The 121,666-nt window shown below is 39.9% G+C and overlaps 1 protein-coding gene across 1 annotated transcript; it reads left to right on the plus strand.

Annotated features, from left to right (window-relative positions):
* The first annotated feature begins 13,145 nt into the window (after window positions 1–13,145).
* On the plus strand, window positions 13,146–119,713 carry cachd1 (cache domain containing 1). The gene is made up of 27 exons (XM_047375153.1): window positions 13,146–15,585; window positions 57,685–57,747; window positions 65,947–66,095; window positions 74,953–75,059; window positions 81,738–81,864; window positions 86,964–87,108; window positions 87,219–87,435; window positions 87,545–87,694; window positions 90,286–90,558; window positions 93,869–94,018; window positions 95,437–95,560; window positions 95,692–95,809; window positions 97,928–98,096; window positions 98,178–98,320; window positions 99,017–99,198; window positions 101,027–101,137; window positions 101,965–102,087; window positions 102,579–102,678; window positions 104,755–104,871; window positions 106,768–106,928; window positions 107,184–107,270; window positions 109,548–109,664; window positions 109,928–110,079; window positions 110,503–110,664; window positions 113,370–113,447; window positions 113,571–113,672; window positions 116,630–119,713. Exons 1-27 carry the CDS (start codon window positions 15,346–15,348, stop codon window positions 116,878–116,880), a joined length of 3,918 nt encoding a protein of 1,305 aa, XP_047231109.1. The 5' UTR covers window positions 13,146–15,345; the 3' UTR covers window positions 116,881–119,713.
* Window positions 119,714–121,666: the final 1,953 nt, after the last annotated feature.

Below are 121,666 nucleotides of genomic sequence, written 5' to 3' on the forward strand. Positions count from 1 at the left end.
CCATAAGGCAGTCAACTGAAATGATTTTCCAACTGTCTTAAAGTAGTTCCTAGAAGTAGTAATAAAAATAAGGACAAGCCACTGAATGAGAAGGTGAGTCCAAACTCTTTACTGGTAGTTTATATTCACAGCAAACACTGACAACAGACATCTTAGACAGAAGTCTGTTATGTAGAATAAAATAAAACAGAACAACATAACACAGGTTGCACATATGTATACTGTTACATTTTATCATTATGTAAATAAATCAACAGAAAATACTGAACTCTTATTAAGCTGCAAAAGTGAAAGAAAAAATGTGCTCATGGCAGAATGGCAAAACAAAACATTGTCCTGTACTTCTTTGGCAACACCAGAGCAATGCTCTGATCTCCTGTCAATCTCGTAATATGGTTTGAAAAGTTACACAAAATCTAACTCTATGAGATCCTCAGTATGCAGTTTGAACAGTGCTTCCAGATGTTATCACACAACGTTTTTTAAGAGAGCATAAAGCTGCCAGGTCTGAAGCTTCAACACGCAGAGCGGTCCTGATCATGTTGGAAATTAGTGGATGGATGAAAGAGAGCCCGACATGAAACCTGCCACACATTATTTCAGTAGCCATTGCCAGGGTTTGCAGTAAAATACTTACACATTGTTGACACATTTCAACCTATCTGACATTCCCCACCCAGTTCCTCGCCATTCACCTTCTTGAAAGAATCAGTTTGTTGCACTGAATCAGGTGATTGCATATCAGAGCACTAGAAGCAAATAGTATTATAGTCAACTAGTTGGTGCAACCCCTAGTAGAAAACCATGCATATTTACGCTAAGAATCCAGGTCTGCACTGCTTCTTTTTTCAAAAACATGCTTTAAGCAATAATAACATTCACAGCAGAGTTTATTAATAATTTTTTTAATCTGTATGCAAACATGCTCATTCTGACTTCCATATTTAATCTAAACCTGGTCTCAGGTTAGCAGAAGCTGTGATCAAAAACAGACTGTGGCTGATTGTATTGTGTCTTAGGTTATTGTTTTGTATTGTATCCCAGAATCCTGTAATTCTGGCAGTTTCTGGTAGTTCATGGTAATTACTGAATATAAATGTGTTTGCGAAGGAAAATGTTGCCTTTAGAACAACAATGGTAAAACAAACTAAATTGCCTTGTGTGAGTGAGTGCTTGAGCACATAAAAACAACTTTAAACACGCTAATTTTAGGTTTAAAATGGTTTAACATTCCAACAAGCTTTCCTGTGCCAGTGGCAGTCCCTGACTTTGGTTGTAACTGCATTAGTGAGCTGTCATCCTCAGGAACATTTGGCTTTGAGGAACATTTGGCTTTGGCTTGATTTCCACCTCTTGGGAAAATGCAACTGAGGCATTGTTTCCTTCCCACAGTGCTCTAACACAATATTGTTTGTATATTAAGAACTTCAGAACCTCACAGAATATTGCTTTAAACTAACCTTGGTTAACCACTTCCAAAAGTAGCTTCTGATAATAAATATTGTTAGTTTTACACATCAGAAATGGAATCCATCCACCTTTGAAGCCGGATGTACAACTCTTTGTGAGTTGCAATAATTTGGTCCTCAGTGAATTTCACTGCAAATGTCATATATTCTGAGGTGTTCACTTATCAGCCTCAAACCGTCTTCTTCTCCCCTTTATCTTCCTGAACCAGGTGGCTTTGTGGGTTTGTACCATAATTAGGAAAATGCAAATAGGGGCTAATCCTGTTAAACCATTCCTTTTGTCTGTGTTAATGACAACCCACAACTGCTTGCTTATGATGTTCACACCACAGAGAATTGCAAGTCAGACAGCTTTTAATGGTGTAGCTCCTCTGAAAATGACTCAAAATGAAAAATAGTAAAGATGTTCAGTGGATCTGAAAAGGCCTTAAAACTCTAGACCGAAATAAATTATTTAAAAACTTTTCCCACCTTCTTTGTGATCCTGTTTAACTCAATGGGAAATAAATCTATTTGGGAAAAAATAAAGAGCCTGGTTGAATAAATGTGCACACCCTTTAACTAATAATTGGTCGATGTACCCTTTGAGCCTACGGTTTTCTTGAGTTCAAACCTGCCAACGGTTGAGGTGGATCTGATTCGATAGAATTGACTTTGCAAAGTGCCTTAAGACAACATGTGTTGTGAATTGGTACTATATAAATAAAATTGAATTGAATTGAATTGAATTGACCTAAACTAAAATGTTGCAACATTTGCTTCTTTAAACCTTTCAGCTGAATGTCATTGTTTGCTGACAGGTTACAAAAGACCTACATTTAATTTTGCAATAGCATTAATCTGGAGAACTGTTCAAACGACTTCCACAACATTTTAATACACGATCACACAGGGGAAAAAGTCAGTAATAATTAGAGAAAATATAGGACAAATATCGGCATAATACAACCTTGAAATTACGACAAAACTGATGAAAAAGATAAAATTAGAACTTGTCAGGGAAGACCAAGAGACCAACAGTAACACTGAGAGAGCTGCGTGACTTTCTGGTACTGGGGGTGTTCTACATGTGACAACATTCCCCTGTATTTAGAATCAGCTTTATTTAGCAAGTTTGTGCACATAATAATGAATCTGACTTCGCTTCCACTTTGCTCTCAATGAAGATGTTCTATATATAAATATATAAAAAGGGAGCTGTTCCTGTAAATATGTACAGACTGTGCAAAATGCTAAGTGAGCGAACCCAAACATACATCCAAAGTCATTAAGAACTATCTTCAGCGTAAAGAAGAACGAGAATTACTGGAAGTGATCGTATGGCCCCCACAGAGCCCTGATCTTATCGTCCAGTGTGTCTGGAATTAAATGAAGAGACAGAAGGATGTGAGAAAGCCTACATCTACAGAAGATTAGTGGTTAGTTCTCCAAGATGTTTGGAACAACCTACCAGCCGAGCTCCTTCAAAAACTGTGTGCAAGTGTACCTAGAAGAATTTATGCTGTTTTGAAGGCAAAGGGTGGTCACACCAAATATTGATTTGATTTAGATTTCTCTTTTGTTCATTCACTGCATTTTGTTGATTGATGAAAATAAATTATTAACACTTCCATTTTTGAAAGCCTTCTTTGTTTACAGCAATTTGTCACACCTGCCTAAACGTTTTGCACAGTACTGTATATATACAGTGTTTCACAAAAGAGAAAGACTTGGCTGAATTAGTGCAAGTATGCATGGTAGTGATCTGGGCACTTTAAGTCTTAAGTGATCTTCAGAGAAACAGACTGGGGGGAAAAATACTGTCACTGTGGCGGCTGCTTTTTGCAAATAGCGCTCTGTAGTGCCAACTTGAAGGTAAAAGTCTAAACAGTTTGTGTCCAGGATGTGTGGGGTCTGCACAGATATTACATGCTCTTTTCCTGGCCCTGGATATGTATGAATCAATGAGCTACTAATGAGTCACTCCTTCCCAATAAAAACCAGGGCCACACTCCTGCAAGAACTGCCACTGACTGCTGTCCATAAAATATACAAAATCGAGAATTTTCCCACATACGTTTGAGATAAAGCATTTCTTCCCAGCAGTTTTAAAATGCTTTAAATTAAAACTGATCATAGATGGAATTATATTTCCAACATTTATCATGCATTTCAGTATGTCAGGATGTACACGTTTAAGCTTGGTTTAGTGCACCTCAATAATAGTGTCTACTAGTTTACTACTAATGTCTTTAAACCTAAAGTTTTAATGTTCTCCTATACATTCCAACTCTAGGCAGTCTGAAAAATTTTCCATTTCCGTAAGTTTACTTCACTGATTTATGGAAAGAAGTAATAGAAGCAGCTAGAGATCAAACTTTTATTCTTTGTAAGTGGATAACACAAAAATACTGCCTGAACCACAGCTGGTTAAATACAGTAGACATCAGTGATGCTAATCTGTAGCTGTCCCTCCAGTATCTAAAACTATAACAGACAATCACATCACCCCACATAATCCGATTTCCACCAAATCATATATACTGACTGCAGTGTACACACAATAACACATGAGCATATGAATAAGAGGGCATCGCTTGGTGTAGAGGTAGAGTGGGTGCCCCATTTACAGAACCTATCAGTCCTCTACACAGCCATCTAGGGTTCGATTCCTGACTTTGAAACCTTTGCTGGGTGTCTTCCACCCTTCTCTCTCTGCCTATTTCCTGTCGGCCACTAGCGCCACAAAACTTTTTTTAAATGAAAAGGTATGCTTTAAAGTTAAGTGTTGTTTTAAAAAATTCCTCACTTTTCTGTCCCTGGTGCTTGTGCCTCAGACTGATCACATTTCCCTGCATTAGGCATAGCAGCTCATTCTCCAGGTTAAGTCCAAACAATGACGCTGCTCATCTCACCATCAAGTGTCCAGCATTTTCTCTCTGGTTTTCATAGAGTTAGACTTATAGCCTCAATGTTGAGCAGTGGTAACACCTTTTATTAAACAAGATTTGAAGCGTTTTTTGGTTAATGTTTGGTTTAATACGTCTTTATCTCGTGTTCTCATTTTTTACTCCTTGTGTTATGGAGGAATACAGCCTGCCCTTGTGTTAGTGTTGTGCTCTTTCATGCATATTTACCTCAACTGACAATAGATTTAATAGTCTATTACATCTTTGTGTCTGTTGCTGGATCATTTTTTAGATTTACCAACCAGAACTTTGAGTTCAGAGAAGATAAAAATCTTAATTTTAAAGAAATAATTTGGTCTGATTTTGATCAGTATCTGTAAATTTTCTGGTGTACAAACACATCAAATAATACTTTAAGATTCTATTTAAACTGTAATTCTTTCCTGAAAGAAGCCATTCACAGACTTTTTGCTGCTATTTTGGTCTTCTTTACCACAGGAAGTACTCCTGGTTCACTGCTTTCATGTTTAGCTGCCACTCTTTTCTGGACAGCATCAGAGGCAAGACTATTGCTGCTATTAACTTTGTATAGCACCTTGTGTCTGCTGTTTCATAGAAAGTACCCCAGGCACAGTGATGGTGTTTAGCTATTTTTTTCGTAGACAAAGTTAAGCCTCAATTTTGCCCCTTACAAAACCACTGATGGAGCTATTGTTGCCGTTAACTTTGTGTATGTTTTCTCATAGAAAGTAGTCCTCACTCAGTGCTTCCCTGTTTAGCGAGGTCTCTTTCCTGGAACATGGTGTCATTAACAGGGCTTTTGCTTTGTGTCTATTGCCCCTGTGTTGAATTTCTATCTTTCCTGGACAAAGCCATTAACAGAGCTATTCTTTCTGTTAATTAAGTGGAGTTAATTTAATTAGAAGTATTCTTGGAACAGTGCTTCTGCTAACCGCTTGCAGTAGATGGCTGCTCATGCTTACCCCGCTTGTGTTGGAGTCTTTTGAACATTTAAAAGGGAGTGGATCTTCACCACTGTCGCCACGTGCTTGTTCAGGAGAGAGCAAAGTCATACAATGGCAGCAGCAGCAAATGGCTGGGCTTCCTAATGCCCCCTCGATTTGGCCCTACTTGAATCCACTCGGCTCGCATTCCAAGCGTTTCCGTTACTATTTTTTCAGTACCGTTACCTACTAGAGGTCCGACCAGGGCTGAGTCAGGACCACATGTGACGTGAACAGACTGCTGTTCACTGATTGGCCATGGGACCAGTAGAAATAAGAAGGTTTTCGCTGAGGTAGTGCAGGGCAAACTTAGTAAAACTCATGAGCGATTACAACAATATTAATGATCACAATGGCCGGAACAGGTCAAACGGAAATATGATTTTTCTACTTACAAATTATAAACCATGCCTGAAGACTGAAAGAAAAGAAAAAGGACACATCAGCTTTCTGAATTATACGCCGGTGGAACACTGTATTTCATAACATCCTAAACCAGCTGATTACACATGAAATCAGCTGTTCAGACACTCAAGCATTTCCCCCTAAACACACAAAACAATACCACCACAAAACAGCGTGTTTGGTTCGGAACTTTATTGTCCTTAAGCGAACTAGGGTCTGCAAGAGGAGGGAGCAGGCAGAGAGCAGCTGCCCATAATCAGACTGCCTGCATCGGATCAAACGGGAGGAAGTCACAAATGTCCAATAACCAAAATAAACTAACTTCACTTTGGTCAAAAGTCTGTGGATTTGTGCTTTAACGTCCTTGTCCTCATTATTGCCATGGCTGAGACAAAAACTTCCTCATAAAGCCCCAAATTTTTATTTTTTTCAGGTAAACTTTGGAGCATTACCAGCCCAGACAGCAGCCTCTCCTGCCACACCCCCCTCCCATCAGAACCCCTGAGCCTTATTTTATAAATTCTGGCTGGGCTGTGGTCCAATTATCCCAGTGGATCGTTTTTTATATGAAAAAACATGTCTAAGACATTCTTGCATATACAGTAATACAAACAATTTATTTGTGTTTTTATTTTCTATTGAATTATTATTTTTATTTTTTATTATTTCACACAGATTAACACAGTGACGTTAATAGCAGCACAGGCACAGTGGGGCTTCAGACATCAGTGGATCTGTGGAAACACAACTAGTACCGTACCAAGTAGAGTGAAACCGAGAGGAGTGGAGCCGGCTAAAACGACCCAGTGGAAAAGGGACATAAGATGGATAACTTTTTTCGGTCACAATTAAATGTAGGGCTGCAACTAACCATTATTTTTCAAATCAATTAATCTGATTATTAATTGATTAATCGATTAATAATTGGAAAGCAAAAGGTGTTAATAGGAGAATCTCTTTTCACAGAATTTGAACCAGGTGAAGCTAAAACTTTGCCACTTGAAGAGTTCTAGATAGAGCATATTTACCGACTAAGGGTTTTCATCCGAAATGCAAAATTTATATATTTTTTGTACCGTTTTGCCTAATTACTGCTCTGCGTGGGTTGTTTTTTCAGCAAATGGCATGTTTTACAGTTTAACAGTCTAATCCAGTTAACGATTACTAAATTAGCTGATGGTTATTTCAATAATCGATTAATCACAATTAATCCAATTAACTGTTTTAGCTCTGATTAAATGTATTTGGCTGTATTGCATAATAATTAGGATTAAACTGGACTGTATTTATTGGATCAGAATCTGATAAATAATAAGTAGGCATATATTTGACCTTTACATGAACCTTATTTTGATTTGGTGCTGTAAATTACCTGCGCTGAATGGAATTGAAACGTTATCTACCCTACATGAAGCAGATATGTATATATTCCCTGGAAACCAGATAACACCAGATGAAAATCTCTAACCAACACCTTTGTGTTCTCAAGGGTCTTGAAGGATGTGACTCTCCAGCAAACATCTGATGGGTTCTGCAGCCAATGACACAGACAGACGAGCCATTCAGGAGCAGACTGCAGCCTGTAAAGCCGTGTGTTCACCCACCAACTCCTTCATTTACTCACAACTCCATTCAACAAGCAGAGAAACCAAAATGAAAAATTACATCACAGGGTAACTTAAAGAATATGAAAGGTTTTAAAAAATAGGATAAAGTAAATCCCAAAAACAATGTTTATGATAGCATTAACTAAACAATAAGAATAAAATGTATTATTGCAAATGATGTAAAAGATTTTTTCTTTTCCTAAATACTACAGACACTAAACTGAAGTTTTTTGTAAGCTCATCTAAAGGACTGAAAATCTTAATGACTGTAGAATGCATCAAATACAGCTTTCATTTCCAGCATATTTTTCTGCCAAATATTTTCACTGACTGGATAAACATAAATATATTTGGGGTGTCTTCATGCTCTTTGACTCTTCATCCTTCTGTCACATTTTGTCTCATTCACATACAAACATTGCACTAGTTACTTTTGTTTCCTAACTCCTGAGAGCATACTTCCATCTCTTTTGAGCTCTTGGTGACTCCACTGATGTTTCCAAGCCTTATTTAATCTAACAGACACCAACTGTCAGTTTTGTGGTGCTATTTGACATTCCCAAACTTATATTGTGCTCCAAAAGGCTAAGATTAACTGTGAAACATTTTTGTTAAAGGTCTCTTGTGAGAATGTTACCAAAGCAACACACAACTGAGACCAGAATAATAAGCAAGTTGTAAAATGACCTAAATTCAAACTGGGATTAAATTAAATAAAAGCACAGTTTCCAAAACTCATTTTATTATTAGGATATCAAACTCAACCTGCCACAGACCTTTCTGCCTTAATAAAATTTATAATAACGTTTACATGAATCATTGAAATGGCAGGGGCGAAACCAGTTGTGCAGCTGCAATTCAAATATGCTCTGCAATCCAATGAAGTGGAGATGAAGAGAAAACACTGATTAAAGGTCAGCTGTTTGATGGGTTGGAGTGCTGTTGCACTTCAAAGCCCCGCATCATCTGCCCTAAGAACACCATTATTTAATGGACTCACTCTCTTCCATACATCTTTATATTGCAGTCCTTGTTCAAAACATGAAATAAACAAATCTACAAAGTTTTTGTTCTGCGCTGGATGCAAGGAAAACAAGAACTGGATTCTGTTGGAAATGAGTGTTCGGCTGGTTTCTGCACTCAGAAATGCATTTTAGAAATTATCATTTACACAATAACCTAATAAAAATACTACCCTTCTGCCTCAATTAAAAAGAGAGAAAAAACATCTTAACATTTATTGTGAACATCTGTTTTTGTCTTGCATCTACAGGTCCTTCTCAAAAAATTAGCATATTGTGATAAAGTTCATTATTTTCCATAATGTCATGATGAAAATTTAACATTCATATATTTTAGATTCATTGCACACTAACTGAAATATTTCAGGTCTTTTATTGTCTTAATACGGATGATTTTGGCATACAGCTCATGAAAACCCAAAATTCCTATCTCACAAAAAGCATATCATTAAAAGGGTCTCTAAACGAGCTATGAACCTAATCATCTGAATCAACGAGTTAACTCTAAACACCTGCAAAAGATTCTGAGGCCTTTAAAACTCCCAGCCTGGTTCACACTCAAACCCCAATCATGGGTAAGACTGCCGACCTGACTGCTGTCCAGAAGGTCACTATTGACACCCTCAAGCAAGAGGGTAAGACACAGAAAGAAATTTCTGAACGAATAGGTGTTCCCAGAGTGCTGTATCAAGGCACCTCAGTGGGAAGTCTGGGGGAAGGAAAAAGTGTGGCAGAAAACGTGCACAACGAGAAGAGGTGACCGGACCCTGAGGAAGATTGTGGAGAAGGGCCGATTCCAGACCTTGGGGACCTGCGGAAGCAGCGTGGACTGAGTCAGGAGTAGAAACATCCAGAGCCACCGTGCACAGGCGTGTGCAGGAAATGGGCTACAGGTGCCGCATTCCCAGACCTGGGCTACAGAGAAGCAGCACTGGACTGTTGCTCAGTGGTCCAAAGTACTTTTTTCGGATGAAAGCAAATTCTGCATGTCATTTGGAAATCAAGGTGCCAGAGTCTGGAGGAAGACTGGAAGAAAGGAAATGCCAAATGCCAGAAGTCCAGTGTCAAGTACCCACAGTCAGTGATGTCTGGAGTGCCGTGTCAGCTGCTGGTGTTGGTCCACTGTGTTTTATCAAGGGCAGGTCAATGCAGCTAGCTATCAGGAGATTTTGGAGCACTTCATGCTTCCATCTGCGGAAAGCTTTATGGAGATGAAGATTTCATTTTCAGCACGACCGGCACCTGCTCACAGTGCCAAAACCACTGGTAAATGGTTTACTGACCATGGTATCACTGTGCTCAATTGGCCTGCCAACTCTCCTGACCTGAACCCCATAGAGAATCTGTGGGATATTGTGAAGAGAACGTTGAGAGACTCAAGACCAAACACTCTGGATGAGCTAAAGGCCGCTATCGAAGCATCCTGGGCCTCCATAAGACCTCAGCAGTGCCCAGGCTGATTGCCTCCATGCCACGCCGCATTGAAGCAGTCATTTCTGCCAAAGGTTCCCGACCAAGTATTGAGTGCATAACTGTACATGATTATTTGAAGGTTGAAGTTTTTGTATTAAAACAACTTTTCTTTTATTGGTCGGATGAAATATGCTAATTTTGTGAGATAGGAATTTGGGTTTTCATGAGCTGTATGCCAAAATCATCCGTATTAAGACAATAAAAGACCTGAAATATTTCAGTTAGTGTGCAATGAATCTAAAATATATGAATATTAAATTTTCATCATGACATTATAGAAATAATGAACTTTATCACAATATGCTAATTTTTTGATGGTTTTCCAACAGTCTTGAAGGAGTTCCCAGAGATGCTTAGCACTTGTTGGCCCTTTTGCCTTCACTCTGCGGTCCAGCTCACCCCAAACTATCTCGATTGGGTTCAGGTCCGGTGACTGTGGAGGCCAGGTCATCGGGCGCAGCACCCCATCAATCTCCTTCTTGGTCAAATAGCCCTTACACAGCCTGGAGGTGTGTTTGGGGTCATTGTCCTGTTGAAAAATAAATGATGGTCCAACTAAACGCAAACCGGATGGAATAGCATGCCGCTGCAAGATGCTGTGGTAGCCATGCTGGTTCAGTATGTCTTCACTTTTGAATAAATCCCCAACAGTGTCACCAGCAAAGCACCCCCACATCATCACACCTCCTCCTCCATGCTTCACGGTGGGAACCAGGCATGTAGAATCCATCCGTTCACCTCTTCTGCACCGCACAAAGACACGGTGGTTGGAACCAAAGATCTCAAACTTGGACTCATCAGACCAAAGCACAGATTTCCACTGGTCTAATGTCCTTTCCTTGTGTTCTTTAGCCCAAACAAGTCTCTTCTGCTTGTTGCCTGTCCTCAGCAGTGGTTTCCTAGCAGCTATTTTACCATGAAGGCCTGATTCACAGTCTCCTCTTAACAGTTGTTCTAGAGATGTGTCTGTTGCTAGAACTCTGTGTGGCATTGACCTGTTCTCTAATCTGAGCTGCTGTTAACCTGCAATTTCTGAGGCTGGTGACTCGGATGAACTTATCGTCCGCAGCAGAGGTGACTCTTGGTCTTCCTTTCCTGGGGCGGTCCTCATGTGAGCCAGTTTCTTTGTAGCGCTTGATGGTTTTTGCAATTGGACTGGGGGACACCTTCAAAGTTTTCCCAATTGTTCGGACTGACTGACCTTCATTTCTTTATGATTTTTCTTTACTTAGCTGCTTTTTTCTTGCCATAATACAAATTCTAACAGTCTATTCAGTAGGACTGTATTCACCTCATGCACAACACAACTGATGGTCCCAACCCCATTTATAAGGCTTGAAATCCCACTTATTAAACCTGACAGGGCACACCTGTGAAGTGAAAACCATTTCAGGTGACTACCTCTTGAAGCTCATCAACAGAATGCCAAGAGTGTGTGGAGCAGTAATCAAAGCAAAAGGTGGCTACTTTGAAGAACCTAAAATATAAGACATGTTTTCAGTTGTTTCACACTTTGTTCAGTATATAATTCCACATGTGTTCATTCATAGTTTTGATGCCTTCATTGTGAAGCTACAATATTCATAGTCATGAAAATAAAGAAAACTCTTTGAATGAGAAGGTGTGTCCAAACCTTTGGTTTGTACTGTAAATATAAAAGCATCAATGAGAGATTGCTGCAAAGCTGAAGCATTCGGCTGGGGTTCCTTAGATAATGTTTTCTTATTGCAATTGATTGCGTTTCACTGTATTGTATTATTATTGTTAATTAAAGTGTATGTAATTGGAAATGTGCATTGAGATTTGTTCAAACCTGAACTGAGTTGAATAATCCCCTGCATGACTCTAAAAAAACAAGACCATATAAAGACAATAAACGATTTAGAATGCAATCTTTAGCCCTCAAAGAAACTAAATGTCTCCAGCTTTGTGAAGAACCTTCAGGATATGCTAAAAAACATAAATATCAATGGACGTATTTAACCATTTTTAATCCCTATCTGATCTTTGTAAAGTTATTTAATAATACTGTGGACTAGGTTTGTTTGTAACACACCGAGGTTCATTTAGAATCTAATCAAAGTAATAGAATAGAATGAAGAGCCTGCAAATAAAAGCTATGAAAACATCACTCTGTTAAAAGAATATGGTGCCCTCTTTCATCCTATAGACTTTAAAAACTTAAAAATATGTTTAGTTGACTTTCTCTTCTAGATGAAACCACTAAAGGAAAAATTGTTGTTATTAACTCTTGATTTTTTCTTCATCATAGAAAGTACACCTGGATCAGTGCAATCTGCTGGGTTTCCTTAAATAGAAAATGGTTTAATCAATTGAAATAATAGACTGAACTTTAATGCGTGTAGCTGACTTGGAACCTGTCCATATGATTGGACTAAATTGACTTTTTCTTGTAAATTACCTTGAGAAGATATTTACTGTGACTTGCCTCTATATAAATACATTGAACTGAACTGAATTGATGCAAAAGTTAAGTCATGTTTGAGAAACTCCTGTTGTATGGAAATTTAACTGTACCAAGTCTGTTTATGCAAATTCAGATATTTAAGAATAAATATTATCTTTTGTGACACCGTTTTAGAGAGAGAGAATAGGTAGCATAACAGGAAAAACATCTGTGTTTTTAGATTTTTGTACAAAACTGACTTTAGGCATCAAAATGTTAGGAAACTACTGACCCCTGGGACTCAGATGGCAGAAACAGTCTCCATTTGCCTCAGTAGGGAGGAGAAATGGCCCAGACTGAAAGAGATAAAAGGAAGCACACACTGTCCAAGCTGAGTTTATAGTTAGCTCTCCAGATATGTGTTAAATAAATTATGCATTGTGTGTCATGTTGTGATCCTTTTTGTGTTATTTTTATTTAAAGTCATATAACTTGCCTTTTATAAAATCAAGTTTGTGTTGCTTTGTTACCCTCTATTGTCACATTTCTATGTCTCATTTGTAGTAACCTTGCAGTAGGTTTCAGTAATTCTCTTCCCCTCATGAACTTATGTTTAAATTAATTATTGCCAGTTAAAATGCAATGTTCCTCCGTAATAGATGTTTTTCCGCTCACTTTTTAAAGGGTACAAGAAAGAATCCAATTTGGTGGGGCATTCAGAGGAACATGAAAAAATATTTTTTTAACAGTATAAAGTCATTTTCACAATTTGAGGTTGCTGAGGTGACCCAAATGAAGGTAATCAGAGATAACACAAGGAGGACAGGACATAAAACCAGGGGAGAACAAATCAATCTAATTGTCAATCACATTTTATTTATAACGCACCTTTCATACTAAAAGCATCTCAAACTGCTGTACAGAATTTAAAACAATAAACCAGTTGTCACCCCTTCCCCACATGAAAAAAGCAGAAATTTGCATGTAAAATGTATGGACTGAGCACAGAAGAGTCAGATCAGGATAAACAGCTAAAACGATGGGTCTTGAGCCTGTTCTTGAAAACATCAATATTTTTAGCAGCCCTCAGGTGCTCCGGAAGACAGGGGCCATACTGGAAAGAAGCCCCTCAGTAAGTCTGTATTCTGACTCTTGGGACTGTTAACAATGAAGGAAACCAGCAGAGAACAATGAAAACCAGGAAGCTTAAATACATAGCAGGTGTGATTCGTTGTATGGCAACCAGGTGAGCACAACGAGAGTTCAGACCAGGTGAGGGAGAGTCCAAGAAGAGAACTGAAGGAAGGTGACAATTAGACACAGAATAAATGCAGGGAGCCGAACCAAACATAAAATGACTTACAAACCAATGGGAAAAGACCAACACTAAACATGAGTCTAAACAAACATGCACAAGGAACAGAACACAGGGAAAAACTCAACACAAAGGAATGAACTTGTATGACAAGACCTTAATACCAATAATAAACAATGCTAAATGATCACAATACAAACACGAATGAGAACCAAAAACAAAAATAGCTGTGGATCATGACAGCAAAAGATATGAGCCGCATTATTTGTTAAAAGTGTTTTTGCATTCTTCTGGTAGTTAGGAATCAGTAAGAAAAAAAAGAAGGTGGTTACTTGATTCACATTTTATACAGAACATAAAACAAATACATTTTTCAAAAACAAATCAGTAGGAAGTAAAATTTGATATGATTTTTCTTTTCATCTTTAAAATAATAGAAACGCAAATATCCTGTATCTTCTTCTATGCAGGTGCCTGCAATTGATCTATGCAGGTACCTTCTTCTTGCAACCACAGTACACTATGTCTCAGAGCTGAAGTCCCATATACTTTTACAACACAAAACAATAGTAATGATCTAATGCAATATTTACAATATTTACATTTAATGAGAAATATGAATGTATGCATTTCTATCATGTAATTTTGAAAATACCAACCCCTTTTATTGACAGTGGCATTCCACTGTGAAGAGTATTATTTCCTAAAGCAAGCTGAGGTGTAGAGGGTGTCAGAATTGGTGAGGACAGGTCGATTTTGTGTTTTTATGTTTTTCTTTTTGATGAAAATAAAACCAAAACTAATGTTTTTGCTCATTAATTTCTTTTTTATGCAATAACTAAATAAATAAAAACTGCGTGCATTTCAGTAGGGATTCTTAATGAGCAATTTCAAATGATCAAAACATGCACTGACCCAGTGACGTCACCGAGTGAATGATATACTCAATTAGTTGATGCTAAGCTGTGGTGAAAACGGGACATCTTTTTCTTTTTCTTTTGGTAGTGGGGTTATCTTTTTATTATTTTGAATATGAAAAGATGATCAATGTAATTTCAAACTGCTGCTCACCTGTTTATGCCCACTAAAAAAGAAAAATGGCTTGTAGTCTACTTAATTTTAATATTTTGTATAAACAAAAATCAAATAAGCGCTTTTGTTGGTCAGTACTGGTTTCTGACGAGAAAATCCAGCTACCAAAACACGCAAGGTAACGATTTATTAAATCATTGTTACATCAAAAAAAAAAAAAAAAAGGGATTTTAATTTGCTGAATGGTCGTTTGACTGGGACTGTTTGTTCAATCATTGTTTTTCCCAGCAGCGTTGAACGCATCACGGGCCCCTGATCCATTGATCCAGAGATCCAGGCGCCGGTGGGACTCCTCGCTGTGTCCACGCCTCCTACTTTCACTCCCATTGTGGCGAATCTCTGGCTCTCACACACTTTGCCAGACTTCCAGGAGTTGGAAGGAAGACCAGAGGAGGTTACGACGCAAAAAAAGAAAGAAAAGGGGAAAACAGCACAAACATATCCACTTTTCCGCATGGATATGCCTCCTCTTCGGGGACGTTTAGGAGGCGCGGTGGTTTGCGTTGCTGGGAGTACTTGAGGCTCCTACCGGAGAGAAAGCGCACTCGTACTCTCCGCTGCAAAGTTGTAAAAGAAGTTCCCTTGAAGTTCTTGTTTTTTTTCTCCGCCACCAGTTCAGTTCAAACACCGTGTTTCCTCCAGCGCTGCGAACCTCCTGCCATCATGGCGAGGCGGACTGCGGAGGCTCAGACGCCGAGGACTCGCGCTGCTTTCCGGGGTAAATACCTTTCCCTCCGCGGCGGCTCGGTGGCTTTTTCGTGGCGCCTCGCTTTGATTTGCTCGGCTCTTTCTTGTGGATACTGCAGAGCCGAGACGGAGTTTTCCATCCTGGAAGAAGCGCAAGTTTTGGCGGAGCAAATGAAAAAGCTGTCTTCGCAGGAGCTGGGAGTGTTTACAATGCAGGTAAAAAACAAATAGTTACATTTTACTCACATTTTAGATAATTAGTTCATTTTAAACTGGCGCTGACTTGGTGTCCTGCATCCTAAATACTGTAGAAGAAGGAACCCAGTCGGGAAAAACATTGGAGTGTTATGAAACTATAAGCTGTGGCGTTGCAGCGCTACAGCAATGCTTTGAAGTTTGGGTGCATTAATGTGGAGCATCAGTATGCGGTCCTTCGATAAGTCTTGACGAGGAATTGCATCAGGAGACATTAACTAATTATGAGCAAAAGGAAGCTATCATGAAGTTGTCTCTTTCAGCTCATGTGATTCATGTGTCTGCTTATGCATATCATTGTCTTTTAACCTGTGGCTTTTGTGCACAACCGGCAGTCCGTTTTAAATGCAGCAACCCACAGACCCGTCAGTAAAAATCCCGAGTTTTCTTGCATTTCGTTCGGATAATAATTAAATCACAAATAAGGCAAATTGTCCCACGCCCCCAGGAGAATAATTTTAACTTCCTACAAATGTGTTAATTGCTGAGATGCACCAATCAGTTTCTTAGATCGGTATAGGCCAATTATTTCAGTGATTGTCAGGCCAGATTATTCATGTAATTTTAGAAATCAGACAATGCTTATAGATATATTTTTGCAGAAACAAAATAGTTTAATTCTACATACAATTGTATTAATTAGTTAAAAATTACATTTTTGGGGACATCTTTTAGCAAAAGGCCAATCAGGCTTTTTTATAGCCTGTACCAATTTCCAGTTTTCTTTAAAGTGCAACCTGCCCATTCTAATTTTCTAAGGACTATATAAGTCGAAAGAGAAAATATGCTGCAGCCAGAGAGCTAGAAGAGCAAACAGTAAATATTTTTATGATTAAAAAGGAGGTAAATTCTTGACCTTTTTGGTTTAGAGATGCTCTGATGTAAACACATTTCCAGTGTTCTTTAAAGTGTGACTTGTAGATTTCAGAGTTTCAGAGGAAAATGTGCTGCATGTTTATTGCTAGAGTTTTAAATGAGGGAATTGCAAGATTATCCCTATTTATATATCAAACAATGTGTCCCTAACATTTATCTGATTTTTGCTAAACTCAATACAAAATATAACAGAGAACTGCTTTCTTGCTGATGTGTTTATTGACAGCAAACGGTGGGATTTCTTTGTTTTGATGGATTTAATCAATAAGGGGAAAGAAATCAGGAGTTTGTGGCATTTGACCTGCCGATCAAGGGAAAATTATTTGATTCTGGTCTCTAGCCAGTAAACTGGTGCTTTTAAATTTCTGTTTTACACTTCTCACTGATGAAAAGGATTTTATGTTGCAGCTGGAACATATTGAAAGCAGACAGTATGAACACCTTTAAATCCATACCCTGTCTTGTCCATCCGTGCAGAGTGCCATAAACACACCAAATGGCAGGGTGCAGGGGTGGTGGTTGCTGTGTGGATTTGAGGTAGTGTGATGGGGGTGTTTTGCACTTCAGAGGCAGAGCAGCTCACAGGCCTCGAACACAGAGGCAAGCAGCATGGTGGGGTGGGGGTGGGGGTGTAGGAGGGTTAGGCCCCCAAATGGTATTTCATCTTCTCTGCCTCCACACTGAGCCGCCTTCATCCCAGCACTGGGAGTCGGCTTTGAGGGCTTCCTCTGATCCCGGCAGATCCGGCATTGTCACTGCTCATCCCCTCCCCGAGACCCAGTTAGTTCTCTCTCTCTTTCTCTCTGTCGTTCTCTCTCTTTTTCTTGCATTATTTGTGTTTTTCTGCCTGTAAATAGAGAATTAATGCCTGTTTTTCTCTGAATTAAGAGGGAAGGCGTTCTGTCGACTACAAAGAAGTAATTAATTAGAAATAATTTTAGCTTTTGTCAGTCTCACTTTAGACTTTTACGACTGTTTTAAAATTCATACCGAAAGCGGCATTCAGCGTCACTCCAGAGCGTCAGGAGACAACTCCCCAGAGTTGTCGTGTGGTTGTATAAGCTGTGAGAATCTGTCTCGGTAGGGAGCTGATCCGACTGATTGCGATGGGTTTTGTGCCGCCACGAATGGAACAAACATGTATGCAGGGAAAATGCTATGTGAATGCAGAGTGCAGGAATCTGGTGGATGTTTGGGTGAAGCCTGAATTAAAACCTTTTGGGGGTTTCAATTAAACTGGATCATTCTGAGCCTGTTTTTTATTAAGTGGAGTTTTTCTTTTGCCCTCCAAATGTTTTTAACTAAACAACATCACTGCAAGTCCCTGCAGCCCTCACATGAGTTGCATGTGAGAAAGCAGCTGTCCAGATCAGGCTGGATGAGATGCTGTGTGGACTTGATCCTGTGAGCTTCCTGCTGTGGTCTGTGCAGTATCCGGAAGATTTATAGTAAATAAGAAGTGGTGTTTCTAATATACAGCTGGTGTGAAAGTAGAGCAATGGTAACACTGTTCCCTTTTTAAAGGTTATCGTGCTTGTAGAGCAAATATATCACCAAAAATATTAATTATTGGTGATATTCAAAATGATTTTTGCTAAATTCATTGTCAAAGACATTTTGCAATCACTGTTAATATCCTACTAAATTACTGACAATGTGAGCATTGTTTTTTCTTTCATTTGTTCCTGCTTCCTGTAGGTTCTGCCCAGGTACCAGCCCTTTCCTAAGATAATCTTCTAGCTTATTTTTACCCAGTTCTTTGCAAAAGTATGCATAACCCTTAAAGATTTTTCACATTTTGCCAAGCTAACTCTACAAGATTTAATATGTTTTAGTCGTACATCAATAGAATGAAGGGCATAATTTTGAAATGGAAGGAAATTTGTTTTTGAACATTTTTTACAAATAAAAATCTGAAAAACATGATGTCAGTGCTCTGACGCCCCCAAATGAAATCCACTGCAGCCAATTGCATTCAGAAGTCCCCTTATTGGGAATATAGTAAAACAATATCCTAAGCTTTTGACATCTCACAGAGCACTGTTCTGTCCATCACCTGGAAATGAAAGAGTGACAAGAAGAAGGCTGTGGGAAGTCCTGTTTAAAGTTTCTGACAAGCTCTGTGGGATACGCAGGGACCATGCAAAAGACAGTGTTCTGGATAGATGAGACCCCATGGGCCTCTTGCAAAACTCTTTGTAAAGAAAACTAACACTGCACATCCAGTGAAGGCGCCCAGTAGGACAACAACCCTAAACATATATTGTTAGAGTGGTCCAGTCAAAGTTCAGACATCAGTTGAGAATCCAATTGAGAATCTGTAGTAAGAACTGAAAATTGATATTCTCAGATGCTCTCCATCTAACCTGACTGAGCTGGAGCTTTTTACACAGAAGATTGATCAAAGTATAGACCCAAGGGCAACGAATAGAAATGCACCCTTCACTCTCTGGTAGCAATTTATTATTTTCCTGTCAATTTGCAATTGCTTGACTTTCATATAGAAGCATAATATACACTGAAATGTTTTAGTATAATGGGACAAAACATAGAATTGGTTCATGGGGTATAAACAGTTTTTAAGGGCCTTTTATATTTATCACACCTCTTCTGTAGTCTGCTTCGTGTTGAGAAGATTCTGTCTGGAAAAAATTCAAAAAGTATGTACAAAAACAGATTTAGAAGGTAGTTTTATATTTTTCCTACTGTGCTGGTTTTTAAGGTGCACGTTTGTAAAGGTTCCGTTTTGTTGCTGAATGAGTGTCCTAGAATCTGAGTTGAAAATGTAATTGTAGTTATCTCTGCTCCACCCCTCATTCTTTTAACGCTGTGTAATCTGAGACTGGCCTGCCTGTTACTGAATTTCCCACGGGACATGACGGTGTACCGATGACACTTTCCTCTCGTTAATATTCATTTTTTTGGTTTCTTGCTAAACTTATCTGGAAGGTTTTATTCATTTTCAAGTTGATTTTGTTTTTCTCCTGCTGCAGCTGGAGCACAGTTGCAGAGTTCATTAGGAAGTGTTTTCTCATTGGTTTTGTTTCTCTTTATAATCTCAAGGTTTAATGTGTTTTGGCTGGTTTTCTTTCAAAAACCCCAATATAGACGTTTCTCAAAGTTGTGAAAATATGTTCTGAACGATGTGCTTCGACTTGTCTGGGATAAATCAAATCTGTTTATTAGAAACATGATTAGTATCTGAAATATTTGTACCATTTTAGCTCAAGGTGGTTTTTAAATGTAATATTCTTGATGACTATCTCAGGGAGACTCCACTGCATTGGTCATTTGGAGTAAGACCACACTGTAGAAGTCATATGCATTCAAATTCTGGTGCTTTTGCATTATTCCCAAATTCTAGTCCTTCGCATTTAAACTCTGGTATTACTGCTGAGTGATCTATATTAGCTGTTTATCTCCAAGACTAGGTTTTGGACCTTATATATTTTTCTGCTACCGTTTGCAAATTTATCAAACTACAACATAATAGTGGTTTAATAGTGGTTTGCCACCATTCTCGGTTCTACCTTAATAAAGGCAGAACCAAGGTAAAACCTTTTTCTTTTACCAGTTGTAGTGCCTCTACCTATCCTCCTATGGGAAGAATGTACTCGCTGTATTCTGTTTATGTTCAGGTACTTCTAGGCATGACTTGATATGAGATTCCCACAGTGTAACCATGAGGAGAAATTCTAGTTTGATTGCATTTACACCAAATTTAAACACAATCTACTGGAAAAAGGTCAAATTTTTTTGTACTCCTGCTTAACCTATCTTGGGATTAGCGGGTTAATTAGTCAGGCTATCTGCTCGGGCAGCCAGCTTACCAGCCATGCCGGTCACAGCTTGTCAATTAAAATTTAAAAAGCAGCAGCAGTTTGGAAGTATTTTCAAGCAGCTTGATTTGGCTGACTTGTAAGCCAGGGTAAAAGTGCCTTCTTTCAGCCCTCTGACAGGCAGTATCCAGCAGCAGGTGGAGGAAGGGCAGCGCTGCATTAGCCAGTGCTTCACCCAACCAGTAAAACAAAAAGAGCATTTCAATGTGTACGCCATATTGCATTTGACCACACTTTCAAACAATCATGAACCCCAAGTTGTGATTAGACTGGTTTATTGCTTTTCCCTGGATTGTGCCAGGCAGACCTGAATTGTAACATTGGGATCACACATTTCTATTAATGAGGAGTGAATTGGTTGATGTTCAGTCTTGTGTGAAATCTACCAGTCGTGGGCATCAGATTCTTTGCCAACCTATAAAAATGCAGCAGTTGTTGAGGTTTTCTTGCCCTGCCATTGACAGGTTTAGGTTTGAATAATTTATTGAGTTTTGTTGTTGTTAGGTGCTGGTTATGTTATCACCTTTGCCATTTTGAATTTGTGCAATTAAGGTTGTACCGTGCTTTTGGCATGGGTTAAGAAAGTGGTTATTTAAGACCTGATCAAATGTTTTTGTTTCGACTGTGCTGACATGAACACACCCCTAGTCAGCCTGTCTTTAGCTCAGTTGAACCACTGAGTTACTCAGTAAATTTTTCACTACAGCCTCATATGGGGCAATTTTAGGGTAGTTTTTAGTATCTAATTAAAAGAGAAGAAGAAAGTAATTTCTCAGCAACAATTCAACACAGTGTTCCATCATTGTGGGCCCTGGGAGATAAGTTATCCAAATGGAGAAAAACAGAATTCAGAAGGGGGGCGTGCAGATGTTAATGAGGCAGGTTGGTCCACGGAGTAATCGCCACTAACTGAATATTGATTATGATTTCAGATCAATAGAAGAAAAGGGGAAAGAGGAAATGGTGTTGCACTGGTGCTATGTTTAGTCTGTATTTTTTCTGGTTTGGGTTGGATCTGAAAGCAGCAATAGCCCAGACCGATTCCTTGTGGTTCTCTTTATCTTGGACTCAGTGCTTCCAATAAGTTTGTTTTATCGGACACATACTCCTCAGTTCTTTTTTTTCCTCCACCTCCAGCCTTTTTGTAACCTTCCATTTCTCATTTTACTACTTTCCCTTTTATTGTCCCTCAGCTGGTTAAACACAGGCCCTGCTCTTTATCCTCCCTTTATATCTTTATATTGAACCAGTTGGAGAGTTTGGGGAGGGGGGGGGGGGGGGGGGGGGGGGGTTGAGGAGATGTAGCAGGGGCATCAGAATTCCTGCTATGCTCTCTGCAGTAAAAGCTTCAAAGCTTTCTTGCGCCTTGCTGCTCTCCTTGCACAGCTCTGAGTTCTGTCAAGGTTACTTTCACACTCTCAGACCCATTGCTTCATCTGGGAATATACCTGCGTCTAATCTATTTTCTTTTTAGACTTGGAGTGTCTTTCATTTTTTATGTATGTCCAGCCACATTCCTTTAGGTAACAGCAACCTTAAATGAATCGAACAACATGGCATTTTATATAAAAAGATTAATGCCATCCGGTGTTTGAGTTTTTGTCTCACCTGCTTTCACATGTCTTCAGGTCGACGGAGCTACAGGTGCTTCCTATAAGAGCAGAAATCTTCTTACACCTCCCATAAATCGTGATGAGTCTTAGTGATTTATAGGCCCTCAGGGGATTTGCTGAAATCTATGTGCTTGTGTTCTCTTCCATAACTGTTATTGCTGGGAGTATTTCTATTTTAAACTTCCTTGTTTTTAAGCAGGCCCTTTGGATTTTAATTCCCAAGTTGCAGTTAATACCAGAATAACTCCAAGCTACACTTTGTTTTTTATTTTCTTGATAAAATTTAAACGATGTTACACACAATTTTGTGTGTTTGGCTTTTAAGTTGCCTGGTTATGGTTATGTTTTTTTCTTTTCTTCAATAGAGTCCCACTGGGATGTCTGCGATCTTTAAAAACTTACAGAATCCTCTTTGTATGAGACCCTAAAGTTCTTGGCTTGTCAGAAAAACAACCTGGGGGAAATGGCCCAGTTCTGTTCACTCTACCTTTGTCGGCCCATCTCCGTGAAGATTAGAACAGAGCAAAAAGCCACAATTTTTCAAAGTGTGGGATTGTTTGAATGTGTTGGCTTGTATCCAGATATGGGAGAGGCACACAGGATCCATACGTCAAGCTGCCTCAAAGCAGACTGTCTCCAATCTTCAAACTGAACACACACCAGCCACTGTCTTCAGGATTAAGAGCCATAAACCTCCTAATTTAAGTGTAAGACAGTGTAAACCTTTGTAAGATTTGAAAAATAGCATTTACATGAACCTCAATGACAAAAAGCCATGGAATTGGCTCTGATTAGCTGTGAGCTCGACTCTCTGCATGATGTAGGCTAGAAGTTCTTAAAGCAGCACAGCAGAAACACAGGAATAATTCAATTCAGTTTTATTTATACAGCGCCAATTCACAACACATGTCGTCTCAAGGGACTAAACAAAAGGTTTGGAATGGTGCGGGGTCATCAACCAGTCTGGATGGGGTTACAAATCTATTTTTAAGGATTTGGGATTATGTCATCCACAAATGGAGGAAACATTGAACAGTGGTGAACCCTGCGTTAAATGACTGGCTGACCAAAAGAACTCCAAGAACGTGTCCAAAACGTATCCAAGAAGTCACCAAAGAATCCAGAACAACACCTAAAGCACTCCAGGTCTCAGTAGTCTGAGTTCAGCTCAGTGTTTATGATTCAACACTAAGAAAGAGACCAGACAAAAAAATACACCAACTTAAGTTCATAAAAACAGTTAACTTATTTGTCATTAGTCTGATCTTTAATTAAATCATAAGTATCTTACATATCTTTCAGAGGTCCTAAAGTAAATGTACTGACTCTTCCAGAAAAAAAAGGCATTCATTTGATACATCCTTCGTCATCCTTATGTCACTCGAGCCTCTTCCATAATTCTATACCAGTGTAAGTACAGCTTAATGCCCTCTGTTTAGTTTTAGTTTCTGCTGGTCGGAGGTTAAAATTGAGAAACCGATGTTCCTCCCTATGTGCACCAGCTGTTGTGGTTTAAATCTTTGTCCTGACGTGGCCAGATCATTTATGCATCTGCTTTTTGATCCTTTTCCCACATTTCTCAGCAGAAAGAGGGCCCCTCTGTGTTTGGCCTTGACTGATAGTGGGCTTGAAGTGTTTTTGCAGCCCCAGCCATCCTTCACATTTCTCTGTCTGTTTATGTTTTTCTTTTGTCCTCTATCTCTTTTACTCATATCTTGAACTGATTTGCCTTGAAATTCAGAATGCCTGCTAGGAGTCTAGTCTGAATGGTTTTGGGGATAAATTCAGAGTGCGGTTGATTAGACGAAATAACATTCTCTCTCTCTGCAAAGCAGGCTGCCTTGATGAGTTTGACCCGATATTAAAATGCCACTTTCAGTTATCGGAAATCTATGTTTATGATAATCATAAATGTAATCCAAGCTTTCTTTTCAGTTAATGTTTGGGCTTCATCTTCATTATCAAACAAGATGATCTGATATCACTGTCCTCGTGCCACATTCTGTTTAAAAATGCCCTCCTTTCTGTTTTATTTTCAAAATGCATAACTATTGTTGTTGTTCTGATTGGTCACAGTGAAGCCACCATCAGCTCCAGACAGAGGTAGACCTTTGCTCTGAGTATGCAGAGATTTTCAGCCATTTTTAGAAGAGAGGCTGCTTGGTGGCGGTCTAAACAGGACTGATTTCAAGTTTGGGCACAGATACCAAATCAGCACTAGAGGCGCTTCGGTGCAGAAGTCTCTGAAGCAACTTTAATCAAACCAGATGCCCGGCTCTTCCTTGATTGATATGAGTCTTTGCTTTTCCACCCAGCTGAAAAATGGCTCTTCTTGTAGCTGCTGTGAGGATGATCTCCTTGTACAATGAGCTTTTGCACCTAACAGGCTTGGATTCTCCCCCACATGAGCTAAAAGCCCTCTGATTTATTTACTTTTTTAAACTGCCAATGGGGAGGTTACTTGAGATATATGGTGTCCTGTGTAAAAATGGGATTTAAGACCAACATAGCCTCGACTTCTGTTAACAGTTTGTCTTTGATTTGTATAAAAATTTAGGGTACTATTTATTAATGTTTAGAAATGTACATATAGCTCTGACGCACAGGTTTCCTACGAACTTGTGTTTTCCAGGCCCAGATAATTATGGAAAAGGTTTTTGTGTTTCCAGACCTGTTACCTTTCAAAAAAAAAAAAAAAGAAATCTGGAAAAAGCCTTTACTTTATTGTTCTTCCACATAGGGCTGGGCGATGGGGACATAAAATTTGATCACAATATTTTGGTGTATTTATTGGTATAACGATTAAAGTGACGATAAAAAAACTATTTACAACTTCTATTCAGTCCTTTTTTTAGTTAAATGTATGTGTGGCTGTGACTGCATCATAGCAACACAAACATTGCTCCCAATAAACAAACTCATTTTTAAATAGGCTTCTTCAGGTCACCAGATACATAAAGAAGTGTGATATATTATCACTAATCTGCACACAATTTCTGCATTTAATCATATTTTGCAATTAAATATTTATTGATGCCAGTGTTTCCATGGAAGCAGCAGTGGAGAAAATAGTAAAAAATTTTCACAGTAGAGTCAGTTTTAGGGGTTTCAAATCAATTTTAATTGAAATTTATCGTTGTCTAGATAAATCTAAATTCTTATCATAAGAAATTTTTCATGATAACTATAAACAATATGATAAATTCCCTGCCTTAGTTCCACGTTTAAAACCAGGGTAGAACTGCCTTAAAATTCATTAATAAAATGAGACACAAAACAACTAAGAACTGAAAATATAATGTTCAAAAGTGTGAAATTGTTTCATGGAAAATATTTTGGAACCCCAAAAAGAACTAATTTAATTACAGGTCCTTCTCAAAATATTTGCATATTGTGATAAAGTTCATTATTTTCCATAATGTCATGATAAAAATTTAACATTCATATATTTTAGATTCATTGCACACTAACTGAAATATTTCAGGTCTTTTATTGTCTTAATACGGATGATTTTGGCATACAGCTCATGAAAACCCAAAATTCCTATCTCACAAAATTAGCATATCATTAAAAGGGTCTCTAAACGAGCTATGAACCTAATCATCTGAATCAACGAGTTAACTCTAAACACCTGCAAAAGATTCCTGAGGCCTTTAAAACTCCCAGCCTGGTTCATCACTCAAAACCCCAATCATGGGTAAGACCGCCGACCTGACTGCTGTCCAGAAGGCCACTATTGACACCCTCAAGCAAGAGGGTAAGACACAGAAAGAAATTTCTGAACGAATAGGCTGTTCCCAGAGTGCTGTATCAAGGCACCTCAGTGGGAAGTCTGTGGGAAGGAAAAAGTGTGGCAGAAAACGCTGCACAACGAGAAGAGGTGACCGGACCCTGAGGAAGATTGTGGATAAGGGCTGATTCCAGACCTTGGGGGACCTGCGGAAGCAGTGGACTGAGTCTGGAGTAGAAACATCCAGAGCCACCGTGCACAGGCGTGTGCAGGAAATGGGCTACAGGTGCCGCATTCCCCAGGTCAAGCCACTTTTGAACCAGAAACAGCGGCAGAAGCGCCTGACCTGGGCTACAGAGAAGCAGCACTGGACTATTTGCTCAGTGGTCCAAAGTACTTTTTTCGGATGAAAGCAAATTCTGCATGTCATTCGGAAATCAAGGTGCCAGAGTCTGGAGGAAGACTGGGGAGAAGGAAATGCCAAAATACCAGAAGTCCAGTGTCAAGTACCCACAGTCAGTGATGGTCTGGGGTGCCATGTCAGCTGCTGGTGTTGGTCCACTGTGTTTTATCAAGGGCAGGGTCAATGCAGCTAGCTATCAGGAGATTTTGGAGCACTTCATGCTTCCATCTGCCGAAAAGCTTTATGGAGATGAAGATTTCGTTTTTCAGCACGACCTGGCACCTGCTCACAGTGCCAAAGCCACTGGTAAATGGTTTACTAACCATGGTATCACTGTGCTCAATTGGCCTGCCAACTCTCCTGACCTGAACCACATAGAGAATCTGTGGGATATTGTGAAGAGAATGTTGAGAGACTCAAGACCCAACATTCTGGATGAGCTAAAGGCCGCTATCGAAGCATCCTGGGCCTCCATAAGACCTCAGCACTGCCACAGGCTGATTGCCTCCATGCCACGCCGCATTGAAGCAGTCATTTCTGCCAAAGGATTCCCGACCAAGTATTGAGTGCATAACTGTACATGATTATTTGAAGGTTGACGTTTTTTGTATTAAAAACACTTTTCTTTTATTGGTCGGATGAAATATGCTAATTTTGTGAGATAGGAATTTTGGGTTTTCATGAGCTGTATGCCAAAATCATCCGTATTAAGACAATAAAAGACCTGAAATATTTCAGTTAGTGTGCAATGAATCTAAAATATATGAATGTTAAATTTTCATCATTAAATTATGGAAAATAATTAACTTTATCACAATATGCTAATATTTTGAGAAGGACCTGTATACTCACTTGTTCCAGATGCAAAGCATAAATATTTTAACATTTTACTGAGAGTTATTTACTGAGAACCAATTGTCTGTTTTTAGCTAACTTTTTCTGTAATACATTTCCCGGTTCCGATCCACCTCTTACCTCCGTTTCATGGAAAACGAATGTTTGCTATTCCTTGGTTTGTTTGATTTCAGTTTTTTCCTCAGACTCCTGCAGGCCTTATTTAGTTCACTGCAAGAGAAATGATAAAACCAAAGACCATCCTCCTTTGGTTAGTCAATCTGTTGACTGACCATGTGGCCCCAGACTTAAAATAAAGGAGTGGGGGCCTGGTGGTACAATACGCATTTGGGGGGACAAGCAGCAGAATTTAGAGACCTGCTCCCTCCCCCAGATGAGTTTGATTTTTAGCTCTCCCATCCCCCACAGCATGCACACACACATTCACACACTACTGCAGAAGAGGCTTTGCATTCTCGGTGAGAGTTGGAACTCCTACTGTGCAGAAGGGACTAGACTTCTTTTTATTAGATTTTTTAACCTCTTTTTTTTCTCTTCATGCTTATGCCTGCTCTTTCTCACGTTTTCAGTTCTAAGTTGCATACAGAAACTTTGTGTTTGGTGAGGTGCCTTTCTGAGGTTCAAAGATCCATCCATGCTTTTCACCTCTTTGGATTGTGACTTTGCATATGTAACAGCAGCCTTCAGGGTTGTTCCCCCGAGGCAGAGAGCAGGAGGAAAAAATGCTAAACGAGGTGCATGGGTTGGGAGAGAAAGAAGATTCAGAGAGATTTTGTGCAGCTGATCCAGCCTTGGCATAGCAGGCTGTCACATAGTGGAGTCTGGGACACATACATAAAAACAGTCAGTGCAGTCTCTTGAGTTTGTGTGGAGTTAAAACACTTCTCAAAGTTCAGGGTCACAGAGTGATGGAGGTCACCTCTGTTGGTTTAACTTCTTTCTGCACAGCCATTTATATGTCTGCTGCCACTTAGAAATTTGGCATAATGAAAAATTCAAACCAGACCTGCAGAAAGTGTTGGAAGTTCATTTGAAAAATTCAAGACATGAAAATTCCCAATAAAACCAAGCTTGTACACCCTGTTCTTGGTTTTGAAATGTACTGAAATTTTATTTTGTATCATCAGTCCAGCTGGAAAAACAAAAATGATTCAAATTCACCATTAAACCTAAAATTAGTTTAAATTCATGCTCATGAGCGTATGTAAAGTTCTGACTGGTGCTACATATTATTAATAAAGAGACACCAAACAATATTCGTCTTTGATTTTAGGATCAAAGTTTTATTGGAGTCCATTATTTATTTTTCCTTTTCCCCTCCCCTAAGTCTGATTCAACCGGAGATCAGCCATAGAAACAGAACAAGTATGAACAAACATTGCAAGTTACCTCCCCAACAGTCTTCCGAAACCAAATTGAAATATTTATAAAATTCTTAAAAGGTGCATTAAATACAGAAGAAGCTGTTGCTCTTAATTTCAAGTTTTTCTAACATGAGCAGCTGCTGTTTTCAGGCTGAGTGGAGCTGTACGCTTCTGTAAAAGACATCCAGAGTTATTTTCTTAAAGCCTCATCAAAGTCTAAGAAGGAGACATAGGCCTCAGTGTCCCTAGTTTTGTCTTTTGTCCGTCTCCTGCACCATTCTGGTGTTATTGTGTCTTTTGGTGGTGGTATATGAAAATGCGTCCTCTGCTGTTTCGTGTTTGCTGCTGTTTTTTTTTTTTTTGTTGTTGTTTTTTCTCCACCTTTGAAGATGAATCAGGAAGTGACCTGGGTTGATCAGTTGAACTTTGCTGCCTCTGCCTGAGCCTCAGTAAGACACGGCTGGTCTGAAGATGAAAAGATGTGCAGTGTTTGTATTTTGCTGGAGGAAAATGGCAAAGTTGGGTAGGGCTGGGGGAGTTGATGCAGCTTGCTAATTAGGAAGCAATGAGAAACTTTTGGGACTTTGAGTGTCGGATAAAACATTGCCAGGCTGAGATGATGAGTGTTCAAAATAAATGTAAATTCAAATTCAAAAATACTTTATTAATCCCAAAGGGAAATTAAATGTTGTTGTAGCTCATTATAAAGGTTTCTTCAAAGAGCCGTTCTAGATGCTGATGGCTGTCGGCAGGAAGCATCTCCTGTAGCGGTCTGTCTTACAGCAGTTTTAGAGAACACACAGGCCAGTGTAGGAGGTCCTAATTTTTAATGACTGTATGTCGCCATTATGTTCAGATTTCTTTTTTCATGCAGTTTGATTGACGAACTGCTGCAGCTGAAATGCCAAGTGGGAAATTCTTCTTTGAGTCTCAGCCATATCTCTCCTGCATATGTCGTAAGTGAAGTACTCCGCTCCCTTACTCGTCACATGTACGACAGCAAAGCCTTTTGCCGTTTACATAACAGGAACTTGTGAAGGTCCTTGGGGAACTCTTTCCTTCTGTTCACACTCGAAATTCTGCACACAGCAACAATTGAATCATGAATCTTAATGGGATAGAGATTTCCAATGTTCAGACAGTTCAGGATGAAAAGCCTAATGCATGTTTAACCAACACCCCCAGCCCCACACACACCAAGTTGATATGTTTCTACAGAGGCACTGTCAACAGTTCTATGTGTGTCTGTTTTGCTGTAATACCTGCCAATGAATAAACCACTTCATGAAGGTGTGGTCTGCACCTCAAGTTGAGGTATTTTTATGTGTTAATAGCAGCTATTTTTATTATGTAAATGAGCTTAGTGCATGTAATAATAAACTGAAACCCATCATCTGTGTGTGCTCTACTTTAATGTGAGGTGTCTAATGATGAACTGAGGATAATGCTAAGGGATTTAAAATCTACTTCTGCTCTCTAGGGACAAAGTAAAAGTGTATTTTTGTTATGCTAAAAATGGAGTGCCTTCCTTTTATATGTACATAAATGTATCAAAGAAGCAACAGACAAGTTTTTTTTTGTGACAAACGTTTTTTTAAATTTTTTTATTGAAACGTTTGAACATTAAATTACAAACATAGCACCATTGCCTTGACAATAAAGAATTTTAAGAACATTTATACAGACACTGATGTACACAAAAATAGATAGAAAAAAGGAAAAGTAGAAGGTGGTAATTGGGCTGACCTACCAAGAATAAAGAAAGAAAAAAGGGGGGGCACTCATCTTACATATGAGCATGTAATGTTATGTCAGAGAGATAAGTAATAAGAGCGTTCCAGGCCTGCATAGTAGATACTTGCGCTTTATGTATGACAGCCAATGACCTTTCTAAAACAGCAATGTCTCTAAAGTGGTGTTGCCATTCTTTTGTCAATGGAATATCCAGGGAAAACCATGAATGTATTATGGTCTTTTTAGCGGCAGTTAATCCTGGAAATAAGATATTTTTCTGCGTCAATCTGGTATTGGCACTAAGACCGGAGACATCAATGAACAGAAGTAGGGGGGGATGCATAGGAATGGGGAATCCTAAAATACTTTCCAGGCAGCCATGCACCCTGGACCAGAGGCCAGACACAGAGGGACACTCCCCAAAAATATGAAGATATATGCCAACAATGTTCTGATCACATTTTGTAAAGTTGGGATTGTCCGTCAGTTTCATTATAAAGCATCTATATGGTGTGGCATTAAAATTTGTGAGCAAACTTATAATGAATAAGTTGATGTGCTGCATTCCTTGATGAGATGGGTGTATTGGTCGAGATATTGTCCCAGTCCAAATCATGACCCTGTCCCTCAAGCACACAGTTCCATGAACTGATCACTCTCAAGGGCTTAACACCTTTCAGTAATAGTTCATTGTAGATAACTGACACCAATCCAGTAGAGGGTGTTCGAACTGAAAACCGAGTGTCCAATGGATGAGAGGGTAAAGGTGAGTCCCATGGAACTCCATGGGCATGGATTGCAGATCTTAACTGGAGATACAAGAACCAGTGAAACCCAGGGAGAGAATAACTGTCTTTAAGGTCTCGGAGTGAAATCAAACCATTTCTGTCATACAGATCTTGGAGACTGTGAATTCCTCCAGTAGCCCAACTGACATTAAAATAGGGACCAGAGTGCTCTAATAAATTATAGTTATACCAAACCGGAGAGCGGTCACAAAGTTTTACATTACATCCCATATGTTTCTGGACAGCAAACCAAATTTTCAAGGAGTTACCTATGATTGGTCCAAACTTTCCACACACAGATCTAGATTTCAGCCCACAGAACAGTATGTTTTCCAACCTATGCAGTCTTACCATGTCTTTCTCTCTGACGCCAGGGTGTGACAACATCCTCTTTGCACCAAACTGTTAATTGCTTTATTTGAAATGTCCAGTATTATAATTTAAAGTCAGGTTCTGCCAAACCTCCAGAGTGCTTTGGTCGCTGCAACGTGCATTGGCGAATACAAGCTCTTTTAACAGACTGAATTTAGTGGTCAAGGACCATAGCTCCTCAAAGTAATTAGGTGGTGGAGGCATAGGGATCATAGAAAACAGAAAATTCAGTTGACCAAGTATATTCATTTTCAGAATTGCAATTCTGCCACGTAGTGACATCTTGAGATCCAACCACCTCTGAATGTCCGATGTAATCTCTTTTTTAAGCTTATCATAATTTGCCTGTGATATATCTGAGAGTTTAGTTATAATTATGCCTAGATATGTAAATGCAAAATAATGCCAGTGAATGTGTTGAATAACTGGTAAGGTCACTTGTTTTGCAGGGGCATTTAAAGGAATGACGAGGGATTTATCCCAAGTAATTTTATAACCAGAAAATAGATTAAACTGCGTGAAGAGTTTAGTATTTGGGGTAGAGACTCCAAAATTTTAGTAAAAAAAGTAGTACCGGTATATCATCCACTTCAAGCGAAACTTTGTGTTGTGTACTTTGTATACTAATGGGTGAGATGTGTGGGTCCAACCTAATCGCCTGGGCTAGCGCTTCAAGAGATAAAGCAAAGAGGAGTGGGGACAGTGGACAGCCTTGCAGAGGGAATGTTTTGGACATGTTTGTTTGCACAACTCTACAAGGGTTAATGTATAGTATTCTGATCATTGATACGAATTTTTCCCCAAATCCGAAATTTTCCAAAACCTGCCACAAATACGTCCAGCTCATTCGATCAAAGGCTTTTAACGCATCCAAGCTAAATAAAGCTGCAGGGCGCATTCGATTCTGAAACATGTAATATATGAAGAAGTTGTCGATTATTATCTGATGCAAGTCTCCCTTTTAAAAAGCCTGTTTGATATGAATGAATTAGTTTACCTATACATGGCTCCAATCTTCTGACTAACACTTTGGCAAAAAGTTTCAATTCCGTTGTGATAAGTGATATCGGCCTGTAACTACCGCATTCCAACGGTGATTTTATCTTAAGCAACACTGATATGAGAGATACAGGTCCTTCTCAAAAAATTAGCATATTGTGATAAAGTTCATTATTTTCCATAATGTCACGATGAAAATTTAACATTCATATATTTTAGATTCATTGCACACTAACTGAAATATTTCAGGTCTTTTATTGTCTTAATACGGATGATTTTGGCATACAGCTCGTGAAAACCCCAAATTCCTATCTCACAAAATTAGCATATCATTAAAAGGGTCTCTAAACGAGCTATGAACCTAATCATCTGAATCAACGAGTTAACTCTAAACACCTGCAAAAGATTCCTGAGGCCTTTAAAACTCCCAGCCTGGTTCATCACTCAAAACCCCAATCATGGGTAAGACTGCCGACCTGACTGCTGTCCAGAAGGCCACTATTGACACCCTCAAGCAAGAGGGTAAGACACAGAAAGAAATTTCTGAACAAATAGGCTGTTCCCAGAGTGCTGTATCAAGGCACCTCAATGGGAAGTCTGTGGGAAGGAAAAAGTGTGGCAGAAAACGCTGCACAACGAGAAGAGGTGACCGGACCTTGAGGAAGATTGTGGAGAAGGGCCGATTCCAGACCTTGGGGGACCTGCGGAAGCAGTGGACTGAGTCTGGAGTAGAAACATTCAGAGCCACGGTGCACAGGCGTGTGCAGGAAATGGGCTACAGGTGCCGCATTCCCCAGGTCAAGCCACTTTTGAACCAGAAACAGTGGCAGATGCGCCTGACCTGGGCTACAGAGAAGCAGCACTGGACTGTTGCTCAGTGGTCCAAAGTACGTTTTTCAGATGAAAGCAAATTCTGCATGTCATTCGGAAATCAAGGTGCCAGAGTCTGGAGGAAGACTGGGGAGAAGGAAATGCCAAAATGCCAGAAGTCCAGTGTCAAGTACAGTCAGTGATGGTCTGGGGTGCCGTGTCAGCTGCTGGTGTTGGTCCACTGTGTTTTATCAAGGGCAGGGTCAATGCAGCTAGCTATCAGGAGATTTTGGAGCACTTCATGCTTCCATCTGCTGAAAAGCTTTATGGAGATGAAGATTTCATTTTTCAGCACAACCTGGCACCTGCTGACAGTGCCAAAACCACTGGTAAATGGTTTACTGACCATGGTATCACTGTGCTCAATTGGCCTGCCAACTCTCCTGACCTGAACCCCATAGAGAATCTGTGGGATATTGTGAAGAGAACGTTGAGAGACTCAAGACCCAACACTCTGGATGAGCTAAAGGCCGCTATCGAAGCATCCTGGGCCTCCATAAGACCTCAGCACTGCCACAGGCTGATTGCCTCCATGCCACGCCGCATTGAAGCAGTCATTTCTGCCAAAGGATTCCCGACCAAGTATTGAGTGCATAACTGTACATGATTATTTGAAGGTTGACGTTTTTTGTATTAAAAACACTTTTCTTTTATTGGTCGGATGAAATATGCTAATTTTGTGAGATAGGAATTTTGGGTTTTCATGAGCTGTATGCCAAAATCATCTGTATTAAGACAATAAAAGACCTGAAATATTTCAGTTAGTGTGCAATGAATCTAAAATATATGAATGTTACATTTTCATCATGACATTATGGAAAATAATGAACTTTATCACAATATGCTAATATTTTGAGAAGGACCTGTAGATGCCCGAGCCACCTCAACTGGCTCCTCTCGATGTGGAAGAGCAGCGGCTCTACTCCGACACCCTCCCGGATGGCCGAGCTCCTCACCCTATCTCTAAGGGAGGGCCCGGCCACCCTACTGAGGAAGCTCATTTCAGCCGCTTGTATGCAGGATCTCGTTCTTTTGGTCATGACTCAAAGTTCATGGCCATAGGTGAGGGTAGGAACGTAGACCGACCGGTAAATCGAGAGCTTTGCTTTTTGGCTCATCTCTCTCTTCACCACAACGGACTGGCACAGTGCCCCCATTACTGCGGCAGCCGCACCGATCCATCTGTCGATCTCCCGCTCCATTCTTCCCTCACTCGTGAACAAGACCCAGAGATTCTTGAACTCCTCCACTTGAGGCAGGAACTCCCCTCCAACATGAAGAGGACAAGCCACCCTTTTCCGGTCAAGTACCATGGCCTCTGACTTGGAGGAGCTGATCTTCATCCCAGCCGCTTCACACTCTGCTGCAAAACGCCCCAGCGCATGCTGTAGGTCTTAGCTAGAGGGGGCCAGCAGGACCACGCAAAAAGAAGAGACGAAATCCACTGGTCCCCAAACCAGACCCCCTCCGGCCCTTGGCTGCGTCTAGAAATCCTGTCCATAAAAGTTATAAACAGGACTGGTGACAAAGGGCAGCCCTTCCGGAGTCCAACATGCACCGGGAACAGGTCCGACTTAGTGCCGGTAATGCAGACCTGCTCCGCTTGTACGGGGACCGGATAGCCCCTAATAAAGGGCCCCCAATTCCATCTCCCATGGCAAACAGGCTCTAGGTGACGGGTCAGACAAAGAGCGGTTCAAGAATCCTTCATGAGGACTGGTAGATCGAGGCACGTGACGTCGCCCGGTACAGTGGTGACGGGTTGCTCCTCGCGGGACCTGGCCGGGCCAAGCCCGAACGAGAGACGCGAGGCCATTCCCCAGTGGGCCCACCATCTGCAGGGGGAACCGTGAGGGACCGGTGCAAAGAGGATTGAGCAGCGGACGAAGGTGGACATCAGCGGCCCAATCTCTGGATGCTTAGGATGGCTCTGGGGACATGGAATGTCACCTCGCTGGGGGGGAAGGAGCCTGAGCTTGTGCGGGAGGTTGAGAGTTATTGACTGGAAATAGTAGGGCTCTCCTCAATGCACAGTGTGGGTCTGGAACCCATCTCCTCGAGAGAGGCTGGACTCTGTTCTACTCTGGAGTGGCCCACGGGGAGAGGCGGCGGGCTGGGGTGGGTTTGCTTGTTGACCCCCAGCTCAGCTGTCTTGTGTTGGGGTTCACCCCAGTGGATGAGAGGGTCGCATGCCTTCGGGTTGGGGACAGGTCTCTGACTCTCGTTTCGGCCTACTGGCTGAGTGGTAGTGCGGAGTTCCTGGCCTTCTTGGCGTTCCTGTCGGGGGTGCTGGATAGTGCCCCTCCCGGGGACTCCATTATTCTGCTGGGGCATTTCAACACCCACTTGGGAAACGACAGTGACACCTGGAGAGGCGTGATCAGGAGGAATGGGCTCCCCGATCTGAATCCGAGTGTTGTTTCGTTATTGGACTTATGTGCTAGTCATGGATTGTCCATAATGAACACCACGTTCAATCATAAGGGGGTCCATCAGTGCACTTGCCACCAGGACACCTAGGCAGGAGGTCAATGATCGACTTTGTTGTCGTATCATCAGACCTTCGGCCGCATGTTTTGGACACTCGGGTGAAGAGAGGGGCTAAGCTGTCCACTGATCATCACCTGGTGATGAGTTGGATCCGCTGGAGGAGGAGAAACCCGGACAGACTTGGCAGGCCGAAGCGCATAGTGAGGGTCTGCTGGGAACGTCTGGCGGAGCCCTCGGCCAGGGATGTATTCAACTCCCACCTCCGGGAGAGCTTTGACCAGATTCCAGGGGATGTTGGAGAGATAGAGTCCGAGTGGACCATGTTCTCCGCATCTATTGTCAATGCTGCTGCCCGTACCTGTGACCGTAAGGTCTGCGGTGCCTGTCGCGGCGGCAATCCCAGAACCTGGTGGTGGACACCGGCAGTAAGGGACACTGTCAAGCTGAAGGAGTCCTCTCGGCTGTGGTTGGTTTGTGGGACTCCTGAGGTGGCTGACGTGTACCGTGGGGCCAAGCGTGCCACGACCCGGGCTGTGGCAGAGGCAGGGCCTGGGAGGAGTTCGGTGAGGCCATGGAGAAGGACTACCGGTTGGCCTCGAAGTGATTCTGGCAAACCGTCCGGCGCCTCAGGAGGGGGAATCAGTGCTTCGCCAACACTGTTTACAGTGGGGGTGGGAGGCTGCTGACCTCGACTGAGGACATTATCGGGAGGTGGAAGGAGTACTTCGAGGACCTCCTCAAACCTGCCATCACGCATTTCCTGGTGGAAACAGAGGCTGGGGACTGGGGGTTGGACTCTTTCATCCCTCAGGCTGAAGTCTCAGAGGTGGTTAAACAGCTCCGCGGTGGCAGGGCTTTGGGGGTGGATGAGATCCGCCCTGAGTACCTCAAATCTCTTGATGTTGTGGGGCTGTCATGGTTGACACGCCTCTTCAACATTGCGTGGCGCTCGGGGACAGTGCCTCTGGACTGGCAGACTAGGGTGGTGGTCCCCCTTCATAAAGAAGGGTGACCGGAGGGTGTGTTCCAACTACAGGGGGATCACACTCCTCAGCCGCCCTGGTAAGGCCTACGCCAGGGTATTGGAGAGGAGAGTCTGGCCGATAGTCGAACCTTGGCTTCAGGAGGAGCAGTGTGGTTTTCGTCCCGGCCGTGGAACACTGGACCAGCTCTATATTCTCTACAGGGTACTTTGCCCAGGTTTGCCCAACCGGTCCACATGTGTTTTGTGGATCTGGAGAAAGCATTTGACTGTGTCCCTCGTGATGCCCTGTGGGGGGTGCTCCAGGAGTACGAAAACTTCTATATATTTTCACTCAAATAGAAGTAAGTAAAAACAGTGACTTTACTGTACTTTGCTCAGCCTTCCTGTTATCTGCTTAACGTCTTGCCCTCTCTCGCAGCCTGATTGAACCGCAGATATGCCCCAACTTGTCATAGAAAATCTGTTTCCCATTTGAATTGCTTCTTACATCTGGGGTTATTCTGACTCCATTGTAAAATACCTCACTGATACTGAAAATGGCAAAGTTTTACTCAGTAACAGCATCCACTCCAAAGAGTGTTGGGAGCGTGATCTGATAGCACTTAGCGTTGTGGATCGGAACGAGATCGGTTGCATCAATTTACAACCGATCTCTTTCCGAGATCCAACCTGTTCTCTCAGAATACAAACATTCTCTCAGAAAATTTTTGATCAAAAAAACATTCTTTCTTTGTCTCTTTATTGACACTGAATAGATTACATTTACAGGAAATGCTGTATTTGGTTTGTCAGGAGTATTGACCATACCTGATCCAAAACCAACAGCTGTGCATTTCCTGTCCTTTGTTTGCATTTCTTTTTTCTCTCCTTCTCTGACTTTGATCTCAGTCCCAAACAGCAGCTCTCTTTGATCTTTTCAAACTGATTGGTTACTTTATAAAAGGGTTTATTAATCAGCAGTCTCATTGTTATTTTTCTCCTTCATATTTATCCCTAACCTTTAATTTTTTTGTATGAACTTCCCAAAACGGTCTTTTCTTCCTCGTGTTTGTGTTGGTTTACTCTTGGGCAGTTTTTGTGCTTTGTAAGTCTGTTTTGTGAAGCTAATTCAAAGGGAAAAATGGTGATATATTTGTTTAATGCATGTCCAAGTGCAGTTTGTGTCTATAGCACCCAATTCTCCTGAAATCTTTGATGGGTTTCTATAACTTTGCAGATGTAGGTTTGTCTGCTGTGACTGTGCAATGAAAAGGATTTTTAAAAATGTAAAGTTTAAATGTGTTACTCCTTCTGTCTTTATAGACTCATTGGTGTTTCTGCAAAGCAGTCAACCACTGGGTGATGTTTTCCATCCTCACCACAACTCCCAGCTAACACAGCTAATGTATCTAGTTAATGAGCTGATGTCATAAAGACTAATGCTTTCTTACTCTAAAGCACAGATTATGGTCTGTGCTGCATCATTTTATACTGGGAGTGATTCATTTAAGAATGTATTTCCATTGCAGCTTTAAAAAGTGAACTATTTCATAGGCAATGAAAACTGGTGGAGTTGCAAACTGCAATCAGTTTAATACATTCAATCCCCAAACAACCACGGTTATGAAAACACACACAGTACTGCAGTAACATGTTACTGAACTATAGAGGCGATGAGATGAGCTTTTAGCATCTTTCTATTTGGATAATGTGTTGTAGAATAAACACATCTCTGTTTAAAATGTCAAAATCCAAGCAGATTTTTATTTCACTTTTCTTCAGTTTTGGTTTTTGTCACACTGTTTTAACAATCCCACTAAAATAAAGATGTTGTAGTATTTTCTTGAGGAAGTTTTAAAACACCTTAATGATGAGGCTGTTTGGTAGCAATTTCAGAATTACTAACATTTTGTTGCAAGTTTTCCAACAAATCTTTATATTTTGCATATTTTATATTATGAACTGAATCAATGAGGGGATTTATTGTGGAGACATCTTTGAGTGCACTTTGTCCTTTTATTGGTAACTCCTGAGAAAGGAATGTGGGCTGTGTTGACCCATCCATGTCTTATTAGTGCCTCATTTTTGGGATTCTGTTTTTCCACTTATCTTTGAAAACCAATTACAGAATCACAATTTGGCCTGATTTTTAAACCACCTCATCTCTTTTCTTCATGCTGAAAAATGTTTGAATTATAATAAAATAGTTCCTGGATTGTTGTTTTTTTTAATGCTTGCATTTAACTGTATTCTTTTCAGGGTTTAAACATGCTTGAAATGAACTTTAAAGTGACTGATTTATGGTTGTATTGCTACCCTAACCATCTTACCAGGCATGTACAGGTCCTTCTCAAAATATTAGCATATTGTGATAAAGTTCATTATTTTCCATAATGTCATGATGAAAATTTAACCTTCATATATTTTAGATTCATTGCACACTAACTGATATATTTCAGGTCTTTTATTGTCTTAATACGGATGATTTTGGCATACAGCTCATGAAAACCCAAAATTCCTATCTCACAAAATTAGCATATCATTAAAATGGTCTCTAAACGAGCTATGAACCTAATCATCTGAATCAACGAGTTAACTCTAAACACCTGCAAAAGATTCCTGAGGCCTTTAAAACTCCCAGCCTGGTTCATCACTCAAAACCCCAATCATGGGTAAGACTGCCGACCTGACTGCTGTCCAGAAGGCCACTATTGACACCCTCAAGCAAGAGGGTAAGACACAGAAAGACATTTCTGAACGTATAGGCTGTTCCCAGAGTGCTGTATCAAGGCACCTCAGTGGAAAGTCTGTGGGAAGGAAAAAGTGTGGCAGAAAACGCTGCACAACGAGAAGAGGTGACCGGACCCTGAGGAAGATTGTGGAGAAGGGCCGATTCCAGACCTTGGGGGACCTGCGGAAGCAGTGGACTGAGTCTGGAGTAGAAACATCCAGAGCCACCGTGCACAGGCGTGTGCAGGAAATGGGCTACAGGTGCCACATTCCCCAGGTCAAGCCACTTTTGAACCAGAAACTGCGGCAGAAGCGCCTGACCTGGGCTACAGAGAAGCAGCACTGGACTGTTACTCAGTGGTCCAAAGTATTTTTTTCGGATGAAAGCAAATTCTGCATGTCATTCGGAAATTAAGGTGCCAGAGTCTGGAGGAAGACTGGGGAGAAGGAAATGCCAAAATGCCAGAAGTCCAGTGTCAAGTACCCACAGTCAGTGATGGTCTGGGGTGCCGTGTCAGCTGCTGGTGTTGGTCCACTGTGTTTTATCAAGGGCAGGGTCAATGCAGCTAGCTATCAGGAGATTTTGGAGCACTTCATGCTTCCATCTGCTGAAAAGCTTTATGGAGATGAAGATTTCATTTTTCAGCACGACCTGGCACCTGCTCACAGTGCCAAAACCACTGGTAAATGGTTTACTGACCATGGTATCACTGTGCTCAATTGGCCTACCAACTCTCCTGACCTGAACCCCATAGAGAATCTGTGGGATATTGTGAAGAGAACGTTGAGAGACTCAAGACCCAACACTCTGGATGAGCTAAAGGCCGCTATCAAAGCATCCTGGGCCTCCATAAGACCTCAGCAGTGCCACAGGCTGATTGCCTCCATGCCACGCCGCATTGAAGCAGTCATTTCTGCCAACGGACTGCCGACCAAGTATTGAGTGCATAACTGTACATGATTATTTGAAGGATGACGTTTTTTGTATTAAAAACACTTTTCTTTTATTGGTCGGATGAAATATGCTAATTTTGTGAGATAGGAATTTTGGGTTTTCATGAGCTGTATGACAAAATCATCCGTATTAAGACAATAAAAGACCTGAAATATTTCAGTTAGTGTGCAATGAATCTAAAATATATGAATGTTAAATTTTCATCATGACATTATGGAAAATAATGAACTTTTTCACAATATGCTAATATTTTGAGAAGGACCTGTATTCTGATTTTGACAGCACTGGTAGAACAGCTCTCTCTCTAGGTGCACACCAGGTGATTTTGAGCGGTACTCAAAAAAATATGTTATTGTTTACCTTATATTGAATGCTGTAGCACAACTTTAGCAAAGTGGACAGATGTTATTCTGAGAACTGGCTGTCTTCTGGCCCAGAATTGTCTCAGGTCACATAAATGTGCTGTCTGGTATATGTAATTAAGACCTAACGATGTTAGGAATACATGAAATTGCAATATAATTCTTCTATTTATTTTTATATTGATTGTCTGCCATGTTTTCCTCACAACTCTCCCCATCATCACAATGTCTCCACTGCTCTCCAGAGCTTCATTGTCTCGGTCACTAACATACGAATCAGGTGTTGGCATAAAATGCAGTAAAAATCTATAGCGGGTTAAATTGATTATTTGCATACCGAGTTGAATAATAAACGGCACTTTAGCGAACTTTGCATCCAATCAGTGCTTTACAGTTGTGATATTGCACATTTTGAAATTGTGAGGATAATTGCAATTTAATGTATTGCGCAGGTCCATATGTAAATTTTCAGATGATGGAAAATATTAGAAGTTTATGATGAAAATGCCTAAAGATTGCTTGAGTTTGACTTTGGAAAATGTGCAAGAACTGTGGGAGATACCGTTTGAACACTTTTTGTCTCAAGGCCGCGGTTTAAATGTTTTCCTCTCTCTGTGCATGGGGATGCACTCACACCTCCTAATGTTCAACAAGCTCTGCACTGGTGGCAATGCAATAGGGCTGCAACCAACAATTTTTTTGCTAATCGATTAATCTGTCGACTGTTTTTTTTTTTTATTAATCGATTAATAATCGGATAGCAAAAGGTGCTTATTAAGAGATTTTTTGCTCGATTTGTACTAGGTGCAGCATATTTACAAAGAAGGTTTTTCATCTTAAACGCAAAATGCATAATTTGTTTTGTAAAATTTTTGTCTAATTACTGCTTTGAGTGAGTGGTTCTTTCAGTAAATGGTATGTTTTAGTCTGTATACTCCAGTTAACGATTATTCGATTACTAAATTAGTTGATAATTATTTCAGTAACCAGATTAATCACGATTAATCCGATTATCTGTGTCATACCTACAATACAGTTTTATAGTACATTTCTCAGGAGGAGACCACTTAGCATTTTCTGGACCCTCTTACCTTTACATTTCTTACATTTCAAGAAGTTCTTGAGTATCTGGAAAACATGTTGCATGTGAGGTCATTTTCATGCAGACATTTTCTTTCTGGAATTTCTTTGAAGATGACTATTGCTTAAACAAGCAGACAATTATCTCGCAGTCTTTCCCTCTTTTATAGTAACCAGAATATTGGAGTATTCTGGTTACCTCACCATCTTTCCCTCTTTTATAGTAACCAGAATATCAGAGTATTTGGCAAGTTTATTTGTATTTATTATTTTCAGGCAAAATTACAGAAAAACAGTGGCTTGTGAGATGAAATACACTTTTTGGATAGTAGATCTTCCTTTGCATTAGTTTTAATTTGCCTTCGCACAATGTTACAATGTAATGCTCCATTGCAAAACTGGAGTTTGCCAAACACAGCCAATCTGTGACTGTAAGAGCGTTTGGTCATAACTGTACATTGACTACAAAAGAGAGATTAAATAACCTGAAACTGATTTTGTGTATCTTGGCGTAATTTTTTAAGCTAATTCCATTTTTAATGCACGGTTACATAAGGTTGGGTTTCTTAGACTGTAGTGTCATACCCCTCACATTAAAACCTTAGCAACCACCACAATATTTACGGTGGGCTTGTGAATACATTTGAGGTAATGTATGTACTTTCTTTTGACAGTTTTTCTTTCAGCCAAGGAAAAACAGACCAACAAAGATTATCAAGTCAAGATTGTTAAAGTTTAGCTTTTCAAAGGTAAAACCTCTATTAAATGACACTTAATCCTCTCCTGAGTCTCCAATGATCAGTGAGTGTAACTGGCCTGAGAGTACATGTGTTCGAACAAAGCGCCCTGTCTGCATAGAGACCTTATAACATGTTAGACACGAGCCCACATCTTGCTCAGAAACCTGAGGAGGAGACCACCCCAGGATTTTCTTTTCTTTCTCCCCGACCTGGTTCTTTTATGCTTCTTATCTCCATACAATCTCTCTGTTCCCCTGCTTTTTACTTGCTGTCGAGTAATGCCATGTACCTGACACTCAATAATGACCCAAACAAACAGTCAAAATGCAATGGAATAATGTGGTGGAGGCTTCTACCACCACCACAAAGTGTTAGTATTGTTTTCATAGGTTACATTCATTAGTTCCAGATGGCACTATACATAAGTTCAAGTTATTTTATTTTGACATATATTTTCTAATGGGTGCACACTTTAGTTAATATTTGTCTGAATGGTTTACTTACACTTGTTCTTTTCTTTGAGATTCTGCAAACATAGACCAGCTGGAAGTAGAACCCAGGAACATACCATTATTCCAAACGACTGAGGGGGGGACTTAACTTGCTAAAGTTGTTAGTTATTTTGTCACTTTAATATTCACTTATTTGTGCGAAGTTAAAGATGATTTTGCTTAATTTATGTTTTCGTTCATTTTGTATTTTTTTTCATTTGTTCCTCTGTTATGTTGTGCCTCCCTCATTTAGTGAATTTAGGTAATTCCACCCCTATTTAAGGAGCCTTTGTTCTTTGTCTGCAGGTCAGTTTTGTTTGAGTTTAGTTACTGTTCAGTTAACCTCAGTTGAGTTGGGCCCAAATCCATGTTATTTATTATTTAAATTATTTTGTATTGAAGTTTGAGCCTTTAACTATTTTTGACTGTATTAAATTGAATTTTTTTCCAATTTTTGAACACCTTTTGTCCTTGTTTAAGCCTGGCCCCTTACAAATAATTTAGATCTAAGTATACTGATGTGTTAGAATTAAGGCCCTATGAAATCAGTTTTATTTCTTTTTCTAAATTCTACTTTTTTCTACTTTAATTTTTCAGTGACATGTTTTAGATGTAAAATCTAAGGACAGTTTTGTATCAAATTTCAACACAAATGTGCTGAGATTAAATTACATTTAAAAAATGTGCTTCTAGAGCTCTTTAAACTCCACCTCCCAGTGTGTTTTACAAATATTTCCTGTAAGCAAAATAAGGAATGCACTTGTTTCATTTGAGGGTAAAGGGCACCAGTATTTTCTAACATAGCTTCATTTATTTTGTGTGGACTGTCAGATTCTGCATTAAAGGCTTTCAAAAAGTTTTGGGTAAATGTGCATCTTGCTCCGCTAATGATCTTTGCATAGTGCAGGAAGCACCCTGACATGTTTTGGTGGTTTCAGTTAATGGTATGCAGAGAAAACGTGGTAGAGAGACTTGTTTTACCTTTTTATTTGCAAAGTGCTTTTATTGCCTCAATTGTAAATGACAAGTTTTAGTTATAGCAGCATGCAGCGGTCTGTCCCCCAGCTCTGTTGGTTCAGCGTCTGCTGAGTACATCACACAGGGGATAGCAGCCACAAATGAGGTCGGCCTTCTGGTTTGAACCTCAGATAAAGTGTGAAATCCCCTGGATGACCAAAGAGTCCGCTTTAAACAGTAAATTACATTATTGTCAAATTCAGTGAATTCCTCCGCAATTTCTTCGAATTAAGGCATAATATGGCCTCAGTTAGAATGGCCTAATCAAAGTTTGCAACAAAAAGTTGGTTAATTGGTTCAGTTTGTAGACCAGCAATCTTATTCAATAACTGATAACTGATTACTTAAGTCTGCGTTAATCTTAACAATCTGCAAGTATTTGATGCCCTTTTACCTTAAAGCTCCACATATACTCTGTTTATTGTTTGAACACAGAAACAATAATTGATTAGCCTTCTAATTGAGAGAACCAACCCATGGCTGGCTTTCTCATTATTATGTGTACCGTTGTTGGAATAACTCGTCTGCTGTAGGAGAGGTTTTGTTTTCCTCTTTCACTACTAGATTTTTATCACCTTAATGGAGGCGCTTAGGTATGCAGCTTTGATCGCTCCTTAGAATCTTTTCACACAGGCTCCACTTTTAACAGCGAGTTGTTACTCCCATAATGCACCACAGAATTGGCGCTGCTGCAGATGCAAGGTGTCTGCATGTCGCTGTTTCCAGCCTAGAATCAAGAAAGACAAGAAATGCCAGATATTCTTTTGGATGCCTAAAGTGGTTTGCTCTCCCCTTCTGAAAAGCTTTTTTAACTTCTACAGTCATGGATTTGGAACAAACATTAATGTTTGTTCCAAGTTACATCACTGTATTAAAATTTGCTTTCATAAAGTTTTATTAGATGCAATTAGTCTGACCTGATTGTGTGGTTGCTGTGGCCTGAAGGGCTGTTTTAATGACTGCATTACCTTGACTTCAAAGACCTTATGTGGTAAAAAACACAAGGTAATGGATTGTGCCCATTGCTTCTAACCACATGCACTTGACATTTGCTCTTACTGGCAAACAGAGGAAAAATTTAGAAGATAAGGCATCATTCCATTTTTCTGTTTTGGTGTTATTGTTACATCCCTGTGGACACTGTATTGCACGACTTGAAACAACTTAGTGCAAAGTAAATCTCGGGTTGTTGTCCATTAATGCATTTGGCATCTTCAGACGCAGACTACAGTTTGCACACAAAATGTAAAACAGAATAAAAAAATTTGTTGGGGTCATGTTGCTTCAGTGTTGGTCTGCAGATCGTTGCCTTTCTTCCGCAGATAGGGCTCATAGATTGTCAATCGCATGTACTTCTGTAGCACCTTCAGACCAGAGTTTGTACATGTATGACAAAGCACGGCTGCCCGATGCATTTCTTATTAGCTCAGTAAAACACACAATAACACACGGAGCTTTTTTGCAAGGTGCTCGCCTGCCATCAGTGGCAATTTGCGGTTCAGTGTTCTGCCAAAGTGCTTTTTATTTGGGCCAAAGAATTTAACCATCAGCCACATGAAAGTCAACTTTAACTCCTGAGCCTCTGCCTCTTAGTGTAATATTAAGCTGTTGAGATGGTAACCATTAAATGCATTTTTATGAAGCCCAAAATGATTTTTATTACGCTCCAGTTGATGTGTCCGTCATAGTGCCCCTTTAACTCAGTCTTTGACAAGTGGAAGACAATTGCTGGATGGACTTCTTGTCTTCTAGTCCCTGCATTGGTTGGCACAACAGTACCTCTTAGTCCTGTGGGAGTTCTATACCCGTTCTAGAAATCGTAGGTGTACCAAACAGCTACTTGTTGTTCCTAAAACAAGGCATGAAAAGCGGAGGTCATCGGGTTTTCTCAATGCCGGCACCAGAACTGTAGAATGAGCTCACCACTCATGTCAAACTAGGCTGTAACTGTAAAATGTTTTAATATTCTGCGGTCTTTGTTGAAGTGATTTCAGTGTTTTAGCTGTTTCTGTGTTTCATGCTTAAACAATTAAAACAGATCTGGTTAGTTTCACCTGGACTGCTTTGTTACACCACTTTTGGTTGATCATCAGATCTCCAATGTTTGTAATTTTTGCTCTTTAGTGATGAGTTGTCTGGATGTTCATAATATTCCAACTGTTCTACAAGTATTTCTCATAAAACTAGTGGCCCGTTTTTCCTTTTGTTCTCATGTCTGCAGTGTTTTGGGAGGCGCTTTTAAAATGGAATTTTTATTAGTTGCCTTAAGGTGCATTTCCAAAATCCTGGGCTGCATCCCTCTGTTCACCTCGAGGATCTGACTGGCTCTCATGGATTGCTACAGGGAGCACAGTTTTTGTCTTTGGCTTTGTAGTAAAGTGGACTGTATACTGTAAATGGGTGCTTAAGCATTTGGATCACACATCTTATACAGTCACAGATTTTAGTAAAATCCAATCTGATTTCAACATGGGTAAATTCATTCTAAACCACCAGTCTGCCATGCTTTTCTTCTCTTCACATGCAACTCCTCCCCATTTCTCCACACTTTTTCTCTCTCCACCCCACCATTCCCTCTTTTTTTTTTTTTTTTTTTACCCTCACATGTGGAACACATTATATCCTGTCTGGTGGAGAGGGAGAGCAAACAACTCGGGCTGAGAGCCTCCTGGGGGAGGCATAGGGAGGTACTGTAGTGGCTGTTGGGATCGGCATTCTGGTGACTCCCTCTTGGCTCTGATGGAGCACAGACAAAAGCGGGTCTTGTTGTTTCAGAACCACAGCACCACTAGCTGACAGGCTTTATCTTCCTACTTCACTGGAATGGAGGAGACCCTGGCTGAATGAGATGGTGGAAGATAGAGAAAGTGCAGTTTCCTCACTGTACCCGCTCTGGCTCCTTTACACATGAAGGCTTCTACTATGCAATAAAAATTTTAAGCTCGTTATCCTTCCAACCCTATAAACAGTAGAAGGGCAAGGAGATTGAAAACTGCAACTAAATTGGTGGGTGCCTAAATTTTGCTTATATCTATCAGAAATAAAAACATTTAGTCTTAAATTTTTACAGTGGTCCCATGAGACTGGCATTTTCACTGTAAGGGATTGCCTTGAGAATCGGTCCATGGCTATTCTCCATACTGAAAACTCATTCTTTTCACCATCTGTCTCCAAAACTGTTTTTGCTAAAAGCAGAATAGAACTGCCTCTTCCAATGTGGTGTTCAAATAAGGATGTTTGAAAGTTTTTCCCAGATTCATTACAAATTTTGTGAATCTAATACCCCTTTTCCACGGGCTCTACTTAGGCAGCATGGCTCCTCTCTGCCCGGTCTCTGTACTCCGCACGGAACCTGCTGTGTTTCCATCGACTTGATGGCGGCTGGAGATATGACTTGAAGCCCCGCCTCCAGCCGTCAGACAGGCAGTCTGATTACGGGCAGCTGCTCCCTCCTCCTGCAGACGGCGGTTCTCTTAAGGACCGTCAATAAATTTCTAAACCAAACATGCTTTTTCATAGTGGTATTGTTTTGTATGTGTTTTGGGGGAGATCTTTGTATGTCTGAACGGCTGATTTTATGTGTGATCAGCTGATTCAGGATGTTATTAAATTCAGCGCCCTGCCTGCATGTTTTTCAGAAAGCTCACACGGTGTCCTTTTTCTTTTCTTTCAGCCTTCAGGCATGGTTTATGATTTGGAAATAGTAAAATTATATTTCTGTTTGACCTGCACCGACCATTGTGGTCCTTCAAATTATTGTACTTGCTCTTGAGATTTATTAACTTTCCCTGTACTCTTCAAAAACCTTAGAATTTCTCCTGGTCCCATAGCCAGTCAGTGAACAGCACTATGTTCACGTCTCATGTAGTCCCTACTTGGCCCCGGTTATTCACCATGTTTATTCCAAAGTTAGTCCCTTTTGCTGTCTGCTCTTTTTACCTTTTAACCTAGGAGTACATTCATAAAGGTAGGTTTATTAGCAGGGCTATCTGCTCCGGTAGCTAGTCATAAGATAATCAGTAATCCGCTTCCTGACTGACTGTCCACTCACATCTCGCCAGGTGTACTTTTAAAACAGTATTATCTTAATAAGGATGTTAGGTGTTGCAACTTCAGTTTCCACACCTTGAAGGTTCATGTTTGTTATGACTGAAAATATTTCTAAACACCTGAACATTCTTGTGAAGGAAAAAAAAGTGTACTAGCATTTGTTTTGAGCCAGCTAAGTAGCATTGTTCAGCAACAAGTGGGTCACTGGGGAGTGCTGTGTGACTCCCATCTCTTCATCCAGCTGGAAAAAGACCCTGGTTACTGGTACTGTTACCCTGGAATCACATGAAGAGATGTTTAAACTGGTTCCGAATCTGTAACTATTTAAACTTGGCATACCCTGACATGCTTTGATACCAGTGAACAACTTATGCCTAATGACAATGAATATAATGTTTTGTATCTGCGTACTCCATAATATGTTTGACCAAAGTGAAGAGGTGTCCCATTATTGCACTGGAGCATTTCAACCACTACTAATTATAGCTTGGAATTAAACACTTTATTCTAGCAGCAGCAATAAGCTCAGAAAACACTCTTTTTCTTTTTTTTTATCTTAGTCTGCACAATTCTCACCTGCAACAAAATAAACTGGTGACTGTATCTCTTCCCTCCGTGCTCTCATTAGCCATCTTCAGTTCTCACTGCTCCACTGAGAATTAAAGTCTCACATCAAACGAAAAGATCTTATTGGAGTGGATGAGTTGACGTGGCAAATAAATTAATTCAATTGACATACTTCCAGCTGGTAATTGTTCCTTCTGAGCTGCTATAACTGAATGCAATGAGGAATACATGGATTGAAAATGAGCAAATGTGGTTTTGAAGAGGATTTGACAAATTCGTAGAAACATCCGATTGACTTTTCTTAAATTGAGGTTATCCAGGTTGTAAGGCAGGGAACTACTCTGAATGCGCAGGTTTTCTCACACCTGAGCCGGTATGTATCAACAACCTGCTGCATGTTGCTGTATTGACACCAAACAGAACCCAGGGTTCTGGGACAGCAGATTCTGGTATTTGGTTTTGTAACTGACAGTATGAGCTTCCCCTATAGTTAAACCATTCCTGCAAACCATTGAGCTGTGGCCAGGATTAACCCCAAGCTGGATGGATTTAAAACTGGCCTAATGAGACAAAAAAGGCATCACTTTGGAGCTTAGTTATCATAAAGCTGTCCATTTTAGATCAGGCATTAAAGTTCAGTCTTTAAGGTTCTCCTTTATAACTTCGCTTAGAGGCCAAACCATGCTATGACATTCTGGAAGAGCCCTGATGTTCTGTGTGCAAGTTCTCATTAATATGCTCCTGTCAACAAACTGATTTTATTGTACACCTGCAAAAATCCAAGCTGCAAAAAAATAATCATGTTTGTCCATTTTGATCTTCATGCTCAGAGAAGTGATTTATTTGCCAAGAGCAACAAATATATGCTGGCTTTAGCTCTGTCAGCTAAAGCCAGCGGTCCTTTTAGCATTTTGTCACATTTCAACTTCAAACCCAAGTGTTTTATTGGGGTTTTATGTGACCAACACAAAGTGGTGCATGATTATGAAGAGTAGGAAAAAAGGTTCATAATTTCGTTTAATCCCAACAAATGTAGTACTTTTGCCACAGACTATGTAGAGGACACAGCCAGCAGGTGGAAGAAGGTACTCTGCTCAGATGGGACCAGAATTTGAGGCCGAAACGTTTTGACCCACATGCTAAATGTTTTGTATGTAGAATAAAAAAACACTGCAAATCACTCTGAAAAGATCTCCCCCACACTAAAACATGGCAGTGGCAGTGTCATGCTGTTGTGGTACTTATATTCAGCAGGTGTCAGGGAAGCTGGTGAAATTTGATGGGAAGATGAGTGGTTGCAGTACATTCCTAGAAGAAAACTGGTTTAGGGCTGTAAATGACTTCAGACTGAGGCAGGGGGTCCCCCTTCTACCAGGACAACAAAGGTATGCATACAGTCAGCGCTACAGTGGAGTGGTTTACATGAAAGCATATTCATGTGTTTGAGAATTTGTGACAAGATTTAAAAACAGTTGTTCAGAGATGCACTTCATCCACTCTGACTAGACTTGAGCTATTTTGCGAAGACGAGTGGATTTGTAAAACCCTTTCTACTGTAACTGCAACTAAAGATGGTTCTTCAAAGTCACAGAGAAGCATGAATAAAACTGACAAGTGTGTCAGTTTTATTTTTTTATTTCATTCCACTATGTAATTATACGCAGCTTTGTGTTGGTCTATCACATAACATACCAATCTAACACAATTAATTTAGCAGTTTTAACAAGAGCTCAGGGGGTATGAATACCTTCATAGAAGCAGTTCTTATCAGATGTTTTCCCATCAGAGGTTTGCACAGAAAAGCTTGGGTATGCTCTGACACCAGTTTTCAGTGTCCTTGTTTGATTGTGGGTCATGCTAGTCCAACTGGACCTCAGTGGCTCAGACAGCCTCGGGCGTCTCAAGTTTCAGAGGCGAGCATTCCTCGCCGACTGCGCCGTAGCTGTGAAAACCGCAAAACAGTTCCAACAACAAACACTCGAGGTGATGGGGCAAAGACGGCTAACCTGTGGCTAATCAACAACAGGAGTTTTCTCACTCAGTTTTTTCAGGATTGCTGATTTAGTGGAAGAATGTAACGCTCTAATTCCCCCCCCCCTTCCATCTGTAGTTTTAAACTTTAAACTTGTTTATTTATATAAACCCCCCCACCCCACGAGGGTCTGAAAGAGTTGATAGGTTTGGACTGGGCTTTGCTGCTTCCAAATAACCCTGTAGTTAAATGTGCAGCTCTACCTGTATGTGACTGAAGGAACGTAATAAACCTGTTGGGAAAGCATTTATTCTGTATGATTAAATGATTGCACAAAAGCATTCATGGCAAAACCTTCATATCTTAGGTAATCAGAAGCTGAACTGACTAATAATGATACAGATCAGCAGTTAGTGCTGCTTGTATTATGTGAGGAAAACGATAAATTAGATAAGAAATAAGTGTGTGGTTGTATTTGTGCTGTTGATTGCTGTTAAATGCTTAATAAAAAGGTCTGAAGGTTTTTTTTTTTTTGACAAGGCTGTTAAGATTTTGGGGGTTTTTATGATGTAAATCTACAGGTGAATTAGTGTGATTTGTTTTAAATGAAGTTAAAGATAAAAATCATTAAGCTCCAACATATTGGATCTCAGTTTGACCATTACTAGTGCAAAAGCAACTGTGCTATGCATCTCTGTGTCTATTACAGTTAGGGTTTTAAAACAGCGATAATGGACTAACTCCATGTGCACATTAATATAACTAAATTGCGTTGGTTTGGGATTATTGATTGAAATCATTTGCACAAAAATAAGTATTTGTGACAGACATATTTGAGATGCCGTGACTTTGTGCCGTTCTTTGAGCTAGTATATGAATCACTTGCTCTTGCTTTAGCTAATGATTATCTGACCTGCTGATTAAATCTGGCGATATTTGCCAATTAGTTTATTAGTCAGCTATTACTTTAATCCATTCATGCCAGTATGGGCATTCCTTCAGCTTTCAGTACTGGTACAGGTTTTACCACACCTTCTAAAGTCTAAACACTTTCACCCTGATGCCTCTACTTTATCATATAAACTCACCAGTCATTCATTAGGTACACCTTGTTAGTACCCAGTCTAACAGCCTGTGATGGCATACATCCAACAAGGTCTCAGAAACGTTCCTCAGAGGTTTAGGTCCATATTTACATGAAGGTAACACAACATTGCTGCAGAGTTCTCGGCTGCACATATACGCAAGTCTCCCGTTCCACCACAGGTGGAGGCTGTTGGAGTTCAGGTATTTAATTGTCAAGTAACCAGTTTGAAGGGATTTTTGCTTTGTGACAAGGTACACTATCCAAAAGACGGCTACGCTTTGGCTATTAAGGGTTGGAATGGGTCAGCAACAATGCTCAAATAGAGTGTGAAGTGCCAAATGCCATTTGAATGTTTCCCACACCATTACACTACCCTGAATTGTTAATACAAGGCAAGCCCCAGTTTCCTGTTTTTAGCTGACTGATTTGGTCTACTTCTGTAGCCCACCCGCTACAGGTTTTGATGCATTTTGCATTTAAATGTATTTCCACATATCTTAGTTGTAGCAAGTGCTTCTATTAGCTACACTTGGGTTCCAGTAGAGATTTCTCTTATTTGGACCATTCTCTGGTAAACAGAAGGATGGTTGTGCATGAAAATACACCAGATCTGCATTTTCTGAAAGACTCAGACCAGCCTGCCTGGCACCAAGATCCCATGCCCCAATCAAACTAACTCAAATCCCTTTTCTTCCTTATTCAGATACTCGCTTTGTTCTTCACCAAGTGTTCATCACAACGTCTGGATGCCTAAATCTATAGAGTTACTGCCATGTGATTTGGCTGAGTCGCTGTACATGGTATTAAAGAAATTGACCAGCTATAATTTCTGCGGTAAATTAAAATTACTTGTGATTTAAATGTGAAGACTATTCATCCAGCTTTAATGCCAAAATCGAGCTAATAAGAAATAAATTATTCTACCCTGAGAACAGACTCTTCAAAGTAGTGGAACCTTTATTGTTGTTATGAAACAGAACACGGCTATTTCTGTTTCATTTGGCACGTAGACTACCTTAGATTGGGTTAACAATGAAGCTGCAACAAGACTGGGTAAAGCAAGTTATTCCAAACTGAACAGACAGTTTTTATGTTGTATGTTTTTACGAAAGGATATTTCACATATTGTGTCTTAAACAAGTATCTGTTTAGTGTACAAATAATCCAGTCCAGGTCTAAGTTTTACATCTTTAACTAGAGTTGAACATCAATGGTACTTAAAAGCCCTTCGCTTTTTAGTCAAGTGCCAGTTGGATACCAACTGTAACTTCGTCTTATTCAATTCTTAAAGCTTCTAGGCTGTTAGCACATTGAACCGAAATGGCATTCACTTGGTAACCATTATTCACTACACTTTTTAAAAGCATTTTTAAATGTTATTCTGCAGAAATTTATTTCTGGAATTATTTCCTGCCTTTATTTTCTATGTCTGGTTAGTTATTTCCTGGCATTATATTTTCAAAGGAAAAATGTTAAATTAGGATCACTGCGCTAGTGCAGCAGTGGAGTCATAGCAATAGAGAGCAACCCATTTATAGAGGCTTCAGCCCTTGATGCAGCTGTCCCCTGGTTCGAGTCCTGGCCACAGCAACCTGTGTTGCATGTCTTCCCCATTTCCTGTCTGCCTACTTTCAAAAATGACAATGCTAGTGCTGCAAAACAAGTCTTTAAAATATATTCATATATTGAATTGCAAAATAATATCCAGAGAGAGCTCCAGGTTAGATGATTGTGTGGTGTATTCGAGGTTTTTGCTCACCCTTTAGAATGTGTCAACAAAAGGTATGGAGAGACGGCAGGAAATGTCTGCAGTGTAGAAACCAGACAATTTGGGGCTTTGTGCATGATGGGGCAACCTCGAGTGAACCACCTGCCTACCTGTTGCCACAACAAAAACATTAGTTTTTCCTCTGTTTGTAGCTTCCACAGAGTGCTGCTGCCTGTGCTTGAGAAAACATAGCTGCGCATTACAGAGACCTGGCTCTGGTTATTGTATGTTTATGTGTCACAGCAGGTGCATGTTCACCAGGCAGCTCTGGGGCTTTCTGAGTAGTAAGGTCACACCAGGACTCATTTTCTCTGTCCGAATGCACCACTCCTACTTCCTGCTCTCTTAGTGTACATCAGGGGCTTCAAAAATGCCTCAGCCTGGAAGGTAAATGTGGAAATGTAACATCACCCTGTGAACCTGGCTAAAGAAAATATTTGATCTGTGCAGGAGCTGAATGACACTCAGGTGACACATTTTCTATATTGACCAGCAAATCTAAGGGAAGGAAAAGACTACGATGTCCCAGTGTGTAATTTGGTATTTTAGGTTGTAGTTAGGGTTATTGTCCTTTTAATATCTTCGGTCCAGTTTGTGCAAAAAATAAATCTATTCTACCATTTTTGGTCTTTTTAGCTTATTCGGAACATTTTCTTCTGATTGATTTAGATAACTTAAGCACATGCCAATGTGTCATAAAACCTTTTCCTGACTGTCATTACAGCCATATGAAAATCTAAGTACATCCTTGATTCAGTAGTTTGTACAACTGCAATAACTTACAGTATTTTTTCTGCATTACATTTATCAGTTTCTAACTATGCTGTGTAGAAACAAGAAGCTTTAGTTTATTGAGATATTTGTAAATTAGTTTCTGCACAGTTTTCTTAAGGTCCCACTTCAGGATTTTAATCAATTGACTGTAAATGAATGAACTTCAAATGTCACACTTGGTGCTGATCAATTATTTCTCTTGTAGTCCAAGCTCAAGTATTCCTGCTGCTACTACTACTACTACTACTACTTCTTCTTAATAGCTGCCTTCTACTATCCTTCCTAAATCCTATGGAGGCTGCAACATTTGTTTTCTCATGACTTTATTTCCAAAACCCTGTCTGCTCCTTGTGCCCACATGGACACAAAACATGATGCTGAAAGTTCTGCAGGAACCACACTAGTGCACAGGGTTTCCAAACATCCTAAATTATTCATTTCATATATTTTGCACCTTTTTACTTGCCTTGTATACCATCAGTAAGTTAGCCTATTGAACGTATATATTGTATGACAAAATTTGTCCACGAGGCCCTTTAGCAGATACAAAAAATGCTACGGTCTTAAAGGGGACATATCATGTTTTTAAATGCTTCCTTTTCACACTCAAATCATTCAGTTGTGGTCTATATAAAGCTGAACTACAATGCTTTGGTCCAAATTCCTTGTTATTGTAGCTCCACCGTCTCCTCTTTTACCCCTGTTTTACTCGTTTTAGTGCCATCTCTTTAAATGCTACTGAGTCACTTCAGGCCCCGCCCCCTACAGGTCAAAGAGCATTCCACTCCACCCTCTTTGGCCATTTTTGTAGTTTGATAAGCGATACCATTATCTAGCGCTGCAGAAACTAGACAAAAACAGTAAAAACAATGCGAAACTGTTGATGTTATAATACTATTTGAAACACACAGTATGGTGCAGTCCTCAAGGAGTTAATGGCGACAACATAAGCAGAAGGCACGATGCTACTATGAAAACAATGGCCAGGACGTTATATCAACACACAAAAAATTAATGTCTAAAATAAAGTCAGTCATTTTTAGCATTATTTGAAGCGTAATGCTTTGCTGTGCTCGTCGTTTCCATAGACAGAAGGAACTGACCCCTTAGTCAGATGAAGTCTTTCAGCAAATCCTTCTTGATACTGCTTCAGGTTGCTGAAGGCACTCATCCTTGAAGTGTGTCATGCAAACAGAGGAATTTCCCCACTGATGTGGAAACATTTCCATGCAAAATAAAATTTAACCAGGCACTTCGAAGAGGTTCTGATGCTGGGGGACAGTTTAATGAATTGTGTGGGTTAATACAATCACCAAACATTTAGACCTGTCCTCTTGCAGCTTCGCAATACTTGAGCTTGGACCACAACATCGCAGCGAGAAATAAAAATGATAGGTGAATTGGTCTGCCGGAAGTCCATGACCTTGTTTAGCTGTTCCGAGGCAAATACTGTCATATAACGCTTCAAAAAACATAATACAGGATAGAGACAACTGAACAGACTGAAACATATGACTCAAACAGAATATAAAGATATCTACACAGCACCTGGAGAGACTAAATTCAACTTTTCTGCACTCTTACGGACTTGAAGTACACAACAAAAATGTATTTAAAGTGCAAAAAATTGGATTTTGCATATGTCCCCTTTAAGTTGGTATTATTGTTCAGGTACCTCCATATGGTTTTGAAATTAACATAATCATTGGTAGCTCTACTCCTCGTTTTAGGAGCCTTTATTTTTCTAACCACATGAAGAACAGTATTAAATGAGAAAATGAAGGATTCACAAGGGTATTCCCATTTATACATCAAAGCATATATCCCTAGGATATTTCTTATTTTCATTAGTCAAAAAAGTGCATCGGAATACATGCTGTAAAATGATGTGTTTTATTGACTGAAAATGGTGGGATTCATTTAGTAAAAAGGAAATAAAACAACAGATTCTTCTGTATTTAATCTTTCAATCAACAACCAGAGCAGATCGGATGACAATTGAATGATTCTGACTTCTGGCCATTTGATTGGTGCATCTCCAGTCCTAAATGTTCAGTAAAGGTACATTATCTTCAGATCTGAACCCATGATATTAGGAACTTTCCACATCTTAAAGGGTCAAATAAGATTACAGTGGCGTTAATACGATCTGAATCAGTCTTCTTCTTTCAGTAGTTGAATAAATGAATATCCTGGCATTTTTCATACAGGTGACATGATTTAAACACAGATTGTGATGTACACTGCATTGGAAAAAATTATTTTAAGAAATGATAATGGACTAGCGGCTGGACTTGGGAGGAAATTTGGCCAGTGGGGGAGCTGTTTTACCTCAGACTGTTTTTATTATCCAACTAGGTTGGCAGTTTCATCTGGAGCCTCATTAGAAGCTTCTGCTGGCGGTTTGCTTGGCTTCTTTACAAGCATGATTATTTCTAATCATTGCATTTACATAAACTATGAATTCACATTATGAACTTTCTCCAAAAAACCTCAGAGTTCAAATAATAAAAGATTTTTCACTTTGCTTATTCACACATGCAAATCTTATGGAGACACATGGTCTCATTTTCACAACATTTCAGTTTAAACCTCAAATATGGAGGGTTAAGCAAACCGACTTTGAACAAGTTTATACATATACAGATGTAAACACTTCACTATGACTGATGGAAAAGCATTCAGGCAGCATTATATTGTACTAATAATCTTTAACTCCACAGACTGTGCTTTTGATATTCTCCAAATGCCATGAATGGAAAGTTATGATTAAAATGGTTAAAACTCAATCGAAGAAATGCAACTAATAGTTTACTGATTCTTTTAGTTTCTACACAAAATATAGTCATTCAATTTACAACAGGAGTGTTAATATTATTAGATGCATCTTCATTATAGTGCTCCATTTGCTTTAATTAATGGTGATATTTAAGGTACTGGAGAGAGGATTTTCCCTTAAACAATACATTTTTAAAGATTTGATCAAAAATATTTCATTATTGAGACAATAACTTTTAAAAAACAGCGTGAAACCCATGCATCGTTTGTGAGCTATAGCATGGAGAAATTATGGTGTTAAAACACACAATAGGCCATGCAATGTTGCAGCAAACTAACTGAGAAAATCAAATAAAAGCAGTAGACACCGATGATAAAACATTAATGTTTTCTGGCTGTAATATTTTCACATTACATGAAAAACATCATTTATTGTTTAAAAGAAAATTTAACTGACATTCAGTTGGAGCACATAGTGTTTGTATAAGAGCAGAGGATTTTCTTTTTTGAAAACAACACCCTCTTAGTGTTTTTTTTAGGTTGCTGGTCATTTTGTTCCTTCATCATTTTGTAGCTTTGCAGTTTTGGTTGTCTTCATTTTGACCATTTTCTACCTGACAATTTGTACTCCCTTTGATTTTATCAATCACCTTTTATTTATATAGCGTTTTACAACATGATTGTAAATAACTTTCTATATATTCCTGCAGTCTATTTTCCAGTTCGTGGATTCCAGTCTTGAGCGCTTCTTATGGCCTAACCTCGCTGCGTTCTTTCTCTCTCTCTCTTCAGAGGATTTTCAACTCGTTCGTGTACACGGAGAAGACATCAAACGGAGAGACAGAAGTTCAGCAGGTGAGTAACAAAGGCCTCTGCTGTGTGTGTGTGTGTGTGTGAGAGAGTGTGTGTGTGTGTATCCGTGCTCCTGCCTGTCTGTGCATGCATGTGCCATGGCAGATGTCTGTCTGTGGTCATCATGTGTAGTGTTCTCTTTAGCAGCGCTGAGCACAGACACCAGGGGGTTTATTAAAATTCTATATCTGCTGACTCTGTGGCTTTGAAGATTGAGGTCTTATTTATTTATTTATCTTTTACTCGTCTGTCTCTGGCCATCCATCTCTTCCTCTCCTCGTTATAGCAAGAACACAAAGCTTTGGACAGACGGATGAGCTGCTGCTTAAATAAAAAAAAAATTCTTAAATCACCTCCCTTTTAATCCAAATTTCAAAATTCTTTGCCCCTTATTTGGTTTTATGGTGGAAAAAGAAATCTACTCAGAATTTCTGTCACCTGTGTCAAATCAAACATAACTGAGTGCAGGCGCAGTGTGTGTAAGTGTGTGTTTTTGTTTGCTCTTCTGCATCAGGGATCTTGGAAAAGTGACAATATACACCACAGTGGTAAACAGCCACCAGCAAGAACAGACAGATTGACTATTGTTTGCATTTCTCCGGTGACTGTTTCTCTGTTTGTAGCCGTCTGTGTCAGCACATGGAAGTGTGTGTGTGTGTGTGTGTGGGTGTGTGTCTGTGTGAGTGTGTGTGGGTGTGGGTGTGTGTGTGTGTGTGTGTGTGTGTGTGTGTGAGAGAGACAGAGGAGTTCAGTGCTTCACACCTGGCAGGTATTTAGTATTCCAGAGGCAGCTGAAATTGGTTTTAAAGCATTGATTTGTTGTCTGAAGAAATGTTCTAATCTCATTAGTTGGATTCTTTTGTCTTTGCTTAATGAAATTTAATTTAAAACATTAACTTTTTTCCTTTAAATGAGCATCTTTTTTAAATGCCTTTGACTCCAGAGTGAAGTTTCTCAGTTTCAAACCCCAAGTATTTATTTCAGTGGCCAGCTTTAATAGTGCCCATAGTTTCTCAGGATAACCCCCCCCAGATTGGCTCTAACTACTTCAGATTATAGCTCTGACATAGTTGGCTTGCCCGTGCTCTCCAGGCATAGGGGCTGTGTCCCTGAGCCAAGGCGAGGCTCCATTTGGAGGGTAGCGGCAGAGAAACAGTTGAGACACGAGAAAGCAGAGAAAAAAAAAAGACAAGGAGCCACAAAGAGGAGCCACCGGCATCTTCAGCGAGACTCTCCTTGTGGAAATTCATTATTCAGACTGCTGTGCATACATCTGTCTCTCTGTAATGACACAGGCTCTTCTTCTCTGGGCCCGTCTTTGTCACATTGTTGTACTCATTGACATATGTTGTCAAAGTGGTTATCATTAAATTTGAGCTGGTATATTTGCATCAAGAAAAACAGAATAAATTTAAAAACTGCCATAACCCTCCTAAACTCACAATAATATAAGGGCAGCTGGATTTATATGGATATTTATGGTTATAAAACAATGTAAACAAAACAAAAAAATTCCAATATACTTCTGCCTCTTTTGTCAAGACTGTTTCAACCTAATGTAAGAGGCAGTTATTAAGTAGTTTTGGATTGTAAAAAAACAAGTTTAAGAGACAAAAGATAAACACTTGTCATCTCTGGTGAGGAGATGGTATTAAAAATGAAACGGGTAGGAATGCTCCCTTTAGGTCTTGAGATATGCTGTGGTACGATGGAAATCTTTTTCCAGCTTCTTGGAAAAATGTCACCATATTGTTAATTTTTGAGTGCGCAACAAGGCTGTTTGCACCAGAATTATTTGTGATTTAGTGCAGTTTGTGTACGGTGTTTACTCTGTGGTCAAATTGCCTTTTTTGTTTACCAAAAGAACCGGTGAAAACAGAGAACTGCTTGATTATGGAAAAATAATAGCTCTGGTTATTATGGCCAAAATCACAATCATACATATTTGTTGGAATTTGGAATCACCTTGAATTTACTGCATCTAAGTAATTTTATCTTTTTCTTCATTCTGTTTTTTTTCCCATATATATTTTTCAGTAAAATATCTGGTTATATGGTTTATTTCTGTCATTTCAGCGATTTCAGTGCCAAATCCCAGACATATCAATACATTTTATTGAAAGCACAGCAAAATTTGTTTCAGTTCATACAATGACAAGAGCTCCCTTCTCCCCTGTTAACCAGTTTCACTAAATTAGGGGTGGGTGAAAAAAAATAATCAGTTCAATCAAAAATAATGATTTATAATTAATTAAAAACGACTAAATATTTCTACTAGTATTAGCAACATTTACCAATGTTGCTGTTGCTGTGCAATCCCAAAGGCTTCTCTAAGTAAACCACATCCTCAGTAAAAGGATAACATACAGTGATGGTACAAAGACAGTAGACTCCCATTGGTTTTGTGTATTTTTTTTATCTTCTAGGAATATTTTGAATAATTTACAACATGGCAGAATCTGAGGCATGTTTTTTTACTCTGGAGGTAAGATTTAAAGAGTAAAGACTAAATCCTTCAAGTTAAAACAAAATAATCTAAAATATTCCTCAGTTCCCTCATGAGGGCAGCTCTGATCTACACAAAATGTAATAATTTGACTGTAACTTTATAATAACTTGTATTTATTACCAGTTTTATTTATTAGTTTACCTGGTTTTAATTCTAATATTTTAAATATTGCTATCATCTACAAAACAAAACTGATTCAAACTGGACGCCATAAAGTTGATTTTGTCTGCGGTTCAAAGTCGGCTCATTAACACGCATTTTCAGCATAAATCTATAACATAATATGTCTAAACAGGAAACATGGCAAACAGGCAACCTGTCTAACCTTGGAGTGCGCACAGCAGCTGTAGAAAAACCAACTTATTACAGATTTGTTTTTGTTTTTTGGCCAATCAGCATCCTTTGGGTGCTGTCTCTTCAGCTACTCATGCATGGTGCTTTGGCAGCTATGGTTTGCAATAAAACTTCCCAGAGCAGTCAAACCCTAAGGAAATGTTTTGCTGCTCTAGTCACCTTTATTTGTTGTTATTTTTCCAAAGTAGGCAGGAAGGAAGTGGGATGGAGAGAGATTTAAACTTTTAGTTATCATTGGCTAAACTTGAATTACTCTCAGAATTTGGACAACTTTGACCTTTTAGGACCTTGGAATCATTTACAAAACAGCTCATTTAGCAATGATCAGATACTTTATCTGTCATGACTCATAATGTGGTTAAAGTTAATTGAGTACGGATCAAATTCTTTGAAAGTTGTTTCACTCGCTTCATAAATTTAGCCCTTAGCTATGATTATTGTTTATACGGACTTGTGTTTTAGTTGTGGTCTGTGCTTCCATATGTTAGTTCAAAGGACATCGCACAAACAACGATAAATATGGGCTCTCTTCTTTGGAAAAGGTCTGTTTCTTTACGGGCAAGCCTATTATTTTAACCATATCCACATATGAACAAATTCCACCTCAGAGGTCGAGCTTTCTGCATTGTAGAAATCGTGGGGGAAGCGGAGTGTGGCAAAAAAAACTTTAACATTTGTTTTTTGTTAACTACTTGGCTTCTATGGTGTTTGGAGCAGTTTCCATGAACTGCATACCACATGATCCTAAAGTATCAATCATCATTCTAAACACAGTTTTCCTAAATAGGTCTGATCTGATTTCTAAAATTAACCTTTAATATTTTGTCAAATAGGATTCAGACAATTTAACAAAGAAGTGGGAGCTTAGAGCAGTCAGAGTGAAGCTTTACATCATATTTACAGTAATGTTGTGGATACAGCCAGCTTGGTGGCATTATTTCATCTGTCAGTCTTGGGCCTGTTGTAGCAGTCACCAGCACACAGTGACATTTAGGAAATGAACGTAAACGGACAGCTAGAATTGGTTCTTTTCAAGTGAAACATTAGATTTGATTTGAATTTCTTGGATGCTCTCTTTATTTTTCAGGTTCTGTTATAAATTGTAATAAGAATACAAATCTTTAGGTTTGCACAGAACTATATTTAAAAGAATTTGGTATTGATTGAAGTACATCGGACACTTCAGAAGAAACGAAACAACCAGACAACGAAGCAGAAGCTGCAAAACCAAGAAGCATAGATAAACAAATTGTCAAGACATCCCGTCTGCCTCTTTTGCTTCAGATCCTGGTCCGAAAAGGAGTGGGTAGAAGAAAGTCCCATCCCCTCTCCTTTTTTTGGTCCGTCAGTTTCTTTTCATTTCTCTTCTCTAAATAACAATAGAAACAAACAAAGAATTAAATAGCAAAATAAGTGGAAACATTATTACAAAATAAATAAATGGACGACCATAATTCCCATAAACCCCTGTTAATATTCAAGCCCTGTCCTCATTCCTATATTGATCTAAAACCATTCATTTGCACCTTATTTTAAACTTTATGTTTTCACACTTCTTCAGCTCCACATTTTAATGATTCCACAGCTGATCACCGCTTATGGAAACACAAAAGGTTCTTTATTGTACATGTAGTGCAGTATAATGTCAGTTTTTAAAAATAATTACTACCAAGTGATTTCATTTTATAATTTTTATGTCTTTGTGAGCAGTTTTTCCTTTGGTACTTTCAGGCATTCTTGAATCTTTTTTATTTTTTATTAGTGTACTGCAGAAATAGTTTTTAGTTTGTGGAATTTGTTCATTTATATCTCTTTTAATTTTTTGTCATTTCTCTAATAAATGGATGTGAATATATAAAATGCCTTAAAACACACTCGTCTACATGATAAGTTATTGAAAACATTGCTGGAGTTCTCTAGCAGTGGACTTTTGGGATTTGTTTTTCATACCTTCTCTATCATCCTCCTCACTTGGTCTGGTTGCAAGATAAACTTAGCTTCTCCTCGTCCAGCTACGCCCTCACCGTCCAGTTGTTTTTAACCTTTTATTACTCTGACTGTAGATGGCGGCAAGCTTAGGTGAGAAGATGATTTCTTTTAGTCCTTTTTTGACTCATGAAGATCACATCTGACTCATTTGAGTGACAAGCTTGCATCCATCTGTCTGTCTCCAGTTTTTCTAGATTTTATATTTAAAGCTTACTCACTGTATAAATATTTGATATATAGTCATAAAGAACTTGGGTATTTACACTCTAAAATTAGGCTCAAAGGAACTGAGAACTCTGGAAAAAATGAAATATTGACATGAAAAATGTGTAGGAACCCTGTGCAAAGAAACCAGCCTAGCAGAACTGATCCAGGCCTGCTGGGTTTTACACAGCTGAGCTGGTTGAGCGAGTCAGAAGGTGTGTTCTGGATAATTTGGTTCCATGGCAGTCTGTCACCAAAAGTGTTTGGTTTCTTTCAAGTCATTTGTGTTAAAACCTGAGCTGTTCTTTCCGTGTTGCTCCCCCTCCCCCCTCAGCTGAACTCTGGCCAATGTCTCCATATTCAAAGCAAAGTTCGCTTTAGCTAATTGCCATGAAATTCACATCACCATGTACGGAGGAGTTTGACATCCTCATCCAGGAGGAGTGAATGCTGCAAGTCACTGATTTGATGGAATCTGCTGGGCTTCCTTAGATAAAATACTGAATCTGCCTGCACTGTTTGATAGATTGGATTAATTAGAATGTATGTACCTGACTTGAAATCTGTATGATTCCATTGAATTGACTTTGAAATGCCTTGAGACGACATGTGTTGTGATTTGGAGCTATAATAAAATTGAACTGAATTAAATTTGACTTGAAGTTGCCGTGTGGCGACATGGGTGTAAGTGTCATGCTGTCTGCGTTCCTTGTGGTGGAGCGGCAGTAATTGCGGGCTGGGCCTCAGGCCCCTATTAAGGCCCAAATAAGAATAGCGGCTGGCTCATTAGGTGTATAAGCGGCCAGTGGGTCGGGGCCTCTTTTTTTTTTTTTCCCCCGTTCCTGGCTTTAGTCACAGGTTTTTCTTGAAGGCAGCAGTAATTATGGGATGTGAACAAAGAGGGTCCAGTTACTGTGGAAATAAGCTTTCATCTGTACTCAGAAAGTCTTATTAGCCAGCGGAAAGCATTTGGACCTCAATGTCTTGTTTTCATTTATTTTCCGCGCCCCGGTTCTGTCACCTTACGTTAACGATTTAGAGAAGTTTCTGCATTTATGCATGTAATGTAAAACTTTTTTTTTTTTTCTGGAGCAACAGAAATGCTCTCTCTCACATCTATAAGTAAGGCAAGCTGAACAAACAAGTTTTCTTTCCAAGACTTATTACAGGAAAAGACTGGTGGTATCATTGAATAACTCCTAAACGATATATTAACATATAACTTTGTTGTATCTTTAGTATAATTAGAACTTGAGTTGTGTTTGTGAACTTTAAAACCCGTCCCGAGTGATCGGGTCACAGTTATCTGCTTTATGTGCAATCAAACCCAAAGTCATGTCACAGAGTGGGTTATTAGCTGAGCAACAAGAAGGACATCAACCGGTCTGCTTATGTTTCTGCAGCATCACACGTGTTCAGTCACTTAAACTATGACATTAATTGTTAATCTTAATACAGCTGAGATTCGCCTGATATTCATTTCATTTTTCTGGAAATGTTTTGCATGCAAACTCTTTAGAAAGTTAACGACAATATGTTTAACAACAAATAGGTACACTGTGCTCCCTAAATGAGATTGGACATTCCACAAATAATAATGTATTTGTTAAAGTAACTGTATTACATCTTTTTTTTAATCTGACGCAATCCATTTAATACTACAGCTCGAGGGGAGTCTCATCGTATCAGTGGGTGGTCCTCTAATACTTCCCAGGAAGGACTGTGTCCCAGGCCACTTCTGAGAGAAGGTCTGAAGAAAACCATCCTCATTGTGTTTAGAGTGCGTTTACACCTGTAATTAAATAATAGGCTCTTTAGCAACAAACATGCCAAGTGGCTCTGGGGTGAACCAATAGGACTATGTGGAAAAGCACCTCATGCCTAGTGTTAGGTATGGTGGAGGACTAGTAATGCCTTGGGGCTGTTTCTCTTTCAAAGCCCCTTGGAACCTTGTTGAAGTGCAAGACACCAGAAATGTTTTGAAATATCTGGAGATCTAAATAAAAATCTGGTGGTCTCTGCTGGGAAACTAAGAATGGTTCAGTAGTGAGTCTATTAGCTGGATAATTATCCACAAGTGGTCTTTTAGGCCTGTTACTGTTTTATTTTTATTTTATCTCAACATGCATCTGGAGAAAGCCCTTTTTTATCTTTTGAAATTTATTTATCCTTGAGAAAACATGTAGTATCAGAATGATAAATATTTGATAGTGTAGCGCAGGACACATGAAAGATGATTGAGAATTTTACGTTTTAAACCAGGCCTGCGTCGTGCAGTTCTTCATCACGACAAATATTTTCAGTAGTGCAGCTATTTGATTGGCGTAGTCTTGTTTGTCTGGATTGGTTTTCTTCTTTAATTACTGTGCACCATGGAGGCATGTTTGTATTCGTCACATATTTCTGCTTCTAACCATGATGAATGTCGCACTCTGTGCAGCCTGAGGCCTAAAACATCCTTGATGTTGCTCAGCTATGACAATAAATAAAACACACAAATGTTTGTGCACATGGATGTTTAAGCAGTCTATTGACTTTTGGGTTCTGTGATGCATACAGATGGGTTTTCAGTAGAGGCATAAGGACGCATCCAGCTCAGGAGACGGAACAATGCAGGAGAACGACACGAGACAAGCTTTCAACGTTTTTCTGAAAAAGAAACCAATTTCCTTTTTTTTACAAAGTAAAAGTCTCACATATCACAACCTATGTTTTAAATAATATTTTATCATGGCAGAATAAATCAGTCCAGGGTTGACCAGTCACACCCTGTTGGTTATTTACAAAAAAACAAAACCACCCCATTTCAAGATTTTATGTAAACCCCAGAACCAGTTTCTAAAAAAAATATTTTCGGGGCTCTGAAATTATTGTTTTATTGAGGACCCAAGGCTGAAACGATGTATATTCACAGAACACTATCCTACCTGTACCTGGGGGGTGGCAGGCTTTTGTTTGTATTTTAAGGCAATGAAGAGGGCAGAGTTCAACGTAAAGCAAATGAGCACCTGAAATTCAGGTGTTTCCTAAATTTAAAAACAGTCGTGATTAGTCTGTTTAAATCGTATAAACAGTGAATTACTTAAATGGATAATGGTTTTCCCGATTTTACTATTTTATTAACATTCTCTGTTTCCTTTCTGCAGTTGGCCAAGAAGATTCGGGAAAAGTTTAACCGTTACCTGGATGTGGTGAACAGAAACAAGCAGGTGGTGGAGGCCTCTTACACCGCCCACCTTACCTCTCCACTCACAGCGATACAGGACTGCTGCTCCATACCTGCATCAATGATGGAGTGAGTAATTCTGCCTCAGAAACAATGGAAAACCACACAATTTATTCTCAGTTGGTTGTGTTAGAGAGAACCTCTGCAGGAGGCTTTATTATTGTGTGTAAATGCACCTCCTGCAGTTAGCACCTGCATTCAGCTCTCTGTTTTATCTTGGTACACAGAGGTATGAGTAGTTCAGATGACTAAGCAGAATAGGCTTGCAGTAATACTTGGTAGTATTTTTCTGACTTGAATTTCATTTCAGGCATAAAAGTATTGTAGTTTATTCAAACTTTGGGAAATTATAACAATGTTGGCCTCAAATGTATATTGGTATAAATCATACCTTTTACTATTAACTGCAACCCTCTTAAGGACAAAGTGATTTTACACAATTAGATCTTTCCCAAAATATAATTTAGGGTTTTGTAAATACCATTCCAGTGCTGGAGGCTTGTGCTCATTTTTTATAAAACTTGATTATTAGGCTAAATATTTCACATCGAAGCCTTTTGCTGAGAGTTTTAAATTGGACCAGTCTACTATCGACCGGGCTTCTCAGCCAATCATCAGCTCCAGCAGGCGAAAACACAGTTCAAAAGCTGAGCACAGAAAAAGAGAGCGCAGTTTTCAGTTCTAATCTACAGAGCTGCAGCTGTTTCGGCCCTTCATCCCCTGTCTCTCTCCATTTCTCTCTATCTCCCTCCCCTTTATTAGCCGATGCAACTAGTCACTTCCCTCTGTAGGTTTTGCACTGCAGACTTCACAGGCTGCCTAGTCACCTGTCTGTCCTCCCATCATACAGAAGGTGGGTGGGGTAGGTTATCTGGCTCAGAGCCACCAGCCACCTGCAGCCAAACCACGTGCCATACTGGACATATCATCCAATGCTTGTTCACATTGAAACACGCTGTGTGTCTTTGCCCCGACATGTTTAACATTGTCCTTAAAACCAAGGATTTCCAGCTTTAAGAGACTGAAAAGGGTAAAAATTTTGTTGAGGATAAAATATATATGAAAACCCTTGGCAGGTAGTGAGGCGTGATGCAACGAGTCACAGTGGAGGTGGTGGTGATAGATGTGCCAAACTGAAGCTGACTCAGATAGATCTCTGGACTTCAAAGCCTTTTCCCCGAGGAAGCAAGAAAACGTACCTCTCGCTCTCATTTTTGGATTTGCAGATGATTTTTGCAGACTTCTTTTATCAAATAAATGAATAGTGAAAAAGTGTTTGAGCGGGCTGCACAGTGGGCAGTTGGTAGCACTGTTGCCTTGCAGCAAGAAGGTTCTGGGTTCGACTCCCGGCCAGGGGTCTTTCTGCATGGAGTTTGCATGTTCTCCCCACGCATGCGTGGGTTCTCACCGGGTACTCCGGCTTCCTCCCACAGTCCAAAAACATGACTGTTAGGTTAACAGGTCTCTGTAAATTGCCCTTAGGTGTGAATGAGTGTGTGCATGGTTGTTTGTCCTGTATGTCTCTGTGTTGCCCTGCAATGGATTGGCGACCTGTCCAGGGTGTAGCCTGCCTCTCGCCCATAGACTGCTGGAGATAGGCACCAGCTCCCTTGTGACCCACTATGGATAAGCGGTATAGAAGATGAATGAATGAATGAAGAGTGTTTGAGCTAGTACTTTTGTCAAAAAAACAGCAGTGCAATCATTTAATAATTATTATTTTGGAAAGAGCTGGGTTACTTATTAGGGATGTATGATTGCTAGAAAGTATTATTTTGCTGCAATGTTCTATAAAGCGAGAAAAAACACTTTTCTTTATATTTTTGTTTGCCATTAATGTCCCCAGAATCTTTTGCTTCTCAGCCGCTAAAGAAATACGCCCGGTGTGGGGACTAATAAACTGGTTAAATTTGGATAGTAGGACAGGAGTTAGCTTAGGCTAAGGGACCTCAGTTTTGTTGTGGTATTGAACTTTTTCTCGTTGATGTTTTGATGTCTTGATGTCGGGGTTTAAATACACATCAGTTTGAACATCTGTTTGAATCATGCCAGCTGGTATCCTGCTCATTTTTATTTTGCTAAGATAGGTTAAATGCATTGTTATAAAATTTGATTTTTTCCAATGTCTGTGATTGATTTAACGCCCTTATCTTTAAACCAATCGATTGAAACAATTGAACTGAAACAGAATCATGCTAACGGAGTTCCCGTTTCAGTTTTTTCCCTTTTTGGCTAAGCTAGGCTATAGTCCTCTTGATAAAAAGGTCTTACAGTTTTTTTAAGAGTGGATATTTGTTTTGTTTTTGACCAGCAAAACATTTAAAGTATTTCCCAAACTGTAAATTATATCAAGTCCAATTTTACCTAAAATGAGAAATAAAACAACTAAAACAGACAGGAGTTAGCATAGGCTAATGAGACCCTCTATTCAGTCCACTTCTGAGTTTCTTTCACTAGTTTCAGACCTCAGCTGCTTTCTGGGGTCTCAGTCAGGTCAAGCAGTTTAAGGGGGGGGGGGGTCAGGTGGTTCACACACTGCTCATGTCTGGCAGCCTATCTTCTCTCAGGGAGGCCACAGAGGGCAACTGTTAGCATTCGGTGGTATGCTTTAATCATGGCTTGGCCTCACAAACTGACTGGATCTGAAAATAGATTGGGCCTGTTGAGCCGGTGTGTGTGTCTGTATGTTTATGTTTCTAACATGAGACCTTGAGGGACTCATCTCAACACTTTTGCTGTGGCGCAGTTGTAAAAGTGACAAGTGTGCTGTTAGGAGACACTCAATTGTCGTTAAGAGAAGCTCTAAATTGTTCATTATGGTATAATAAAGTGTCTGTTTAGGATGAAAGCAAATTGTTTCCCTTAAATATACCTAAAACAAGGTAATGTTTCAAACAAGGCTACTGTCCTAATGCAGTAATACTTCACAGTAGTTTCTTCCATATATTTTTCATGATCTAAATGAAAAATACATTTAAATAACATTAATATTGCTGCCACACATACAGTATGCTGTTTGCCTCGGCTGTTTCTCAGGATAATACATGTGAAATGTATATTTTCTTGACTTTTTTTGTGCCCAGCAGTTATTTCAATGTCACTTTCAAATTATGAAAAAGAAATGTAAACTGAGACTCACGCCTCAGATTTCTTCATGTGTGTTGGTGCATTTACTGGAAAACAAAGAGCTTTTGCTTCAACCATTCAGTATGTACAGATGTAATATTGTATCACAGGTGATAATGCAAAATTTCCATGTAAGATTAAAGTTTGCATGGTGTTAACACCTGGGTCATGTTCCTGCAGATCAATTCTCACTATTTAAACTACTGGAAGACTGACAGATCACTTCAAAGGTATATGTCGCAGCGGTGAATCACCGCTTGAAATTCACATCAAGCAGATCTCTTGGTTGCACAGTCAACAAAATGAAGAGATCTCTCCTTGCACCTTGGAGATTAGATATCAGAACTTCTGCCAGGTTTTACGAGGGGTATTATTTATGCTTTAGTAACTAGTGTAAATGCCTCCAATAATGTTTTCTCTTTCTCTTTGATGCCATCTGTTTAACCCTTTATCCAGATGTTTTCTGCTTTAGGTTTCTTCAGTTTTCCTCCAATTTCTTATTCCATTTTCTCAGAATTTCAGTTGGCAAAATCAGAGTAAGCAAATAGTGCTAGTATGGAAAATAAATCCTCCCTAATGAAGACTTGATAGTTTAGCTGACAGGTTATTCAAGCTAAAATGTATTTACTGTTGTTTTTTTTTTTTACATAAATTTGAAAGGTAATCCAAGCAAAACCTCCCTGTGGCTATTAAAGGTCAATTAATCATCAGAACCTTTTTTTATTGAATCAAATGAATGAATTCCACCTTAAACACATTACAGGCTAATAAAAGTTTAAGATTTGTTAGTTACTGTGGTCTTTCTTCTGCCATTGATATGTTGGGGCACAGCTATGGAGCAAGCTCAGATTTATTGCTATTGCATTCCTAAGAGTGAAACTGGACTTTGAAGATTTTCCTGGAAGCAAGAGAGAAATTGCGAAAACAAAACAACAAAAATAAATTATTCAGCAGAGTTTATTTACAGCGATGTGAGCATTTTGGTTATGTCGACAATTTCTGTTTTCATGATGCTCTGGTCCTGATGTTTCAGTTGGAGGCTGAGGAAGAATAGTTTAGCCAATATCTTTTTACCTAATAAGTAAAAATACACACTAAGAGATTAAAGTAGAGGGAGGCTTTATGGCTACATTTTCCGGGAGTTGATCCAAAGGACAAAAACTTTTTCTATGGGTTTTTCTGTTTAATTTCCCATTAATACAACAGTTGCGTAATCAGCTGTAGTTAACTAATTAGGTTTTCATTAAACTTAAGTCTTGATACCACCACTTATGTGATGATCAGCTGTTGCAGAGGAAAGCTTCTGGGCTGTGAAGATAGGTGCAACGTAGTTGATCTGCTTGTAAAGTATTTTCTGGACTCCATGTGGGACTATTGGTGTTTATTATCTGTAGCTTTCTAAAATTAACAGTTAGACGCCTATAATGCTCTTATTATTAATAGAGCTTGTAACATGTGCAGAACATTTTTGAATTCCTGAATTGAACCTCTTCCTTCTTCTCTCTCAGATGGCATTTTATCCTAGCCTGTCTTGAGTTTATTGCTGGCTGGGAATCCCATAAAACATTTTGATTTGTTGCCTGTCTGAAAGCCTGTCAGATATGGTTCTGACTCTGTACTATGACTTTTTTACTCACCTTTTTATTTAAATTACAGTGCATTCTTGCAAAGTAATCATACCCCTTGAATTCTTCCACAACAAACTTTAATGTAATTTATTGGAATTTCATGAGATAGACCAATACAAAATGTTGAATAACTGTAAAGTGAAAATAAAATTGATTTGTGGTTTTTTACAGTTTTCACAAATAAAAAGTTAAACAAATGGAGGGAACTTGTGTTCGTTCATGTGTTTCCTGTGAACCCTACCTGGTTAGGAGCAAACTGCAAACTGGACCTTTTTGTGTCTTTTTCTTAACAATCGTTTTCTTCTTGCCAACCCTCCACGAGGACCAGATTTATTTACTGCACAACGGATTATCCCATCTGAGCTTTGGGTTTCAGCAGCTCCTCCAGAGTTACTCTGGGCCTCTAGGGTGTTTGTTTAATTAAAGCAGTACTTGCCCAGTTTGTTATTTTAATTGGTTGGCCATGTCTTGGTGGTATTCTGCTGTGTTCCTTGTTCGTCATGTTTCAGTTTTACCATTCATTTCAGTCATACTAGTTTGTGTTGGTCTGTCACATTAGATATCACGTGCATTGAAGTTTGAAGTAGTAATGTGACAAGACCCTGGAATGGTAGCAATACTGTTGCATGACACTGTACAGTAGATGGTGTGTTGATTAATACACTGCCTGGCCAAAAAAAGGGCACACACACTAATATTTCGTTGGACCGCCTTTAGCTTTGATTACGGCAGGCATTCGCTGTGGCATTGTTTCGATAAGCTTCTGCAATGTCACAAGATTTATTTCCACCCAGTGTTGCATTAATCTTTCACCAAGATCTTGCATTAGTGATGGTACTGTTGCTGAACCCCAACCTGACCAACTGCAGCAACCCCAGATCATAGCTAGGCATGATGGGTCCATCACTTCACCTGCCTCTCTTCTTACCCTAAAGCGCCCATCACTTTGGAACAGGGTAAATCTGGACCCATCAGACCATATGACCTTCTTGCATTGCTCCAAAGTCCAATCTTTATGGTCCTTAGCAAATTGAAGCCTTTTTTCCGGTTAGCCTCACTGATTAGTGGTTTTCTTAAGGCTACACAGCTGTTCAGTTCCAATCCCTTGAGTTCCCTCCGCATTGTGTGTGTGGAAATCCTCGTAATTTCACTATTAAACATAGCCTGGAGTTCTACTGTTGTTTTTCTTCGATTTGATTTCACCAAACGTTGAAGTGATCGCTGATCACAATAATTCAGGATTTTTGTCCAGTCAAATTTCTTCCTCGAAGACGATGGGTCCCCACTATCCTTCCAGTTTTTGATAATGCGTTGGACAGTTCTTAACCCAATTTTGGTAGTTTCTCCTTAGATGTTTTCTCTGCATGATGCAGGCCAATGATTTGACCCTTCTGAAACAGACTGACATCTTTTCAACGACCACGGGATGTGTCTTTCGCCATGGTTGTTTAAGAACTGAGAAGCAACTCATTTCACCAGTTGGAGTTAAATAACTTGTTGCCAGCTGAAACATAATCACCCATGCAGTAATTATCCAATGGGATGTTCGTACCTATTTGCTTGTTAAATCCAGGTGGCAACTTTTTTTTTGGCCAGGCAGTGTAAATTAAGCTGGCAACAAATTTAGACTGTTTGGATATGAAAGGAGATCTTTTTTGTTTGGATTGTAGTGATATTTTTGGACAAATCTTCCCCTACATCAGACTGTAAAACGTCTTATATACGGAGCACATTGCAGTCCCCTCTTCAGAAAAAGCTGCTACACACCACTTCCCCTAAATCCATTTGGCGTGTTGCCTTTACATTCTGCTTTGGTAGAGAAGCATCATCATCCAGAGCCAGGAGACATAAAAGGCCTTTTTCAAGCCTTTCAATTCTCTGGTTGGCGTGTTGCTTGCTTCACCGCTGCTGCTGCAACTGAGGGATTGCAAGCACATTAGAAATGGTTTTACTCTCTGGGGCTCACACAGCAGCAAGTCTCTTGAAGGTAATTGTTCTCATGGGGCTTTTTGAATAGTGCAGAGCTGACTACTTTGTGAAAATAAATTATTCTTTGTGCACGGTGCAACTTAATGTAACAGATTCTACAAACAGAGAGTGGCTTGTAACTGCTGAAAACATCAGCTGCTGTTTTATTTAAGATGCTTTGCCTTTCTAGTTCACGTTTCATATATTTTCTCTGGTGGTTCCAGACCTGGTTCATTTTCCTTAATTACTGACCATAATTCAGTTTTCAGAGGTATGATGATTAAGCAAGATTTCAATAGCAGAGTTACTGATCTGCATAGTGGCGGTGGGTCAACGTAAACCTCCAACATCTCAGTGGCTAATGCAGATTTTTGTGACCACGCCGACTTTGCTTGCCGTGTCAAAGCCTTAAGTCTCTGAAGGGGCTGCTTAGTTGGAATGTGTCTGTGAAACATTTCAAAATGTAATTTACCTCATTGGTCAAGAAGAACGTCTGTGGTAGTAGCCAGACTTCATTACAAACAAATTATACAAAGCTGGACCAACGTTTGACTGAGAAGAAGGCAAACAAGGGATATCTTGATGTGAGAGTTGTTTTCTATAGTGTGGAATGAGATATTCTTAGAGTGGCAGCAAGGCACGCTGTATACGCATAATACTGCTGGTCAGAACAAACTTCCATAATCTATGTGACAAATGCTGTGTTAACCAGGAGAAAGAGGCTAGTCTCCATTTCTTTGCATGATGCGGAATGAGGCTTTATTCTGTGTTGTGGCGGCAGGTCAGGGTGCGTATGCCTAATAGTTCAGGTTGGAACAAATTTCTCTAATATCTCTCGGGAATTAAGTGAAGTTTTCCGATATAATTCCGACCCAATAATACCAGAAGCTTCAAGGACTCTGGGTGTTTAGGTGTCTCTTGCTTTTAGCTGTTTGACTTACAGTTCAAATGCTAAAAATGCAATTAAAGGTTGCGATTCTTTGTTTCTGTAGAATATTGCATCAACTCCTACTCCTAGAAATACAGTTAAGTCTTTAAATTGAGCAACCATCGATGAAGTGTTGTGTGTCTGTGCAGAAAAGCTATTGTTCTTTCCTATGCTCATTTTGCGTTTTAAATCCAAATCATTTGTTAAAGATGTTTGATTAGTTGACAGATGACATATCAAGCCTTTCTGTTGTCAAACTGGTCTTGGACTTCCAGTTTATCAAGATTCTTTCAATGTTAAATGGGTCAAACCAACCTGCTTCTTCTGAAGAGTATTTTGGTTTCCAGTGCTTGGAGGCAGGAGCTTGAAACTTTGACTTGGCTGATTTTCTTGGTGGGTTTTGGTTTCTTTTGCTGGCCACATACAGTTTTTTGATAACCAGCTTCGTCTGTTACATCACCTTTTAAACACAGCAGTATCTCTTTGTAAAGAACTCTCTACTCAGATACTGAGAAATGCTGAAGTATCACCAGGCAACAAGGACACCCTGCCAATTTTTTCCAAATATAAACGTCCTTTCAGAAAATCTGAAACCTGAGTTAGCACCGTTTTGTTTGAACCAACCAAAATAACTAAGCCTTTTCTGCAAAGTATCCTCTTTACATCTAACAAACACTTCTGGCTGATTGTTATTTACTACTGAACTTTTTTTTATTGCACTACATTTGTAAAGGTGTCAACGCTGAGCGTTAAGTTCATATTTAAATAAAAGACTTGTTTTGTTGTAACTAATCTTGATTTAAAAGTCTTTTTATTACGATGCAAAGCAAATATGAGGATGACTGGGATTGGGTTATTTTACTCAATGATTGACTCATCAAATTAAGGCAGCAGTGCTGTTTTTCATGGTGTCCATGCAGCTGCATGTTAGGCATGTTTGGAGAATTCCAGCCGTTTTCCATGGAAACATTTATTCACAAGCAATAAAATCTGCTTTAATAGAAGTTGTGGGCAACAGATAATATAGTTGGCAATATAACTGCACTGCAATGAAACAACTAAAGTCTATTACTTTTAGTGCATGTTTCATTTCTTTTTCACCTACATGATTTTCCCTGTTTATGAAATTTCTGTAGTTCTTTGTAAAGATATTTTTTATGGAAAGAATAAAGTCGGATAAGTGATCCAACCTGCAGTTCTGGTGTGTTGTGATAAATCTGCAGTTTCACTAACAAATGAGTAAATTCTCAACCACTTCCTCTTTGCATGTCTGCAGGTTTGATGGAAACTTCAATACCAACGTGTCCAAAACCATCTGCTGTGACAGACTTTCCCCCACAGTCAACAGCAGAGCGTTCAACCCGGGACGAGACCTCAACTCAGGTTTGTTCAGATCTCCCACTGCTGCACACGGAGAAGAAGGCAATGTTACCTGTATGCAAACTAACCTGCCATAAAATGCACTTCCCACAGAAGAAAGACAGTTTTACCTCTTTTTTTCTTTTCTTAGCTCCAGCAAGTTTAACATTGTGGAGGACATTAATGTTAGCTCAACATAAGACTCACTCTTCAGAGACAATTTAATACTTCTTTTTCTTTCTATCAGTTTTTTTCAGCCTTTCATCTTTATGATCAAATGATCTCTGCTTTACTTTGAACTCTAGTCTGCAGTTTTATTCAGATAGTCTTGTCATTTTATTTCTGTTTTAAATACATTTTTTCTATTTATAAGTTTTAGTTTTAGAGTTTTAAGTTTTAGAGGTTTAAAAATGTAAGCTTATTATTAAAAGATGTGGGTGGGAGCAAAGGAATCTTATTTTTTCTGACTGCCAGTACAATGCATTTAATGATTTTAGTGATTTGTTCACGTGTTCTTGGACCCTGAAACTGACCAGAGAACCACACCCTGGCACGGTTACATCTGCCGGTCTCAGCACGGTTTACCTGGACCCTAGAGTGGTTCTCCTGCAGTGTGAACGTGTGCCGTTCCCGGTGTTCCATGCAATGTGTCATAAATGCTACGGATTTGAGCTGAAGGAAAAAAAACAAAACAAAAAAACATAAGAGCGCAAAGACAAAAGTGTTTGAATTTGGTGTTTGAAGACGAAAAAGTGTCTTGTAGGGCTACAAGGAGTAGTGAAGAGGTCCAGGCACACAACTACATTTGAAGACCAAAGTAGCAACAGAGGGCAAGATGAGATGGACCTTCTTCTTCGTGCTTTTTTTCTCCTCAATCAGGAGCAATGCTGCTCCGTTGCAACTGCATGGCGCTGTTTGGTCTGGTCTAAAGGTCTGCGTGACAGCAGACTGCTGCAAGTGAAGATGTGAATTTTCTCACCTTTAAACATGCAGAGAGGAGAGACGTCGCTGTCTGGATTGATGAAGCTCCAAAGTTTGCCTGAAGAAGTAAAAAGTTTGGGCTTTATAGGGAAGTTTTTTGTCTCAGCCATTACAATAACGAGGGCAAGGACTTTAAAGCACAAAACCATGGACTTTTCACCGCGGTGAAGTTAGTTTTAGGCTGGATATTTGGTATTTGTGCTCTGCGGATTCACCGGAGTCTTTCTCCCGTTTGACCCGATGCAGGCAGTCTGAATGCGGACAGCTGCTTTCTGCCTGCTTCCTGGTCCTGCAGAAGCTGGTTCGCTTAAAGACGCTCAATACATTTCTAAACCAAACACGCTGTTAAATGGTGGTTTTGTTTTTGTGTGCTTTTGGGGTTATGTTTGTGTGTCTTAACAGTGAATTTTATGTGTGATCAGCTGATTTAGGATATTAAAGACCACAATGGCTCCAGCCGTTTCCTGAACACAAATCTGTTAGACTTCTACGTTTAAGTTGGTCTCACAGAGCGTTATTCACAAAAACGAGCCACAACAGAAACCGTTCCTTTCCCCTGGCTGCCTCTCTGAAGAACGCTAAACAGCCCATGTTGACTGATTTTGTGCATATTCGTCTTCTTCTGCTGTAAAAACACTGTATTTATACATATTTACAAGAAAAAATGTTTTATTTGCCAACAATCCTTTCTATGCATTTATGTCTAAAATATCTTATTTGAGAGCAAGTGGAACCAAAGTCAAATTCCTTATTTTTTTGCACAAACACGGTGAGTAAAACTGTTTCTGATTATCCACGTTCCGATGCGTAGAAGTGTCTGCTCATTCCACATATAGGCTTTAGAGGTTTTGCACTTTGCATAAATAATTTTAGGACTGTGACAAACAGCCTATCAGAGATAATGTTTCTCACCTACAGCCTCCTGAATTCCTCTGATCAATATAATCCTCATTTTCTCTTTACTCCTTCATAATGTTCTGAATGGTTTTATATTAGTTAGCAGCACAACATTTGGCAACTACAGGTCAGTGGTGGTCCTTCAACATGTCCCAGAATGCATTGCATTCAGATTTTTAAGGGCATATACAAGCCAACCGTCTTCAGCGCATCTTGAGTGCCTTCTGACCTGTATTCAAGGCGGGCTGGAAATGATTGGGTCGCTCCGGACTTATGTTGGTGCCAGATGTGAACGGGGCCAAGGCTGTAATTTTTGGAAACATTTTCTATGGTCTGATGAAACTAAAATTGAAATATTTGGCCGTAGCGACCATCGTAGCATTTAAAGGAAGAAGAAGCATTTAGCTAATAGAAGTTCCTTTGATAATCCTAATTGACCTAAAACATGAATACTTTGGTCTGCGATACCGTCAGACTGTGAATATAAAAGGTTCTGTCTTTTATACAATGTATTTAAATATCTTGTTTCAGCTGGATGTTGTCCAAGCTTGGCCATTTTCTAGGAAACCTTGATTGTCAGAAGTTATTCATCTGTCATTCCATTGCTGCTCTGTTTTTCTTCATGAACACCTTCCTTCATAACACATCATGATTGGTGGGGTTTTATTTTCCTTACGAGGCCTGTTTAAATGTGTTCAAGTTACCCCTCAGCCTCCCTGCTCCTCTTCCCATCCCTCACACTCACTCCTCCTTGACCTCCTTCGCGCCGGGTCTTTTCAGTCTCTCCCATTTGTCTCAAACAAACCAGCCCGCTGAAGCAGGAAGACGGCACCCGACTAAAGAAACCAGGAATAATTGAGGAGGAGAGAATGATGAATGAAGGGAAAGAAGGGAGGGGTGAGAACTGATTGAAATGGAGTAATTGTCTCAAAACGGTGTTGTTTCCTCCAACCCCCTCCCTTTTTATCTTCCACTTTCCTTTTGCTTTAGGAAGGGCAGCTGCAATAGTGGATATTAGTGAAACTAACAGCAGAGGCGAGATCAGGGGCTGAGTGCAGTTTGATTGCAGCACTGATTTGATTCATCTACCTTTTCCACTCTATCCCCATTTTTACTGTGCAATTTTTCTCCCTCAGTGTACTGTTACACCCTTTTTCTTTACATCCATTTTTCTGTATACCTGTCATGTCTTTACTGTTTCAATTCTTGGTCAGTGATACAAACTGTTGTTCCAGCATGTATATCCAGTCTGTTTGTGAAATATCTTAACATGTTATATAGAGATAGTTTTGTGGCTAAATATAAATTTGTAAAGCTTTGACTTTCCAGTACAGATTAGGCAAATTCCATTTGCCCTAATAATTTAAAGTAGGAGCAGAGGCAAAGTTACGCTGTGTGTGATAGAGCTATTACTGAAAAAGGGTTTTTTCAAATACTTAAAAGCAGAGACAAAATGCATGTGGTATTGATATTTTAACCCGTCTTTAGCATTTTAAGCTAACATTTAGTTCTAGCATTATTGAAACAGCAGTTTCTGTTTCCCAACATTTCCCAGTCCAAATTGCTCCATAAAAGAGGTTGAAAGCTCAAAAGGGTAACATTGACAGCAGAACAACTTTGCTGTACTCCATTTGAGCCTTCCTATTATCACCCAAAAATCTCACCCTCACTCACTGTCCTGCAGCCTTTATAAGCTTAAAATAAATAATTTAATAAGTTTACATCTCTGTATTTTATTTTTAAAACACCTCCCTAATCCTGAAAATTTCTCACTTTCAGTCTTCTTTTTGAGTTTTACAACCAGTAGTCCACCAGGTGTGGCGGATCAAGCTAAAAATAATCTGAATCCGATTTTTTGCTGCCTCTGCTTTTATCCAATTCTTTGCCTCCTGTTCTACTGTCTGCCAGCCATTTGTCTTGACTGTTTCCATTATTTCTCAGTCCCTAATGCAAACTGTTATTCCAACATATTTACCCAGAACTTTTCTGAAATATCTAAACTTGTTGTTTATTATGTTGAACTCCGAATACTTTTCCAAATTGGAACAAGGTTTGAACAAGATTTTGTAAACTATCTCCACATCTTTGAAATAAGTATTTTTGTATGCAATCTGATTTGGAACTTAAGAAACAAAATAATCGGGTGCCACTCAAGGCGCAGCTCTAGACCCATGCACGGAGGCCTTAGTCCCTGACCCAGAGGTCCCGGGTTCAGGTCCTGGCCCGGGTGACGTTTGCCGCATGTCTTGCCTCCTCTCTCCGCCCCATTTCCTGGTATCTCACTTTTAGAATAAACTGAAAAGCTTTCTAGCTTTTGTAGATTTTGCTACTTGATGTTGATGCTTAAAAGCAGATGAGAGCACTAACGTGCTTTAAAATAGTTGTCATGTGGTCCATATTTCTTGCTGTAGATGGCCATTTAAATCCTGGGACTTTCAGTAAAAAAGTAGCTAAATACCTGGGACTTTTTTTTTTCTTTTATCTGGGTAAAATGAAACCCAGGTTATTTAAAATTATTCAAATGCAGTTTGATAACATGGGGCAAAGTTGTGAAGAAAACTACAGTACAACACCAGTCTAGCATGTGCCAGTAATAAGACACCAAAGGCCGAACAAGCAAATCCCGACTGAGAAGCACAACTTGCTTTTTGCTTGTGGTGTTGTACCACATTGTAACTGAAACCCAGCAATCTACAAGGGAAAGAAGGCAGGCGATAGCCCAAAGACGTCTTGAAAAACAACAACACGCAGGTCTTAATTATGGCAGATAAGTGGAAGTCAGAACACTGCAAGAAAGGTTTGACCAGTCATCGTTGCTCAGCCCATAACCCCGCCCTCAACAATCCTGGCGTAATCTGAAAGTTACCCCCAGACCAGGACATTTTTATTCTGGAAAGTCTGGACCTGGGAAATTTAAATAACTCTGGTGAAATTCTGTTTAAACATCAGAGGGCTTTCAAAATCCTGAGTAATGGCTGAAAGTCCTTGCAGTGGAAAATGGGTTTTTCCCTTCATAGGCCTTCTTCTGCTGTCAACACTACAGAGTAGTTTCTGTTTATATGAGCCAAAGAGACAGATGAGGAGGCAGAGGGAACATGTTCGATACTGTAGGTGACCCTGCAGAGTAGCTTTTCTTTCTTTATACATTGTGTCAGTGGTGCTTTGGAAGACTTTGTAAAGCTAAGAGGTTTGGGAGTTTGTAGAATCTGCTGACAGGCTAGAACGGTTGTTTGACTGTCTGGCAGTGATTATAGAAGTAATTAACAGAAGAACAAACATCGTGGAATCCTTTTTCCAGGTTGTGGAAACCAACTTCAACGTTAAAACAAATAGTCAACCAAACATGAAGCTACAAATGACCTCCAGGATATTTATTGAATGTTTATTAATGCTAAGAACTCAGACATTAAACATCTGGGCAAATATCTCTACTCAACATAATAAACTACCCAAATCACAAGTAATAGCCTCATGTGCTTTATGAAATTGAAGCCATTTGTTTTCTTGTCACATAGCAACCATGTTTTGCTACTTCAGCCTGTGCATCTTATTAAAACAGTGAATTGCTCTGATAGGATGTGGTGATCTGACCAAATTATATTTTATTTTATGTATTTTATTATTGTAAAGTTGTTTGAAGAGTTTTTTCTTGTTTTTTATTTCATCATCACCTTCAAGGCTATCCACTTTTATTCCCTTTTTTTGCCAGACTTAAGACCCAAAAGTAAAATTGGTCTCTTCCCTGACTCCATCCAGCTCTCCCTCTGACCAGTTCTTTGTGAAGGGCTGTTGTGTTTTCTTTCTGCAGGGGTGAAAAGGAAGTTGCTGGGATTCCTGTAAAGTTACCGTTCACTGAGTTACCCAGTAACACATTTACTCCATAGGTTTTAGGAAGAAACTCATTGTCTATGCATAATGTGTGGGTTGTTGGTATTTAGAATGAACCAGAATCCAGTGAAAGAATTGGATTTAAATGTGTTGTCCTGTTTTTGATCAGATGGCTGAATTTGGGTCAGCGTAAGGCCCCTGTTGTGTTGCTTGTGTAGCATTTGGCATGCTCATGGAGTCGGACCTTTAGTGACTCTCCATAAGAATATGGACTGGGATAGCTAGAGTCATTTTCTATCTTTATTGTGTAAATTGTTTTGGTTGATTAGTTAATGGAGTTTATCCCATAAGTTATGATTGTTTGAAGAATAAAAGTTTATTTGCCCCATTGCTGTGCTGCATTGCTGTTTTGGGAAAACTGAACTCCAAGTCTAGTTTTACATTTTTATTCTGTGAATCGACCACATTCTCTTAAAAAAACGTAAGAATAAAGTAAGAGAAATGTTGTACAAAATAATCAAAAATTCTGACTTTTAAGTAACTGTATTTTTGTACTGGGTAAGAATGGACCCAAACAGTGAATAATACCAGATTTGTGTGCAGTTAAAAGTTTTGAAATGTATTATAGTATTTTCCAAGTAAGGAAAAATATCCATACTTTTAAACTTAACTCTCTTGATTTGAATAAATATCTGAATTTTCCTAAAGGAGTTGGAGGGAGCAGATCTTTTTACATGGTCTGCTTCAAGTTTAAAGCGGATAATTTGATATAAAGAGTAGATGTTTCCTAAACTCGTTCCATGATCTAACCGTGTTTTACACACCTTCCATGTAAATGAAATTAAGCTGTACGGAACATGTGTCTCTCATTAATTTTTTTGGGGTGCCGTTGGTTTTAGTTTCTACATTTTTTCATGGATTTACTCCTTCCAGGCACTTCCATCAGTCTGCTAATTTTCTATAATTTCCATTGTTCTCATTCTATCTTTTCTGCAGTGTTGGCGGACAACCTGAAGTCCAACCCAGGGATAAAGTGGCAGTACTTCAGCTCAGAGGAGGGCATCTTCACCGTCTTCCCTGCGCACAAGTTCCACTGCAAAGGAAACTACGAGCACCGCAGCCGGTACACAGCCCCTTCTTCTCTCTGTTAAAATTCTTATTTGTTTATTTATTTAGGCATAAATCTTTTAAACAAATAAGATCCTTACCAGCTCTACACACCTTTGCCAGCCGGATCTGCCTGGCTGAGGACAGCTTGTTGTTGCCTTCATCTTCATCATCCTCGTCCACCCCTCCCCCTCCTCCTCTGCTGGTTGCTGGAGGCTGGGCCAGAGGGCATGCTCATGGCATGCTGCCCTTGTACTTCATGACCACACATGCCTTCAGCAGGAATGTGCCTCTCTGCCACTACAGACTGATGGAATTTCACACCCAAGTCTCTTTTTTTCCTTTTTCTTTTTATATATAAACTTTTTGCAATTTAATTTATAGGCCTTTGTTTTAATTTGTTTTTGTTTTCCTAATATAACCTAATCATAATAATTATTGTGCTGATTCAAGATCTCACCATCTCTGGGGGAAAAAATGAGGTTCTTTCTGGATTCCAGTGCTGAGTCTCCCAGGAACCTCGACGCAGAAGTCCTCCGTCCCTGTAACGCTAAGCGGGGTAAAGGCAAGGAATCTCTTCCAAGGCTGGCACCTGGCACTTCTTCGTCGATGTCCCCAGAGTAAATAAGTCAAGGAATCCTGTTCGTGACACCAAATTGTTGTAGAAAAATGTGCATGTTGTTGGGCTGTCATGGTTGACACACCTCTTCAACATTGCGTGGCGGACGGGGACTGTGCCTCTGGACTGGCACACTGGGGTGATGGTCCCCCTTCATAAGAAGGGTGACCGGAGGGTGTGTTCCAACTACAGGGGGATGACACTCCTCAGCCTCCCTGGTAAGGCCTACGCCAGGGTATTGGAGAGGAGAGTCTGGCCGATAGTCGAACCCCGGCTTCAGGAGGAGCAGTGTGGTTTTCGTCCCGGCCGTGGAACACTGGACCAGCTCTATACCCTCTACAGGGTACTCGAGGGTTCATGGGAGTTTGCCCAACCGGTCCACATGTGTTTTGTGGACCTGGAGAAGGCATTCGACTGTGTCCCTCGTGATGCCCTGTGGGGGGTGCTCCAGGAGTATGGATTCGGGGGCCCTTTACTAGGGGCCATCCGGTCCCTGTACGAGCGGAGCAGGAGTTTGGTCCGCATTGCCGGCACTAAGTCGGACCCGTTCCCGGTGCATGTTGGACTCCGGCAGGGCTGCCCTTTGTCACCGTTCCTGTTCATAGCTTTTATGGACAGGATTTCTAGACGCAGTAATGGGGACGCTGTGCCGGTCCGTTGTGGTGAAGAGAGAGCTGAGTCGAAAAGCAAAGCTCTCAATTTACCGGTCGGTCTACGTTCCTACCCTCACCTATGGCCATGAACTTTGGGTCATGACCGAAAGAACAAAATCCCGGATACAAGCAGCTGAAATGAGCTTCCTCCGTCGGGTGGCCGGGCACTCCCTTAGAGATAGGGTGAGGAGCTCGGCTATCCAGGAGGGGCTCGGAGTAGAGCCGCTGCTCCTCCACATCGAGAGGAGCCAGTTGAGGTGGCTCGGGCATCTATACCGGATGCCTCCTGGACGCCTTCCTCGTGAGGTGTTCCAGGCACGTCCCACTGGGAGGAGGCCCAGGGGACGGCCCAGGACACGCTGGAGGGACTATGTCTCTCGGCTGGCCTGGGAACGCCTTGGGCTCCACCCGAAGGAGCTGGAGGAGGTGTCTGGGGACAGGGACGTCTGGGCGTCTCTGCTGAGTCTGCTGCCCCCGCTACCCGGTCCCGGATAAGCGGAAGACGACGAGTACGAAAATTCGCATCCAGAGACTGATGATTGTCACTCAGAATCAGCTTTATTTTAATCTTGCAAGAGAGAATGATTTTACAGCATTGGAGATGTCCTCAGTAGTGCTGCCACATAATTCTGACCAGACAAAGTAAAAGTGCTCCTATAAGCTACAACAGTTTTCAAGGTGACTCTCATGAGACCTGTTGTCCTAGACATAATCTTAACAGTGTGGCATACATATTATCTCACACAGCTGCAAGCAGAAGGTTGAGAAACCATTACTCTAAGACTAAACAAAGAAGAATGGAACAACACAGAGGGGTTCTAATACTTTTGTCAGTTCCTGTAGAGAATCAAGGAGCAAATCAAGCAAGGCACTAAAATTTCCATAACAACCACAACTTAAAAACATCTTTCACTTTATTCCCTATGTACTTTGCATCTTCGCTTGATTTTTCTCACAACTGCCTGAATCAGCAGCTTGGCGTCAGGCCATGGGAGAAAGGATGTTGCTTTGCCAGCTTCAGTTGTGAATAAGGCTTTGTATAAGGCCCCCCCACCCCCACCCCCCGCCTTTACTTCTGGTAGTGTCTCCTTGTCCAGCAGACCACACACATTGGTTTGGAGTTCATATTCATGTCACATCCTGCTTATAACATGCAGCCATTAACACGTCTACAAAATATGGATTTTAAATATTTTTATGCTAGCCCAACAGTCTTATTAGTTTAGGATTAATTATTTAACCCATCTGATGCGCTGATCTAATTTCTAAAAAGCAGGTTGTCAACAGGTTGGCTTTAATAGAGCAACAGTGGGCCTTCTCCTCTAAGCTGCATTGTACATAAAAGGCATTTTCAGTGATTGAATTGAAAAAGTGACACTCATTTGTTATATAGATTTATTACACACAGTGTGTAAATCCTAAATTTCATTTTTTCTGAATATTCTATTTGATGAATTATAAACATTATTTATTGCAGAAATGTTGACCTGTCCTTGTACTGGACAACATATGCACTCAGTAGTTGATCCAGGCCCCTTTAATTGAACTCCTGCATCAGTGAAGTGTGGCATTGTTGGCCATTCAAGCCCATTAAAGCAGGTGCTAGTCATTTGGGAGTATGGGCAAGTGCAAAGATGACATCAGCATCTCCAACAAACCTGTCAGCAGAGGGACATCTTAGTAGAGGCAGCGCTGACATGGATAAAACATTTTGGACCAACATCAGCAGATGACGAGGCTGTGCCTCTCCACTATTCCCCCAGACTTTAGCACCTTGATTTCCAGTTATTCAAAATCATTCTTTATTGGTCTCAGGTCAATTTCTAGTTTCTGAGAAACAGAATTTGGGTTTTTCATAAGCTTCAAGCCAAAATCATCTACATAAGCAAAAATAAATGTTTGAAATATATCACTCTGAAACTATATGAACTAAACCTTTTTAAATTGATCCACTGAACTAAATTAACCATCAGATCAGGATCTGTATATTTAAACGTCCATGTTTAGGACATATTTGGTCACAGCAGTGTTCAACTAAATAAACAGGAAGCATATGCTATTTTATTTCACATTTTTGTTTTTTAATCAGAAAGATGAGCACAAGCGTTTTGTTTTGGGAGTTTTAAAAGTTGAGAAGTCTTTCTTCCTTAGATGGATTGTAACAGAAACAAACTTAAACACAGTACTTGAATGAACATATTTAGTGACCTCCCTACAACACCTGGGCATGCTCCTGATGAGACGGTGGATGGTCTCCTGAGGGATCTCCTCCCAGACCTGGACTAAAGCATCCGCCAACTCCTGGACAGTCTGTGGTGCAACGTGACGTTGGTGGATGGAGCGAGACATGATGTCCCAGATGTGCTGAATCGGATTCAGATCTGGGGAACGGGCGGGCCAGTCCATAGCTTCAATGTCTTCATCTTGCAGGAACTGCAGACACACTCCAGCCACATGAGGTCTAGGATTGTCCTGTATTAGGAGGAACCCAGGGCCAACCGCACCAGCATATGGTCTCACAAGGGGTCTGAGGATCTCATCTCGGTACCTAATGGCAGTCAGGCTACCTCTGGCGAGCACATGGAGGGCTGTGCGGCCCTCCAAAGAAATGCCACCCCACAACATTACTGACCCACTGCCAAACCGGTCCTGCTGAAGGATGTTGCAGGCAGTAGATCGCTCTCCATGGTTTCTCCAGATTCTGTCACGTCTGTCACATGTGCTCAGTGTGAACCTGCTTTCATCTGTGAAGAGCACAGGGCACCAGTGGCGAATTTGCCAATCCTGGTGTTCTCTGGGAAATGCCAAGCGTCCTGCACGGTGTTGGGCTGTGAGCACAACCCCCATTTGTGGACGTCAGGCCCTCATACCGTCCTCATGGAGTCAGTTTCTAACCATTTGTGCAGACACATGCACATTTGTGGCCTGCTGGAGGTCATTTTGCAGGGCTCTGGCAGTGCTCCTCCTGTTGCTCCTTGCACAAAGACGGAGGTAGCGGTCCTACTGCTGGGTTGTTGCCCTCCTACAGCCTCCTCCACGTCTCCTGGTGTACTGGCCTGTCGTCTGGTAGCGCCTCCAGGCTCTGGACACTACGCTGACAGACACAGCAAACCTTCTTGCCACAGCTCACATTGATGTGCCATCCTGAATGAGCTGCACTACCTGAGCCACTTGTGTGGGTTGTAGAGTCCGTCTCATGCTACCACGAGTGTGAAAGCACCACCAACATTCAAAAGTGACCAAAACATCAGCCAGAAAGCATCGGTACTGAGAAGTGGTCTGTGGTCCCCACCTGCTGAACCACTCCTTTATTGAGTGTCTTGCTAATCACCAAAGATTTCCCCCTGTTGTCTATTCCATTTGCACAACAGCTGTGAAATTGATTGTTAATCAGTGTTGCTTCCTAAATGGACAGTTTGATTTCACAAACGTTTGATTTACTTGGAGTTATATTGTGTTGTTTAAGTGTTCCCTTTATTTTTTTGAGCAGTGTACCTTCCTGTAAAGACTTTTTATTTAGGGAGACACTGAGTGGATGCAGGGAGCCTACTTTTTTTTTATGGATAAAGTAATTTTCTTTAGGCATTTTCCATTGGAAATGGTGGCTTCATGTGTATCATAGGGGGGCTTTCATGGTTGGAGAAACTGACACTAAACTCCAATCCTTGGAAAAATACCAGGCCGCAGTTTGACCTTGGTATGCAGCCAGATTAAAAAATAGTCAGAAAATCGACTGAGCTGATAAAAATCTGGGAGTTTGAAGGTGGACGGGGGTACCTGGTGAACGTGGCTGTCTGACGGCTCACTTTGTGTTTTTTTTTTGTTTTTCTGTTTTTCTTGCAGGCCTGTGTACGTCTCTGCAGTGCGTCCACAATCTAAACACATTGTGGTGATGGTTGACCATGGAGCGTCTATAAAGGACTCACAGCTTCAGATCGCCCGCGACTCTGCACTTGTGATCCTTAATTCCATTGATGAACATGATAAGGTTTGGAAAAGGAAGCAGACCTTGCTCCGTTTGATTAGGAAATAATTATTAATACCTTTGGGTGAAATCTGACAGTTTAAAAAAATATATATTTCTTGTTTCTTCTCCAGATCTCCATCCTGTCAGTGGCGGACACCGTTCGCTCCTGCTCTCTAGACCAGTGCTATAAGAGTCTGCTGTCTCCGGCCACCAGCGAGACTAAGAGGAAGATGAGCACCTTCATCTCTAACATCAAGTCTTCTAATGGAGCCACCCAACATGCTGCTGGCTTCCAGAAGGCTTTCCAACTGCTGCGCAACACTAGCAGTCTCAGCAAACAGAGCCCCAGTAAGACCAAAACAAACCTTAAAACCATTGCGCTTTTGCATTTGTTGCAGGAGATTCCCCGAGACCTTATTTCACTCAGTCTGATGTAATGTTTTATGTCATCTATTAGCTACAGATATGGTCATCATCTACCTTTCATCTGGTATTACGTCTCGAGAGTCGTCTGAGCTGGAGAAGAGGGCGACGCTCAGTGTGGTTAGAGAGGAGAACCGACACCTCAACAACTCCGTCATGATCTTCACTTACGCTCTGATGAACGGTGGGTGGATCACAGTCTGTACTTTAAGAATTTTTAAATTATGCAACAACACAGGGTACCAACCTTAAAGAGCACATTTCTCCCGATTTCTACGTTAACCTTTTTTCTTTGTGTTTGGGTTTGTAGTTTAAAATGGTTAGATTCATTTTGTGACACCATCTGCCTCACCGAACAAAATCTGGGTTTCTCACAGCACACATATGATCCTTAAGTTGTTGCATTTCAACAATCTGAAGTGCCCTTACATCAGTTATTTGCCTCATTTCATGGGAAATGTGTTGTAGCTGTAAACTTAAGCAAGTTATGTGGAACGTTTTTTTACCCTTGTACTTTGTTGGTGTTGGAAATCTAAAGTTTTGTCCATTTTTTGATACCTCGTCACTACTTATTTATCCTCAAGAGAAGACCAGAGGTTATAAAGGTGTTCTGAAACATTTGAAGGCTCCTTGTTTATCTGTGTGTTGGTCTAAGGGTCTGTATTTTTCTTTTTTCAGTGGCTTTGTCTTTCCATCTGCCTCCTCTAATTCCCACCTCCCTCAGCAGGGCTCACTAACCCACCCCTTCTGTGCATGCATTAGGCCACCATTAACACAAATCATTTTTGAGTCGGAGAATGGAAATGAGGTACATCTAAGAGAAGTGGCGAGCAAGACTTCAAAGGGACGGGCTGCTGCCTGGACGTGTGTGACTGACAGAGGACCTTGGATCTTTAAAGAGAGATGATGAAAAGGATGCAGAAATCTCTCGTTCTCCTGGTGTATTAGCATTGCATATTCAGAAAAACATTTGTTTCATTGCTGATGCTGTTGCACGATGCTGAAAGGCTCGGCTTGTGGGTGGGTTGGGGGGAGTCTTTTTCGCTGCATCTCCTGCCAAATGTGAAGTGCTGATTGTTGAAGGAGATCATCAGTCTCACTGGCAGTACAATGAACAGTTCTGTGTGTGTGTGTGTGTGTGTGTGTGTGTGTGTGTGAGGTTGCAAAAAGCACTGGCTTCTGTTTGCGTGGAAAATGGGATGCAGTTCATTGTCTTTTTTGCTCAGCTCTTAATCAGACACAAAAAGGGACATTTTTCTACCTTTAAACATCTAATATTTGTAGGGAATAGTGATGCATAACAACCCCTTCAAATGAAAACTGCGGGTTTTTCTGCTCAACGTGACATGTGAGATGTCAGCAGAGTTTCCTCCTGGAGTCCGTTTGACACTGCCGCCCATGGCGACATTTCCTCCGGTATGCGGTCCAGCGAAGTGATCAAACGAGCAGAGCCCTGGCAGTAAATAAGGGATCCCGCTGAAATCCGTTCAGTGATTGGATGCAAGCAGATGCTACGCTCTGTCCTTCCCAACAGGTTGTGGGATGCCAAATGTTCCAGGTGACAGCTGTGGGGTGAATAACTTCACGGTGCCTGGAAAGATAAAGTCGAAAGTGTGCATTGCCGTCTCTGTTCTGCATGTATATGTTCAAGTATTAACAGATTTATTTATGTCATGGTCTCAGAGCTTGACGGATGACAGCTGGGCTTTGAAGCAGCTTCGGGCTTTTGAAGTCAAGCTTATCAAGTCAGAGACTGAATGTATTCAAAGGAATTCCTGATCCTGATGCAGAAAAAAGTCATAAATTCAAAGGAAATTCCTAAACGATACCTATCAAATGTAACAATTCCCAACTGAACTTTTTAACATTTTGTCACAATAAAACCACATACTATAGTGTTTATGGGGCTTTTTGTGACAGACCAGTACAAGTGATGTATGGAAAATGATTTGTGGTTTTTAAACAGTTTTACATTTAGAAATCAGAAAAGGGTTTGGCTTGCATTAATGTTCAGCTGCAGATACCCACAGCATGATGCTCTGCCGCCACCAGGTTTCACAGTAGACATGGTGACCGGGCTGTTAGTTTTCTGCAACACATTGTGTTATGCATGTTGGTAAGAAAGTTCAATTTTAATGACCAGATCATCATGTTTACAGTGTTTGCTGCATTTATTGTGACAAACTGCCGAGGGGAATACTTTTTTTCAACAATTCAACAATCAAATGCCACTCTCAACGACCACAAGTATAGGTTGCATGGCTAATAGATGATGTCTCAACTGAGCTGTGGATCTCCGCAGCTCCTCCAGAGGTACCATAGGCCATGTGGCTGCTTCTTTCATTAATACTCTTTAAACTTTTCCACAACTTTATCCCTAAACTGTCTGCTGTCTTCTCTTTGTTCTCCAATGTTCTCCAGCAAACCTCTGAGAACTTAACAGAACAACTTTATTTATACTGAGATGAAATTACTTAAGGTTGCTTTGTTTGCTTATTTTATTTCTGAAGGCATTGGGTTGCCCTACATTTTTTTTTTAGAGGTATCAGAAATAAAAAAAATTAATATTGAATATTTTTGCAAGGCACTCAGTCATCTGTTGTGAGCCAATTTCATTTAAATGGTTACCCAGTTTAATGGGCATGTAGTCAAGCCATCAGCACCAAATTAGTTTATGATAACCAATCTTGTCTATAAATAAGGAAAAAGTCCCAATTGACTTTTCTTCTCTTGTTCTTACTCAGTTTCTCTTCCGCTCCCTTTTTTCTCCCTCAGAGGGAGTCACTGGCTTGAAGGAGCTGGCCTTCCTGAGGGACCTCACCGAGCAGAATTCTGTGAAGTATGGCATCAACCGAGCGTTCGAACAGGAGCGTTCCTCGCCTCTATCAGTTGGAGCCCCCACGATGCCGGTGGTAAAGGGCAGCATGGTGGTGCTGAACCAGCTGAGCAACCTGGAGACGTCAGTGGGACGGTTTTACATCAACCTGCCCAACCGCATGATTGACTTGGTGCGCTTCAGCCTGCCCTACGCTGACCCCATGGGAGACGGTGAGTGGTGTGGACCAGTCAGGGACAGAAGAAAACTCCAGCATGAGTTCATATTAGATCGTTTCAGTCCTCCTTCTTTAAGGGCCGGTGTCCTGCAACCTTTAGATTTGTCCCTGCTTCAACACACCTGAATCAAATAATTATGTCATAAGCTGGACTCTGGAGAACACGACTGCAAACGGAGGTGATTCAGGTGTGTTGGACACATCTAGAAGTTACAGCACACTGGCCCTTGAGGACTGGAGTTAGACACCCTGATTTAATGAATACAGCTCCTTCTCAAAATATAAGCATATTGTGATGAAGTTCATTATTTTCCATAATGTCATGATGAAAATTTAACATTCATGTATTTTAGATTCATTGCACACTAACTGAAATATTTCAGGTCTTTTATTGTCTTAATACGGATGATTTTGGCATACAGCTCATGAAAACCCAAAATTCCTATCTCACAAAATTAGCATATTTCATCCGACCAATAAAATAAAAATGTTTTTATACAAAAAACGTCAACCTTCAAATAATCATGTTCAGTTATGCACTCAATACTTGGTCGGGAATCCTTTGGCAGAAATGACTGCTTCAATGCGGCGTGGCATGGAGGCAATCAGCCTGTGGCACTGCTGAGGTCTTATGGAGGCCCAGGATGCTTCGATAGCGGCCTTTAGCTCATCCAGAGTGTTGGATCTTGAGTTTCTCAACGTTCTCTTCACAATATCCCACAGATTCTCTATGGGGTTCAGGTCAGGAGAGTTGGCAGGCCAATTGAGCACAGTGATACCATGGTCAGTAAACCATTTACCAGTGGTTTTGGCACTGTGAGCAGGTGCCAGGTCGTGCTGAAAAATGAAATCTTCATCTCCATAAAGCTTTTCAGCAGATGGAAGCATGAAGTGATCCAAAATCTCCTGATAGCTAGCTGCATTGACCCTGCCCTTGATAAAACACAGTGGACCAACACCAGCAGCTGACACGGCACCCCAGACCATCACTGACTGTGGGTACTTGACACTGGACTTCTGGCATTTTGGCATTTCCTTCTCCCCAGTCTTCCTCCAGACTCTGGCACCTTGATTTCCGAATGACATGCAGAATTTGCTTTCATCCGAAAAAAGTACTTTGGACCACTGAGCAACAGTCCAGTGCTGCTTCTCTGTAGCCCAGGTCTGGGGAATGCGGCACCTGTAGCCCATTTCCTGCACACGCCTGTGCACGGTGGCTCTGGATGTTTCTACTCCAGACTCAGTCCACTGGTTCCGCAGGTCCCCCAAGGTCTGGAATCGGCCCTTCTCCACAATCTTCCTCAGGGTCCGGTCACCTCTTCTCGTTGTGCAGCGTTTTCTGCCACACTTTTTCCTTCCCACAGACTTCCCACTGAGGTGCCTTGATACAGCACTCTGGGAACAGCCTATTCGTTCAGAAATGTCTTTCTGTGTCTTACCCTCTTGCTTGAGGGTGTCAATAGTGGCCTTCTGGACAGCAGTCAGGTCGGTAGTCTTACCCATGATTGGGGTTTTGAGTGATGAACCAGGCTGGGAGTTTTAAAGGCCTCAAGAATCTTTTGCAGGTGTTTAGAGTTAACTCGTTGATTCAGATGATTAGGTTCATAGCTCGTTTAGAGACCCTCTTAATGATATGCTAATTTTGTGAGATAGGAATTTTGGGTTTTCATGAGCTGTATGCCAAAATCATCCGTATTAAGACAATAAAAGACCTGAAATATTTCAGTTAGTGTTTGCATGAATCTAAAATATATGAATGTTAAATTTTCATCATGACATTATGTTGACTGACCATGTGGCCCCAGACTTAAAATAAAGGAGTGGGGGAAAATAATGAACTTTATCACAATATGCTAATATTTTGAGAAGGGCCTGTATAAAACCCACTGATCAGGGTTTTTATTGGTCAATACTGAGTTTGTTTTTTTTTTTTTACATCTGAGCTGCTGATTCCTTTTTTTTATATTTTGATCACATTTGTCAGAATTGTAGCAAATTCAAAGTGTTGATTTTTATATTTAATTGAAAAACTAAATGAACAAACTCTGACTTTAGAAGTGCAGCTAGTTCTTTGAAAGAGGCTAGATGTGTAATTCCAACAACGCTTACCTTCAATTGTAAGTGTATAAACACACCAAAAATATGTTGTTTTTATATTTGTTAGCCAAAAAATGCGTTGAATGAACATCAAAAGATCAGATTCTCAGTATTTCATCTGGCGATCATTGGTTGAAGTAGACAAGGGAAAATTAGCTAGTTTTCTTCCCTGGGTACGTTTTGTAAACGCAACCTCACACAGAGAAAAAATGACTGCGGCTCTCCCATCAGTGAGCTCTGGGGAGGTTTCTACCACCTTTACCACCTGCTTACTGTACATGGAGCTTGATAAACTTACCAGCCTTGTTTGTCACAGTTCCTGTTGTTGTGAAGCCTTTTATTTGTTTCTTTATGGATGTAAGTAGCTATGTTTTGCAGTTATTCCCATGTGTAGAGTGGCTACCGAAAATAGGCCGATGTGCCACATAATATTAAAAAGTTTGGGAAACATGAAGTCATGGAATACTTATTAAAATTTCCTGGACTTCTCCTCTGATCAACTTCCAAAAGAGAAGCATCCATTTAAAAATGATTCACTTTAGATTAATTTCTATGAATTGTTGGACTTGTCAACAATTTCTGCTCTGGCAATTTTGTTATAAATGGTTATTTCTTAATGTCAGTTTTTAGTTACCTCTGCCAGAAAGTTCTTGTAGAAAAGGTTGGATTTTTCTGAAAGGTTTCAGTATGAAAATATGTTACTTCAATAAAAGATTTTTTATTTTAAAATATTTTACACAGCTGCGCTAGCATAAACATGTCCACAACTGTGCATGTTTTTGCTTTTAAAGAACCCATTTCTAACCTACAAACTAGCACAACTAAAGCTTATTTTGACTCATTCTTATTTGCAATATGATGGCCAAAGTTTATATTGTAAAAAACATTATGTCACACAACAATAGTCAGTAAATCGTAGAAATAATTTACTAACTATTGTTGTGTGACATAATTTTGACAAATTCTGGGCATTTTGTGCTGAAACAAGTAGCCATCTTATAGTCAGGAGATTAAGCTTTGGATTCCAGCTTCTTTCCTTGCCACGTGTTGATGTTCCATTGGGCAAGGCACATGGAGAGTGTGCCATATCAGGGATGGTAATTTGTGGTGTGTTTTGATATAATTCAATAAGAGTAATTAATCTACAATAGAGATGTGTTTTTTAATGAAGGACCAGCCGCCTTATGTACCTGTTGCATCTCTTCCAGGTTTCATCATGACTGTGAGCCGGCCCTGTTACTTTGGTAACATGCTCCTGGGCGTGGTTGGCGTGGATGTGAACCTGGCTTACATCCTCGAGGATGTCACCTACTACCAAGACTCGCTGGCTTCTTATACGTTTCTCATTGACAACAAAGGTCAGACATATAGGCACTTACAGGGAAATCATGTCTCTGATTCATGCAGAATGTTGAGCCAATCCAGATCTCACTTTTATCCAGATGTCACGTTAGTCCAGATCTCAGTCTGTAATTCATACCTTCTTGGCAGGGAAGTGAAACATTAGCAAGGTTTTTATTAGATGGCACTGATGGGGGGGGGGAGCCTGGCTTGGTCAACTGATTAAATGCTTAAAAAATACGCAATTTAGGTAAAAATCCTTAAAAAAGCTTTACCATTTTTTATTCATTTGCGTAACAATATGGCATGAAACTGTTGCTTATTACTACACCAACATTATTAGTGCTGCAACTCACATCAAAGCTTAACACAGACACTCAAATGATTTGCTGCTATTTAATTTTAAAAGAAAGAATGTGTCTTTAAGCGTCTTTCATTTCCTGAACCAAATGAGTCACTTAAGCCCTAGAAGAAGCCAAAGCACAAATCTATATTATTCTCTACTACAGTGTAAATCTAACTTTCCTGAACCTTTTCTTTTATTGTTGATTGAATCTGAAAACAAAACTGCAAAGACAAAAACTGAAACATCATTAATGCAACAGGACTTTCCCTTTCGTAGAAAAAAGGCCTTTATCCACACAAATGTAAACTGAACTGTATAATGTAGTTTGCCTTGTGACTCATTGCATTAGAGGTTTTATGTCTGATTTCTAATCTATGTATTTTGTAAAGCTTTGACCTGCTGATACCAATGTTGGCTGAGTCCAAGTCGCCTTTTGGAACTCTTAAGATACGAAAATACAAGAACAATATTCAAAATATTGTTTCTAGCCTCACCACCGTAAGCAGGCATTCATCATTTAAATAATAATCACAGGGAACACGTATGTGAGAGAGCAGTTACTGTAAAACAGGGTTTGCTATTTTTAAACAAAGACAAAATGGTTACATGATAACTTTCCTTAGTATTTTTTATTAGCATTGTTAGCATAATTAGTTCCATTAGCATTACTCAATAACAGTCATCACGTGTATTTCTTATGTAGAATGTAGATCCTTACCTAAACTTTGAGATTCCCAAAAGCCTGCCGACGTTTTCCAAATGCATCATGTTCCATAAGAAACAGACATTAAAAGCTTAGGATATCAAACAGAGCATCTGTGAAGTATTCTGTTCTGCCTTTCTGTTTTCTGCTGAAAGTCTCGCTCTCTATCGCAGACTGAATGAACCTCATTGTTTCCTTTGAAAACAGCTTCTCAAAACCTGCTTTCACTGATTTCATTTTAAACATGTGACTGATGCTGAAAACAATGCTGGGTGTTTTTCACTTGGGAACAGCATCCACAGCAAATAAGTGGATCTATGTTGGTCAGGTTGAATGTTGATTTAAAACATTAAACAAATACACTTTTACTGTTTTCATCTTGCAAGGTTACACCCTGATGCACCCATCACTGACCAGACCCTACCTGATGACAGAGCCGCCCCTGCACACGGATATTATCCACTATGAGAACATCCCAGGTTTCCCAGCTGTCCGACAGAACATCCTTGGGTGAGGGAAGATAAAGAACCGGTCAAGAATAAAGAAAAGAACTGTAGCTGAAATTGCTCTAGGCAGGGACCTTCAGGTGGGAAGAATTTGGGTCGAATTTTGCAATAAGTTTTTAATTTCTGTGTTTGCAGCCTCCCTTTAGGCAGTCAGGTAATTGCTGTCCCCGTCAACTCTTCCCTTTCCTGGCACACCAACCGGCTCAGAGACAACAGCAAAGATGCATACAATGTCAGCTATGCATGGAAACTGGTAGGTGTTCAGTTGGCCTGTGGACCCAATAACCACCGCAGACATGTCAGAATTATCCATGTTTACCTCTCTGTTTAAAGCACTTTATCATCACTCTAAAGTCCTGCCAAGATTTATGTTCTCGTCTTCCACCCTCTTAAATTAGTCAGCGTAACAAAACCCATTAAGCCCCAACACCCAGAACCTGTGTGAATCTTTCCTTCAGAGGCCCAGAAGCGTTATGTATTTGGAACAAATGGCAACGGGACGCCACATCATCATCATGCCAGTTTGAGTCTTTCTGCTTCCTGACATTTAGACTTTTTGGCAGGAGTAGGAAAATCACCTTTAATTTCAGCATGCCGCTTTACTTCTTTTTAAATGCTTTCTGACAATAAGGCTATTTTGTTCAAACAAGAGCAGTTCAAACAAGTTACGTTTGACATGTGTTTGGCAGCACTGTGGGTTTTTTAAAGGACTTTCCAGAGCCAGAACATCACTAAACTGGCCTAGTAAAATATAATTTGAGAAGAGAGTTGTTTCCCACACAGGTCACCCCTTTTTGCGGTTTTAACAGTATCCAAGTAAGTTGAAACAGTAATTTATTTGAAAAGATGGTTGCCCTCTATTTTCTCATTGAGTTTTTAAGACCAGTCTGGATCTTTATAAAACCTATTTTTAGTACCTCTGAAAAACTGCCTGATTTCACAGTGAAGAACCCGGTGATAGACAAATGGTACAGAGTTCATTTAAAATCGTTGTGGGAAAAGCAGTTTTTAGAGGGACACATCTCCCTGCAGCTATAAAACATTGCCTCTGTGAAATCAAGCTCATCTTTAAAAACAAGAATGCTGCAGGTAAAAGAGTTTCTCGCAGATTCACATAACTACATTTCCTTGCATTAACTTGTGAGGACATCATAGAAGAGAATTTGAAACATCCCCAAGGTGGGTAAAAGGGACCAGGATGAAAAGTCCTGGGTAAAAAAAGGACAAAATTTAAATGAGAAATGCATGATTCCAAGGGAGTCTTGAAAGGATTGTTAAAGTGCAGATCTTGCTATTATAATTTAATATTTTATTTTTATAAAGTATGAAAAAAGGAAAAGGAAATGTGGAAAAATGGTTGTTCTAAAGCATAAATATCTGAATTTCTAAGCAAAATAAAGTGGTTTATGTGTTGCTTTCTATGAAACTGACATCTCTTACCTTTAATTTGCTCCATCACAATCTAATTGTTTTTGTCAAACTTTTTGAACATTTTGGTTTTTGATTTACTGACTGAAAATCCATTAATAGAATCATTCCAAGGTCAAGTCAGAGTCATTTCATAGTTTTGTTTTGGCCGGCCTATAAGCCATGTTAGATGAGAATTTTAAATTGGACCTGTGGTTCCTCAACTGGGTGTGTTTGAAATACAAAGCAAAGCTCTGAACTGCTATTTTATGAATAATACCAAACAGAACAAAGATCCAATATCGCTAAGTGTGCTTTAAATAATCAGTATTTAGTGCTGGATAATTCATTCAGGTTTGACAACTCAAAGTGTTAGAGATGTAAAAAAATAAAGCTGATCTAATTTAGTTCAACTGTTAAAGAAATCCACCAAAGAAACTGTAAATGAACCCTTTTTCTTGTTGCTGAATCGGAACCCAACCTGATGATGGTTTTTATATTGTGTTTTAAAAGCAGACGGAAAATCAAGAAATCTGAGCCTGGAAAAATTACTCTGAATATCATGAATTATAAAACATTTCGTCTTGTACTTGATCTGTCTGTGCTTGTAGATTTTCAGATAATAAAGTGGACCAGAAACACAAAGAAATGTATATGAAAATGTGAATTTATCCATTTTGCAGAGCTCTGTTGCCTGGCACATATTTTGTAAAGTGACGGGTCTTGTTGCACATGATCTCTTAATTAGTCAATGGCCATGAACTTATTTTAAATTTAGACGATTATTTTACACCTAAGTTTCATAAATTTACAATCTTTGTTCCTTATCAGAAGATGTTTTAAAAACAGGGACATACAAAAGAGGATAAATGTATTGCATTATTGGGGTTTGTTTAACTGGACTTCTTATTCGTAACATTATCCATAAAAACATCCAGTAAGCTCTCCTTCTCCTTTCCTTTAGGTCCAGGACACGTCGTTTATTCTGTGCATTGTGTACGTGCAGCCAGAGATCCCAGTGAAGCAGCTGAAGAACCTGAACACAGCTCCCAGCTCTAAGTTGCTGTACCATCGCTTAGACCTGCTGGGTCAGCCCAGTTCCTGCCTACACTTCAAGCAGCTCGCCACTGTTGGTAAGACAAACTCTAAATTCAACAGACCTTTATTATAATCTTACTTAGTCTAACTCTACTGTCCCTCTGTGTGTTTCTTAGAATCCCCCACGGTGATGCTGTCAGCTGGTAGTTTCTCCTCTCCTTATGAGCATCTCAGTCAGCCGGAAACAAAGCGGATGGTGGAGCACTACACGGCCTACCTCAGTGATAACACCAGGCTTATTGCCAACCCAGGCCTCAAGGTACACAGCCCTTTAAAACATACATGACTGCAGGCACACACATTCACGCGTGAATAGTTCACTTTTTTACCTAACAAACACATCTCACACACCCTGCCCTGAGGTCGGACTGGAGACCTGTTTACATACCTTCCTGACTGTATGACACTTTCAAACGGATGAACTATATCCTATTTTAATCCTGAGATGTTTTGTGCAGGACTGTTCTTCGTAGGTTTTATACCTAACTGTTTTCTCTAAAAAAAAAAGTTATGCAACTTTAAGAAGAAGGGGATAAACTCCCACAAAGGTTTTGGCATTCTGTGTGGATTCCTTTCCTCGGGGGAGTTGGAGTTGGAACTCCGAAGCTTGAATCCCACTACAGATTCCCAGGCTAGTCTTAAAGACCCCCTCCGGTGACCTCATCACCCCTTTCAAACTCAGTGGTTTGTCTCAGGAGGGTTCAGGGAGGGGATTTTTCCAAGCCTTAGGATTAATCAATCTGATGTATTTCCCCTAATGCTACCTAAAAGATGGATTCCCATTTTTAACACCTCTTTTCTTCAAAGGAACAGAATTTGTCATTTCTTTCTTGAAGCAAACATTGCAAAAACAATTTCACAACTTACCCAAAATGTATCCAACTTTCTTCATCCCCTGCTATTTCTCTTCATCCCTTTTCTCATCTTTCATCCCTCCTTCCTTTCCCCTCCGCAGTCCTCTGTCAGGAATGAGGTTATGGCGACCAGTCATGTTACGGATGAGTGGATGACACTAATGGAAATGAGTAGCCTCAACTGCTACATTGTGCGACGTTACATAGCAACGCCCAGCGGGGTGCTCCGAATTTACCCAGGATCTCTGATGGACAAAGCATTCGACCCGACCCGCAGACAATGGTGAGGTTTACTTTGGTGGGTTTACAGAGGGGGGCAAGACGACATGAAAGGTGTTTGATTTGAATGGTTTTGAAATTTGCTCCTGCTAAAGAGAAATAAAATATGTAATGTTCACAAGTTCAATCTGGTAAAGTTAGTCTCATGAAATCTTTAAATTTAGGTCACTGAGTAAAAAGTGAAACGTTTTTGTTTTTTTTGACTTACTTAAGAGTTAAATGTTAAATTTATGTTTTCTGAATAATAATTACCATAACTACCTCCTGTGGCTTTCCAAGCATAATTTTTGTTTTTTAAAGATCAATAATAGATGTATAAAATGTGGTAAAAAAAATATATATTGTTATACCAATAAATTTGTATCCTGTTTAGCAGTTTTTCTTTCCATTGTACTTTAATTTATTTTACTAACTTTAATAGATCTAAAGTTTATTCTAACGTTGCAAATGTTCTAATTTAATCAGTTAAATCTTTCTAAATTTCTTGAACTTTCTTTTATGTTACATTTGTTTTCTATCCCATTTTTCTTTCTCTTTTTACCTTTCTCTATGTGTCCCTGCTTTACTATGCAAATCAGTTGTATTTTATCTGTAGCTAAAAGGAGAAATAGTTGTGATCCATGTCTGGAAAAATCTAATGGAGTGGAAACTCTGGCATAACAGGACTGTAAAGGCCAAACAGACTTCTCATAAAATTTGGTGAAAGTCACTGAAATTAACTGTTTATTTGCAGTTCTAACCTAATACTAGCTAGCCTCACAAAACTTAGCAAATCCAACGCCTTTTGCAACTTTGAACTACAACGTGCTCAACATATATGTGACATGATCCCCAGAACAGAGTTGTGACTTTTGAGGCAAATTAAATGTAGCAAAACCTTAAAAGAACATCATGTGAGAGGTTCCCAACACAGAGCATGCTAGCAAAGTTTCTTTAAAACAAACCCTGTCAGGTTAGTTAATGTGATTAGATTGTCTTAGGAATATAGTTTAGCTCAGGTAAAGGTAAATGTAAAAACATGTTTATCGGAAATCAACTTTGACATTAATTAGGGTTTACAATTTGTTCAGGTCTGTTGTGATTTGAAATGCCTGTAAAAGCACTAAATCACTTGTTTTGCAGTTTTTTGTTTGTTTTGTTTTTTTGATAACATTTGAAGAGAGTTATTTAATTTGAGTTAGTTATGATGATTATGACTTACAACTAATGAAACCCAAAATTAGTTTCTCAGAAAATCTTTATATTATCTTAAAATGTGACTTGCTTACCATTATAAGACTTATAAAAAAATGTTTTTAATACAGAAATGTTAGAGCCATGTTGTGCTATAGAAACGTAGCTGGCTGCTCAGAATGCTGTACGCTCATGTTGGGAAGTTAAGTTAAAAAAAAATGCCGGCAGAAAAACAGGAATCCTTAAGAGGAATTTGAGGCTAAGTCCATTCAAGATAAGCTGGAGGGCACAGCAGTGGCACAGGCTGATCGCCTCCATGGCATGTCACATTGATGCAATAATTAATGCAAAAGGAGCCCCAACCATAGGATGAGTGCATATTATGCACAGTTCATGGACATTTCCGTTTAAAGTTCCTCTTTTATTGGTCTTATGTCATAATCAAATTTTCTGTGGAAGTGACTTTAGATTTCGATAGGTATAAGCCATAATTATCAAAGTTATTGAAAATAAACGCTTGAAATCACTCTGCATGTATTAAATCTGTATATGGATCTCACTACATGAAGTTTTCATTGGTTGTTCGTATTTGCACCTGTTTCAGTGAGCAAATACGTAAATGAACTTCATGAGGTTAACCCTCTGACTGTGTCATATAGGTACCAGCATGCTGTGGCTAACCCTGGCCTCATCACCTTCACCGGCCCCTATCTGGATGTTGGCGGCGCCGGTTACGTCGTCACCATCAGCCACACCATTCATGCCTCCAGGTGAAAAACATGGTTATAGATTAATAGTAGTGAACGGAATGATGTCCGGTCTGGTCTGTTTCCTCTAGATTAATAATGATGTTAATTATTGATGAATTGGCGTAAGCCTTCTGCTCAACAGAGCCACTGTTGTAAGGAAAGACTTTGTATGCATCAAGCCTTTTAACCAGGGGCCATTTCTGTGGAACTCCACTATCTCTGAAAACAGAAAATAATTTGGCACAAACCAAAACATACCATTGACTGACTCGTATATTGCTTTCAAGTGAATCAACTAATCTGTGTTCTGTCATAATTGTCTTTGAATCTGTTCTTCCAAAGTGCCCTCAAGCAAATCAGTGTAGTGTTAGAACCTCCAGTAGTAGGGAAAAATAAGAAGACAAATGGAGAATTAGTTGGCTTGTTGGTGAAAGAGAGATTGAGAAACATCTAACGAGAGTCCCAGGCAGAGATTAAAATGTTTATTTGTAGGTCAGTGAGCGTAAAATACAACAGAGCACCACCGGGTTGCTTACAGCATCTCAATCTAAACTGTTTATCCGAGCCCCTTCAACTATTCTGGATATAAATAAACACCCAATGTAAGGGTGTGTGATGAGGCAGGGTTTATGTTTTGTAGTTGGATTGTTCAGTGAGTGTGACAAATTGTATGTTACACTGAGCCAGATTTTAAAATAATGTATTTTTGGTGTCTTTTTTTTTTTTTTTTTTTTCAAAGATCTGTATAAAAGTTGGATAAATAATTCGCAGAATTTCCATTTTTACAGTTTTTTTTTTTTTTTCCTTCCAAATGACTCATTTTTCAGTTTTTTCTGCTCGGTCTGCAGCTCTCAGATGGCCCCTGGTTATGCAGTGGCAGTGATGGGTATAGACTTCACTCTTCGCTACTTCTATAAGGTCCTGCTGGATCTGTTGCCCATCTGCAACCAGGACAAAGGCCATAAGATCAGGTTGGTGGAGACGCGATTTTTCACTTGTCCTTGCAGATAAGTCCCTTCTTTCCCTCCATGCCCCCTGTGTGTCTTTGCAAGTTTACAGCATTCATGTTTAACTGGGCAAGAACAAAAGTTGCTGAGAGACCGAGAAGGCTACAGAAAGAAGGAAAAAGAAATAAGCTGATTAACCGGACTCCTGTGCGAGATCTGCATCAGTACCACATAACGTTATCCATCTTTTCTTTCTTTCATCCCCTCCCATTTCTCTGTTGTTCTTCAGTTTTCCCCCCTTGTTTTTTATTGGATTTGTCAGCCATGTAAAACAGCTTTGGTTTGTAAGGGAGTTGCAACAGGAAAAAGCTGCATATGGCAAAACATTTGAGGAGCAGCCGGAAGTAGAATGCAGCCAGCGTATCCAGTTGAAAGAAGGCTGTTATAGAGGGGAAAGGGAGGAAATGGTAACTCTGACGCTATTTGAAGTTACTTATATTTGTTCTGTAATGCAGGTGCTTCATAATGGAGGACAGAGGATACCTGGTTGCTCACCCTACTCTCATTGACCCCAAAGGTCATGCCCCTGCTGAACAGCAGCACATCACACACAAGGTAAAGGGTTCATAGATAAGAACAGTGAGGTTACGTTTGATTCCTGTGATCATGCCCATCGTTGCAAAGTATTAAATCATAGAATAGGATGAAGAGAAAGGAATTTATATTCAAATCTTCTTTTTGTTTTGCCTACTTTTTATCAGTTACAACATGTTCTAAGTAAAAACAAATATTACCTTTCAGACTAAAAGGAAGAAGAAAATGACTACCAGTGTTGTGGTTACATCACATAAAGCTTTGAAACTAAGTTAAAAACACATGGCAGTGTTAGTTATAATGATGGTAAAATGAGCCGTTAGCCAGCGCCACTAGTCACAGCATATTTTAATAACCATCAACTGTTAAATAGTTGTACCCTGGGTTTATTGTGTATATGACCACTATAGCAAGCCAGGATTAGGTGGCGTTGGCTTACTCTCGCTCGTCCTCTAGCTTGTACTCTTTAGTTTGATACCGCTCCATGGCTTCCCTCATTCTCCTGTCGTTATCCAGAGTGCTTCGTCTTGCCACCCGCAGCCCTCTCTGCCTTTCTTCTTTCACTCTGAGTCTGACGACAGCCATAGACTGAGCAGCAGGTCCTCCATTGTTGTTGTGTTTGTGTTACTAAAAATCACATCACATTACTTTTTCGGACTGTGGGTCTGGCTTGCTATTGACGATCCTTCCCGCATTGAGATGGTACTCAATTCTAATGGAAAACTAACCAAACCGTGTAGAGCTGACCTGACTCGAGTAGAGTAGGTACTAATGGAAAAAGACCATTAATGGCCTCTCAAGACAAAAGTAGTGATAGCAAAGTCCCCACGTCAAATTTGAGTAAGTAGTTGAGATTTATATGACTGTGTCACCAACTTTATTTTAGTGAGTCATGCAGTAGTTCGGGCAGTAGTTTCTCCACATCAGTCCTTGTTTTACTTACTTACTGAAGGTTAAGCTTCAAAACCAAACGTAACTGTCAAAACGTTATTTTAAGGAAAGACTTTCACACCACCTAAACTGTTCAAACGTATGCAGTTTTCTCGTAACAAAATGTGTTTTGACCCTAAAAACTCACATTAAGGTAATCCAACACACATGGTGGACGAAAGCCAAGTAAAAACATAACATGCAATCAGACTGCTGAGAAAACAATTACTGAAGCTAAGTGGCTATGCTAAGCAAGAGTAGTTATTGATTTAACTTTGTACTGACGGAGGACACAGTAAAACAACTTTAAATAACAAGATGTTCTACCCTGAATAACTTTATGCTCACAAACAACATCTGAAGTCACCTCGGTGGTCTGGCTGCTTGAGATATGTGTCCCACTTCACCCAAGTTTCCTGCATAGATGATTTTGAAGCAAAAATGCTCACTCCATCCATTTTCTGTTTTTGCCAAAAAACGTACACGTCCATTCAAGATAATCCTGGTAAGTGTTTTTTTAACAGAGAAAATAGCATGTATCCTACCCACAAGTGTCCATTCACCATTTCAAACCAAGATGACACATGATTCACATTTAGTTATTTAACTCATATTTTATCAAGAGATATTGCTGCAAAACCTTTTTGTCATCAAAAATTGCTTTTATAGTACTTGTCTACAATAAAAAATGAAAAGGCAGATTCTGGAGTATTTATATTTCATATTTTAGTACTTGTGGGCTTAAGGTCTGTAAAATGTGATGTTTGCCCTTTAAATCAATGTAAAGATGCTTATGAAGGAATAGCAAGTCATACCAAATTTTCTTCCATCCTTACAAGGTCTTAATATTGATTTACTGTAGAACAAAATTACTATTTTTAACTGATTTAATTTTAAAGGGTTATAACCAATTTCTTATTGTAACCACAGTAAAAAAACGCTTTTTCAGGTAGTCCCACGTGTTCTGTATTTTCTGCAAAAATCGCCGTTAGAATCAGAAAAACAAAATGTTTAGATAATCCTAATTATGCGTTGACCAGGTAAAAGCATGACTTTGTGGTGATTAGTAGTTTTTCTCTTTTGCAAAGATAATATATATATATATATATATATACAATCATAAATTTACATTTTTTGCTTGTTTTGTATGTTTGTGGTTTATTTTAGGAGCCGCTTGTGGCCAATGACATCCTGAACCACCCCAACTTTGTCAAAAAAAACCTTTGCAACAGCTTCAGCGACCGCACAGTGCAGCGCTTCTACAAGTTCAACACCAGTATATTGGTAAGTCAGAAACAGATGCATCAGATAAGGTCTCCAATGTCTAAACAACGTTAAACTATCTTGCAGTGTTGCACTGCCATCTTGTGGTGATAGACGGTACTTTGATGTCACTTCAGAAGTTGTCGTCTTTGGACCGGAGTCTTTAAAAAAGAAACTGCTTAGTCAATCACTTAACCTGGATGGCATTAAATGAACCTCCGATAATAAAGTAAAAAACATTGGTGTTATTTTTGACCAGGACATGTCATTTAAATCCCATATTAAACAATTTTCTAGGATTTCCTTCCTTCACCTCCGGAACATTGACAAAATTAGGAATATCCTGTCCAGGAGTGACGCTGAAAAACTAGTCCATGCATTTGTTACTTCAAGGCTGGACTATTGTAATTCTTTACTATCAGGATGTCCACAAAATACAGTTAAAAGCCTTCAGCTGATTCAAAATGATGCAGCAAGAGTTCTGATGAAAATTAAAAAGAGAGATCATATTTCCCCCATTTTAGCTTCCCTTCATTGGCTCCCTGTTAAATCCAGAATATAATTTAAAGTTCTCCTCCTCACATATAAATCCCTTAATGATTTAGCTCCATCATACATCAGAGATCTGATTGTTCCATATGTTCCTAACAGAGCACTTCGTTCTCAGACTGCAGGTTTACTGGTGGTTCATAGAGTCTCTAGAAGTAGAATGGGAGGCAGATTCTTTAGTTATCAGGCTCCTCTCCTGTGGAACCAGCTCCCAGTTTTAGTCCGTGAGGCAGACACCCTGTCTACTTTTAAGGCTAGGCTTAAAACTTTACTTTTTCATAAAGCTTATAGTTAGAGTGGCTTAGGTTATCCTGAGCCACATAATGACCACTTTCACTCTCTTCGCTACATTCTCACACTACTCTCCAATTTTGCATTATTTGTTGTTATTTCAGCTTTTAACTTTGTTCTCTCTTTTCTCTTCCTAGAAGCTACACCTGGCCTGGCTCTGTATCTACCTGTAACACCTTTCTGAATCGTCTGAGCTTCTGCTGGCAACAACTTAATGCTCACCTTCTACAGATGATCCACATGGCCTTGTCTTTCAGTGTTTAACCCTTTCTCTCTCCTAGACATAGCTACTGACTGAGCTTAACTGTGACTAACTCTATGTGCTCTCTTTTAGACTCTAACCTTGAAAACTGGCTCAGAGTTTATCTGTTCTTTCTTTCTAGATGAAACGACTAAAGGAGCTACATCCATTAACATTTACTTTTCCTTCCCATAGAAAGGACTCCTGGATCAGTGCTTCTTTGTTCTCTTTGTGTCTCTGCTCTGTTCTCTCAAACCCCCAGTCAGTCGTGGCAGATGGCCGCTCACACTGAGCCTGGTTCTGCTGGAGGTTTCTTCCTGTTAAAAGGGAGTTTTTCCTCTCCACTGTCGCTACATGCATGCTCAGTATGAGGGATTGCTGCAAAGTCAACGCCAGTGACTGTCCACTGTTTCTACATGCTCATCCAGGAGGAGTGAATGCTGCAAGTCACTGACTGGATGTAATCTGCTGGGTTTCCTTAGACAGAAAAACTTTTTATTCAATTTGAATAAATAACTAACTCTGACAGCACTGTTCAATGGTTAGGATTAATTGGAATGTATGAACCTGACTGTTGTGAAGTGCCTTGAGACGACATGTTGTGAATTGGCGCTATATAAATAAAACAGAATTGAACTTCTCCTATTTTAAAATTAAAATTGAGCTTTTTAATGCAGTCTTGTTAATAAATGACCAACAAACTTAAACCATGTTTCTTTAAAAATGTGTTTTGATTTAAGTTAAGTTGAATTATAAAGCATAAAATGCATATTAAAATATAACTGCTCAACTGGTTGGTTGATACGAGTTTATCTCCTTAATTCTTACTCACTCAGGGAGATCTCACTAACCTCGTTCATGGCAGCCATTGCTCTAAGTATCGCCTGACCAGAATCCCCGGCACCAATGCATTTGCTGGCATCGTCAATGAGACGTGCGACTCGCTGGCTTTCTGCGCCTGCAGCACGGTGGACCGCCTCTGCCTCAACTGCCACAGGTGATTGCACACTCTGCATGTTTTTGTTTGACCATAGAAAATTATTCTTCTTTAAAAAAAAAAAAAACAAGATTATGGGTTTTTTTTTTTAAGTCGAGGCATGAACAGGGTTTTTATAGTTTACCCAGCATCAGAACTGCATTATGGTTTTCGGGCAGGTGATCTCTTTATTTAATCAAAAATGTTTTAACTCTAAAGTACGACAACAGTATTTTTCCGTTACTTTTAAACTAACTGATCGGTATACTTGTGCAGGATGGAGCAGAATGAGTGTGAGTGTCCATGTGAGTGCCCTCTGGAGGTCAATGAGTGTACAGGCAACCTCAGCAATGCTGAAAACAGGTCAGTCACACAAAGGAAGCAAAGTTCACTACTATAGGTACAAACACCAGTTTGTTTCTTGAATGATAACAGAGAAAGTGACCAAAGGTTTAGAGTAATTTGGTGATGAAGCCAAATAATGAACAAACAGCTTGAAAACATGCAGCGTAATTTAGACACAGGATTGGGTGTGCAGGCAGAACGGTGGAAGTCCAGAAGAGAGCGCCATAACCATACATCAGGACAGCAGGAGAACTGCACAATATTTTCAGATGGCTCATAAGAAATACATTATCTCTCAGTCTGACAATAGCAATCTCTTACATTTCAGAGTAAAATGACATGAAAAACCTTTTTTAAAGAAGCACTAACTGACTGCACTCCGTTCCTGTAGGGCTTCACGGTGGGCTTAGAGTCAAAGCCAGATGGAAATGCTGTTTTTTCTGTGATTCAGATAAACAGTATCTCTGTCTTCTGTTTTAATTGCTATTATGTTGTGTGAAATTCTCTACGTAGAACATTTACCTTGGATATTAATTGATCTCCAGATCATTATTTTAATTTTGGGGTTTTAATGATTAATTTAAAGTGTTCTTCTTGCTAGTGACTGAGGATTATTCCACTTCAAATCAGAATTTTTTCTTCACATTTGCTACACAAGTTCATACTAACATACATACATCCCTACAAAGGTACGGAGGAAATGTTTCTTAGCAGGTTGCAAGTCGACCGGACACTTTTAATCACTATCAGAAAGCAACTGGCATAACATTCTGGCAGGATATTTTACCACGTTTCTTAGCAGAATTGCTACCTTCTTTTAAGCATAGTAGCGTAATAGATAGCAAGCATAGCATTAAATCAGTTTTGATGTGTGTTTGGGATCTGTGTCCTGTTGCAACATCCAGGGGCGACTAAGTTTCAGTCATTTACCTGCTGACCTGAAGTAAAGTTCAATAATTTAGAAGTAGTCGTCCTTCTTCAATACTCTTTGTGCAATCCACCAATACCTCTTGCAGTGAAAAAGGCCCTCGGCAAATCAGTGCCACCACCATGCCTGACAATTGGTACAGAATGCTTAGAAAACTTTAAAGGCCTGCTTCTTAATCTTGTGTGCTGTGCAGTGTAGTCTTTGTCCTTGCTGACTTCAAATCTTTTCTGCAGAATGCATTTGACTTACCCATGTGTGCAGCTTTAAACATTGGTTTAACTTAAAGGAGTTTATTTTGGAGCATCTTTCTTGGTCAGCGTCCTTCCAGTATGTTTTGATCTTAAACTGGCTTCCCTGTGGGCAGAGACACTGCTGTTTGAGCATCATCCATCTAACGGCATGGGTGATCTTTTGGTCCCTGGGTTCTTCTTCAACATCCTGAGCACGTCGCTTTGATGGTGACTGTTTGTTGTTACGGTTTAACACATCAGGATGGATATAGTGTCTTAACATTAAGCTTCTGCACTGGTCCTGACCTCAACCCTGTTGGGTTTATGTGCTATGCTTAAAAGCAGAGTCTGTGCAAGGAAACTAACCAATTTAAATGACCTCCACCTTATCCAGTTTGGATAAGAGGCTTGTTGATGTTTATCACAAATGTCTTGCTGAGATATTTAAGCCAATTTTAATGGGGGTGTATGTGTATGTTTGAGCGTGTCCTGTGTGGATTATCCAATAAAGTCAGACTCGAGGTTATTTGGTTTAAAATGATCCTACCCTTGAAAAACATCTGTTTAGATAAATCCATGGAAGACAAAAAATGAAATATGCAGCTCATATTATTCATGCATCTTTGATTAAGATCAAACTACTTTGACACTGAACTTTTATCCATGTATAAGCAGTTTTCCCGCATCCCTTTAGGAGCGGTATATATGAACTGTATTGTAGATATAGATGTTTTTGTGTGTTTCCTCACCTTCCTCTCTTTATTTCACCGCCTTACCATTAATCCTCGCCACTCTGCATCTGTCCATCATTCTGTCTATCATTCCTGTTGTTTCACCCACCTCCTTTCATCAGCCATCAGCTGCTTATGACAGCATGTCAGAGTTTCAGATCCCTTCTTTATTTAATTAGTATTTTTACTGTCACTTTCTTGTCTTTTTTTGTGTTGCGGTGCTTCACCAGACCTTGTATGACAATGTTTATTCCCTTCAGCTCCCCAGCTTTGTTGCATAAATATATTTTCATGCTTAGATTTGAAAGGCTGTTTTGTGTTGATTTTTCTTCCTCTTTTTTTATTGTGACCAAAAAAAGCGTCTATCTTTGTTTTTCCTTCTTCACCATGTGGGTTTGTTGTACAGGAACCCCAGCTGCGAGGTGCATCAAGAACCCGTCAGCTTCAGTGTGATTGATCCCGGTCTGTACGACACTTTGCCACAATGTATCAACACCCGCTGCAGCCAGAGATACACCAGCAGGTGCACACACTCATTCTTGTAGATGGTCATTGTATTTAAACTTAAATGTACTGTAGCTACGAAGTCCTTTATTGGAACTGACATTACTCTCTGTTAATAGCATATTACCCCTAACAGGTAAATTACTGCAAATGTGGAGAATATAACTCCTTTACGTTCAAACATTACTACTGCATCCACTCCCGGCATATATCTGCATCATGATATAATCCCTTCATGTTTATATTCTGGATCTAATTTCTGTGTTCTGCTGTGTGTTTCAGTGACTGTTTCGGTGTGTTGGACTGTGAGTGGTGCATGGTGGACAGTGATGGTAAGACCCACCTGGACAAGCCGTACTGCGCCCTGCAGAAGGAGTGTTTTGGGGGCATCGTTGGAGCCAAGAGTCCCTACGCAGATGGCCTGGGTCTTCTTGGTAAGTTAAGGAAACAGGATTATTCAAATAATTGTACATTTTTTTCAGCACATTCAGAAATAAAATTCACAACCAGCAACAAAACAAGAGAAAAACACATTTACTTTGAAATGGCAGCTTGCTGGTCATGCAATTTATGGACAATTATCCCTTTTCCCCCCTCTTTCTGTTGCTTGGATATTTTCTCAACAGCTTTGGCTGTCTGCCTTGTGTTAAATAATCTTTCACACTTAGAAAAAAAAACAGAAATAAAGTATAAAGATGTATCAGCATCGCTGCAGGGGCTTGGATCTGAGCACAAACAGTTTTGATATTCTCTCTAGTTCTGACTTTCAGCCGTTGCAGAAATTCTTGTGGGCTTTTTAACTGATGTTCTTCCTCATATCCTTTTCTTCTTCATCATTCTCATTGCTTCTTTCGCAGATGAGGAAGTGGCATCTTTGAACATGATCAAGAGCGCCCCCGTAGGTCCGGTCGCTGGGGGCATCATGGGATGCATCATGGTGCTGGTGCTGGCGGTGTACGCCTACAGACATCAGATCCACAGACGCTCGCATCAGCACATGTCACCACTGGCTGCACAGGGTGAGTGTGGGGACAGGTTTATGCATTTAAAGAGATTGTGTGTTTTTTCTCCTCCATTAAATAAAAGGCACCTGCGTAGGGGGCATGGCATAGCGGTAGAGTGCAAGAACCATATACGGAGGCCTCAGTCCTGGAAGCAGCATTCTGGGTTCAATTCCCGACCCCGGAGACCTATGCTGCATGTCTTCCCCCTCTTTTCAACCCCACTTTCTGTCTGCCCGCTTTGGGAAAAAATACAATTAGTAAATAAAGGCAACTGCAAATGGAGTTATTTTCTAAATAACCAAAAACAGAAAGAGTGCCTTATAAAAGTATTCATACCCCAGAAAGATTTTCACATTTAAGTGGGTTACAACCACAGATTTCAATGTATAATAGTAAGATTTCATTTGGTTGACCAACACAAAGTAGTACATTATTGTTGAGTTTTATTAGTTTTATTTTTCACAAATAAATATCAAAAAAGTGTGGCCCTTTTAATCTGATACCCCTGAATAAACCCAAGTGCTGCCATTGACTTTCAACAGTAACTAAGGCAAATTGAACCTCAGTATAAATGCAGCTGTTCTATAAAAACCTCAGAGGTTTGTTAGTGCATAAACAGAATCATGAAAACAAATAAAAACCAAATTCTTCAGCTTTTTTATTTGTCAAACATGTTGGGTGCCAGTCACTCTCTTGTAATAAAATAAAACCATCTTGGGATCAAATCTGCACAGTATTTTCTAAAATATTAGGATACAAAATACCCAAAAGTGTGGAAACGTTTCTTTTTTGCCACTTTAATGAGCTTTTGGTTAAGAGAAAAGATTGGCAAGACACACTCAATAAAGGAGTGGTTCTGCAGGTGGGGACCACAGACCACTTCTCAGTACCTATGCTTTCTGGCTGATGTTTTGGTCACTTTTGAATGTTGGTGGTGCTTTCACACTCGTGGTAGCATGAGACGGACTCTACAACCCACACAAGTGGCTCAGGTGGTGCAGCTCATCCAGGCTGGTACATCAATGCGAGCTGTGGCAAGAAGGTTTGCTGTGTCTGTCAGCGTAGTGTCCAGAGACTGGAGGCGCTACCAGAAGACAGGCCAGTATACCAGGAGACGTGGAGGAGGCTGTAGGAGGGCAACAACCCAGCAGTAGGACCGTTACCTCCGCCTTTGTGCAAGGAGGAACAGGAGGAGCATTGCCAGAGCCCTGGAAAATGACCTCCAGCAGGCCACAAATGTGCATGTGTCTGCACAAACGGTTAGAAACCGACTCCATGAGGATGGTATGAGGGCCTGACGTCCACAAATGGGGGTTGTGCTCACAGCCCAACACCATGCCGGATGCTTGGAATTTGCCAGAGAACACCAGGATTGGTAAATTCGCCACTGGCGCCCTGTGCTCTTCACAGATGAAAGCAGGTTCACATTGAGCACATGTGACAGACGTGACAGAGTCTGGAGACACCGTGGAGAGCGATCTGCTGCCTGCAACAACTTTGGTGTGGGGTGGCATTTCTTTGGAGGGCCGCATGACCCTCCATGTGCTCGCCAGAGGTAGCCTGACTGCCATTAGGTACCGAGATGAGACCCTCAGACCCCTTGTGAGACCATATGCTGGTGCAGTTGGTCCTGGGTTCCTCCTAATGCAGGACAATGCTAGACCTCATGTGGCTGGAGTGTGTCAGCAGTTCCTGCAAGATGAAGACATTGAAGCTATGGACTGGCCCGCCCGTTCCCCAGACCTGAATCCGATTGAGCACATCTGGGACATCATGTCTCGCTCCATCCACCAATGTCACGTTGCACCACAGACTGTCCAGGAGTTGGTGTATGCTTTAGTCCAGGTCTGGGAGGAGATCCCTCAGGAGACCGTCTCATCAGGAGCATGCCCAGGCGTTGTAGGGAGGTCATAGAGGCACATGGAGGCCACACACAATACTGAGCCTCATTTTGACTTGTTTTAAGGACATTACATCAAAGTTGGATCAGCCTGTAGTGTGTTTTTCCACTTTAATTTTGTGTGTAACTCCAAATCCAGGCCTCCATTGGTTAATAAATTTGATTCTCATTGATGATTTTTGTGTGATTTTGTTGTCAGCACATTCAACTTGGTACAGAACAAAGTATTCAATGAGAATATTTCATTCATTCAGATCTAGGATGTGTTATTTGAGTGTTCCCTTTCTTTTTTTGATCAGTGTATGTATGTGTATATATATATATATATATATATATATATACACATACACACACACACTATGGAAACGATTACATGTAGTCTGAGATTAAAAGGAGATGCCTTTCCTAGAAAACGGGAGAAATGGACTTCCTACCTTCATATGCTATGGAAGCTGGAGTGGACTGGAGAGCCCCATGTTTTTTTTATCTGTTGGGTTGTTCTGTCGTAAATAATGAAAATGTGAACAAAAAGCATAAGTAAAAAAAAAAATTTAAAAGCTTCTATAAATTTTCTTCCATTTTAAAATTGTGCACTATTTTGTTTTGGTCAATGACGTAAAAACCCAATAAAGTGCATTAATGTTTCTGATGGTAACTTGACGAAATGTGAAAACTTGCAAGGGAATAAATACTCTAAAACCCAAAAGCTACATGTGAAAGACCTTATTGCTATAGTAATGAGATGTAAGAAATTATTTTTTAAAAAGTCCGCTTTAAAAAAACTTCTCATTTTGCTCATTTGTTTCCCCTCTTCCTGCAGAAATGTCAGTGAGAATGTCCAACCTCGATAACGAGAGGGACGAGAGGGATGAAGACAGTCATGAGGACAGAGGGATCAGTAAGTGTGCCGCTTTACAGCTTTTTACTAAATCAAAGTACCTTTTTTTCATGTTTCTCACCTCCTATTTAATAAAGTTTCTGTCTATTGCTTTGCTCACCTGTGTGCCGTCTTAACTTTCAGTCAGTAACACCAGGTTCATAGCTGCAGTCATTGAGAGACACACTCACAGTCCTGAACGGAGACGGAGGTACTGGGGGCGATCGGGGACAGAGAGTGACCACGGTAAGGCATCAGATGTGCACATAGACCTGTGACATGTACAAAGTCTGTGTTTTAACTTTCAGTGTGGTTGTTAAAACACATCAATACTGAAGGAAAGCGTGAAAGCAAATATCTGTTTAAGGAATTTCTGTTTTTTAGTTTATTAAAAATTGCTCTTATCCTATTTTCTTCCTGGATTTCCTGTTTTCGTCTGACTAAAAACAGATCTATTAAACATGTGGCTCAGTTAGTAGAGCAGTGGCTATAGTCCTTGACGCAGATGGCCTGGGTTTGATTCCTGGTCTTGGCCCTTTCGCTTTTTTTCCCACCCTCCTTCCTGTCTGATTACTGCACAATAAAGAGCAGTAGTACCAAAAACAAATCCAAAAAAATAGATATCCCCTAATTAGTAAGTAATTCAAATATTTTTTTAATGTCACTATTACTGTAAAGCCTCCTGATGTTTATTATATAACATAGTGACCAAACAGTATCATGAAATTGAAATTAAAACAGAAACTTTTAGGATGCATGCAAATATAAAATATGCAAAGATGTAGCAGAATAATAACACTGCATATCACCCTAAATAAACCATTCCCACTATGAAACACGGTGGTGGCAACATCATGCTGCGGTGAGTTTTTTTCCTTAGCGGGGGCAGGGATGCTGGTCTGAGTTAATGGGAAGATGGACACAGCTAAATACAAATCAGTACTGGAAGAAAACCTGTCAGAGGCTTAAAAAGACAACAACCCTAAACATATAGACAGAGCTTCAATTTGGGTGTTAAAATGGCCCAGCCAAAGTCCAGACTGTAATCCAAATCTGTGGCAAGCCTTAAAAAAATCTTCCTTACAGATCATCCAGTTAACTGAGCTGTATTACAAATAAGAATGGGCAAAAATTGGTCTGTGCAAAGCTGGTAGCCGGAAAAACTTGAAGCCGATATTGCAGTTACTAGGATGGGTAAATACAAATGCTTACAAAACTTTTTGAACCTTTTTTTGTCAAGAATTTTTAAATCATCATTTTCCTTTAAGCTTATAATGCTCAACTACCTTGTGTTAAACATTAAACCAATGCCTTTTCCAAGCCCCGTAACCTACTGGGACACATAGACAACAGGAAAACCTTCCTTTTACAGTATTTCATGGAACATAAAACTGGATAGATGAGCTTCACAAACATGAATCTTCAATTATTCAGATCAGCCGCACATCCTCCCTGCGCTCCTAGTTCTGTGGCACCGGTTGAGCTCTCCCTTTATTCTTTACACTAATCACAAGCCCAGGACCCTGATTTTCTCCTGTCTATAGCCTGCGCTTGCTAGCTCATGTTCACTTTCTGAGATTTTTCTAAGTCTGACACTTGCTGTGGACGGACACTTTCACCCACACAGCCTCTCTGCCTCCCACATATGTGGCATCATTCCACATCCTGGCAACCAGGATCTCTGGTACTTGTTGCATAACTGATGTTTGAAGGAGAACAAGGGTGAACATAAGGGGAAGAGAGTGGGCTAAAATGAAACCAGATCAAAATATGGTAGCTTTTTTTGCTGAATGTATCACCACAGATGGGGAAACAGAACAAATGAGATTCTAGTTGTACCCCTTGTACCTTTCATGCATGCAGCGCACTCCACACTTATTAGCACCACTTGTAAATATTCATAGAAACCCATAAAATAAATGAATCTTTTGTTGCAGCAGAATAATTTCACACTGAAAAATGTAGAAAATCAAGACTTTATTTATTCATGTATTTTTTTTATTGGGCGGCATGCTGACCAATTCTTGTTTTTAGCCGACTTACTGGTTCCACAGTTATCCAAACCTCCAACTATAACAGTTTTTAATATTAGTGACCTTGACCTATTATTTCCCAGCATTATTAATGATGTAACCCTGCAGCAAAGACTAGCATCTCTAACCAAACACTAAACAACTAAACACTATCCACATGCCAACCAATTGTTCGGATGAATAGTTGGAAAAAATTATATTTTCTGTACTACCATAACCTACACATGGCATTTGCTAATCACTAGTGGAACCCTGTGCTTTGGTCAAAGGAGTTGGAGCTTTTTGGCACCAAACATCACAAGTGGATCTGCAGTGACACTAAGAATGGGAATGTGGAAAAGCACTTATGCCGATGGTTAAATATGGTAGAGAATCTGTGATGCTGTGGGCCTGTTTCTCTTCTAAAAGACCTGGTAATCCCGTTGGAGTGCATTGGCATCCTGAACTCTATAAAAAATATTTTTAAATAGAAACCTGGTGGACTCCACAAGAAAACTAAAAATGGGTCTTCATTGTTACTTTCAGCAGGGTAATGATCCAAAAGTGGCTAAATCAATACAGAACTAGTTTACCGGGTACAAAAGCAACCGTCTTCTATGACCATCCAAACCCTCAGGCCTAGAGAGGTCGGGCAAAGATGAACGGTCAAAGATCCCTCTTTCTATACTCCTACCTTGTGAAATGTTAGAAGAGGAAACCACGTGCTGTCCTATTGGCAAACAAGAGAAGCACAAAGTATTAGCAGCTAGGTAGCCAGTAAATGTGCAACCAGTGATAAGTTTCAAAACAATTATTTTTCATATGGGATTTTTCCCATATTGAAGTTAGATTTTTCTAAAATCTGTAGTGTGAAATTCTGCAGGTGCAATAATAAGCTTTTTTTATCCAAAGGTGCCATTAAGTGTAGAGGGTGCTGTATAAATCAGAAGGCGCATCGCTTTACATTAAAGTGGACTAATTTCCTTACCTGCCACACATGAAAATTATCCACAGACTTTTAATTTGCCACAGAGACAGTTTCGTCCCCCAGGCTCTCTCTCATCCTCTGTGTTCTCAGTGTAACATTTTTCTGTATTTAAAAATGTTCTTGTGTTGCGAACCTTAAAAAGGTCGGACGATTGTCATATGAGAAACTGACTAATGCCGACTTCTGCGTGAATCTGTGTTCAGGCTACAGCACCATGAGTCCACAGGAGGACAGCGAGAATCCGCCCGGAAACAACGACCCGCTCTCGGCGGGCGTCGACGTCGGGAACCACGACGACGACATGGACCTGGACACGCCACCTCAGACGGCAGCGCTGCTGAGCCACAAGTTCCACCCATACCGACACGTGCACACCCACCACCACCCGCTGCACACGCAGACGCATCACCTGCAGGCCGCCGTGACCGTACACAGCGTGGACGCAGAGTGCTGATGCTCGAGGGGACTGAGCTAGCTTTTATTAAAGACTATTTTTGTAAAACATTTGAGTATAACGAGACTCTCCACACTGTGTACTTCAAGGTTCAGAGGAGTTGAGGAAGAATCCCACAGCTGGAACGAGTGCCTCAGAGCCACCCGGATTTACGCCCTGAATTACAAATTATGTGTCGTCGTGGCAGCATCATCTTTTTCTCATACCATCTTTTACTCAACTTTACTTAAAGTCTTGCAGACAATCGTACACATATAGGCAGACCTGGGCCAGTACATACAAGCAGTGGGGGTTTCCGGTTTCTCCTTTGAAGGATTAAGAACTCACAGTTTTAATGAGAACAGGATAAAACTGGAGCCTAAAAACTTTGAGCAGAGACAAAAATCTTCATTTTTCAACATTGGACTGGACAAGAGGAAGACTGAATTAACGCTTGGGTCTGGTATGGATCTCCTTTGACTGTAAATGCAGCCCAGTTGGGACTGTAACATAGCCTTTCTTGCAACTAGTCTCTGAAGATAATCTCTCCAGAATCAGTTTATCTGGAAAGCTGCTGCCTTTCTCCAAAGAAGAGGCTTCTGGTCTCATCCACCATCCTGTAGGATGATATCTGAACACTTTCATGAATGTTTGTGAATATTAATGTGGGAAAGAAAACTCTTCAATGTTTCAGATAAATACACGGAAATTTCTGAGTACAATATTATTTTTCTACTATTTATTAAAGCGGTAGATCCTCAAAACAGTTGGAAAAGCAATCAGGCAGTAGGTGATGCATCAGATTCAAGGCTCATTATTTTTGTTTTTTTTCCTCGTGAAAATATTACTGCTTCTTCAAGATGAAACTAAATGGCTTTAAGTCTTGTTATTTTAAGGTAATGGGATTATGACGCTTTCAAATTAAACAAAATCAGTTTAAGCTGTTCCTTCAGTGAAACATGTCATAATGAAATCAGTTTAAAATCTAAAAAAAACATTGAAACAGTTCACATCCATAACAAGCTTGAGATTACATCATAGTTCATATTTTAAGATGACAAAATGAATGATTTTCAAGACAAAACAAGGTTGAGATCTTATATTGATATGAAATTAAGAGACTAAACTCGAGACCTTATTTCAAGATAATAGTATAAAACATTGTGTAACTAGTGTGAATTACATTTAGCTCAGGAAGTAAGAGATTTTTGTGCAGTTTTCAAGCATGGTCAGAAAAAACTTACTAAACCCAAAAATAAAATAAACAAATAAAATGATCTGAAAATCAAATGAGAGATTTGAACATTTGAAATCTGGAAATGTTTAGAATTTCTGAAATAAAAATTATGTACGAAGTTTAAAACAAAATGAAGACAATGAGCCTCAAATTTGGAGTTGGTGATTTATGGCAAGCAGTACATCTTTCAGTTTTCCGAGGTGTGTCTGTTGTTTAAAGTATTTTGTTTGACGGTCGGTGAAAAGTTAATCTGCACAAGACAGAAACGTTTGTGCATGCTGAAAAAGTGTTTGACCTTTGGGAGATGGAGGAGTAGCAACTGAAGCCAAAACCAGTAAAAAAAATTCCTGGCTTTAGTCAGTGCTGGGGAGAGTTCTGTCAGGATGATAACTGGGGATCCATAAAAAGGTCCTAGCAGAGGCGGACATTGTTTTGGGTCCTGGATAGAAAAACGGGACAGAATGTTATCTCACTACAACCTTTTTGCCTTTGAGGCCAAGCTGATGCTGCATGTACCGTGTGAAGGTTGTGTGCTGGATTACGCGCAACAATGCGGCCTCCTCCTCATCAGAATGGAAGGAAAGAGATGCTGCTGCTGTTGTGCAGAGGTTTACCCCCGTCTGTCGGCTCCTCTGCGGTTAACCACTCAAAATGTGACGTGTGTGTGTGTGTGTGTGTCGAACGTGTGGTTATCCACCTGAAACGCTTTCCTTGAGAGCATTAATTTTTTAAAACAGTGTTGGAGAATTCTAGGTGAGCCAATTATTATTGAAAAACCCACTCTTTCTTCTCCCGAGGAGTTGCTTCTTGACCCGGTCTGTGCTTTGTGGGGTTTGATTGTTCACCTGATCAAATCATGCGTGGCATCTAATAGATGCCAAGATGTCTATTGTTCTGCAAAGATTCATTATAAAATGTAAATACAGAGTCATGAATAGTTATTAATGTCCTGTACACTCATTTAAAAAACAAAAACTAATGTTAATATTCAGATATTGAATCGTCTGTTCATGGTGTCTTGCTATATTTTGATGCCGTGGATGTTTCTCTTTTATTTTTTTTTTAGGCTTATTTTTCCTTAGGTCCATATTGGATGGAAGTCAGTACTTGGAAATTTTAATACACAGTTTAAGAGAATTGTAGTTTTTAAAGGGTTATTATTGTGTGTCTTTGAGAACTATGTAAAAAAACAAATTGCTCTCCCCACTGACAAAGATTTTTTTCAGCTTTTTATTGAGTAACGATCAAACATTTAAGAGCTGTATTCATTCACTGCCGTTTTAATTTGTCTCATACTTTTTAAGAGAAAAAAAAGCTTAATCTCCAAAACGATTCAAATGTTTCATTCTAGTGGAGCAGACTTTAAAGAAAACCGATGTTTTCCCCTCCAAGCTGAACCCCACATCTTTTTGTTGCAGGAGAGCTTTTTAACAGTATTTCTAAGCTGTTGTTAAAAAACATAAAGTATGTACGTGTTTATACAGAAACACTCTGAATTACAAGTTATTGACTGAAGGAACATGTGTACCTCACCCAACCCCGCTCCCAATGTATCGTATAGTTATCAACTGAGATTAATTGCAATGTGAATGTGATAAAGTACATTTTACACTTAAATTGTCTGTTTGTGATTCCTAAGAAAACATACAGAGCAAATCCCGAACTACTGTAACAGGATTACTGTAACATTCTAAAGAAATGATTATTTTATTATTAAAAAGAAATAAATGCATTAAGGGCTGAACAGTAGTGCAATTGGTAGCACTTGCTTTGCAGCAAGGCAACAGTCCTGGGTTCAAATCCTGGCCTGCGGTCTTTCTGCACCCCCCACCTCTCCAGGTGCTCCTGCCTCCTCACACGGTCCACAAATACGACCATTTAGTCAGTTATAAGCCAAATCTACTAGAAATAAAACATGCCTTACGACGGCGTATTAGGGTCGGGTTAAGAGATTTTTCTTTTAATTACGAGAATAGTTGGAATTTTTATGAGAACTCTTACAAAAAAGCAGTTTTCCATGTGTTAAAATGAGGAATGTTGAGCATCTTTTGAGGTTATACTTTAGTATCGTTTTCACAAAGGACATTCTAATCTTTTAGCACATCAGCATCAAATTATTACCATAATCAGGATTTTGAAATGACTGTCTGCTTCAAAGAAATAACCACACGGACTTGGAAGAAATTGCTTGATCCATGGAAAAGGAGCTGTCATTACTTTTTTCTCGCAATTTTACAACTTTATTGTTGTAATTCAAAAAAATTAATTCTCTTAGCCTTGCCCTAATACTCCGTCGTGCATGCTAGACATTTCACCCGAAAGCAGGTAATGTTTCTGTACAACTAGGAAGTGCTGGAGGACAGGTCAGGAGTGTTGACCTTTTCCACATATGCAAATAAAATAAAAGGATATTGCTTTGTAGCCACGTCTGGAAACAGCTTCAGAATTCTAGACATTACAAAGTTGCAGCTGTAACCTATTTTAAACGCTTCAAAAACAGAAGCAACAAATTGTCGAGAACTAATACAAAGATGACTTGCTCTCAAAGCATTTCTGACTGAAATACGGATGGTGATATATTCTGATAGCTTCAATCAGAAAATTGTGGCCATACTAGAAATTAATGGAGAATGTTAACGAAAGCAAAATAAGTACAGGTTGTTATATTAGTGGTGAGAAATGTCGCATAAAAAGTTGGTTCAAGTATAAATTGGATTTAAGTTTGTCACATTTTTATCCTGAACACTCTGACAACAATGACTGGAGGCAGCATCATGCTGTGGAGCTGGTTAGAATCGATGAGAAGATGAACTGAGCTAAATAAAGGTACCTATTAGAAAACCTGTAGGCGCCCCGCCCTCGAGAACTACTATTCTGCAACTTTTAGGTGCATTCCCTCTCCAACACACCTGAATTAAATGAATAGTGGGTTAGCATGCCTCTGCAGTGCTGAATCAGAGGGAATTCAGTGATTTGATTCAGCTCTGTCTAAAATTTGCATGACAGTAGCTCTAGTTCTGCGTTCCATTAACCTCGTCGAAACTGGGACGTCAGAGTTTACGTCATCTCCGAGTTGTAGCTTTCCAGTTTCCTGCTTGTTTTTAGTCGTATTGCTAGCAACTGTAACAGCAGTCTTAGAATAACGATGACGATAACACTGTTCTACGCTTTTGTGAATATAAACAGCGTTGAAACACTCCGTCTTATAAACACTGAAAAAGTAATACATGTACAACTGACTGAATAGAACTGCTAAAAACAGTGTGTTACTACTATTAATGCGAGTAGCAACCATCTTGAATGTGGAAGTCGGGTACGGTCATGTTGCTCTGACTTGTAATTCTGACTTTTGTGGGAGTTGCAGTTGAAATTTCTTACTTGGAGGTCGGAAATTCCGACTTCTGAGTAGAAATGGAACGCAGCAAAATGGAGTGAAGTTGAGAACCCGTTTTAGAGGCATCAAAAGTCTTGTGACGGGAGTAGAGCTTCACCTTCCAGCACGACTAAACTTACAGGGAAGGCACAGCGAGGTGGTTTAGATCAAAGTATATTCATGTGTAGAAGATGACA

This window comes from Girardinichthys multiradiatus, chromosome 9 (genome assembly GCF_021462225.1).
Source record: "Girardinichthys multiradiatus isolate DD_20200921_A chromosome 9, DD_fGirMul_XY1, whole genome shotgun sequence".
In the NCBI taxonomy this organism is placed as follows: domain Eukaryota; kingdom Metazoa; phylum Chordata; class Actinopteri; order Cyprinodontiformes; family Goodeidae; genus Girardinichthys; species Girardinichthys multiradiatus.

Excerpts from the sequence above, each read along its gene's own strand:
- cachd1 (XM_047375153.1), top strand. The coding sequence starts at position 15,346 with ATGGCGAGGCGGACTGCGGAGGCTCAGACGCCGAGGACTCGCGCTGCT. Across the intron at positions 87,436-87,544 it reads TCTCAGCAAACAGAGCCCCA|CTACAGATATGGTCATCATC; the intron begins GTAAGACCAAAA and ends GTCATCTATTAG. Across the intron at positions 109,665-109,927 it reads AGCCAGAGATACACCAGCAG|TGACTGTTTCGGTGTGTTGG; the intron begins GTGCACACACTC and ends TGTGTGTTTCAG.